Here is a 122,957-nt window from a genome sequence, read left to right on the forward strand (position 1 = left end):
TGCAGCATTTCACGTCGCGGTATTTGGCAGGGAAATCCCGTTGGAAATCTCGTGGGATTTCAGACGGGTGTTATTCCGTTTTAGTGATGCACCACCGCCAGGTGGCGTCTTTGAGTAGATTTAGCAGGCTGGGCTCAGTGTTTTTCTCCTATAGTCTACGAATGAAGCATCATTAAATTTCAAATTCTTTAATTTAAATGCTCTGTTGTAAAGCACTTTGAGCTGAAGGTATCTGTATGAAAGGGGCTATACAAATAACGTTTAATTGTTATTATTACCTTGTTCTCAAACATGTTTTATCCATCTCGATGTAATTTAATTATTACGAACACCTATAATATATCTAGGCCTACAGTAGCCTATCTATCTCGGCAACTGACGTCGGGTCAAGACGTGGTTTCTGTTAAGTCAAATGCGCTGAATAACAGTATTGTAAATATATTTGTTAGTAAAGATGTGGTGAACGTGAGGGTTTTGCGTTTTGTTTCTGGAACGCATTCAACTGGTAGGCTACTCGTAAACCCCGGAAGTAAATTTGAAGACAGGGCACCAGCTAATGTAGCCAAGTCTGAGCGCAGTAGGCTATATGGCTTCAGCACGATACAAAGACAAAATAAGCTTGATCGGAGGTGTGGATCCATACAAAATTGAAATAGTCGCCATGAGTAAAGATCACTCATTGCCAATCATATCCGGACATTAACTATCTTGTGCATATAGCGGCAGGTTTGACAGTGAGACATCAACCGATAATTGTAATAATGCAAAAAAATACTTGCATGGTGAAGACACGCTGCAGCAAGAACAGAACTGTCTATCTACTGTCTACTTAGGCTATAAAAGAAATTCAATAGGGCCTATTGAACGCCTTACTTTGTACAGTAGGCTACAATTACAAGACGCATAGGCCTAGCCTACCGTACAAAATGATGCGTTCTCATATGCCTATATTAACTTAGATACTTAGAGATGTATTTCTCTTTCTGTTAGGATCAAAAGTATCATGAAAGCGGTTGTCATTTGATTCTGGAGCAATAACAATGGAATGATGATTAATTTACTAAAATCCATTTTCGGTTTAAATAAATATCCAGTACGGTACCTAGGCTACTATAATCTAACATTAGCTGAAACCAATCAACAGCGAAATTAGGTGAGGTGGAAAACCGTTTGGAAATGGAAAATGTGAACGCACTCAGTCTTGCACGCACGCAGTAGCCTTGTACTAGAATGGATTCCCTGTCTCACGTTCTGCCTTTATTCAGGCTATGCACCTTGCAATCAATGTATTTTTATATCTACAGTAGACTGTAGACTCTGTCTTTTATTTCGCTACTGGTATAGCCTACTTTCAGTGTGCGTCGTTATACTGTAGGCTAATAGGCTTTTCGCGACCAAGGACCGAATGATATCCATTGAACAGTCAAATCATCGCTAACAATGAAACAATGACTAGAACTTCTCCTGGGGACAGGGTGTGTTCAGATGGTATGGTAATACCATATGGCCATTATAGCGTGAACAATACAAATGGTAAGTGCAGGAAGATATTTTGAAATAAGATACCGTTGGTCAATGTTTTTTTTCTTCCGTTTTTTTTATTTGCAAAAAAATTTCACACATGCATGTCATTGATATAGAAACACAAAATAAAATGCCTTAATCCTATTACCAAATGCATACTGTATATCCTGTAATACAGTACTGTATTTTACAGTCCTCTCTTGCCCCATACAGCCAGCTCAACTGCGAAAAAGAGCCCTTGAAATAGAACTCCGACGAGTGCGCAACATCTCGTTGATTCGGTTCTTCAGCTGTTTCATGTTGGTGAAGGTGGGGCATCTTAGGAGAACTGCATCTGTGATGCATTTCCGGACGTTCTGTGGCAAGGCCTGCTTGCCTCGTGAACCATCCCAGTTGGTGTTCCGCACCCAGGCCTGATAAGTCCCACGGGTTAGGATGGCACGAAACAGAAGGGCACCCTAACGATCTGGACGACCGTTGGTCCGTTGCCAGAGGTTCCGGCAGTGATCTGTGTCCAGGTCAGGAATGTGGATGTCAGGGAGAACTGAAGGGACAGGCAGCAGCGGGTGTCTGGGGGTGAGGTTTGCCGGGGTGAGGTGTGCCATAGTCCCAGGGGTGTGACTCGCTGAGCTGCCAGGGGTGTGCCTCGCCAGGGTGTTGCTCCCAGGGGTGGAAGGGGTTCTCAGGGGGCTGGGGGTGCCAGATGCTAACGCTGCACGCAGCTCATCCATCTCTCTGTCTTTCCGCTGCATGGCCCCCCGTAGCTCCTCCATCTCTCGCATGGCCTTCTGTAGCAGCTCCTTCATGTCTCTGTCTTTCTGCTGCATGTCTCTGTCTTTCTCCTGCATGGCCCTCCGTAGCTCCACCTTCATTGCAGCCTGTCCAGCCTGTAGCTCGGCCCTGACGCTGTCCACCTCACTGGCTCTCCGCTGCAGCTGCTCTGCCACAATGTCACCATACACTGCTGGGCTCGAGAGTGGCATTGGTCTCGGATATTCCACTGTCACTGCCTGTAACCAGAATAATGAAAATGTAATAAGAAACATTGTATCCTCAGACAATCAGTATGCTATTTTATGTTTTATTTATAACGACACATGTAAAAACTACCTGGCAATAACACTGATTAGAAATGTAGAGAAAACAGAGAAACGTACCGCTTTCTTTGCCACCATCCGTTTTTTAGGGCGCTGTGGGGTGTCTTTGCATGCTTCTTCTGGAGCTGTAGGCCCACACGGAGTCCGCTTTTTAGGGCGGGGGGTAGGACCATCACCAAGTGCTGGGAGTCCTGCATTTGGAGCCGGCGTCCTTCTCTGTAAAAGAAACAGACACAGAATATTGCAGTTAATAAGCAGAACAGCCATTAAAAGCTCAGTTGAGTACTTGGAATAGAGAAGATTACGGTTGTTTTTTGTGTATAATAGCTGAGCCAAACGTACCTTTCTCAAAATCCTCTTGGATTGGCTAGGACCGGCTTGGACAGGAGGGCCAAGTGCTGGGCGCCCTGCATTTGGAGCCAGCCTCTTTCTCTGTAAAAGAAACAAACAGAATATTGCAGTTAATAAGCAGAACAGCCATTAAAAGCTCAGTTGAGTACTTGGAATAGAGAACATTACGGTTGTTTTTTGTGTATAATAGCTGAGCCAAACGTACCTTTCTCAAAATCCTCTTGGATTGGCTAGGACCGGCTTGGACAGGAGGGCCAAGTGCTGGGCGCCCTGCATTTGGAGCCGGCCTTTTCGGTAGGTTGTCAGAAGAGGGGGATGCATTGCAGCCTGGCTTCTTCTTGTTGTAGAAACGATTGGTGTTCATTGTCAGTGGGTCTGTAGTAGACACTGTTGTAGGCAGAGTATTTATTGATGGCTGGGCAAGGGCGTGGCCGGAAAGGTGTGACTCTGGGTGTGTCCCAGAGTATGCAAATTCATGTAAGGGTGGACAATCGGACTGGGCCATCATCTTGTGAATGAATGCCATAGAGTGCCTAATGGAAGCAGGAAGAGCTGTCCCATGAGACCATATTTCGGAAAAAATATGTAGGCTAGTCAACAGCGCTAAACATAATTTCCCGATCCCGTTTGAATAGAGAGAACACTCTGCTAGCTAGTTAGCCTACTGTATTAAACCTCTAGGGCCTACTTGTCCCGATACCTTGTTCCGTATGAGTTAACAGATATAGCTAGACCCGACGACAGTTACCACTTTATTATGTAATTCAGTCCAAATGTTTCAATAAAGAGTCCTTATAATCAGTTCGTTAAACCCCTCATCCGTTCCCTGACTTATAGCTCCCATGTTATGACGAGACTTAAATATGACGAGAGGTAGGCTACTCAATGGGTTTGTGTCAGCAATCCTGATCTGTAATCATTGAATAATGATTGAGTGAGCAAATGATTAAAAATAAGAATTGGATATGGAGTTTGGACTACTGGGGAAAAAAATAATTTAAGAAGATGGGAGGCCCGTCAACGACCCGAGGATGCGGTGAACCAAGTAGCCTAGGCGAGGCTACAAGTTGGGTGAATGGGTGGACTTAATTTTGCCCTCTTGGTAAAAGTTGTGGGGCTTAAAACTAACTGATGAATTGATGAACTGATGAAGGACTATTGGAACATTGGAACATGAAATAGGCCTAGACAAAAGACTTAGGCATATAGGCTACTAGTTTCTACAGATTGTCCGGCCATTTGCTAATGTGAATGAATGCCAAATGAATGCCTAATCGGCATTCCTTCAATCAAATTGGTTGTTCAAATTGCTTGGCCTCCATTCATTGTGAAAATTGTATAGGCCCAATCGATTAGCCTGTATTGTCCTGTAAATGCAACATCGACGTATTTGCTAATGTAGCCTAATGTAGCCTAATCGACCATAATGTGCTAATCAAATGCAACTAGGTCATGGTGACGTCAATGAATGCCAGTGTTAGGGTGTGGGTTAACGTTGGCTAGCCTGATCATAAGTTTTACTTATGTATTTGTCTTTGCTATATTAAGATAACATAACTACCAATCGCCACTGGTGATTTGGGGTGTTACAGCAGCAGAGTGACATAAGGCTACAGTAGGCCTTTTCTTTCCATAGCATAGGCTACATCATCTACTGGTCTCAGAAGGCTATGTTAAATAGGGCTAAGGGCTTGCGTCGATTTAGGCTACGGATAAATTGAGGGTGTCCCTCAGTGAGTTTTAAACGAACGTTTGTAATGAATTAATATGCTTATATTGCCCATATCTGCGGCGAGGTTTAAAATAGTAGGCCTATTCATCTGTTGAAGGTTGAGTGACAACATGCGAGACATGGGCAGACGTCGGCGTAGTCTCAAAAAAACATTTGCACACCCTAATCTTTATTGTTAAGTACAAACTTCTGCGTCATTACTGACATAAACCTGTTCAATAGCCTGTCTCGTTATATTCAAGTCTCGTCATAATATGGGCGCTATAAAGCCTAATTTATACTTCATAAAACGGCTCATGGCTCTTGCATTGTCTTTAGCTTCCATTCCATGGAAAACAAATTGCTTGGCCTCCATTCATTGTGAAAATTGTATAGGCCCAATCGATTAGCCTGTATTGTCCTGTAAATGCCACATCGAAGTATTTGCTAATGTAGCCTAATCGACCATAATGTGCTAATCAAATGCAACTTGGTCATTTGAACGGAGCACATCGCTAAGGGACAGCTTACGATGGGTTCAGCCCGCCCTTAAAGTATCCCTTGTACCTTGAAGAAGAAGAAGGCTCTGGGAAACAGCGCATTGGCTCCCTCCGCCCCGCCCCCTTATTGTGAAGATAAATGTTGTGATCATGCAGCTGACCTCACCAGCAGACCCAACATCGCTTGATCAAGATGAAGATCTCAACTGAGCAAAGTGAGCAGATCAAGACACTCCATCTGAACGGCTACTCCACCACACAGATAAGAGCGGTCTTGAATGCAATGGGGGTTGATGTGACCGCTAATTCAGTCCGGCGCCACTACAGCAAGTCACCTGTAGTGGCCAAACCCCGCAGGCCAAGGAAACTGACAAGGTACAGTAGACCTAGACTATAGACCTGTATTAGCCCTAGACTATAAATGCACACTAGCTGTCCGACATCTATCTATATTATATAAGGCACTGTTCTAATATAATTCATTGTATTTGTATATAGTCAGATCATGCAAACCATCAACGGACTTCTTGAAGCCGAGGACGAGCGGTCAGCCAGAGACATACAGAAAATCTTGCTGTCTGACCACAACACACACGTCTCTACCAAGACCATCGGGAAGGCTGCTAGAAGAATGGGGTGGAAATACGGAATGACTCGGTAAGGGAGTGCTTAATTGTGACTTATTTATTTAATGACATTGTTTTGTCTCGGCTCGTGGGCTATGTGAATAATTTATGTATAAAACGTATAGACAAAAATGAACAGTTGGCTACAATATAACATGACGTCTGTTCTGTAGTTGGGTTCCCATGATCCGGGAGAAGAACAAAGAGCTTCGTTTGCTGCAGGCACAAGAGTGGATCGCGACGAGCGAGCGCTTCGAGGACGTCATCTTCACTGACGAAACGACAGTGTCCCTTGAGCGTTTCGCCCGGACCTGCTACTTGAAGAAAGGGAGAGCTTCCTTCAAGCCCAAACCGAAGCATCCCCTGAAGCTCCATGTCTGGGGTGGAATTTCTCGGCAGGGACGAGGACCGATGATGATTTTCGAAGGTAGCCTAGCTATTATTTAATTGTTGTAGCGTTTAGCGGGCTATTATCCATTATGCTACATCTGTTGGTGTAGGGTTTGCTGTAGGTAGCCAATAATCTAATAATTTAGATTAAAACGCATCGTTTTTTTCAAGGTAGGCCATTGTAACGATGGGCTACACGCAAAGCACTCATTGAGTGAAAATCTGTTGTTAAGCCTAAATTGGTGTGCCTAATATTTTTTCTCCCTTTATTTATGCAGACAACGACCCCAAGCACACTGCAGCTAGAGCCTACATCGCTGCCGAGGGGATCAATTGGATCAAAACACCAGCAGAGTAAGTTGTTTATGTAATATTGCATATGTTGTTTACAAACTACCGGATAGTGAGGCGATGACTTCGGGACAGTGACGGTGGAGTGGCCTACTTTTTAATATATTTAGCCTAATTTATTATCTTTTCTCAAGATCTCCAGATCTGAACCCCATCGAGATGGTGTGGAACCAGTTGAAGACGTACATTCGGCGCACGGCAAAACCCAGCAACAGACAGGAGCTGATTCATGCCATTGGAACTTTCTGGTATGAAGTACTGGATGTGAAGAAATGCAACAACTACATCGACCATCTCAAGAACGTGTTGCCGAAGATCGTCGAGGTTGCTGGTGGCCCGACAGGAATGTGACATCCCCCGGGACTCTGTAGCAGGCTACTGGTAGCCTACTAGTACACAGCTGTTTTTTTGTTTTGTGTATCTATTTCGATGTGTGTACATAGCCTTTTTTGCAAATAAATAAAAACAAAAACACAACATTGACCAACGGCATCTTATTTCATTCAAAATGTTGTGCGTGTATCGTGGTGCCCACAGGTGCCCCTGTGTCTGAAATGAAGGAATATGTCATGAGAACACTGCTAGCTAGCTAGTTAGCCTACTGTATTAAACCTCTACTTGTCCCGATACCTTGTTCCATATGAGTTAACAGATATAGACCCGACGACAGTTACAGAGATGGATACTATAGATAGGCTTTGTTCGTAATAATTAAATTACAACCAGAGAACAAGGAGTTTGAGTTCATAGATGTTAGCTAACTGGTACAGTAGTTAGCTAGCTAGCTGATCCCTGTGTCATGTGTTGTTTGTTTACGTTGCAGTCTAGCTTACAATAGCTTCTCACACCGTTCACTACCATTCCACATTTCTGATTTAAGGTCCCATGACGGGGTTCTCTTCCTGCTTCTGCCTAAGCCCTCCACAATACCACAATACAACGGTGTCATGTTTTACCGAAGGAGAAGAAGACGGTAGCTAGCAGTAGCTAAAGCAGTTAATAATTATTAATTATGCTCAGGTCATAATGTCCGTTGAAAATAATTCCCTCTAAGCAGAATTTGAATTGTATTAAAATAGGCTAAAATTAAATTTCCACATATTCTGATTCCTTCTAGGTCTATATAAAAAAAAACATTTTTCTAATGTGTAGCCTATAGGCAATGAACAAAACAGCCACAATGTAGCCTGCTTAGCGAGCGAGAGGGCAGTCTACCATAAAGTGTATAACCATAATGTAATATATCTAGACTACATGCATTGTGGTATTTCTTTATATAGCCAATTGTTTCTCAATAAACAGTTATGTCATCCTCTGAGTCCGAATGTAGGCTAATAGACCGGCAGCTCTAAATGGCTTCCCAATCAATGAGACATGGTTGTAAAAATGATGTTTTATTGATGAAAATGATAAAACTGATAAACATGGAGAGTCATTGCATTGATCGATGCAGTCCGCTACCAGCAAACACTGAAAATACAGGTCCTCCAGCGAACCTGGACTAGACTATTGTAACCCCCCCCCCCCAAATTCTTTTATATTCAAATAAACTGGATGAACCGGTTTCCTAGCCCTGGATCGTGGGAGGGGGGTAGCCTGCGTTAGCGGGTGCTTTGCCATGACTGGCCATTGAATTCGCTAGTTTGATTGATAGATGGATGGATTAACGTCCAAAGTAGATTGTGCAAGTATTGTATAGGCCCATGTGTAAGAGATGAATGGCTAAGCATGAACTCAGCCAGAGGTAGGCAGATTATCAGCATTATCACCAGTCTCAATTTATGTCTCAATTTATGTGTTGCCATTCATTTAAACCACCATCTCATCTAGACTACTTCTGTTGCTGCATTTTTACATTTATGCTTTCATGATTTTAGAGCGCAATAAACATTTTACAGGATTCCAAAAAGTCCATCCATTCATCCAACTTTGTTCTGAGCGCAGCGCAGGCTGGTAGCCTACTGTCAAGGCTCACGACTGATGCACTCCCTTAACACGTCTCAACTCCCGAGACCATCAAGATAATTTCAATATGAAAGACCTTGGGATTCCAGGAGTCAAGGCCGTTTCAGACGGGGAGCGACATTCCGCCTGCGTTCTCGCTCGGATCAGCGGGAGACGCACGCGTCCTGCGCGCAGCGGGGAAAGCTGACTACAATTCAGCTCTTGTCGCGGGCGGGCGCGCAGCCTAGTTCCATATGAGAACACTCCTCGGTCCAATTCCGTATAGTAGATCAGCCTGTGTACTTTCAACGAATGTATTATTAGACATAATATCATAATAATATATATAGCCTTCAACGACCTCCTGAGCTGCCTGCCTGATGGCCTCAGGGCTAAAGAGACCGCGCGTCGTTCCTCACCCTAACTATTGGCATGCTATCAATGAAAGAAAATACATTGTAAATAAACATGGTTTTAGGCTATTGTTTTTATGTAGGCCTATAGATTAAGCTATTTGTGTTCATAAGGTAACGTCATTGTAAACGAAAGTAGCCTATAGCCTATAATCCAATTGACTGGAACCAGGGGGTTTGACAAAAGTTATGAGGCAAAATAATTTGTCTTGACTGCATTCAAGATGTATCTTTCACATTAAAACTACATACAAAGCTGGGAATGCTAAGAAAATTGCATATGTTTGCAAACTAAAACAAGTGAACACAATTTTACAATCGAAAATGCTTATGAGACCATTATTTTACTTATATGGGGCAAAAGTGGTTTCTCTTCCTGCTTCTGCCTAAGCCCTCCACAATACCACAACACAACGGTGTCATGTTTTACCGAAGGAGAAGAAGACGGTAGCTAGCAGTAGCTAAAGCAGTTAGCTAATGTTAAGATCATTCCTCTAGCTGCTTTGCTGCTAATGCGAGTTCGTCTCCGTTCCTGCCCGAGAAACAGAAGTTGAACTAATAGCATCAAAATAGCTACAGCTGTACTATCGTGCAGCTTCACAGGCTGCTATTAGCAGACAGCACTAAAGTTGACAAAATCACACTTGCACATCATTAGAATTCCAACCATTAATATGGGATTTATCATTCAACTAAACATGGAACCTGAATACTACCTGATATTTCAACCTGCTGCCATCTGTGATCGGCGCGTCTGCTTGTTTGAGTCATGGATATCTTACGCAGTTATATTCCATGTGTCCCAAAACTGTTAAATCATTCCCCATGTAGTTCACTATGAGTCGCACTCAATACATCCATGGTAATAGGGAGGGAGTGAGTGAACCATTTCAAACACATCTCTGGTCAGCTCCGTTAGCCATCTTCCTCGTCCTGATGCCATGTTCCATATGAGAACACTCAGTCAGCCTAATGTATTAAACTTCTACTTGTCCCGACAGTTAACAGATATAGACCCGGCGACATTTACAGAGATAGAAACTATAAATAGATAGGCTTTGTTCGTAATAATTAAATTACAACCAGACAGAGAACAAGGAGTTTGAGAACGGTAGGCGAGATGAGCTACAGCGCTGGGTCAATGAGTGGTATTACTGCGCCCCTATGGGCAGGCGAGCGGTGGTGCGGAATGACGTAAAGCGCCTGTTAGAATACCGCGGGTCAAGTTACATTCTTATGTTCCCACATCTGTAGTACGCATGAAAAGTTGTTATTATACATCTGTGTTCCAGTAGCAGATAAGTTGACTGCCAAGGTCACACAACCTGCAACGAAAGAGCCTTCGAAAGCTCCAGACCCCTTGAAAACCTCAAAAAAGCCTGTCAAAGTTGCAGTAAATGTAACTAACAGGGAACACCCTAATCACATCGGCTGAATGGAAAACGAAACTAGTGAGCTCATAGGACTAGCACTAGATAAAAGTTTCAACCAATCAGGTACTAACACATTTAGTCACGCGCCAATGTATTGTGTGGAATAGCACAGCATAGCATAGCATAGCATATATATAGAGCGTCCCGACATCAGTCGGCGCGCTTGCTCAGACACACTTGTGTTTCTGTGTAACCGTCCCTTTTGCTGCAAACTGTAAGGTATTAAAGTAAGTTCTTTTTATTCTATTCTGTTGTATTTCTCGTCCTCATTTGACAAGGTTGTGTGATTGTGTTGATTCTTACGAGGAGAACCCTGTGGTGTTGGTGAATTCAATCTGAAGTGTTATAATAGTACTTTGTGAGTGTCCGAAAGGTCATAGGTCAACCGAGTCCAGCCACCACATTTCACTGGTGTCAGAAGTGGGATTCCAGCTGATCTGCCCGCCTGAGTGAACCTCCGTTGGACTGATCACCCTTCACGCATCAACTTCATAGCCAAGCCGTCGACGGACGAGGTTGAAGGCGGACGCAGGGTCGCTCAGGTCGGCAGGGAGGCCCGGAATCCCTCGATAGAAGGACAACCAACACACAACTGGAGGATTTGCTTTTCTGACATTATAGTTAGTTCCAAACGTACACCAATTGTTCACAGAGTTACAAATTCCTTTTTAATGAGAGTATATACGCTACGCTACGTAGGCTACGCTTGAGACGTACGGCATAGGATATAGAGAGATTATTAAGGTCCACACACATACATTGGTTGCCACGGTGAGGTTTAATGCTTGCTACATTATAACTACATAGTCCGTCCATAGACCAAGAATTCCCGCACCCAAAACACCTGGTTATAGGCTCACAGAGAAGTGCTGCGCCCGTGTTTAACATTTTAGTTGTTGAAGAATTATTCTTTTGGTTGGGTTTTCAAATTCATTGACTGTGTGAAGTGTTGTATCCGAGCGGTGCGAAATAGAACCATAACGACTCCGATATTCAACATTGTTGCTGTTGCTGTTCCACATAAAGTACGTTCCACACTCTTTGACCGGTTCTATCTGTTTAAACTTCGATTATAAGTACCATTCTATCTGCCATTATTAAAGAAGTGTGATTGAAGTGACTGTTGTGTTGTGTGCATTAGAGACCTAAAGTGTTTGAAACATGGGTGCCAATGCAGGTAAAACTCTCGATGAATACTGTACCGAGAGCAAATGCTATGCCTACATGCGAGACACACAAGGGGTCCGTAGTGTGGTCGGCCTCCGCAACCTCGATAAGGTAGGCTGGCCCGCTAATGGTACATTTGCAATGTGTGTAATAAAAGGAGTGAAGGATAAAGTAGAAGAGATGACAGAGAAGGAAAGGAAAAAGCGTAAGTTAGAGAGCGATGTTTGTGCGGTTCTCTGTCTCTGGGAAACAGAGGCTAAGAACCGTCAAAAGGGAGGTGAATTAACACTTTTCCAGCCAGGGGGGAGACACGGTCCCGTCGTTTCTAACTGATCAGGCTCGCAGAAACGATGAATACAGCCCGTTCCCCGCACCAGCCCCGCTGCAGCCACCTCCACAACAGCCGCCTCACCCTCCACCAGCGAGCGCTCCACAACTGCCCCAACGGGCACCAGTGCCCCCTCTCTATCCCAATCTCTCTCTCTCCGTCCAGGCACCTGTTCCCGCTGCACCACCACCAGCCTACCAGCAAGGGGCGTACCAGGCCGGGGCACCACTCCAATTGGGGCCGCCATCAATGTCCACCGAAGAGGCAGCCATCAAACTCATCACCGACTACATGAAAAAAAGTAAACTTTCTGAGGACAATTTTAACAAATTAATGAAATCTCGTAACCTCTCTCCAGCGCCACAGACACCCGCCCCAAGGGCCCCACGGGCCGCGTCCACACCCTACTCAGGGGGTGCCTGCGGCGGCCCTGAAGACTCCGACACCGGGTTCGGAGCATCCGTGTCAGCCATGGAGGAGGAGGACGGCCAGTTCCCGATGATCGAGCTACCCAAGCCAATGGAACCATGAGCCTCGTCCACCGCTCCATGACTCCCAGTGATATTCATGACATGATACTTCAACTACCCCCACTACTAAAGACCGACTCTGAAGGGTATGCCAGACAACTAACCAGACTTTCTAGTGATTGCCTCCTCACTGTCCAGGACCTTGTGCGCATCATCTACAAGACCGCTGGACCAGGGGAGCTGTGGGACCGGCTGAACCGCCGGGTGTTCCAGATCGTACAGCCAGGCACCAACTGGGTCGAAGCCCCAGGAACCAGCGCGGCCAACTACCACATGCACCAGTTCCTGAGGGACCTCCGCCAGAACCTGGTTCTCCTCTGGCCCGTCAGCAGAGACCCCACCAAGGTAACCAATTGTGTACAGGAAGCCGAGGAGCCAGTGACGACCTACATCGAGAGGCTGAAGAAGAGCATCGCTGATCACTTCCGTATGAACGACCACATGGAGGGGTATGGATCCACGCTCGTGGGGATGGCCCTGAAGGGGATGAAGCCCGCCCTCTCACAGCGGGTGACCCAGACCTGGATTGGCTACGACGACAACCCCACCGCCAACGACCTCATCATCCACACCAGACACGCCGAGAAGCAGCAGAACGCGAAGGATGCCGAGGCTGTCGAGCAAGAGAAGAAGAAGGACGCCAAAACCAAGGCAAGTCTGAACACTGCACTAACTCTGGTTATGTCTGATGCTCATGCCAGGCTCCACGGGATCGATCGACCCGACCCGCCCAGGGAGCCACGCCGGCAGCCAACGGTGCAGTGGAAGGAGCCACGATACCAGGGGAGCCAGCGGACCAGGAGCGGGCCACCAAGAGACCAGCACGGGCCAATGAGGTGCTTCAACTGCAAGGAGGAAGGCCACATGGTTCGGGACTGCCCATATCCAGAGACGGAGAAGCAGAAGGAGTGGAGGAGGAGGCACCAGAACCGCGAAGGAGACCCAGGTAGAGCAGGGAGAGGCCCTTTCCAGGTTCATGGCGATGTGTTACAGTACAACCAGGACCGTCCAAGGCAGAACCAAGGCACCGGAGGATCAGGAGGCACCTGGAGACCAGCCAACCGCAATGACCGTGCATGATGGGGCGAGGAGGCCAGGGAGGGAGTCTTTGACGATTGGCATGACTCGACCGTTCCTCCCTTTCCCGACAGGGGTTCACCCACCCAGGCTGAAGGTACATCTAGCACTGATACACACACTGAGGGAGCATACATTATGATGGAGGGAGCACACAGACGATTGCCCACTGTTCTTTTGACAATCGAAGGTCAGGACATAATGTTTCTTGTTGACTCCGGTGCTACCACTTCTGTGTTACGTGCTAACCAATGTAATTTCAGACCCACACTGTCGGGAGACACCAGAACCACTAGAAACGCGTCTGGGGCCTCCACAACTGAACCACTCACTGTACCAATAAAATGCACGTTTCACACTGATTCAGCATCGATTGATTTTGAGCATTCATTTATGTTTAGCAGAGGGTGTCCCATGAATTTGCTAGCCAGGGACATCATGTGTAAACTCAACCTAAATTTAGTAGTTACAGATGCCGGAGTCAAAGCGCACATACCACACCCAGACACAGACACAGAGTTCAGGCTCATGCTAGATGAACAGAACCGGTTTACCCTTGTCCTGGAGTTAGCGGAGGAGGACGGGGACTTGATTTTAGGAAAGACATGATATCAGAAGCACCTATCTGCACAGTACACACACCTCATGTTACTATGCGAGTTACAGAAAGCGAAGAGGAAGTTGAAGAATGGGTAAGGGATGTAGATGGAGCAGGTCCCCAGCTAGGCGCAGGCAGGATTAACAGCATCTATTTCAGCAACTCAATCACCACAGCGGGAGTCACCCTAGGAGACGCCGAGGCACACGACTATGTCCCCGCCTTCAAGGAGGGGGTGCCCCATGTTTCTCTCACCAAAGGGCGGAAGGATGCATGGGTTGGCCTAGGAGGCTTCACAGGGGCCTGTGAGTGGCTGTGGAGCACGGGTAAACATGAGAAGGAGGGTTACACTCAGTTCGGTGAGGTAACCTCCCTATTGATGTATGGTGAACTTGTATTGATTGAAACTGTTTGAACCCATGATGTTGACCATGACCCGAGATGTTATGACAATTTTTGATCCACAGTACCTGATGACCGAGGAGGAACCAGCCGATGTAGGGGACATGTTAGCCAGGCTACCCCACTGCATCTGGGCATCAGGGAAGTATGATGTAGGGAAGGTTAGGTCAGCCACCCCAGTGGTGGTATCCAACAGAGACGGAGGGGCCCAGGCGCCCGGAGTTCAGGTAAAGCAGTACCCCATCTCAAAAGAGGCAGAAGAAGGGGTAAGGTCGGTGCTGGAAGAGCTGTTAAAAGCACGGGTGATCATAGACATGCCACAAGGAAGCCCTGTTAACACACCCATCTTCCCAGTAAAAAAGCACCAGGAAGCAGGTCAGCCACCAGAGTGGAGGTTTGTGCAGGATCTCAGGGCCGTGAATGAGGTATGTCTGAAACTCGCTCCATTGGTACCAGACCCTAACACCATCTTTGAACCTCTAACACCTGACTGCAAATGGTATACTGTTGTCGATCTTGCCAATGCTTTCTTTTCTGTACCAGTCGACCCCAAATCACAGCACTGGTTCGCATTCACTTTCAACGGTCGATGCTACCCCTGGACACGCTGTCCCCTGTCCTATCCAACGACCTTGGTTAGTATGTCCCACCGGCTGGTGGGGTGCTCATTCAGTATGTTGATGACATACTTCTTGCTTGTCCCACCAGAGAAGGCTGTCTGGAAGGGACCGAGAGGCTCCTACGCCTGCTGGCGGCAGGAGGCCACAAGGCATCCAGGAAGAAAGCCCAGCTTGTGACACAACAGGTCACGTTCTTGGGCCACACACTCACGGCCGAAGGCAAGCGTATCACACCAAGCCGGGTCACAGCGATCCTGGCCATGAAAAGACCAGGGACCAAGAAGGAGGTCCTCTCTTTCCTTGGGATGGTAGGCTACTGTCGCACCTTCATTCCCGAGTGCAGCAGGTTAGACAAAACACTGCGCACCCTGTTTCTCTCCCTTAAACCAGGAGAAAAGGTGATTTGGAGCCCCGAGATGGAGTCGGCTTGGGAGGAGCTGAGGTCTGCGCTCACCACCGCACCGTGCCTTGGGTACCAGGACCCCACCAAGCAGTACGACCTGTTCGTCGATGGTAGTGGTAAGCATGTGAGGTGTGTGCTGACCCAGAGGTATGGGGGAAGACACCGACCAATCGCTTACTTCTCACAGGCGTTCTCTGCTGTCGAGCTGGGGCTCCCTGGGTGCACGAGGGCCGTGGTGGCGTGCGACATCGCTCTGGTAAAGTGTGCTCCGATTGTAGGATACTGTAAGGTTGTCATTCAGGCCCCACATGCAGTGGCGGCGATCCTTAACTCTTCGGAGTAAGGCTGTCTTAGTACTGCCCGTGTTCAGCGGTACGAAAGCTCTCTCTTGAGTCAGTCCAACGTGTCAGTTGTCTGCTGTACCACACTTAACCCTGCAACCCTTCTCCCAGATGTCGACCTGGCGGAGGTGGAACACGACTGCGTGGTACGGGTGGACGAAGAGTGCAAACCAAGGGCAGATTTGAAGGACGTGCCCTTGGAGGGCGCGCGTGCACTTTACTGTGATGGTTCTGCTTCCATCGATCCCAATACAGGTCATAAACATGTGGGTTTTGCAGTTGTTTCCGACACCGAGGTAGTGACCAGTGGCAGACTACAGGACGGGTGGTCGGCACAACAGGCAGAGTTGTGGGCCCTCACCCAGGCGTGTGAGGCATCAAGTGGTAACAAGGTCACCATTTACACCGATAGCAACTACGCATGGGGAGTGGGACACAGTTTCGGCGCCCTATGGGCCAAAAGGGGTTACAAAACATCAGCAGGCACCAACATCAAGAATAGGGAACTGATTGACGGCCTACTCGCAGCTATGCTGCTACCCTCGAAGCTGGCGGTAGTCAAGGTCATGGCACACACCAATGCAACAGACACAGCATCAAGGGGCAACCAGCGGGCCGATGAGGAGGCCAAGCGAGCGGCTGGTTACCACCTGGCAGCCAACCCTAACTCTCTCTCCAATTGTGAAACTTGCTTTCTCTCGCAGGAACCAGAGGAGCTGACGGAGGAGGATCCAGTTGAGGGACAGGACTGTTTGGTGGCTGCAGGATCGAGTGTGCTTAGGAGAATGTACAAGACTGAACTGGGCCCTGTGGAAGCCTCCCTATGGGAGGAAGAGGGCTGCACGAAAACAGACGGTATCTGGAGGGCAGCAGACGGTAGACCGTGCATGCCGAGAAAACATTACACATATGTGACAGCGGCTGGTGATTTGGTCCGCAACTCGGCAAACCCCGAAATGCGCTAGAGGGCAAAATAAATTAAAAAACTTTTTTTTTCGTTTTTTGTTTTATTTTGTATTACCAAAGTTGAAGTTGTGAAGAACCCACTTACTATAACAGACAACAGTTTTAGGTTCACGAAATACGTATAATTAGTCTGCAAACTAAGCTCGTTTTTAGCTGATTTCGAGTCGGGTTTGGGGGCGGGCAGATCGATTAGCATGATTTGGTTTCATTGGCTATTGCTTCCGGGTTCTCCGCCCCCAACCCTTCCCAAACAACACGCCGGCTTTGTTTACATTCAGTCCCAAGTTAACCATGGATGCTACAGCTTTTGCTAAAGAGAAGACGGGGATGGCATCCAGGGCATGGAAAGAGTTTTAAGAGCAGCTAAAACTCCAGCAGAGCAGGACTCGTTCGTACACAGAGTTTTGTTCTTGATGACCTGTGATACAGAGATGACTGTAACAAAGCAAGTTGCTACCAAGCGCAGAGTTGCGTCGAACGAGGTACCAGATTCACACCACCGCCAAGCATTCTGCTTTGCTTTGGGGTAAGCTGATCTTTATACTATCTGTGCTGTTTACATTACATTAACGTTAGTCGTTTAGCAGAAGCTCCTTTCTAAACAAGTGACTCAGTCTAGCTAGCATAACAAAGACACTAGCACTAACTAGCAAAGGCTAGCTAGCTAATGTTAGCTAACATGCTAGTTAGCTGAGTTAAGTGTACAAAAAAAGGCAACAGTCTAAGTGTTTAAGTGTACAGTCAGTTGTCTGTTTTATAGACAAGGTGCATAGTGTTCATTGTGATCAAGTGTACAACAAAGTAATAACAGTCCCCAGCTCAATACTCAAGGTAATAACAACAGTACTCAGCTCAGTATTCAATATTCTAACAATGCAGTCTGTGCAAGTGTGGGCAAGTCTGTGCAAGAGAACAAGCAACGCTTCAGTATACAAACAGAAAAAGGCTGTGGCCTTTCTCCTGCAGTGCTGTCCGTCCTGATGATCTGCAGTGAATCTACAAGCGGACAGTCTTGTTCTGAGCTGCTGTGGAGTTTGGCGGGGGACATGTGACGTCTCGTCCCTCATCAGAACAGAACTCTCTGATCTTGTCAAAGAGATACGTCTGTCTGGCCATGTCCAGTCCGGGTGGGGCTTGCACAAGAAGACCTTCTCTGGGGGGCTGGACATCAGGCTTGCGCAGCAGCTGAAACTCGACTGCCGGTGCATCACGGTGTTCTCTGGCCACAACCATGCCAGGTCTCTCAGCATCAAAACTGCAATAGAATAGAAGGAAGAAAGTACATTAAACTATTGCCCACAGTACTGGCACTCCATATAGATAAAATAGTACCAGAATGTGTTGATTAAATAGACTAGCTGGCTAGTTTAGGAACAAAGGGTTAACTACTTATGCTTGTACTTTATATCATGTATGTGACAATAAAGAACGTTAAATTTGAACTTCATCTTATATTGTTCTTAACTGCATTCACAACACAAGATTAATACTGACTCAAAGAGTGTGGGGTCATCAGTGAGAGAGCACCCCACTTGGCTGCCACTCTCAGTTAATACCCCAAGTTGACAGCCACTCTGACAGATAATGACAGATCGTCCAGTGGGGTAGTGGCTGGGGGTGGGGTTACCAGGCTATTGTTCACGCCCATTACCTGGCAGTCAGAGGTGTGAAAATGTTGGAGAACTTTGGAGGGAGATTTCTCAGCTAAGTTGATTTGGCAGTACTAGCATTCAAATAAGCATATCTTCTTCAATTATGTTCAGATTTCAATGTATGAGACCTCATTTGAAAGCTTACAATGTGCACTTTCATAATCTGTAATAAACTGAAAAATGAAAATGCCTAGTTGAGGACCAAATTACCAGCGGCGGTCACATATTACTGTCATGTTGCTCACGGACGTGGTCACGTGAGCAAAGGGGGGATTAGTCAGATCCTTACCCGATCCTGGTACTGCCCAGGCATCACACAGACAGCAGAAAAAAATAGTCAATGTTGCATCACATGTGCCCGATACAATGTATCCAGGGGCCTCAAAAACACACCAGGACACCATGGGGGTCTAGCCCAGGGAGTAGGAGCTCATCTAATGCTTGATTTTGTGCACCTTACTCCTGCAGCTGGCAAGAACGTGGCGTTGGTGGTCGTGGACATGTACAGTAAGTGGGTGGAGGCTTACCCAATGAAACGGGAGACAGCACGAGGAGTGGCTGAGGCACTGTGCAGAGGTTGGTTCCCCACATTTGGCTTACCCAAGAAAATCTCCTCAGACAACGGCAGCCCGTTCGTCAGTGAGATACTGGCACACGCCACACAACTGTTGGGAATAGAGCTCAAAACACACTGTAGCTATCACCCACAGTCGGCAGGACAGGTAGAAAGATCCAATGGAACCCTCAAGAGCAGGCTCGCCAAACTCGTGTCTGAAACCGGTCAGAATTGGGTCAAGTGCCTGCCCCTCGCTCTGCTGTCCATGATCCACGCCAAGGTCAGGGACACCTCTAACACCTTTTGAATGCATGTTTGGCCGTCCCCCATACACAGGAGCAGACCCACCAGCGGACCTGGTACCACCACCCAATGCATGTGAATTCGCTGTATGTCTGTCTAAACAATTCTCTGTCATCAGATCCACTCTCACAGCCCAGGCATACGACCCAGCACCAGAACCAAACAACCCCATCAGCCCAGGATCCTTTGTGCTCATCCGAGCGTTCGGCCGCACCAAGTGGACCGATCCCAGGTGGAGAGGCCCATACGAAGTCATCCTCGCCACTCCGACAGCCATCCGAGTGAACGAGAGACCAACCTGGGTACACACAGCACATGTGAAGCGTTGGAGAGGGGAAGACATCCCAGAGGAAACCACCAGAGACTTCCCATCGTGTGAGCCAGAGTCACCAACAAAGGGGGGACCCGACACCCCACAAACTGACATTCCTTCTGTTCCCAGTCTTTCCCCTGTCAAGGAAGAACCACCAGTCCCAGAGCCCGCGGACCCAGAGGTCCCAGAAGAGGAGGAGGAACCACCCCAACCGACCCCACCACTTAGGAGACCCCAGAGAGAGCGAAGGCCACCCGCCCACCTAGCCCAATATGAATGGAATAGGTACAGACCACCATGGACCCACCCAGGAGGCCAGGAACGCCCTTCGCCGCTGCGGAGGAAACATGGCCTGCGCCCGAGCTGTCCTCATCAGTCAAGTCCACAACGGACCCTGTTGGGTGTGCCATGAGGGAGTCAGGACGGACTCCTTCGAGGGCATCAGCAGCAAAGATGTGAACTTCAACAACACTGGTAATTGCACCACACCATTTGACATTCTAAGTGTTCTCTCAATTGACCAAATGATCAGGAACAACGCAACCAGCCCACCTCCAGTAACCTGTCAGCACCAGAACGAGCCAACATCCGACGTCCGGAGACGCCGCCGAGTGATCCGAAAAAACGCACCAGTGTGTCTCTGCCAACACGACCCCAAAGCACCACTGTTGGGATGGTCTCAGTGCGCCACCAACATCCATGTCGACACCAACAACCCTAACTGCACGGTAACCTATCGAAATGTCACCCATAATGTAACTTGTCCTTGGGGAGCTATCACCACTCCTAGGAACATGCTGGCGTATGGGTGGGTCTGTGGAGAAAGACACAGATACACCCTAGGACCAGCAGGAACCTGGAGGGGATGCTGCTACCCAGGACTCCTGACACCCAAGAGTAACATCCATCCAGCCAATCCAACTGGCCCAGAACTCTCCACCACTGCCATCGGACACCGAGACAAATGTGAGGTAGGCCCACAATCCCAACACCCCAATCTTAATTTTCGCAATCCCTGGACCTCTCAAGCCGAAGAGGCGGGTCTAGGGGTCGCTGCGTCCTTCGGCTTCACTGCATCTATCCCGGCCGTTTGGAGCCTCGAGAAAATCAACCGCCTCGCCTGGGATGACGAGTGTCTAGCCAATGCCACCCGAGACATCAATTCAGCCATGTCCCAACTGACAGCCGAAGTATCCGCCATGAGGGAAGCTGTCCTGGAGAACCGTGAAGCCCTCGACCTAATCACCGCCAGGGAAGGTGGAGTATGCAAAATGTTAGGCATAAGTTGTTGTTTCTTTATCCCAGACGCCAAAGACAATGTCACTTACTATCTCAAACATAGCGCCACCATGATTGAACAAGTTTTGAGCCAGGTTGCCCCCACCGGAGGAGATCTGCATTGGCTGACCGAGTTCTTCTCTGGCTAGGCGGGGAAAGCAGTCTCCATGATCGTGAGTGTCCTGGTTCTAATTGGAATACTAGTGTTCTGTGGCATCCCTATCTGCAAGTGTCTCATCACCAAAGCAACCCGAGCCACCCTGGGAGCAGACGCCACCGAGATGGTCCTGCTGCAGGATGAAGAAGCCTCCCTGTCCCCAGCCCAGCAGAAGGCTTGGGACCTCCAGAAATACCATGAGGCTAACCCTGGAGTGATCCACCAGTAGACAGGCAAGATCTGAGCACATACACACATTTCCAGACACTGATAACCAACATACACCCCACACTGGGACCTCCTAACTCGGGTAGACACGAGAGCCGTGGCCCCTGCTAGTCGAGCTACAAACACCTCCCTACAGTGACAGACCAGCTGGCAGTCACCTAAAGGTTGAGCACCGGAGAGGACTCTTGGAGTCCTGAAGAACAAACCACCAAGAAGCTGAGTAACTGACAAATAGGGTCAACCCAAAAGCAATAATACTGTTGTAAATTTCACTATTAAAGACTCATGCCATTCCTGACATTTTAAACTGTTGTTTTATGATTGTACTAGTTACAGTACAGTAACTATGTTCTATTATGTTTTATACTCTGTTTTAAAGTCACTGGGCTATTTAGATGTGTTTTCAAGTACTCTGTTATTCCCCATTCTGATAGCTTAGCTTAGCATCATTCACCAGTAATGTTAACAGTAGAGTGATCCATATTATGGATCAAAGGGGGGAAATGTGAAAGGTATTTTTGATAAAGTGCTATTATAGTTGTTTAATACAAGGCCTGTCTATTTAGGCCTAGTTATGCTTCAATACTGCTGTACACTTTGTACTTTTCCATAGCGTGATTAGAACTGAATGTCAGCAGTTTGTACTTTTCCAGAACACATAGTACGCATGAAAAGTTGTTATTATACATCTGTGTTCCAGTAGCAGATAAGTTGACTGCCAAGGTCACACAACCTGCAACGAAAGAGCCTTTGAAAGCTCCAGACCCCTTGAAAACCTCAAGAAAGCCTGTCAAAGTTGCAGTAAATGTAACTAACAGGGAACACCCTAATCACATCGGCTGAATGGAAAACGAAACTAGTGAGCTCATAGGACTAGCACTAGATAAAAGTTTCAACCAATCAGGTACTAACACATGTAGTCACGCGCCAATGTATTGTGTGGAATAGCATAGCATAGCATAGCATAGCATATATATAGAGCGTCCCGACATCAGTCGGCGCGCTTGCTCAGACACACTTGTGTTTCTGTGTAACCGTCCCTTTTGCGGCAAACTGTAAGGTATTAAAGTAAGTTATTTTTATTCTATTCTGTTGTATTTCTCGTCCTCATTTGACAAGGTTGTGTGATTGTGTTGATTCTTACGAGGAGAACCCTGTGGTGTTGGTGAATTCAATCTGAAGTGTTATAATAGTACTTTGTGAGTGTCCGAAAGGTCATAGGTCAACCGAGTCCAGCCACCACAATATAGATAATCATTACAAAAGGGTAGCTTGCACATAACGTTGGTGTTTTATCTGGGACGATACCAAAATACATAGCTAGCTATGTATACATTGAAATTGAGATACTTACAGGATCTGTGTTGTCGCGGGGACAAAGACAGCGTGTTGGTCTTTCTCCATCGTTTCTGTTTCAAACGGAGCGGAAGTTTAACCCGTCGTCTTCTTCTTCACTGGGTTTAGTGGCGGATCGCAAACAACTTTAATGTGCATACAGCCACCTACTGTACCAGAGTGTGTAACTTGTTTGTCTAGTTCTTCAATTGTGTCACCTAAGAAAGTAGCCCAATGCCTTGCATTCTACGTTCACTGCTCAGCGTTCATTGCTCACATTTAGGTTGCAAAATTAGGACTTTATTCATAGGCATATTTTTTATCATTATTTTTATTAGGCCTAGACTGCAAATATTTAGTGTTAATATTAACTGTAAATGAGAAATTACACACAAAACAGACATGCAGGATTTCTCCTCACAATTCTGTAACTGTATGACTTCAAAATTTATTTTAAAACCTAAGTAATTTACAAATGTTCTGACCCACTGTGACACATTTCCAATAAAGTCAGATTGGGACTGTGATGTAACCACATTGTCACGTTATTTAATTACATCGTAGTTACGGATTTAAGCAGCAGTGGCGGCTACGTTCCCTTACAGTGTACTTGAGGACGGCTATTTTGGTTATTTTGCGACTGAAAAGGCAAGTGTCAGCTAGGTGTCAGCTAGGTCCGCTGCTGGTGACGTCGCAAAGTTACCACAATTACACCAATGTGTCCCGTCAGTTTTACGTACTGTGTTAGTAGGGGTAGTATAATTGTCATTTTTACTGTATTAACTTGATTATCAACTAGACTATGATGTTCTATTCCTCATTTTCTTATAGGGACACTGGCGCAGGTAGACAATCACTTCAGTACAGGAAACAAACACACAGAAGCAACCAAGACGGTATACGACTAAAGACAAGAGAAAAAAAAGTAAGTGCAACTGATATAGCCTACTGTACAATAACATTTTATATGTTTTCACAGTCAATTTTGATTCTGTTAAATGTATACCTTCTCACAGGTTTGTTGGTATGTAAATGGTCAACGTGGGTTGGGGATGGGGGACACTTCCAAGTGCCACTGTACAGTATCTTGTTCTGAAGGTGTAACATACAGTAGACCTACAGGTCAATATTTCTTGTTTTCTAATAATCCATCATTAAATCATGCAGTAATCAATCAATGATCATGCTACCAAGGTTGTCACAAACATATTTACGAAATAGTCCTCTAAAATGTCTTTGACACTTGTTTTGAGCCTTTATTCAAAAGATGGTCAACTTAATTTCCTGATTCTTGCAGCTCAAAGAGCTGTCTTTGAACAAACAGGAAATGGCTTATTCCCTACACTCTGACTCCCTCTTGTGTCTGAAAAAGAGAGGTGTACATTTGTTGACAAGAAGATGCTCAGCCCTCTGCTTTAACAGAAACGAGATGGTGCTTGAGAGAGCACAGACCTCCGCCAATTAATGCATTTTGTGGCTCTGTGCATGTGCACGTGCGAGTAGTAATGTTTGGTATTGCTGCATTCATTAGGTCGATAGCTTTATATCCAAACTCCTTGTCTCTGTGACATTCCTACGTCGAGATATGTCCATTTCACCCCCCTAGCATTGACAATGGATGGGGAGAATTTTTCACTCCTGAGCCACATCTGGCAAACTGCTGTGTGTGACAACCTACCAATATTAGAATCTCAATTCAATAAAGAAACATAACTTCATACCTAACTGCAGTTTGAATTCATAAAGAAACATAACTTCATACCCAACTGCAGTCGTAATTCATAAAGAAACTTCACTTCATACCTAACTGCAGTCTTAATTCATAAAGAAACTTCACATCATACCTACTGTAAAAGCAGTCTTAATTCCTAAAGAATAAAAACCTTAATCCAGCAGCACAATTGTATGAGAAAGAGCAATTTTAGCTTTTCCCAGAGATATTGGTGATAAATGAATAGGATTGAATAATTTGTGACCAGCCATATAATTCTATATACAATATAGATGTAGTCTGATGGTCTGTTGTTCAAGAGCTCCCCCTAGAGGCAGATCCTACACACAGCATTTTTTATGTGGATTACTGTAATATACTATCATAAATACATATACTGTAGATATGGAAACAGTCATAAACTGCATGTGTCAATGTTGTTGACACAGTGATTACTGTTTTTTTGCTTCCCTCTGGAATATGTAGAGAGTGGGTCGTATGCCCACCTCCCTTGTTCTCTGTAAAGCGCATTGTGTTGCCTCTGGGTATGAAATGCGCTATATAAATAAAGCTTTGATTGATTGATTGATTGTTCTAAAGTGTCATGTGTAATGTTATTCCAGCCAGGTGTTAGCCCTCACTAGTGATGTTCGACAAGTCTACCCAGAGGTTTGTCCGTGTAATCCAGGGATCCAACTCAAAGGGAGGTCTTATCCCCAACACCCGACTCAACGACTCCAGCAAACTGCTGGATTCCACCAGGCTGGTTATACAAACCAAACCCAGATGGCCGATATTTTCCAAACGCTTGTTTGTACGTTTGTTACACTGTAATCCAAGTATTTCCGTCCTGTTACAAATGGCTGTATTCTAATGTTGTTCTACTGAGTATCTTGGCCAGTTGTTGAAAAAATAAACATTCTTAAGTGCTTCTTTTCTTTAACGCCGGCTCCTGTCTCTGTGATTGAATGAGTGCTTGAAAAACATCACAGACCAATGTTGTGGATATACTTAATTTTTAATATTTATTTTTTATTGTGCTCATGTATAGAAAAAAAGGCAAGGCAGATGGAGTATTATATGTACATTGATTACCCGAGTAACAAAAAGACGATCTGTACACCATGCAGTCCCAGGATGAGAAGGTCAGAGGTCAGGTGTGTGATGTAGCAGTGATGCAGTCCCAGGATGAGAAGGTCAGAGGTCAGGTGTGTGATGTAGCAGCGATGCAGTCCCAGGATGAGAAGGTCAGAGGTCAGGTGTGTGATGTAGCAGCGATGCAGTCCCAGGATGAGAAGGTCAGAGGTCAGGTGTGTGATGTAGCAGCGATGCAGTCCCAGGATGAGAAGGTCAGGTGTGTGATGTAGCAGTGATGCAGTCCCAGGATGAGGTCAGGTGTGTGATGTAGCAGTGATAAAGTCCCAGGATGAGAAGGTCAGGTGTGTGATGTAGCAGTGATGCAGTCCCAGGATGAGAAGGTCAGAGGTCAGGTGTGTGATGTAGCAGTGATGCAGTCCCAGGATGAGAAGGTCAGGTGTGTGATGTAGCAGTGATGCAGTCCCAGGATGAGAAGGTCAGGTGTGTGATGTAGCATTGATGCAGTCCCAGGATGAGAAGGTCAGAGGTCAGGTGTGTGATGTAGCAGCGATGCAGTCCCTCTCGGCGGGAGAGCACAGGAAGTACACCTGGAGAACACAACACACTGTCCAGAGACCACCTGATGAGATGCATCACTATACCATACAATAGTTGTTTATAGATTAGGACTGAGATGTATTATCTGAGAGGGTGTTGGTTGGAACCCCGGCTCTTCAATGAGCTTTGAGTTGAAGACGAGAGCACCACAGAGGGCAGTTTGGCCTGGCAGGATGGAAGGGTGTAGCCAAACCAAGCCCTCCTCTCCAGCCTACACCACCTGGCAGTCCTCCTTCAGTCTATACCACCTGGCAGTCCTCCTTCAGTCTATACCACCTGGCACCTCTGTGACAAGCTGACTACTTTGAAAACAGTTTTTAATTGTGGCCTGTTCCCCACCATCTGATCAACTATAGAAGTTTGTGCCTAAAGCCTAGTTTTCTCAATCCATGCTCAAAACATGCACGGCTGGTATACTTCCATCCACTCCTGTCTCTTCCTGGGCGCAGCACAACAGGAATGAGAAAGAGGGGGGAATGGGTGAATTCATTGGAGTGTGACGCCCTCTAGTGGTGAGAATTGTGAGTCACATACTGAGAACCTAGGTCAAGTACACAGACTGTACATTTGACTTGAGGTGCGTTAGATTTATCTCTGAGTTTGAGGCCCAAGTATGAGAGAGCTAACTGTCTTTTATCCATATCTGGGCAACATAACGCATGAAAGAAACATGAGACAACTTTAAAGGTTATGTACATTTATACAGTTTCACAAATACAGTACGTCATTAACAGTAATGTCACATGACACACAGACATTCAGATATGGAGCAACATAGAACCATTTGGGGGAGTCGATCGCCTTGTTGAGAGGGGTCAAGGAAGGAATTTTTACAGCTCACTTATCTGGCCACCGGGTGATTACTGTTTTTTTGCTTCCCTATGGAATATGTAGAGGTGGGTCGTATGCCCACCTCCCTTGTTCTCTGTAAAGCGCATTGTGTTGCCTCTGGGTATGAAATGCGCTATACAAATAAAGCTTTGATGGAGCAAGCTCCTGGAGTATGTTTGTCTACCAGCTAAGAACATTTATAAAGCAATAAATTAAATTTTCAGAGTAAGAGAAGCTAAAAACAACATAGGAGAGACATGGCAAATACTGGTGTGTGTTTGCTATGGCCCAGGCCTAAAGCCGGAAGTGGGCTGGTGTATGTCTGTGTGTACGTGTGTGTGACAGGAAGTCCAGGCAGCTCACTGAGCACAGTCGTGGGATGGGCACTGATTAGCGCGCATCAGGATACAGTGGAGATAGAACCCAAACACAGGCAGAGAATGTTCAGAGACTTTATTCATGAATGAAATCAGTACAAGCACAAGACATAACAAGTAACCCCAAACTGAACAAACCAGGATGTGAGGACAGATGTCATCTCAAGAGCCCGAGTTGCCCCAGTGGCCTCGACATGTGGTTGGTAGGTGGGTGGTTGGGTAGATTGGTGTTGGTCGGTCTGTCATCATGGGGTTAATTGTTATGTATTGTGTCTTGAACGTCTTGTTTCCGGCCAGGCTGTTAGCAGGATGTGACCTTGGATTTTTCCTGGTTCAGAGCCGGTAGCCCATGTTCAAAGATTGCAAGCTTTCTTTTGAACGCTTGAATAAAGGGGCAACTCGCTCTGAAAAGCGGGTCTTGGACACAATCAGGTGACATGTACTGACGGGACTCTTCACTGCGAGCCACCTCCTTCAGCCTGTCCGGCAGCAGCATCCCAATGATGCGGATCATCAGGATGGCTCGTCTCCACAGCCCACGGATGCGCCTCCGACGGAGAGTCAGATCCGGACATGGCCTCCAGTGGGGCTTGGGTGATCGTGAAACGTCCGCGTCAGATTGTCCCTTTACCAGCACACCACTAGACGCGAATGGTGGTCTAACAGATGGAGCTGTGATAGAAGGGACCGGGTCCGATGGACCTGTTACAGACGGGGCTGAGGCAGGTGTCCTCTTCATCAGAGAGTCCGAGCCCACTCCTTACAAATGAGCCTCCGACGCCGAGAGAGCTCCAGATTGCATCTCCAGTGGGGCTCGGGTGATCGTGGAACGTTTGGCTCAGATTGTCCCTTTAGCGCCACCCCACTAGACGCCATGGGGGTGGATAAGGCGCTAGTGGGGCTGTCGTCTCTACTGGTCCTGGTCATGGAAAGTGGTGGACTGACAGATGGAGCTGTGTCGGATGGAGCTGTGTCAGGAGCCCTCTTAACCATAGAGTCCGAGGTGGAAATGGCCGCCCCTTGATAGACTCCCTCCCACTTCTTGCGAAAGAGTCTCTGACGCAGAGAGAGCTCCAGATCTCGCTTCCAGTGGTACGTCCAGCTCAGATTGTCCCTTTACCACCACACCACTAAAAACCTTGTTCGTGGATAGGTGGCTAGCGGGGCTGTGTCCTCTACTGGTCCTAGTCATGGAGAGTGGTGGACTGACAGATGGACCTGTTACAGACAGGGCTGTATCAGGTACCCTCTTCATAAGAGAGTCCGAGGTAGAAGTGGTCGCTCCTTCACAGACTTCTTCCCACTCCTTACAAATGAGCCTCTGACGCCGAGAGAGCTCCAGATCTCGTCTCCAGTGGGGCTCGGGTGATCGTGGAGTGTCCGGCTCAGATTGGTCCTTTACCAGCACACCACTAGATGCCATGGGGGTGGATAAGGCGCTAGCGGGGCTGTGTCCTCTACTAGTCCTGGTCATGGAGAGTGGTGGACTGACAGATGGACCTGTGACAGACAGGGCTGTGTCAGGTGTCCTCTTCATCAGAGAGTCCGAAGTGCAAGTGTCCGTCCCTTGACAGACGTCTTCCCACTTCTTACGAATGAGCCTCTGACACCGAGAGAGCTCCAGATTGCATCTCCACTGGGGCTCGGGTGATCGTGGAACGTTTAGCTCAGATTGGTCCTTTACCAGCACACCACTAGACGCCATGGGGGTGGATAAGGCGCTAGCGGGGCTGTCTCCTCTACTGGTCCTGGTCATGGAGAGTGTTGGACTGACAGATGGAGCTGTGACAGAAGGGACTGGGTCAGATGGGGCTTTGTCAGGTGCCCTCTTCATCAGAGAGTCGGAGGTGGAAATGGCCGCCCCTTGATAGACTCCCTCCCACTTCTTGCGAAAGAGCCTCCGACGCAGAGAGAACTTGGAGGAGGACGGGGCTGTGTCAAATGAACCGGTGACAGACGGGGCTGTGTCAAATGAACCGGTGACAGACGGGGCCGTGTCAAATGAACCGGTGACAGATGGGGCTGTTTCAAATGAGCCGGTGACAGACGAGGCCGTGTCAAATGAACTGGTGACAGACGGGGCTGTGACAAATGAACCGGTGACAGACGAGGCCGTGTCAAATGAACCAGTGACAGACGGGGCTGTGACAAATGAACCAGTGACAGACGGGGCTGTGTGAAATGAACCGGTGACAGACGAGGCTGTGTCAAATGAACCGGTGACAGACGGGGCCGTGTGAAATGAACTCATCTCAGACACCGGGTCTTGTCCACAGCCCCCCGGATCATAGGAGTCAGAACCTCGATCATCTTGTCCTGGACAGTCCCAATGGCTCGCATGCATCTTCGCATGCAGTCCCAATGGCTCGCATGCATGCATGCACCGGGCTGTCACACTGTCCAGCTGGGCCCTTTTGGGATACAATAAAATAAAATGACTTTTGATGATTGCTAATACCCAAAGCGCGATCAGGGTCACATAGAGCACAATCAAAACTCCCGTGCAGAGGTGTGTCACCTCAAGTTCCAGGAACGGGGTCTGAAAGGGCGTAGCCTCAGGACCTTGGTTTACAGGTCTACTTGAAATTGGCACCCTCTCTCGGGTTCTAAAAAGATCAATTATTCCACTAGCAAACATATTGGCAAAGATAGATCTTTAGCAACATGTTCCTCTCATTGCAAACACCACACTGAGGCTTGTCCACTTGTTACAGCAGGATATGTACCTTGCCGCTGTGACGTGTACACGTTACGCCGTAGTGCCCGTGATGTCACAGACCGGATATAATTCTATCCGGTCTGTGACATCACGGGCACTACGGCGTAACGTGTACACGTCACAGCGGCAACACTGACTTGACGGCTAGTCCAGGCGGCCAGCTAATTGAAATAAATGTATACTAGATTTAAATAGATTTAAGCTATTTTCTTTTTGCTTGAGACCCAACGATACCCCTTATTTAATACACCCCCACATTCAGAATTAAATAGGTGCGCTTAAAAGGCTGGTCGGAATCAGTCCGTTAAATCCAGTCGTTAATTGTCCACGTTTTCGATAGAGATGGATAGGCATTATTGGCGAAATTAAATAAAGAGTAATCGCTCTCTATGAATCATTCATATTCAAGGGCGTTTTGTTATTTTGAAGACTACTCGTAGGCTAGCAGTAGGATTTGAAAGGAGCCCAAGACAGAGGCGCGCTGTGCTCCTGACCCCCGAGTGCACAGCCCATGATCCGATGAGAGAGACCCTACTAACACACGCAGGTTGCGCAAACGTTCTACATACGGCCGCTATAGGTGACGATTCATCTGCGCCGCGTGCGGAAATTACGCGGCCATTTACGGAAACGCGAGATCTGCCGTTTAGTAGACGCTACGTTAGAACGACACGTCATTCCGAAGTTGCGGCCGCGTGCAAAGAACGCACGTGATCACGTGGGCAGGAACCTCCGTTATAAACTCACTTGGCTGACACTAGATTAACAGGTATTTATATGACTTGGTCTGCACGTCTTTTTCGCACAGTGCAAATATGGTGCGGCCGCGTGCAAAAAACGTGGGCAGGAACTTCCGTAATAAACTCACTTGGCTGACACTAGATTTACAGGTATTTATATGACTTGGTCTGCACGTCTTTTTCGCACGGTGCAAATATGGTCACTTACTGACCACTGGCTATATTTAGCATTTGCAGTACCACTGGCTATATTTAGCATTTACCAGTACAAAAACGAATTAATGCTATATGGGGATATAGCAGCAAGCATTATGATACAAACCAATATAAGACTGAACACCATTAACAGTTTAGAACATTTTATTACACAAAGTACATTACAAATTAAAAGTATACATATTTACAAGGATGAGGTTTACGGTCTGTCACATTACGCATAGCCAGAAAAGCAAAAAAAAGCATGTACAAGCTCTGGCTAGCAACCCATTATCTGACAATTGCAAAAGTTCTAAAAACAAAAATGAAACAGTGCGCATTCTGTGGCAGGCAGACCGGGAACAGACCGTTGTATCCCACAAAAAAAAGGTAAAAATTTACAAAAACTATTTACAAAAAAGCCATCCATCCTGGCAGGCTGGAAAGGCAGGTTTAGGGAGACGGGCTGGGGGTCACCCACATCTGAATCGAGGGTCTGGGCAGAAGAGGTCATCCTCATCAGAATACTCCACTGTGGTCAGGGCTGGAGCTGTGGTCTGGGGCTGGGCTGGGGAGGTCAGCTGGGCTGGAGCAGATGCCTAAGGACATAATGAAATGGCTGTAAAAGCAAGTCGCATACGTTCATTGGAAGCGTGCCATGTCACTGGATACGAGAAAATTAACTGCCTGACATCACATACCTTCTTGAATCGAGCAGGGGCATGTTTCAGCATCTCCTGCAGCTGGGCAGACACCTCCGTCACAGTGGTGCTTGGCTTACAGGCCATAACTGCACCTTTTAACCAAAAAGGGAATGGTTTCAATGCACATGGCATGAAGCAAAGACAATGTATTATTTTGCGAAAATATGAACAATCCCTTACGTAATGACATTGTAGAGGGTCATATTCTTCAGAGGCTTCTTCCCCCTCTTCCCATGGACGCTGTAGACACACCACACTCTGTGTATGGCAATGGCTGACAGCACCCGCCGGACCACATCTGGCAGATCTTTGCCGCCAATGGAACTCAGATATCGTGTCTGCAAAACATAAAGACAATCATTTACTTTTACATTTCCTTAACACTTCCCTGCAAAAATAAGGAACAAAGTTCTGCCCTGAAGTTACTCACCATCTTCCTTTGATGATCCTTGTCCTTCAGCTGCTCCTCCAAGACCAGCAGCTCCTCCTCCGTTTTAGCAGGGTGCAGGTCATCCAGTACTGCTCCCCGATAGCTGTCTGCAGACTCGCCGGACAGTCTCTGCTCCAGCCTCATCATTGTCTGTGCCATCTCCCTCAGACTCTGCATGACGCTGGAGAACTGCTGACACATCATCCTCTGGAAGTCTGGATATTAAACACAGATGTGGCTATAAGTAATTGTACGGTCCCATAATGGATATTCAGCTCAAAGTATATCCCTACATGCAGCATGAAGTAGTTCACAAAATTCAGCATACCAGCATCTGCAGAGCTTGATGGCAACACTGCTGGAGCTGTTGGTCTCACAGGCGATGGCATCAGAGAACTACCTGAAAACCAGAGGATAAAGGGATGAGCAGGAAACTATGGTGCTGGCGGCATAGTGATTCTGGCATAAGGGGAAGAATCAACTCGACATGAGACATGTCAGACCCTGACCTGGTCTGGCCGGGGTGCTAATCGCTGATGCATGCTGCTCGTGCCTGGACGTCTGAAGGGCTGAAGGGCCTGGGCTCACAGCGCCTTGGCTCAAAGGACCCGGGCGATGAACATCTACTGCCGAGTAGTGAGATGTGAGATGAGCGAATTAGTGAACTGAGTACATGAGTCTTCCGAAAGTCCTGAGTTAACTGTAAGTGTGCAAATATGCAGACATTTCACCAACACAAACATGCATGGATACCTGCATTGATAACTGGCAGAGCAGGCCTTCCGGCTTTGGCACCTGGCATAGCTGGTCTGGTCTGAGTTCTGCCGACCGGCTGCCTGGGCACTGGAACATATAGTAGAGGTAAATTAGCTCAGATTAGTCAACTCAAGTAGTACTCTTTTGGGACTGTTGAATGCACTTTATTATATTACCTTCGTCACTGGAGTCATAGCGTGTGTTGCGCTCTCTCTTCCTTGTGTCTTGGGAGTTAATCCATTGATGACTGCTGCTCAAACACCTTCGCCAAGGCACTGGCTACTTCATAATGCTCTGTGTGTTCCTCAGCAGAGACAGAGGTTGTCATGGCTCCTCTTGATGTGCTTGTGGAGGTAGATCTGGGAGGTATAAGAGAATGGGCACTCAGAGCAGGAGAACACCCAAGTCTTGCACAACTCTAACATCACAGCTAGGAGAGCGAATGAGAGAGACCATTAAAAAGGATTATCTCACCTGTAGTACAAGTTCAAATATAGAGTGATTATACGTCATTGTAAATGAGAGCTTACTCTCAATTGATTCACGAGGTTAAATAAAGATTGAATGAATATGTAGCTAGTGGGGGGTTACAACCACACAACTGTGGAGAGAGAATGAGACACTTGGTTCCCTCCTCTAATGGTGTTCATGGCCATGGCCACACACCTGGAATACTCCAACCCTGATTTAAAGGCATAAAAGTGGGGAACACATTCTTGAGACGGTTCCTAAAACTGGAGGGGAAAAAAACGGGAAAATGATCTTCCCTCTCCTCATCACTCACTTCTGCATGGGGCTGAGCTCTACCCTGTCAGCAGTGGCAATACATGGGATAGCGGCTCAGCACACAGGAGAACTGCACAGAGAGGAAGGAGGAGAGAGAAAACCAACAACAAAAAAGGCAAGAAGGGTTAATAACTGAGCGAATCTTGCAAGTTTGCACTACAGGGAAGCAATTGCTCAATTTCACTGATATTGTGGCGTCACTGGCGTCAGTGATGCGTCTTATGAATCTCACATGTCTACCGCTAACATTAACTCAATATCAATATCCCCATTTGTTTATCCCGTCTATGGAAACGTATGTGCATTTGTACTTACGTGTGCCTGCCTTTATTGATGATCAGGTGTTTCTCCACCTAAGGGCTGGGCAGACAGAACCATCAGAGACCATTGGGCTGAGCTGAGGAGAGAGCGACATGTTAGAGTGTATGTGTGCATATGTATATGGTGCTCTTCTGTTAATACTCATGAGGGCATTCAACTGAACAAGACTCACAGAGCCTGTGGTGCTGTCCCAGGACTGCCCCTGGCCACGCCTGTCCCCGTCTTAGCGCCTCTTCCTGTCCCGCTCACCTGCTTCTTGCTCAGTTCAAACAAGAACTGGGAGGTTGGCAACTGAGAGCATGGGAGGGGAGAGAGGGAGAGGGAGAGAGTGGGTGGGTGACCCTCTCGTTGGCTGACATGCACACTCCACAGGACCATGTGATTTCTGACACGTTTAGAGGAACAGGGCAACATGTCTACCACCCTTCACACTCAGTAATTAAATAGATTTTGCAAGACACTATATTAGTAGTCCACATCATGAGTACCTATTATGCAAAATTTGGATTTGTATGTGAGTGAAAACGTAGTACACAATTCTTTACCCGTTTGACAGAATGAGCAACCATTTCAACAGTTAAGAGTAACATGAAATCCACCAAGATGGCTGCTGTAACCAAATGAGCCAAGATGGCTGCTATAACAAATCCTGCTAGCTAGCCTAGCTCCGTTGTTGGGGCTTCTAGTATTCTGTTAACGTTAACTTCGGAAAAATGAATGCCTAAAAACAAACACATACTAACGGTGTTGTGGGTTAATGCGAAATCAATGAGTAAGCTAATTATCGCATTTTATTCCAAGCGATGAAACAGTACGAACGTGCAGGAGCTCGCGCGAGCCTGCTAGACTTGAGAAGACTCCACCATTGCCCGAAAAAGGCTAATCACGTTAGCTGGCTAGCTAGTTAGCTAACATTGGAAAGAGAGCATCTGCATATAGATAATCATTACAAAAGGGTAGCTTGCACATAGCGTTGGTGTTTTATCTGGGACGATACCAAAATACATAGTATGTATGTATACATACTAATGTATACATTGAAATTGAGATACTTACAGGATCTGTGTTGTCACGGGGACAAAGACAGCGTGTTGGTCTTTCTCAATCGCTTCTGTTTCAAACGTGGCGGAAGTTTAACCTGTCCTCGTTCTTCTTCTCCTTCGCTGGGTTTAGTGGCGGATCGCAAACAACTTTAATGTGCATACAGCCACCTACTGGCACAGAGTGTGTAACTTGTTTGTCTAGTTCTTCAATTGTGTCACCTAAGAAAGTAGCCCAATGCCTTGCATTCTACGTTCACTGCTCAGCGTTCATTGCTCACATTTAGGTTGCAAAATTAGGACTTTATTCATAGGCATATTTTTTTTATTTTTTTATTAGGCCTAGACTGCAAATCTTTAGTGTTAATATTAACTGTAAATGAGAAATTACACACAAAACAGACATGCAGGATTTCTCCTCATTATTACAATTCTGTAACTGTATGACTTCAAAATTTATTTTAAAACCTAAGTAATTTACAAATGTTCTGACCCACTGTGACACATTTCCAATAAAGTCAGATTGGGACTGTGATGTAACCACATTGTCACGTTATTTAATTACATCGTAGTTACGGATTTAAGCAGCAGTGGCGGCTACGTTCCCTTACAGTGTCCTTGAGGACGGCTATTTTGGTTATTTTGCGACTGAAAAGGCAAGTGTCAGCTAGGTGTCAGCTAGGTCCGCTGCTGGTGACGTCGCAAAGTTACCACAATTACACCAATGTGTCCCGTCAGTTTTATGTACTGTGTTAGTAGGGGAGCGGTGTCGTGTGGCCGATTAAAGCCCCCCGGGTCCTGTTATTCTATTCATAAAGTAGCCTACTTTGAGACACAACCTCAAAGTGCTGACAATATGGTATGGCTTCTCGTTCCGTTAATATTAGGCCTACCTCAGTCCCTGAATAGCCGCGAACCCAACCAAAACATAGTTTTGATGAAGACCGTTTGGAGACCAGTGCTATGGATGTAGGAGCACCCTACTGTATACTATTGAAAATTACCCATTTCTCATTCATGTTGTAAATAACCCTTAGTGAGGACTATTTATTAAGTAGTTACTTCCTGCAAGCCTTTATTTTTCTTAGTGCTGTTTTTTGGTTTGTTCATATTATGAGACCTTTATTTTGGTAAACTAACCTTCTGTATTTGCTCCCTGTAACATTTTTGTTACCTGTAACCCATTAAGCACCTAGCTGGAACGGGAACAAGGTATTGTTTGTTGTGTGATTTGTTTCGATCTAACTGTTAAGAAGTATTTAATTCAATTGATGCATTTCTACCGCAATGGCATGCTGATGTTAGCTCCTGATGTTAGATGTAGTTGAAATGAATGGCTGTAACGCGACGGTAATGCTAGCTTTCTTATACACCAATTGATATGGTCTACCGTTTAAGTTTGTATGTTGTAAGAGCTCATTTTATTTCCATCATCTCTCCTGTAGCTCACGGTGTTTCTTGAGGAAACTGCAAGGAAGGCATTGTGTTCAATATAAGGACGGCTGAACAATAAAAGGCTTCTGGAAACATCAGTACGCTTCACCGCATTATCTAGCTAGGGTTCGCTACATAAGAATGATTTCTGAAGTGTATTTCACTCAGAAAAGTATGGAACGTATGACTTGGAGAATACACAATCCTGAGACATGCGGGCCTCATTACAGAAACCTCCTGTCTTATCTCAGTTTAGGACCACATTTAGGATTTTTGCTATTACAGAAACCTGTTTACAATAACAATGTGCCCAATAGCAATGTTTATCGTTGCAAGCAACCTCATACCAGCTGATAGTTATGGTGCGTTCGTTTATAACTGGGAGGTGGCAAATTGCGACTTACTAGGAATTATTAAATAAAACACCGCATGAACTCGCACTTCCTCGTCGCAAATTCGGATATGTTTCTCAGCCCCCAGTTGCTCGAATGCACTAGATATAACTAGGTAACTGTGATATAATGGTATATAGCTCGAATGCACACAGGTCGGAGGTAGGTATTTTGCCACTTCAATCAATCAATCAATCAAAGCTTTATTTATATAGCGCATTTCATACCCAGAGGCAACACAATGCGCTTTACAGAGAACAAGGGAGGTGGGCAGACATCCCACCCCTACATATTCCAGAGGGAAGCAAAAAAACAGTAATCACCCGGGGGCCAGATGAGCTGTAAAAATTCTTCCCTGACCCCTCAACGAGGCGATCGAGCAAGCTCCTGGAGTATGTTTGTCTACCGGCTAAGAACATTTATAGAGCAATAAATAACATTAAATTACATTTTCAGAGTAAGAGAGGCTAATAACATCATAGGAGAGACATGGCAAACATTGGTGTATGTCTGTATGTGCATAAATGTGCCTGGGCCCAGATAGAGGCAGGGTCAGGGTAGGATCGGGGTAGGAAAAGGATACGGACCCGGGTTAGGGTGAGGGGAAGGGGATCTGAGCACAGGACTGGTGTCTGTCAGTGTGTGTGTGAGTGTGCCTGGGTCCAGGTAGAGGCAGGGGTCAGGGGTAGGGTGGGGGTAGGAAGAGGATACGGACCCGGGTTAGGGTGAGGGGAAGGGGGTACTGGGCCCAGGCCTAAGACCGGAAATGGACTGTTGTATGTCTGTGTGTGCGTGTGTGTGTTAACTAATTTGCTACGACATCTGCAGCAGACACAGGGGTATCTATCAGACTCAGGGTGGTCTACTGGTGACAGTGGGGCATCCACTGGACCTGGTTAGAAGATAGGAGGGAGAGAGACTTGCCAGCTCCGACAACAAACGAACATACCATTAAGCACAGGTGCAACAGAAAGCTAGCAGCTAACTTCATTAACTAACACTACTACATAGGATATATAACGTTACATTCATAGGCGATTTTACCCTCTGAGAGTAGGGGGGGCAACATTTTGACGTGAGAAAAAAAACAAAACAGTTCTGTCTCGTCCCATCTATTTACAAAGAATACCATTTGTGAACAGTATGCTAATAAGAAATCCGTATGACAATTCAATATGTACAACGCATCAAACTTCATCTAGACACCACGAGCATGTCAATATGACTTTATGACCGAGCACTAGGCCATACCCAACATCACAACATCAAACTGCAACTGCCTGCTGGTGCTAGCTTCCTCGCCCAAGGTGATGTTGCTAGTGCTAGTGCTAGCTTCGATAGCCTCTGGAGCACTTCCGCATTCGATTGCACCTGCTGCGCTGTCATTTTGAGTGGTAGCTTCTTCATTAGCATTGCCAGATTTTATTTGATTTTATGAAGAAGTGGTAAATTGTTTTTATAGCTCTTTTTGCCATTATGAGCAGGTTGGCTAGTTGTAGCTTGTTGAGCACTGAGCAGTACAGTCAGATCTCATTTTTTTCGACGGACGAGTTGTGCCATTAGTGGATTATGAATATATATATATTTTTAAAGGTAGCCTAGTTTAAGTAATAAATACACTTTTAAAATTAATGCTGATCTAACACAAACTGGTACAAACCACAATTATGTATTTAAAAGTTTTTTTATTTTTTTATTTTTAAGAATCTGAGCAGAGTTGGGCTGTCCAATCAGGGGGGGCACTTGCCCCCCTATAAAATCGCCAATGGTTACATTGTTCTGTTCTTGTGTTTCTTTGACAGAAGAAACAACAACTGACGAGTTGTAATCAGACCAATCGAAAGTCCACTGTGAGCAGTGATGCTTTTACAGATGTCGTATAATAAATGATCATCTGAAAACAAAAAAACGGACTACCAGGCCGTCTGTACACCCCACTAATGTTTGGCGCATTGCATCCAATCCTTCCGCTACCCTAATACCACAGCAAAGTTGATGCAAATTTGAGTGAGCATTATGAAATTATGGGCTTTTTGTCACCTCACTCCTATCCAGACAGGCCTAATTTGGCTCTTTTTCAGATATTAGGGTAGGTCTAAAGAATAGCCCAAAAAACGTATTTCCCACAAAACTAAAGTTCCATCTCATTAATGGGACACATAGGGGATATGAAAAAACATGGTTGTGTTTTGTTCTAACTCGGGTAGGGGTACCTCAAAATCTGAGGGCCCCTCCTGCTGGACTATAATACCAGCTTTCAGACTATGATGTTCTATTCCTCATTTTCTTATAGGGACACTGGCGCAGGTAGACAATCACTTCAGTACAGGAAACAAACACACAGAAGCAACCAAGACGGTATACGACTAAAGACAAGAGAAAAAAAAAGTAAGTGCAACTGATATAGCCTACTGTACAATAACATTTTAAATGTTTTCACAGTCAGTTTTGATTCTGTAAAATGTATACCTTCTCACAGGTTTGTTGGTATGTAAAAGGTCAACGTGGGTTGGGGATGGGGGACACTTCCAAGTGCCACTGTACAGAATCTAGTTCTGAAGGTGTAACATACAGTAGACCTACAGGTCAATATTTCTTGTTTTCTAATAATCCATCATTAAATCATGCAGTAATCAATCAATGATCATGCTACCAAGGTTGTCATAAACATATTTACGAAATAGTCCTCTATAATGTCGTTGACACTTGTTTTGAGCCTTTATTCAAAAGATGGTCAACTTAATTTCCTGATTCCTGCAGCTCAAAGAGCTGTCTTTGAACAAACAGGAAATGGCTTATTCCCTATACCCTGACTCCCTCTTGTGTCTGAAAAAGGGAGGTGTACATTTGTTGACAAGAAGATGCTCAGCCCTGTGCTTTAACAGAAACGAGATGCTGCTTGAGAGAGCACAGACCTCCGCCAATTAATGCATTTTGTGGCTCTGTGCATGCGCACGTGCGAGTAGTAATGTTTGGTATTGCTGCATTCATTAGGTCGATAGCTTTATATCCAAATTCCTTTTCTCTGTGACATTCCTACGTCGAGATATGTCCATTTCACCCCCCTAGCATTGACAATGGATGGGGAGAATTTTTCACTCCTGAGCCACATCTGGCAAACTGCTGTGTGTGACAACCTACCAATATTAGAAACATAACGTCATACCTTACTGCAGTCTTAAAGAAACTTAACTTCAATTCAACATCAATTCAATAAAGAAACATAACATCATACCTTACTGCAGTCTTAAAGAAACTTAACTTCAATTCAACATCAATTCAATAAAGAAACATAACTTCATACCTAACTGCAGTTTGAATTCATAAAGAAACATAACTTCATACCTAACTGCAGTCGTAATTCATAAAGAAACTTCACTTCATACCTAACTGCAGTCTTAATTCATAAAGAAACTTCACATCATACCTACTGTAAAAGCAGTCTTAATTCCTAAAGAATAAAAACCTTAATCCAGCAGCACAATTGTATGAGAAAGAGCAATTTTAGCTTTTCCCAGAGATATTGGTGATAAATGAATAGGATTGAATAATTTGTGACCAGCCATAATTCTATATACAATATAGATGTAGTCTGATGGTCTGGTGTTCAAGAGCTCCCCCTAGAGGCAGATCCTACACACAGCATTTTTTATGTGGATTACTGTAATATACTATCATAAATACATATACTGTAGATATGGAAACAGTCATAAACTGCATGTGTCAATGTTGTTGACACAGTGATTACTGTTTTTTTGCTTCCCTCTGGAATATGTAGAGAGTGGGTCGTATGCCCACCTCCCTTGTTCTCTGTAAAGCGCATTGTGTTGCCTCTGGGTATGAAATGCGCTATACAAATAAAGCTTTGATTGATTGATTGATTGTTCTAAAGTGTCATGTGTAATGTTATTCCAGCCAGGCTTTAGCCCTCACTAGTGATGTTCGACAAGTCTACCCAGAGGTTTGTCCGTGTAATCCAGGGATCCAACTCAAAGGGAGGTCTTATCCCCAACACCCGACTCAACGACTCCAGCAAACTGCTGGATTCCACCAGGCTGGTTATACAAACCAAACCCAGATGGCCGATATTTCAGAAGAACAGTTACCGGGTGTCTGACTGAAATTGGAAGACCTCAATGGGCTCGATACAGGTATTGGTGGCTTCAAAAACAAAAAAACCCAATTGAATTAAAAGTTTATATTGATTAGATTGGTCTCTGAGGCTGAATGATACCCAGAAAAATTTAGTTTTCCTTTTCTAGCCCTATCTATCATAATCCACAAACCATGGGAAATAAGGTCTTGGGCCGCATGCCGTCACGTGACTTGCAATACCGAGCTTGGCCTGAAAGCCCATGGTGGCTTCAATGCGCCAAGCTGATCCTGGGGGCTTGCTTGTCTTGCGTTGCGAGTTCTTCCATGTGTGTTATTGGTGATGTGTGACGTTATGGCCGGCACAGCGCCCTCTAGCTGATAGGCGGTGAATCGCACCACGGTCTGTCATTGTAGTCTCCCCGTCCATCTCTGTCATTTTAGTATATAAGATATCAGACACAGGGAGATAGGAATCTGATGGGGAGGTGTAGTGGATTACAGGCAGACCTGGGTAGAAATACTATGAAAGAGCATATTAAGTATCTTATCACTTATGAGAGAGTTAAATGGTAAAGAAATGTTACTCCTCATGCTTGCTTAATTGAAGATGACATATTGCTCTTACCCAGCCCAGTCCAAAATATATGTCAGAAAATATATTCTTGTATGTATTAATTTTAAATAAATTAACTTTAAATGTATATTTAATGGACAATAACGTTTTTCTTCTTATTTTAGACTGGGGTGCCTTGGGATTTTAAGTACTTATGAAGGGTGCAGTGACTGAAAAAAAGGTTGAGAAACGCTATATGGTGTGGCTCTGGGTGGTACCACAGTAATTTTTGTGGCTCTTAGTCTCTGACTGGTTGGCCACCCCTGAACTAAACAGTTCAAGGGAAAAAGTCTGAAATCAGTCAATGTGCTCATTCAATACTATTTGTTGTTGTGTATATACTGTATGTCAGTCTGCTCACTGCTCACAAGCAAGACGTTTAAGTGAGGAAGGCACTTGCGTGAAGGGGCCAGTGTGTGGACCTTAAACCTCACTCAACAAATCAAACTCAGCTTATTCTATGCAACGGTAGAGTCTGTTCTCTTCTATGGCAGTGAATGCTGGACCCTGAGGCCCACCCTGCGGAAGTCTCTAGATGGGTGCTACACCAGAACGCTGCAGTACTTAACATCAACAAGAGCGAGCATGTTACCAACAAGCATCAGAGCATGTATGTGGGGTCACAAGGGGTGAGTGAGGACATAGCAGTCACTAGGATGAGGCTGGCAGGTCACTCACTGCCAGGGACACCAGGAGCTGCCAGCCAGCAAACTGCTGCTATGAGAGCCAACACACAGGCATCGGTCACAAGGGTGTCCCACGCTAACATACATGGACATAGTCAACACACGGGCATCGGTAACGAGGGCGTCCCACACTAACATACATGGACATATTCAACACACGGGCATCGGTCACGAGGGCGTCCCACGCTAACATACATGGACATAGTCAACACACGGGCATCGGTCACGAGGGCGTCCCACACTAACATACATGGACATAGTCAACACACGGGCATCGGTCACGAGGGCGTCCCACGCTAACATACATGGACATAGTCAACACACGGGCATCGGTCACGAGGGCGTCCCACGCTAACATACTGTACATGGACATAGTCAACACACGGGCATCGGTCACGAGGGCGTCCCACGCTAACATACATGGACATAGTCAACACACGGGCATCGGTCACGAGGGCGTCCCACGCTAACATACATGGACATAGTCAACACACGGGCATCGGTCACGAGGGCGCATTTTTACGTACTAAACACACCTAGGAACTAACAATAACATTTCACTGCACACCATACTTGTGTGAATGGAGCATGTGACAAATAAACAGACTTTGACTTTGATAATTCAACTGTGTAAGTGTGATCAACATTTAGCAGTGATGCAGTCCCAGGATGAGAAGGTCAGGTGTGTTATGTAGCAGTGATGCAGTCCCAGGATGAGAAGGTCAGGTGTGTGATGTAGCAGTGATGCAGTCCCAGGATGAGAAGGTCAGGTGTGTGATGTAGCAGCGATGCAGTCCCAGGATGAGAAGGTCAGGTGTGTGATGTAGCAGTGATGCAGTCCCAGGATGAGGTCAGGTGTGTGATGTAGCAGTGATGCAGTCCCAGGATGAGAAGGTCAGAGGTCAGGTGTGTGATGTAGCAGCGATGCAGTCCCTCTCGGCGGGAGAGCACAGGAAGTAAACCTGAAGAACACAACACACTGTCCAGAGACCTCCTGATGAGATGCATCACTATACCATACAATAGTTGTTTATAGATTAGGACTGAGATGTATTATCTGAGAGGGTGTTGGTTGGAACCCCGGCTCTTCAATGAGCTTTGAGTTGAAGACGAGAGCACCACAGAGGGCAGTTTGGCCTGGCAGGATGGAAGGGTGTAGCCAAACCAAGCCCTCCTCTCCAGCCTACACCACCTGGCAGCCCCCCTCACCAGTCTACACCACCTGGCAGTCCTCCTCACCAGCCTGGCAGCCCTCCTCTCCAGCTTATACCACCTGGCAGCCCCCCTCACCAGCCTACACCACCTGGCAGCCCCCCTCACCAGTCTACACCACCTGGCAGCCCCCCTCACCAGCCTACACCACCTGGCAGCCCCCCTCACCAGCCTACACCACCTGGCAGCTCCCCTCACCAGTCTACACCACCTGGCAGCCCTCCTCACCAGTCTATACCACCTGGCAGTCCTCCTTCAGTCTATACCACCTGGCACCTCTGTGACAAGCTGACTGCTTTGAAAACAGTCTTTAATTGTGGCCTGTTCCCCACCATCTGATCAACTATAGAAGTTTGTGCCTAAAGCCTAGTTTTCTCAATCCATGCTCAAAACATGCACGGCTGGTATACTTCCATCCACTCCCGTCTCTTCCTGGGCGCAGCACAACAGGAATGAGAAAGAGGAAGGAATGGGTGAATTAATTGGAGTGTGACGCCCTCTAGTGGTGAGAATTGTGAGTCACATACTGAGAACCTAGGTCAAGTACACACTGTACATTTGACTTGAGGTGCGATTTATCTCTGAGTTTGAGGCCCAAGTATGAGAGAGCTAAGCGTCTTTTATCCATATCTGGGCAACATAACGCATGAAAGAAACATGAGACAACTTTAAAGGTTATGTACATTTATACAGTTTCACAAATACAGTACGTCATTAACAGTAATGTCACATGACACACAGACATTCAGATATGGAGCAACATAGAACCATTTGGGGGAGTCGATCGCCTTGTTGAGAGGGGTCAGGGAAGAATTTTTACAGCTCACTTATCTGGCCCCCGGGTGATACTGTTTTTTTGCTTCCCTCTGGAATATGTAGGGGTGGGTCGTATGCCCTCCTCCCTTGTTCTCTGTAAAGCGCATTGTGTTGCCTCTGGGTATGAAATGTGCTATACAAATAAAGCTTTGATGGAGCAAGCTCCTGGAGTATGTTTGTCTACCAGCTAAGAACATTTATAAAGCAATACATTACATTTTCAGAGTAAGAGAAGCTAAAAACGACATAGGAGAGACATGGCAAATACTGGTGTGTGTTTGCTATGGCCCAGGCCTAAAGCCGGAAGTGGGCTGGTGTATGTCTGTGTGTATGTGTGTGTGACAGGAAGTCCAGGCAGCTCACTGAGCACAGTCGTGGGATGGGCACTGATTAGCGCGCATCAGGATACAGTGGAGATAGGACCCAAACACAGGCAGAGAATGTTCAGAGACTTTATTCATGAATGAAATCAGTACAAGCACAAGACATAACAAGTAACCCCAAACTGAACAAACCAAATGTTGAGGCCAATGGGGTAGATGGTGATGGTCTAGATGACACGTCTTCACACACCCTGGTCCAGCATACCAGAGTTTAGTTCATCAGCACTGTAGCCAGGGTCCTTCCTCAGCATGTCCACGTATGTTGTCTTTCGAGCACCACGTGTGTCTTGACCATGCTTGTGTTCCCAGAGGACAAGGTTTGAAGTGATGAGGTCAGGAGGGCGTTTCCTATGGCTGGCTATCCTCAGTCTCCGCTGACGTATCTTTGTGGTCAGGAGAGGTAGATCAATGTAGAAGTCAACTTTGTTCATGTGTTGCATCCACCAGACGTCCTTGACCTGAAGAGGTAGGCATAGACCCTACCTACTTACCCACCCCCCTACCTACCCACCTACCTACCCATCTACATACCCACCTACCTACAGTATCTACCTACCTACCTACCTACCTACGTACCTACACACCCATCTACCAACCTACCTACCCACCTACCTACTTACTGATCTACCTACCTACCTACCTACCCATCTACCTACCTACCCATCTACCTACCTACCCATCTACCTACCTACCTACCTACCTACCTACCTACCTACCTATCTATCTACCTACCTACCTACCTACCTACCTACCTACCTACCTACCTACCTATCTACCTACCTACCTACCTACCTACCTATCTACCTACCTACCCATCTACCTACCTACCCATCTACCTACCTACCCATCTAACTAACTATCTACCTACCTACCCACCCACCTACCACCCTCCCCAGGAGGTAGGTAGGTGGGTAGTCTACACCTACCTCAGGACATCTTGTGGATGGAACAGACATTGTTGACCTCTACGTTGGTCTACCGCTGATGAACACAAAGATACATCGGTGGAGAATACGGATAGATGACCATATCGAACGCCCTCCTGACCTCATCACTTCAAGCCTTGTCCTCTGGGAACCCAAGCATGGTAGAGCCACACGTGGTGCTCTGAAGACAACATATGTGGATATGATGAAGAAGAATCCTGTCTAAAGTGCTGATGAACTAAACTCTGGTAGTTTGGACCAGGATGTGAGGACAGATGTCATCTCAAGAGCCCGAGTTGCCCCAGTGGCCTCGACATGTGGTTGGTAGGTGGGTGGTTGGGTAGATTGGTGTTGGTCGGTCTGTCATCGTGGGGTTATTTGTTATGTATTGTATCTTGAACGTCTTGTTTCCGGCCAGGCTGTTAGCAGGATGTGACCTTGGATTTTTCCTGGTTCAGAGCCGGTAGCCCATGTTCAAAGATTGCAAGCTTTCTTTTGAACGCTTGAATAAAGGGGCAACTTGCTCTGACAAGCGGGTCTTGGACACAATCAGGTGACATGTGCTGACGGGACTCTTCACTGCGAGCCACCTCCTTCAGCCTGTCCGGCAGCAGCATCCCAATGATGCGGACTATCAGGATGGCTCGTCTCCACAGCCCACGGATGTGCCTCCGACGGAGAGTCAGATCCGGACATCGCCTCCAGTGGGGCTTGGGTGATCGTGGAACGTCTGCGTCAGATTGTCCCTTTACCAGCACACCACTAGACGCCATGGGGGTGGTGATCGCGAATGGTGGTCTAACAGATGGAGCTGTGATAGAAGGGACTGGGTCCGATGGACCTGTTACAGACGGGGCTGTTTCAGGTGTCCTCTTCATCAGAGAGTCTGTTAATATATTTTCTTAATACTTGGATTAAGAATAAGAGCACGCGAGTGGTCGATTCAAGCTGGTTTAAAAACAATTGACAATACTTTATTCTTCAATACGTTTGCAAGCGGTCTCTCACAACAGGAAGTGAATTCGAGTCAGAGAGCCCCGTCAATAAGACGGGCGAGCCCTTTTAAAGGGGTAGTGTCGTGACAGGGGGTTGTGATCTATTTTGCCAGACCAACTGGCACAACAGATGTCAGTGAAAATGTAGTTAACGTCTGCTTTCCACAAACATTGTAAAACAATAAACTCAGAGAAAACAGGAACATAAATAGAGTAAGATAACAGAAAAACTATCTTGGAGTGAACACATGGGTGATCAGTTGAAATTCTTTAACAAGTCCGAAGTGAAAGTGTCCGTCCCTTGACAGACGTCTTCCCACTTCTTACGAAAGAGTCTCTGGCGCAGAGAGCTCCGGATCTTGCCTCCAGTGGGCCGTGGGCGATCGTGGAACGTCCAGCCCAGATTGTCCCTTTAGCAACACACCACTACACACCTTGTTCGTGGATAGGTGGCTAGCGGGGCTGTCTCCTCTACTGGTCCTAGTCATGGAGAGTGGTGGACTGACAGATGGAGCTGTGATAGAAGGGACTGGGTCCGATGGACCTGTTACAGAGAGGGCTGTATCAGGTACCCTCTTCATAAGAGAGTCCGAGGTAGAAGTGGTCGCTCCTTCACAGACTTCTTCCCACTCCTTACAAATGAGCCTCCGACGCCGAGAGAGCTCCAGATCTCGTCTCCAGTGGGGCTCGGGTGATCGTGGAACGTCCGGCTCAGATTGTCCCTTTACCAGCACACCACTAGATGCCATGGGGGTGGATAAGGCGCTAGCGGGGCTGTGTCCTCTACTGGTCCTGGTCATGGAGAGTGTTGGACTGACAGATGGAGCTGTGTCAGATGGAGCTGTGTCAGGAGCCTTCTTAACCATAGAGTCTGAGGTGGAAATGGCCGCCCCTTGAAAGACTCCCTCCCACTTCTTGCGAAAGAGTCTCTGACGCAGAGAGAGCTCCAGATCTCGCTTCCAGTGTGCCGTGGGCGATCGTGGTACGTCCAGCTCAGATTGTCCCTTTACCACCACACCACTAAAAACCTTGTTCGTGGATAGGTGGCTAGTGGGGCTGTGTCCTCTACTGGTCCTAGTCATAGAGAGTGGTGGACTGACAGATGGACCTGTGACAGACAGGGCTGTGTCAGATGGACCTGTTACAGACAGGGCTGTATCAGGTACCCTCTTCATAAGAGAGTCCGAGGTAGAAGTGGTCGCTCCTTCACAGACGTCTTCCCACTTCTTACAAATGAGCCTCTGACACCGAGAGAGCTCCAGATTGCATCTCCAGGGGGCCTTGGGCGATCTAGGAACGTCCGGCTCAGATTGTCCCTTTAGCGCCACCCCACTAGACGCCATGGGGGTGGATAAGGCGCTAGCGGGGCTGTCTCCTCTACTGGTCCTGGTCATGGAAAGTGGTGGACTGACAGATGGAGCTGTGTCAGATGGAGCTGTGTCAGGAGCACTCTTTACCATAGAGTCCGAGGTGGAAATGGCCACCCCTTGATAGACTCCCTCCCACTTCTTGCGAAAGAGCCTCCGACGCAGAGAGAACTTGGAGGAGGACGGGGCTGTGTCAAATGAACCGGTGACAGACGGGGCTGTGACAAATGAACCGGTGACAGACGGGGCTGTGTCAAATGAACCAGTGACAGACGAGGCCGTGTCAAATGAACCGGTGACAGACGGGGCTGTGACAAATGAACTGGTGACAGACGGGGCTGTGACAAATGAACTGGTGACAGACGGGGCTGTGTGAAATGAACTCATCTCAGACACCGGGTCTTGTCCACAGCCCCCCGGATCATAGGAGTCAGAACCTGGATCGTCTTGTCCTGGACAGTCCCAATAGCTCGCATGCATCTTCGCATGCAGTCCCAATGGCTCGCATGCACGCATGCACCGGGCTGTCACAATGTCCAGCTGGCGATTTCTCCATTTATCTAATAGCCAAAGCGCGATCAGGATCACATAGAGCGCAATAAAAACTACCGTGCAGAGGAGTTTCACATCAAGATCCAGGAACGGGGTCTGAAAGGGCGTCGCCTCAGGACCTTGGTTTGCAGGTCTACATGAAATTGCCACCCTCTCTCGGGTTCTAAAAAGATCAATTATTCCACTAGCGAACATATTGGCAAAGATACATCTTTAGCAACATGTTCCTCTCATCGCAAACACCGCACTGAGGCTTGTCCACTTGTTACAGCAGGATATGTACCTTGCCGCTGTGACGTGTACACGTTACGCCGTAGTGCCCGTGATGTCACAGACCGGATATAATTCTATCCGGTCTGTGACATCACAGGCACTACGGCGTAACGTGTACACGTCACAGCGGCAACACTGACTTGACGGCTAGTCCAGGCGGCCAGCTAATTGAAATATATGTATACTAGATTTAAAAAGATTTAAGCTATTTTATTTTTGCTTGAGACCCAACGATACCCCTTATTTAATACACCCCCACATTCAGAATTAAATAGGTGCGCTTAAAAGGCTGGTCGGAATCAGTCCGTTAAATCCAGTCGTTAATTGTCCACGTTTTCGATAGAGTTGGATAGGCATTATTGGCGAAATTAAATAAAGAGTAATCGCTCTCTATGAATCATTCATATTCAAGGGCGTTTTGTTATTTTGAAGACTACTCGTAGGCTAGCAGTAGGATTTGAAAGGAGCCCAAGACAGAGACGCGCTGCGCTCCTGACCCCCGAGTGCACAGCCCATGATCCGATGAGAGAGAGCGGTGTCGTGTGGCTGATTTAAGCCCCCCGGGTCCTGTTATTCTATTCATAAAGTAGCCTACTTTGAGACACAACCTCAAAGTGCTGACGAAACGGTTTGGCTACTCGTTCCGTTAAAGGGCAATGCTCGTTTTTGACAACCTGGACCTTATTTACGACATATTATAAGACGTTTGACTCACCGAGATCACTTTTGTGTAGTTCGGAGGCCTGTAGAAGAAATTTAAAATCCAGCGCGAGCCAGTATATCCATGTAATGACGGTGATCGGGGCACAGAGAATGCAGTTTCTCAAAATCTATTTTCGGCCGCTAAACGGTTGTTTTCATCAATCAGATTGGATGAATCGACAGTTGAGATTCCTCAACGCGAGCCATTGTTGTGGTTTTCAAATACGGGGTCTTTAGCCTCTGTAATATGATCTTTACACGCCTTTCCCCACTTGCTCCAGCACGCATGCGCACAGGCCAGCGCGCAGACTGGCTATTCTCCGGCTCACATTCTCTGCGCTACGATCGGATTGTTGGTGCCGAGAATATTGTCGTCGTCATTCGTCAGCAACAATCCGATCGTAGCGCAGAGAATGTGAATCCCAGTCCCTGAATAGCCGCGAACCCAACCAAAACATAGTTTTGATGAAGACCGTTTGGAGACCAGTGCTATGGATGTAGGAGCACCCTACTGTATACTATTGAAAATTACCCATTTCTCATTCATGTTGTAAATAACCCTTAGTGAGGACTATTTATTAAGTAGTTACTTCCTGCAAGCCTTTATTTTTCTTAGTGCTGTTTTTTGGTTTGTTCATATTATGAGACCTTTTGGTAAACTAACCTTCTGTATTTGCTCCCTGTAACATTTTTGTTACCTGTAACCCATTAAGCACCTAGCTGGAACGGGAACAAGGTATTGTTTGTTGTGTGATTTGTTTCGATCTAACTGTTAAGAAGTATTTAATTCAATTGATGCATTTCTACCGCAATGGCATGCTGATGTTAGCTCCTGATGTTAGATGTAGTTGAAATGAATGGCTGTAACGCTACGGTAATGCTAGCTTTCTTATAGACCAATTGATATGGTCTACCGTTTAAGTTTGTATGTTGTAAGAGCTCATTTTATTTCCATCATCTCTCCTGTAGCTCACGGTGTTTCTTGAGGAAACTGCAAGGAAGGCATTGTGTTCAATATAAGGACGGCTGAACAATAAAAGGCTTCTGGAAACATCAGTACGCTTCACCGCATTATCTAGCTAGGGTTCGCTACACTAAGAATGATTTCTGAAGTGTATTTCACTCAGAAAAGTATGGAACGTATGACTTGGAGAACACAATCCTGAGACATGCGGGCCTCATTACAGAAACCTGCTGTCTTATCTCAGTTTAGGACCACATTTAGGATGTTTGCTATTACAGAAACCTGTTTACAATAACAATGTGCCCAATGGCAATGTTTATCGTTGCTAAGCAACCTCATACCAGCTGATAGTTAAGCACAGGTGCAACAGAAAGCTAGCAGCTAACTTTATTAACTAACACTACTACATACGATATATAACGTTACATTGTTCTGTTCTTGTGTTTCTTTGACAGAAGAAACAACAACTGACGAGTTGTAATCAGACCAATCGAAAGTCCACTGTGAGCAGTGATGCTTTTACAGATGTCGTATAATAAATGATCATCTGAAAACAAAAAAACGGACTACCAGGCCGTCTGTACACCCCACTAATATTTGGCGCATTGCATCCAATCCTTCCGCTACCCTAATATATATAATAATATATATATATAATACCAGCTTTCATGTCTCAGAAGGAGAGGAGAGGCAATGCCTTAACTTCACCCAACAGTAGCTGTAGCCTACTCGTGACCTGGTAATCACAAGTACGTTAGCTCAACTCAGCTGTATTTATACCACACATATAGCAATGCAATTAGGGTCACGGTTGGTAGTATAATTGTCATTTTTACTGTATTAACTTGATTATCAACTAGACTATGATGTTCTATTCCTCATTTTCTTATAGGGACACTGGCGCAGGTAGACAATCACTTCAGTACAGGAAACAAACACACAGAAGCAACCAAGACGGTATACGACTAAAGACAAGAGGAAAAACAAGTAAGTGCAACTGATATAGCCTACTGTACAATAACATTTTAAATGTTTTCACAGTCAATTTTGATTCTGTTAAATGTATACCTTCTCACAGGTTTGTTGGTATGTAAAAGGTCAACGTGGGTTGGGGATGGGGGACACTTCCAAGTGCCACTGTACAGTATCTAGTTCTGAAGGTGTAACATACAGTAGACCTACAGGTCAATATTTCTTGTTTTCTAATAATCCATCATTAAATCATGCAGTAATCAATCAATGATCATGCTACCAAGGTTGTCACAAACATATTTACGAAATAGTCCTCTAAAATGTCTTTGACACTTGTTTTGAGCCTTTATTCAAAAGATGGTCAACTTAATTTCCTGATTCCTGCAGCTCAAAGAGCTGTCTTTGAACAAACAGGAAATGGCTTATTCCCTACACTCTGACTCCCTCTTGTGTCTGAAAAAGAGAGGTGTACATTTGTTGACAAGAAGATGCTCAGCACTCTGCTTTAACAGAAACGAGATGGTGCTTGAGAGAGCACAGACCTCCGCCAATTAATGCATTTTGTGGCTCTGTGCATGCGCACGTGCGAGTAGTAATGTTTGGTATTGCTGCATTCATTAGGTCGATAGCTTTATATCCAAACTCCTTGTCTCTGTGACATTCCTACATCGAGATATGTCCATTTCACCCCCCCAGCATTGACAATGGATGGGGAGAATTTTTCACTCCTGAGCCACATCTGGCAAACTGCTGTGTGTGACAACCTACCAATATTAGAAACATAACGTCATACCTTACTGCAGTCTTAAAGAAACTTAACTTCAATTCAACATCAATTCAATAAAGAAACATAACTTCATACCCAACTGCAGTTGTAATTCATAAAGAAACTTCACTTCATACCTAACTGCAGTCTTAATTCATAAATAAACTTCACTTCATACCTAACTGCAGTCTTAATTCCTAAAGAATAAAAACCTTAATCCAGCAGCACAATTGTATGAGAAAGAGCAATTTTAGCTTTTCCCAGAGATATTGGTGATAAATGAATAGGATTGAATAATTTGTGACCAGCCATATAATTCTATATACAATATAGATGTAGTCTGATGGTCTGGTGTTCAAGAGCTCCCCCTAGAGGCAGATCCTACACACAGCATTTTTTATGTGGATTACTGTAATATACTATCATAAATACATATACTGTAGATATGGAAACAGTCATAAACTGCATGTGTCAATGTTGTTGACACAGTTATTACTGTTTTTTTGCTTCCCTCTGGAATATGTAGAGAGTGGGTCGTATGCCCACCTCCCTTGTTCTCTGTAAAGCGCATTGTGTTGCCTCTGGGTATGAAATGCGCTATACAAATAAAGCTTTGATTGATTGATTGATTGATTGTTCTAAAGTGTCATGTGTAATGTTATTCCAGCCAGGCTTTAGCCCTCACTAGTGATGTTCGACAAGTCTACCCAGAGGTTTGTCCGTGTAATCCAGGGATCCAACTCAAAGGGAGGTCTTATCCCCAACACCCGACTCAACGACTCCAGCAAACTGCTGGATTCCACCAGGCTGGTTATACAAACCAAACCCAGATGGCCGATATTTCAGAAGAACAGTTACCGGGTGTCTGACTGAAATTGGAAGACCTCAATGGGCTCGATACAGGTATTGGTGGCTTCAAAAACAAAAAAAACCAATTGAATTCAAAGTTTATATTGATTAGATTGGTCTCTGAGGCTGAATGATACCCAGAAAAATTTAGTTTTCCTTTTCTAGCCCTATCTATCATAATCCACAAACCATGGGAAATAATGGCGCGTTCCAGGCAACCCGTAACTTGTGTTTTTCCGACCTCCTACTCGTGAAAATGCTCTGGAATGGCAGTCAAACCCGTAACTTCCCACCCGTGAACTCGTACAGATCGATACTCCCAGTTGCGCTCTCTGACGTCACACAGCCCTCTAAGCAAGATGGCAGCCCCCATGGGTATGGGGACAAAGATAACTTTAGGGCAACGTTAAGTAAATTTCTACGTTGTAATCAAAATAATACAAACGATTATGCACTACAATCTGCTACTGTATGTGTATGTAATGATGCCCAAATATGTTGACAAGAGATAGCTAGTGCTAGCTAGCTAACATTAGGGTAAACCTGAACGTGACCATGCAAACGGCGAAAAGTCGATGATGTCAATAAATAAAATGTAACGTACAATTTCTTACCATAGCGAAATTAGGCATACAATGTTTAGCTTGCCAGCTCTGACAATGTGCCAAATCTCAAGCTTTTACCATATCGGCTTGTTTACATTTATCCAGAATGCCACGCATTCAAACAGTTTGCCTGGAACGCTATGAAGTCGTGAGTCGTGACTTGAAGTCGTAACTTACGAGCTCAAAATCGTATCTGGAAAGCGTCATAAGGGTCTTGGGCCGCATGCCGTCACGTTACTTGCAATACCGAGCTTGGCCTGAAAGCCCATGGTGGCTTCAATGCGCCAAGCTGATCCTGGGGGCTTGCTTGTCTTGCGTTGCGAGTTCTTCCATGTGTGTTATTGGTGATGTGTGACGTTATGGCCGGCACAGCGCCCTCTAGCTGATAGGCGGTGAATTGCACCACGGTCTGTCATCGTAGTCTCCCCGTCCATTTCTGTCATTTTAGTATATAAGATATCAGACACAGGGAGATAGGAATCTGATGGGGAGGTGTAGTGGATTACAGGCAGATCTGGGTAGAAATACTATGAAAGAGCATATTGAGTATCTTATCACTTATGAGAGAGTGAAATGGTAAAGAAATGTTACTCCTCATGCTTGCTTAATTGAAGATGACATATTGCTCTTGCTTGCTTTTAAATAAAGTCTATTATTTTTGCATATTAATTGTATTGCAGGAAGGAGTTGTATCCGTGCCCCAGCTAGTGTCTCTCCTGGCCCCGACAAGGGTACTGTGGCCTGTATGAAGGACTCCTTGTGTTCTGTGTTTTGTGTTCTGAAGGACCCTGCTCGTCTCCTGACTTGTTGATCCTTTTTGTAGCAATCATGAATCCGCACTTCTGTTTTATTGAATCGTATGTCTTCGACTGGGACTGCCTTGGTCAGAGAGAAACTTTGCTATCAGTGTACTCTCTAGGCATTAAGGCATATTGTATACTGTACGTTTCTTCTACAAGAGAAAGGCACAGAGAGAGAGACAGACACAGAGAGAGAATTCAGCTGCACTAGGCGTCAGACATCACAAGAACACCAGGATACCGTTTGCTCAGCCAAACAGGTTATAGAAACACACGTCAACGTGTTCCCGATTGTGAACAGTTGAGCTATTTGAAAAAAACAGCATTGAAAAGCAAAGCAAAGCAAACTACAAAATCTCCCAGTTATTTGCCGAACAACATTTTGTGAGACATAATGACCTTATAAAGGATGTGCTGTTGACCATGTGATGGTGATGATACGGCTTGGAGCAACGATACAAACCCTACTTGTTTGCAGTTGACTTCCAGGGTGTGTGCTCTATCTGAACTCTGTGTCTTTTTTTTTTTTACACACACACACACACGTCTGTAGAGTTTAGCTGTCCTCTATATGATCTACTGTATAGCATGTGTGCATGTGTGTGTGTGTGTGTGTGTGTGTGTGCCCATGCGTGTGTGTGCACATTGCATAATAAATAGCAGGAAAAGAGCTGCAGTGTGTGTTTTGTTTGTAGTGCAGTAGTCAGGTACAATAGTCAGGTAGTCAGGTACAATAGTCATTAAGCTGCAAAAGAGGACTTGCACACAAAAAGATAACCAGACTCAAAGTCTTATCAAAAGGTTAGTAGATTTAGTAGGGATCAATAACAAATGCAAACATTTCAGTCCACGCAGGGACTATCGTCAGTGCAATAGTGCCCCGTGCTGGCTGCTGTAGGTAGTGCAATCACTATCACTAATTGGCCATTTATTCAGGCCTAATTGCCTAATTAAAAACTCCAGCCGTCTGCATAGGAGCCCTGTATATGTGAACGCTGTCAGACCGACGGTGTCCGAGGAACATGGAAACAGACGGACAGACAAACAGACAGACAGTGGTTTGCTCATGTGTTAGATGTGTTAGACAGATGTTAGATGTATCAATATCCATAAGTGAAGAGACTGCTTCTAAACACAAGGACTGTTTATGAAACGTTGTAGAGGGTTTTCAGTTTCAGTTTAAAGGCTGCGTGTGTTGCAACATGAATGAGGATGTGCTTGAAGAGGCCATGATCACACACACACACAATCACACACACACACATACATCACACACACACATACATCACACACACGCACGCACACACACACACACACACACACACACACACACACACACACACACATCACACACACACACATCACACACACACACATACATCACACACACACACACATACATCACACGCACACGCACGCACACACACACACACACACACACACACACACACACACACACACACACACACACACACACACACACACACACACAGGAGAGTGATCACAGCAGTCTGGCCAAGTTCCCTGTCTGTCTGTCAGTCTACCCCCTATGACAGACGGCCGAAAAATGTGACCACAGAACAGAGAGAGCTTCTACGTTTGACAGCCTGAAGTGATGAGAAAAATGCAGGAACTTCATCTCTGGGTTCCACATTCTCACACATGCAATCAGGCCAACTTGAATATTAATCAATGTTCATCAATATTCATCAGTGTTCATCAATATTCATCAATGTTCACCAATGTTATACTACCTCTGAGGTCAGTTAGCCTACCCTGGGTGAGCCAGAGAGGTTCTGGTACATAGGTTTTTCCACAGACCAACACAAAGAGAAAGACACATTGACCTAAACTGAACTTGAACTTGAACTAAACCAGGGGTGGCCTACCCACGGCTCGCGAGCCGCATGCGGCTCTTTGCCCGTCAATGTGCGGCTCCTCCATTCATTGATTAAAAAAAAGTTGGCTTGTGGCTCTTCCATCCCTACTAACACACGCAGGTTGCGCAAACGTTCTACATACGGCCGCTATAGGTGACGATTAATCTGCGCCACGTGCGGAAATTACGCGGCCATTTACGGAAACGCGAGATCTGCCGATTAGTAGACGCTACGTTAGACCGAGGCTGCGTTCCGAATCGCCTACTACCCTACTATATAGTATGCCAAAACAGAATGTAGTATGTCCCAATACATAGTATGCCACATGCAGTATGGCAAAAGTACCAGGATGACCTACTACATCCGGTCGTATTTTGCAGTATGCACGCCAGCAGGCTTTTCTGGCTATTCTGACCCACAATCCTTTGCGCAGCGGTAATGTGCGTCACATGCGTGAGTTGACAGCTGTAGACGAATGTCGCGTTATGGACAGCGACGGATGTGGGCTAATTTCAAGGCGCAATGTTATGACAAGGTAGTATGTCCCAATTGGATGCCTACTGCTTGCAAAGTACGTACTTTCTAAGGGCAGCTGTAGTAGGTACTGGTAGTAAGAAGTAGAAGTATGCGATTCGGAACGCAGCCCGACACATCATTCAGAAGTTGCGGCCGCGTGCAAAGAACGCACGTGATCACGTGGGCAGGAACTTCCGTTATAAACTCACTTGGCTGACACTAGATTTACAGGTATTTATATGACTTGGTCTGCACGTCTTTTTCGCATGGTGCAAATATGGTCACTTACTGACCACTGGCTATATTTAGCATTTGCAGTACCACTGGCTATATTTAGCATTTACCAGTACAAAAACGAATTAATGCTATATGGGGATATAGCAGCAAGCATTATGATACAAACCAATATAAGACTGAACACCATTAACAGTTTAGAACATTTTATTACACAAAGTACATTACAAATTAAAAGTATACATATTTACAAGGATGAGGTTTACGGTCTGTCACATTACGCATAGCCAGAAAAGCAAAAAAAAGTATGTACAAGCTCTGGCTAGCAACCCATTATCTGACAATTGCAAAAGTTCTAAAAACAAAAATGAAACAAAGTGCGCATTCTGTGGCAGGCAGACGTGGAACAGACCGTTGTATCCCACAAAAAAAAGGTTAACATTTACAAAAACTATTTACAAAAAAGGTATCCATCCTGGCAAGCTGGAAAGGCAGGTTTAGGGAGACGGGCTGGGGGTCACCCACATCTGAATCGAGGGTCTGGGCAGAAGAGGTCATCCTCATCTGAATACTCCACTGTGGTCAGGGCTGGAGCTGCGGTCAGGGGCTGGGCTGGGGAGGTCAGCTGGGCCGAAGCAGATGCCTAAGGACATAATGAAATGGCTGTAAAAGCAAGTCGCAAACGTTCATTGGAAGCGTGCCATGTCACTGGATACGAGAAAATTAACTGCCTGACATCACATACCTTTTTGCATCGAGCAGGGGCATGTTTCAGCATCTCCTGCAGCTGGGCAGACACCTCCGTCACAGTGGTGCTTGGCTTACAGGCCATAACTGCACCTTTTAACCAAAAAGGGAATGGTTTCAATGCACATGGCATGAAGCAAAGACAATGTATTATTTTGCGAAAATATGAACAATCCCTTACGTAATATGACATTGTAGAGGGTCATATTCTTCAGAGGCTTCTTCCCCCTCTTCCCATGGATGCTGTAGACACACCACACTCTGTGTATGGCAATGGCTGACAGCACCCGCCGGACCACATCTGGCAGATCTTTGCCGCCAATGGAACTCAGATATCGTGTCTGCAAAACATAAAGACAATCATTTACTTTTACATTTCCTTAACACTTCCCTGCAAAAATAAGGAACAAAGTTCTGCCCTGAAGTTACTCACCATCTTCCTTTGATGATCCTTGTCCTTCAGCTGCTCCTCCTCCGTTTTAGCAGGGTGCAGGTCATCCAGTACTGCTCCCCGATAGCTGTCTGCAGACTCGCCGGACAGTCTCTGCTCCAGCCTCTGCTCCAGCCTCATCATTGTCTGTGCCATCTCCCTCAGACTCTGCATGACGCTGGAGAACTGCTGACACATCATCCTCTGGAAGTCTGGATATTAAACACAGATGTGGCTATAAGTAATTGTACGGTCTCATAATGGATTCAGCTCAAAGTATATCCCTACATGCAGCATGAAGTAGTTCACAAAATTCAGCATACCAGCATCTGCAGAGCTTGATGGCAACACTGCTGGAGCTGTTGGTCTCACAGGCGATGGCATCAGAGAACTACCTGAAAACCAGAGGATAAAGGGATGAGCAGGAAACTATGGTGCTGGCGGCGTAGTGATTCTGGCATAAGGGGAAGAATCAACTCGACATGAGACATGTCAGACCCTGACCTGGTCTGGCCGGGGTGCTAATCGCTGATGCATGCTGCTCGTGCCTGGACGTCTGAAGGGCTGAAGGGCCTGGGCTCACAGCGCCTTGGCTCAAAGGACCCGGGCGATGAACATCTACTGCCGAGTAGTGAGATGTGAGATGAGCGAATTAGTGAACTGAGTACATGAGTCTTCAGAAAGTCCTGAGTTAACTGTAAGTGTGCAAATATGCATAGACATTTCACCAACACAAACATGCATGGATACCTGCATTGATAACTGGCAGAGCAGGCCTTCCGGCTCTGGCACCTGGCATAGCTGGTCTGGTCTGAGTTCTGCCGACCGGCTGCCTGGGCACTGGAACATATAGTAGAGGTAAATAAGCTCAGATTAGTCAACTCAAGTAGTACTCTTTTGGGACTGTTGAATGCACTTTATTATATTACCTTCGTCACTGGAGTCATAGCGCGTGTTGCGCTGTCTCTTCCTTGTGTCTTGGGAGTTAATCCATTGATGACTGCTGCTCAAACACCTTCGCCAAGGCACTGGCTACTTCATAATGCTCTGTGTGTTCCTCAGCAGAGACAGAGGTTGTCATGGCTCCTCTTGATGTGCTTGTGGAGGTAGATCTGGGAGGTATAGGAGAATGGGCACTCACAGCAGGAGAACACCCAAGTCTTGCACAACTCTAACATCACAGCTAGGAGAGCGAATGAGGGAGACCATTAAAAAGGATTATCTCACCTGTAGTACAAGTTCAAATATAGAGTGATTATACGTCATTGTAAATGAGAGCTTACTCTCAATTGATTCAGGAGGTTAAATAAAGATTGAATGAATATGTAGCTAGTGGGGGGTTACAACCACACAACTGTGGAGAGAGAATGAGACACTTGGTTCCCTCCTCTACTGGTGTTCATGGCCATGGCCACACACCTGGAATACTCCAACCCTGATTTAAAGGCATAAAAGTGGGGAACACATTCTTGAGACGGTTCCTAAAACTGGAGGGAAAAAAAACGGGAAAATGATCTTCCCTCTCCTCATCACTCACTTCTGCATGGGGCTGAGCTCTACCCTGTCAGCAGTGGCAATACATGGGATAGCGGCTCAGCACACAGGAGAACTGCACAGAGAGGAAGGAGGAGAGAGAAAACCAACAACAAAAAAGGCAAGAAGGGTTAATAACTGAGCGAATCTTGCAAGTTTGCACTACAGGGAAGCAATTGCTCAATTTCCCTGATATTGTGGCGTCACTGGCGTCAGTGATGCGTCTTATGAATCTCACATGTCTACCGCTAACATTAACTCAATATCAATATTCCCATTTGTTTATCCCGTATATGGAAACGTATGTGCATTTGTACTTACGTGTGCCTGCCTATATTGATGATCAGGTGTTTCTCCACCTAAGGGCTGGCCAGACAGAACCATCAGAGACCATTGGGCTGAGCTGAGGAGAGAGCGACATGTTAGAGTGTATGTGTGCATATGTATATGGTGCTCTTCTGTTAATACTCATGAGGGCATTCAACTGAACAAGACTCACAGAGCCTGTGGTGCTGTCCCAGGACTGCCCCTGGCCACGCCTGTCCCCGTCTTAGCGCCTCTTCCTGTCCCGCTCACCTGCTTCTTGCTCAGTTCAAACAAGAACTGGGAGGTTGGCAACTGAGAGCATGGGAGGGGAGAGAGGGAGAGAGAGAGAGAGTGGGTGGGTGGGTGACCCTCTCGTTGGCTGACATGCACACTCCACAGGACCACGTGATTTCTGACACGTTTAGAGGAACATGGCAACATGTCTACCACCCTTCACACTCAGTAATTAAATAGATTTTGCAAGACACTATATTAGTAGTCCACATCATGAGTACCTATTATGCAAAATTTGGATTTGTATGTGAGTGAAAACGTAGTACACAATTCTTTACCCGTTTGACAGAATGAGCAACCATTTCAACAGTTAAGAGTAACATGAAATCCACCCAGATGGCTGCTGTAACCAAAAAAGCCAAGATGGCTGCTATAACAAATCCTGCTAGCTAGCCTAGCTCCGTTGTTGGGGCTTCTAGTATTCTGTTAACGTTAACTTCGGAAAAATGAATGCCTAAAAACAAACACATACTAACGGTGTCGTGGGTTAATGCGAAATCAATGAGTAAGCTAATTATCGCATTTTATTCCAAGCGATGAAACAGTACGAACGTGCAGGAGCTCGCGCGAGCCTGCTAGACTTGAGAAGACTCCACCATTGCCCGTAATTAGGAAACAATGGCCCACGACAACACTTCATAAAAGTTATAGTGTACACCTGAAATATTCTCAAGTTGCCAAGCCAACATTATAATTTAAGCTACAATTACACAAAAGCGAAAGTAATAACAATAATTGCGACAGAGTAATTTTACGTAGGCTACTTAGCTAGCCATGATGTACAGAAAAAGGCTAATCACGTTAGCTGGCTAGCTAGTTAGCTAACATTGGAAAGAGAGCATCTCCATATAGATAATCATTACAAAAGGGTAGCTTGCACATAACATTGGTGTTTTATCTGGGACGATACCAAAATACATAGCTAGCTATGTATACATTGAAATTGAGATACTTACAGGATCTGTGTTGTCGCGGGGACAAAGACAGCGTGTTGGTCTTTCTCAATCGTTTCTGTTTCAAACGGAGCGGAAGTTTAACCCGTCGTCGTCTTCTTCTACTTCGCTGAGTTTAGTGGCGGATCGCAAACAACTTTAATGTGCATACAGCCACCTACTGTCCCAGAGTGTGTAACTTGTTTGTCTAGTTCTTCAATTGTGTCACCTAAGAAAGTAGCCCAATGCCTTGCATTCTACGTTCACTGCTCAGCGTTCATTGCTCACATTTAGGTTGCAAAATTAGGACTTTATTTATAGGCATATTTTTTATCATTATTTTTATTAGGCCTAGACTGCAAATCTTTAGTGTTAATATTAACTGTAAATGAGAAATTACACACAAAACAGACATGCAGGATTTCTCCTCATTATTACAATTCTGTAACTGTATGATTTCAAAATTTATTTTAAAACCTAAGTAATTTACAAATGTTCTGACCCACTGTGAAACATTTCCAATAAAGTCAGATTGGGACTGTGATGTAACCACATTGTCACGTTATTTAATTACATCGTAGTAACGGATTTAAGCAGCAGTGGCGGCTACGTTCCCTTACAGTGTCCTTGAGGACGGCTATTTTGGTTATTTTGCGACTGAAAAGGCAAGTGTCAGCTAGGTGTCAGCTAGGTCCGCTGCTGGTACCGTCGCAAAGTTACCACAATTACACCAATGTGTCCCGTCAGTTTTACGTACTGTGTTAGTAGGGTAGTTCTAACCACGCGTTTGATTGTCATGGCAACTGTCAACCACGAGCCTACTCTAACTAGCAAGAATTAGCAATGAAACGGGGTCAACAAAGCATTTCGTCATATTTTGCTGCGAGGATTGTATGCCCAAAACACCGGAGGTCCATCACCAAAGCAGACTCTTCTGCTAGTGCTAAACATGATTACATGAACAAGTGACAGGATTCATATTTTATTATAATACAATTATTGTTGTGGGTGATAAGCGACCAATCGTCAGCATGTATTGCTTTTGTTTTGCTATTCTCATCCTCGATATTAGGCGATAGCCAAGTCAGCGCAGCACATTGTTCACGAGACCAATTTTATATTGTGTTCCAGACTTTCTTTTCAGCCTTGCGGCCTGGCCTACCGGTGAAAGTGCGCGTGATTGTGGACCAAGATGGATCCATGCTGCCTACAGATTTGTCGGGATAGATGGCTGGTGTTCAAATTTGCTTTCAAGGCACAGGCCGTAACAGTGATTTGATGTAGCCTATAATGCACCTAGTGCTAGTTATACTAGCCTACGCATATCACTTTTTTTAACGAGGTCTAAGGTCTATGATGAGGACGGGATAGCTCTACATTCAAAGCAGTGTGATCAATAACCTAACATCGTATGGTTTGTCCTTTCTTTTAGCACTTTGTTGACTGTATATATAAGAATACAATAAGAGCATACAGTCGTTTACTTTGTTCTGATGTTTACATTTGTTAAATTTCTGGACATTACATTTTATTTGAAAATGTCCCCCCGCTCTGTTTTTTTTTTTACAAATCGCACCCTGTTAGCGCTAGTCAGTTGGCATCCAATTCACAGGACCAGGGCGAGTGAGAACGCTTTTTAGGGCCCGAGCACTGGCGGTGCGAGGCTCTATTGAAATTGTAAGGATTATTAGGGCCCGAGCACTGGCGGTGCGAGGCCCTATTCTTCTTCTTCTCCCCAAACAAATGCCTTTTTGGCAACCTAAACATCGATGAAAACGGATGAAACTTTGCTGATACGTGACTCGCGGTGAACATTTTTATATTTCATGGGTGACGGAAATGGGTGTGGCAAAACGGCTCAAGAGTGCCCCCTGGAAAATTTTAAATGGCGAGCCCCACCTTTCAGTTTGATGTAGGCGAACGAAATTCGGTGGGCATATGTAGTTCATCAAGACACTAAAATGTCTCTTGGAACTATACCCAACATCCAACAGGAAGTCCTCGTACTTTAACTCCTCCTCCTACAGATTTCATCCGATCAACTTCATATTCGGCCAGCTTCATCTTAAGACCTTTGTGATCAAAAGTTATTAAAAAAAAATTTTTTTCACCAAACACCCTTGCCGTGGTGCCCTGCCAAATTTGGACATTTCGCCATAAAACAGGAAGTCCTCATAACTCCTACATACATTATCCGATTTGTCCGATATTTCTCACGCTTCATGAAGGTTATGTCCTGAACACATCTGTGTCAGTATTGCGTCATACTTATAGCGCCACCTATTGGTGAAACAGGAAGTCCTCAAAACTCCTACATACATTATCCGATTTGCACCAAATTGCTGACGCTTCATGAAGGTCGCATTCTGAACACATCTATGCGTCGGTATTGAGTCACACTGACAGCACCATCAACTGGTGAGACAGGAAGTACTCATAACTCCTACATACATTATCCAATTTACCCCAAATTGCTCACGCTTGATGAAGGTCGTGTCCTGAACACATCTGTAGGTCAGTATTGAGTCATACTTATAGCGCCGCCTACAGGTCAAGCAGGAAGTCATCATAACTCCTACATACATTGTCCGATTTACACAACATTTCTCACGCTTCATCAAGATACCGTCCTGAACACATCTATGCATTGGTATTGAGTCACGCTTAGAGCGCCACCTTCTGGTGACAGGAAGTTTCTCCGAGTACTGGCAACCAAAATAGCACACCCTTTAACGGTGCCGCACCCCGACACGCGTGGGGTGCGAGGGCCCGCTCACTGCTGCTCGCAGCCCTAGTCATCTTGATCTTCCTCGGCCGTGTTGTGTTTCTCACTACTTGAGTCCCTTTTCATTCTTGTTGGTAGAAATGGTTTGTACATTGCAAAGCTTCCCTTACCTTTTATTGGATCCAGTAGATTAAAAAGAGGGAATATTATTGGCTAAGACGTTGCCTAGTTAATAAATACTTGGTCATTCTTTATGGTGCTGCTGGTGGAAAATAGGAAGAGACTAAGGAATATTATTTTTATTGCATGCGTGTGGTTTACTGCACCTAGTTTCTGACTGTAGGCCTACAATGTGTTCACAAATATTCAATTGTTGTCAATGATAATCTTTGTGTATTCAGCTTTTATCAAGGGAGTGTGAATCAAAAGATTTGCTCAGTTTACTTCTAAACTAAATGATGCCCCATTTCCACTGCACCAAAAAGTACCTACTGAACTCCACTTGCTTTCTGGGGCTTTCCACTGCTAAAAAAGGCGAGCAGAGGCATGACTTTATTAGGACCTGCGCCGTCAAGGCTCCAAGTGAGCTGTAGTGAGGCCATATCAACACTGCAGACCGCTGATTGGTCAGAGAAAATTGTTAGAACCAGACCCAGTCCAGACCCAGACAAGACTCAGAACCCGACCAGAACCAGACTAGACCAGAACCAGACCAGAACCAGATCCAGACCAGAACCAGACCCAGACCCAGACCAGAACCAGAACCAGACCAGACCAGACCAGAACCAGACCACATTCAGAAACCCGTCTCTGTGATGTCATAACGACCAGTTACATTTAGGGGGGTACTATTTGTGGTGGAAAGCGCAGTGAAAACAAGTCAAACCAGTAGAGCTGAATCAAGTTGAATCAAGTTGAGCCAGCACCATGTGGTGGAAATGGGGCTGAACATATGCTTGTAAGACATTTCTTCCATCCACATGTTTTCTATCCTGTTTGTTTCATAAAGCTGACTATAATCTTCATTTTCTTCCATTGTATTACCAAGCTATTTGGTTATGGATATTTTCTTGGCATGTACAGGTAGGTCCCGTTTCATGTGCATGCATCTCTGTGGTCAGTTGAACAGGTGTAAGTAGAAAGTGCTGCAGGCTGGTGACCTGTCCTTGGGTCATCCTGACGGCTTAGCCGAGGAGAGGATTAATTAACATGGTTCACCTTAAAATACCTCTGACAGGTTGCGTGCAAGCAGAAGGAAAGACTGAATAGACCTGAGGTCATACTGAATGTTTACAGAATTACCTGGAGGCCTAGATCCACTTCAATGTGACTGGACACTAAGTGATAAATTAATCTTCATATTTTTTGCTACTTGGCACTTTTTATCCAGACACAGCATCAAAAGCAAACAAACTGTTCAAAAGGTCATTTCATAAGCATGGACACATAATCCAGTGGGTATTGAGATGAAAAGGAATTGATATTGACAATATGGAGGATACAAATGCATCAAGTGCACCAGCTCATAGAGCAAAACAAAAAGGCCCTCTGACAATTACTGTCAGATAAAAAAAAAAAAAACACACTCATATAACAATTTACATAACGTCATCTACATTCAAACAAAATCATTTGAAACTCATTCCATGAGTATAAATCACAACTTTTTTGCTCCTTTGTTATTTTCTTTGTGTGTAATTTTTATTTTTCATGTTTTATTTCATGTCTCTTGTATGTCTTTAAAAAGAGACCTAGGCCTCAAAAGCTCCCCTGTATGAATAAAGCATAAATAAAGTATTGGGCATCACTGTTTGAATTTCCTCCCTTGTTGTCGTGGTGAACTTAGGGTTCCGTTCCACTGAGCTCATAAAACACTATCCTAACTAGTTATGCCACAGTGTTGGTACAACCGGCCCTGGAAACGCTAGAGACTTGAATGTCGCAAGTGGAAAGTATCTCAGCTGGAGAGTTCAAGTTCAACTGGTAAAGACTGGCCGGCTCGCTATCCGGCTCACTCGGTATGTGTTGAGTCCCGGGGAGTCGAATCCGGGGGACAGCCCCTTCTTATTGAAGACGTAGAAGTTGAAGAGCTGTCTGTCCTGAGCCTCGAGGGACACGGAGGCGCTGTTGACCTTCAGCTTGCAGGGATACTCCCTCTCGAACACCACCTTGAACACCCTCTCCTCCAGGTAGTCCAGCCGTATAGTCCTGTACTTGGTCGGCACGGCAATGTCCACCTGCGGCCCGAACTGCTGCATGACCAGCACCCCGTCCTCGTCCGCCTTGATCTCATAGAAGGTCATGTTCTTGTAGGTGAAGATGCCCACGTAGGGCGCTGGGTCAGGCGGACGGGCGAGGCTGCGCCGGGCGTCCCTGAAGGCTCTCTCCATGGCGGGGATGAGGATGCTGTAGGCCTGGCTGAGCAGGTCCCGGTCCCCTGGTCGCACCCCGGCCATCAGAAGCACGAGTCCCAGCTTCAGCTGAGGCACCAGGGAGAAGGTGGCAGCGTATCCGTCCAGGTCGCCGTCCTTCTTCACCACCTCGTAGCCCAGCAGCTCGTTGACCTCCCAGGGCGTGCCGGTGGAGTTGGCGAAGTAGCTGTCATGGCAGCGGAACAGGGGGGTCAGCATGGTCTTCAGGGTGTCCTGCCGGAGTAGGGGGTGTCTGTAGGCCCCCAGCAGCACCATGGCCAGCCTGGCCATATCAGCCGGCGTGGAGTACATCTGACCGGCCGGCCGGTACCAGCCCAGGTCGTAGAGCGGAGCTGCTTGGCCGCTGCTGTACACGCCCACGGCCATGCGCTTCTGCACGGCCGGGCCCATGTTGAAACCAGTGTCCTCCATCTCCACTTGGGCTAGGATGTTGTCAGACACCCAGCGCTCGTAGTCGGAGTCTGTTACACTCTTGGCTAAGACGTGGGCCAATAAGGAGAAGGCCACGTTACTATAGTGACACCTAGGGAAGGGAGAGGAGATGGCAATGTCACACACTCAACAATTTACTCCAAACATCAATGGGTGCATATAATTGGACAGAAGAGTATGGAGTGCATTCCTGATTGATTGAGATCAGATAATGACAAATGGTCAGGAACAACTTCTGGTCCTACTGATTGTTGACACTGTACAAAGCACAAAGATAAGCAATGAGGCTAAGAGGGAGAATGGAGTGTCCTACTTGGTTCCTGGGTCAGCCACTAGGACATCGTCTCGTAACAAACCGATGGCGGCCTTCATGTCTCCTTCCCAAAGGAGACTGGTTGCCCTCAGCCTTCTGGGTAAACCTATAACCAGATGAGATGGACATGTGTATACATTATAGAAATCCAAAAGCCATGTTCTATTTATATGACATTGTTATTAAGATGTTATTGAGAGCAGGCCAGTGTCCCTCCGGTTGGTCCCAGGCCGGTCTGCTCTGAGAGCTCATTACTGCTAACCTGCAGTATCTTTAGAGACAAGCCTGGGGCTAAGTATAGATTATGTTAGGGTTTGAGGCTGGTGGAGGTAGGACCCAAAAGCAGACGGCAGGCAAGCAGCTCAGGTTCAAAATATACGTTTTTAATATCCAAAAATAATACCGGGAGGAAACGCAGGGGAAACACGCACTAACATTGACAATGAACCGACCGAGAACAAAGGAAACAGGAGGGCATATATACACTGGGAGAACAATCAAGGAACAATGTACAGGTGTGCAACAAGACATAACGAGACACAGGTGCAGACAATCACCCAGACAAGGACATGGAGGGATTCCAACAAGACACCAACACAAGGACACAGGAACAAGGACACAATGGAAGGGAACGGGGAACGAGGCTGGGACAGGGAAAGGGACCGGGCAGAAGCAGAGGGGGGAACTAAAGGGCCAGGAGAGGAGGGACTTGAGTGACGTGAGACTAGTGAGGGGACAGGTGTCTAGAGCTCGGGCTGGGAGGACACAAACCAACATAGAAGACAAGACAACGAACACAAGACCAAACACACAAGGAGGTAGAACAAAACCAAGTGACAAAGTGTACAATAGTCTCTGGGGGTAGTGCAGGGGCAGTCACTGGGAGAGGAGGTGCTCAGGGTCCAGGAAGGTCCAGGGGGCACAGGAGCTCAGGGGGTGAGCAGGGCGAACCAGTGGTCCGGGGCAGGGGCGAGGGTCTAGACCGGGAGCAGGGGGTGAGCAGAACAAACCAGGGGGCAGGGGCGAGGGTCTGGACCAGGAGCAAGCAGAGTGGACCAGGGGTCCGGGGCGAACCAGGGGTCCGGGGCGAATCGGGGGTCCGGGGCAGAAACGGGGGTCCAGACTGGGAGCAGGGGGTGAGCCGGGGAGGACCCGGCCCGAACCATAACAGTACCCCCCCCCTCAAAGGCCGAATCCCAGACGGCCCAAAAACCCCAACCAGGGAGGGCGGAGGGGGCCCGGAGGAGGGAAACGGACAGCACCGGGAGCCTCGGGCGGACGGCCTGGGAACTGGCCAGGGACAGTGCAGAACTCCTCCGGCGGACGGCCAGAGGGCTGACCAGGGACAGAGCAGAACGTCCCAGGCAGGCGACCAGAGAACAAAATGGCAGGGCAGGTCTGGAGGATGACCAGGAGACCCGGCCGAACGGCGGAAGCATTTGGGAAGCAGAGCTGGCCTCCAGAGGCGATGGCAGGACCACCGAAGCACCCTGTAGCGCAGGCAGGGTCGCTCAGGGGACCGACGGCGCAGGCAGGAACGCTCAGGGGGCCGACGGCGCAGGAGAGACCGCTCAGGGGGCCGACGGCGCAGGAGAGACCGCTCAGGGGGCCGACGGCGCAGGAGAGCCCGCTCAGGGGGCCGACGGCGCAGGAGAGCCCGCTCAGGGGGCCGACGGCGCAGGAGAGCCCGCTCAGGGGGCCGACGGCGCAGGAGAACCCGCTCAGGGGGCCGACGGCGCAGGAGAACCCGCTCAGGGGGCCGACGGCGCAGGCAGGAACGCTCAGGGGGCCGACGGCGCAGGAGAGACCGCTCAGGGGGCCGACGGCGCAGGAGAGACCGCTCAGGGGGCCGACGGCGCAGGAGAGACCGCTCAGGGGGCCGACGGCGCAGGACAGACCGCTCAGGGGGCCGACGGCGCAGGAGAGACCGTTCAGGGGGCCGACGGCGCAGGAGAGACCGCTCAGGGGGCCGACGGCGCAGGAGAGCCCGCTCAGGGGGCCGACGTAGACGCAAGCCCCGAGGCCGGCGAAACTGCTCAGGTGGTCGGCCATGAAGCAGGAGGGCAAGAAGAGCGGTGTCTGGGGGAACAGAGCGGGAAGATCGCCAGAGGACCAGCCCAGGGGCTGGGGTGGCCACAGGGCCTGGCATGGCAGCTGAGCCAGGGGTATCTAGGAGATCAGAGTCCGGATCCCCTAACTGAACAGGGTTAGATAGCCTGGGCCTAACAGGGCTAACGGGACCGAGACTAGCTGGGCAGACAGGGTCAGGACCTGCAACTGCTACCGTTACCCCTACAACTATAGCTACGACTATGACTATGGGGTCAGGGGCCGAGTCATCTACAGAGAATGGGATGACTACAGGGACAACGGGACTGGGGCTAGTAGGGCTCACAGGATTGGGGCTAACAGGGCCTGAGCTACTAACAGGGCTGGAGCTAACAGGGCTGGAGCTAACAGGGCTGGAGCTAACAGGGCTGGAGCTAACAGGGCTGGAGCTAACAGGGCTGGAGCTAACAGGGTTGCCGGGGTCAGGGACAGCCACCACTAAGGGGACAGGAACTGGGTCAGGTAAGGAGTTGGAGTCTGGAACCGGAATTGCTACCGCAATAGCCACAGCTATGGCTACAGCAATGGCGACGGCTATAGGGTCAGTGTCAGCTGCCGGTCCAGGGACAGCTACAGGGCCTGGAACAGGGCCCTGTGGGGGCGCAGCCATGGAGGACTGCTGAGGCTCACAAGGAACAGGAGTCTCTTGTAGCTCAGGGAACAGCACAGCCAAGGGGGCCTGCTGGAGCATAGCCATGGAAGGCTGCCGGGGCTCATGAGGAACAGGAGTCTCTTGTAGCTCAGGGAACAGCATAGCCAATGGGGCCTGCTGGAGCACAGTCATGGAGGGCTGCTGGGATGCAACCACAGGTGGCCACTGGAGCACATGAGGAACTGGAGATGCTTGCAGCTCGGTGTCCAGGAAACACTGCAGGTCACTGATGGGTGACAGCTGCGGCTGGGACTCCGTGGATTGCTGAGGCATGGAACACAGGGGGCGTCTGTGGCACGGAGACCTGGAGGTGCCCACGGTGCAGAGACTAGGAGGCGCCAGAGCGCTGAAAAAAAGATGCTCCGGGGTGCTGGGTTGCCGTAGCTCGAGGACACTGGACAGCGGAGTCACTGGGCCGCTGGTCAGCAGGGGAACGTCTGATACGCTGGGGAGCGCAGACGCCGGGGCACTGGGGAGCGCAGACGCCGGGGCACTGGGGAGCGCAGACGCCGGGGCACTGGGGAGCGCAGACGCCGGGGCACTGGGGAGCGCAGACGCCGGGGCACTGGGGAGCGAAGACGCCGGGGCACTGGGGAGCGAAGACGCCGGGGCACTGGGGAGCGCAGACGCCGGGGCGCAGGAGCGGAGGCAACGGCTGCCACGGGAACGCCACCGCCTCTTGGATGCCCTCTTAGGACACCGGGGGGCATCAGGAAGAACCTGGGGTCCGAGAGACGCTGCCATCTCCTTGCCCTCAGACCAGTCCAACACCGGATCATTGTACTCAGTGGGGTCAAAGTAGTAGTCGATCTTAGTGAGGTAATCAGGCTCGTAATCAGGCTGCAGTCTGGCAGATGCCAAGGCGATGGCGGAGGTCAACCGCTTTGTAGTCCCGGCTAAAGAGTCTGCTAAGAAAGGCCTGCTAGAGATCTCCTGGAGAGCCAACTCATAAAACATCTTTTCATCAGTCAGGCGAAAGGCATTAACCGCCGCCTCCACAAAGCGCCAAACATTCGATGGTACCTGTCTTAAATCGTCCGCTGGGTCCATAATTGTTCGGTTCATTCTGTTAGGGTTTGAGGCTGGTGGAGGTAGGACCCAAAAGCAGACAGCAGGCAAGCAGCTCAGGTTCAAAATATAAGTTTTAATATCCAAAAATAATACCGGGAGGAAACGCAGGGGAAACACGCACTAACATTGACAATGAACCGACCGAGAACAAAGGAAACAGGAGGGCATATATACACTGGGAGAACAATCAAGGAACAATGTACAGGTGTGCAACAAGACATAACGAGACACAGGTGCAGACAATCACCCAGACAAGGACATGGAGGGATTCCAACAAGACACCAACACAAGGACACAGGAACAAGGACACAATGGAAGGGAACGGGGAACGAGGCTGGGACAGGGAAAGGGACCGGGCAGAAGCAGAGGGGGGAACTAAAGGGCCAGGGGCCTCATTTATAAACATTGCGTATAATCCACGTAACTAAGTTAGCTTAGCTAAGTGATTACTAAAATATAGGCACAAAAAATCTCCGATTTATAAAACGCTGCGTATCACAACCCATGTTCACTCAGGCATGCCTACGCCAGCTGCCCTTTATAAATCACAATCAACACTTAACTTGGCGCACGTGAACGCGCGTTCTGATCACACCCCAATTAACGCCCACAATTGCCTATAAATGGTCAGTGATACGCCTATACATATGCAACGACAATGGAGCCGAGTGCAAAAGGCAGAAAGAGAAAGATACATTTTACCGATGCGAGGTGGAGGTATTGGTCAACGAGGTAGAGACGCCGCAAAAGTATCTTTTCGGGAACGATGATTTCACATGTGCACGACTGATAAGAGCACCTGTTAGGCCTGAGTGGTCTGTTAGATAATGAATTATCTATCATGCAGGTTATATTGGCATTCGTTTAGTGCGGTAGGCCTTATTAGGTGGCTGCTTATATCCAAACTGATAATCATTATAAGCCTATAGTGTTGTTGCATGGGTAATGGGGTTTGAATCTATATTGCACGTAATCTAATGCTTCACAGGGTGGCCCATGAATAAAATGCCTAACTTATCAACGTATAAATGGGTCAATTTACAATGACATCCATAACAATGCAAACATGTAGGCCTATAGTGACTACTTAAGGCAAGTATCCCCAATTTAACTATACGACAGATCTGAGGGTTCTTTGCAGCATCCACTTTGTGTATTTTCCGGGATATCATGCATTTCACATACTTTCTCAAAACATTCTGTAGGCATATAGAAGCTGCGTGTTCTAATGGATGTTGCGGGATAGCCAAGCACATATTAGAACATCTGTGCCAAGTCCCGGCATATCCAAGGCCCCGTGCGTCATGGCCTACTATAATCCAGCTATATCAGTGCCTGTATCGAGGTCTTGTAAATATATGGGGTCCATGGATGAGTTTCATGTGATTCTATAAAGGGTAATTATTGCTACACATGACGATTCGGCAAATTAATTATCTAACTTGCTCCCTTGTGTTCTTACAACTTGGAGACGCATCACCTCCATGCGCTGTTTTGCGCACAGCTAATTCTACCAAAGCGGCATGTGAGCATTGGGATGACATGCGTTTTTAGGCCCACATTCCTCGTATGCCTGCTACATGACAATCATAAGACAATATGAGGATATATGATGATGTACAATATAGCCTAATGTAGCCTACAGTTGCCTCAAGTAGGACATTTCACCGCTCAACATCATTGTAATTGCGGCTTGCCTCAGTGGTCATTCGGGTTTACATAAAAGCCTAATCAAATATAGGCTATAAATACAACATAAATACATTAACGAATGAATAGGTGGATAATTAAACATACGAATAATTAACTAAATAAATGATTAACTGAATAAATATACTTCAACGCCGAATGCAACATTTGTTTGGTGCGGTATAGGCCTTATAGTTGTAGACCATCGACATACGGAATCATTACTATGAGAAGCCTATAGGCTCGTGTCGTGTTGTGTTATCAACGTAATGTGGCTTTTATTCATAGGCTACTGCCCGTGATGCTTCACGGAATAGCCTATAAATGAATAGGCCTACAACATAACATTATATTATGACACAAATGGGTCAATTCACAGACACATCCAAAGCAATGCCGACATTATTTCGTGATTAGGCTACGGTGGCGATTGATTCCGTTTAAACTGTGTGACACATTGGAGGGTTTCTTGCAGCGACCGATGTATTTATTATTCAATATGTCATGTGTTTCGCAGACTTTCCCGAGTTTCATCTCTCTGCCATCGGAGTCGCGTTTTCCCCTTTCTCCAGAAACGTGCTTATCGTAGTTAAAGGAGGGTCGAAGTGTGCGTAGAGTTACGCACACCTTCCGCCAACTTATCGCTCAGCTCGTTTTTTATAAATACCGAAAGTTGCGTAGAAAGTTGCTCAGCATGGGTTACGCACGCTTTTGTACTTACGCAACGTTTATAAATGAGGCCCCAGGAGAGGAGGGACTTGAGTGACGTGAGACTAGTGAGGGGACAGGGGCCTCATTTATAAACATTGCGTAGAATCCACGTAACTAAGTTAGCTTAGCTAAGTGATTACTAAAATATACGCACAAAAAATCTCCGATTTATAAAACGCTGCGTATCACAACCCATGTTCACTCAGGCATGCCTACGCCAGCTGCCCTTTATAAATCACAATCAACACTTAACTTGGCGCACGTGAACGCGCGTTCTGATCACACCCCAATTAACGCCCACAATTGCCTATAAATGGTCAGTGATACGCCTATACATATGCAACGACAATGGAGCCGAGTGCAAAAGGCAGAAAGAGAAAGATACATTTTACCGATGCGAGGTGGAGGTATTGGTCAACGAGGTTGAGACGCCGCAAAAGGATTTTTTCGGAACGATGATTTCACATGTGCACGACTGATAAGAGCACCTGTTAGGCCTGAGTGGTCTGTTAGATAATGAATTATCTATCATGCAGGCTATATTGGCATTCGTTTAGTGCGGTAGGCCTTATTAGGTGGCTGCTTATATCCAAACTGATAATCATTATAAGCCTATAGTGTTGTTGCATGGGTAATGGGGTTTGGATCTATATTGCACGTAATCTAATGCTTCACAGGATGGCCCATGAATAAAATGCCTAACTTATCAACGTATAAACGGGTCAATTTACAATGACATCCATAACAATGCAAACATGTAGGCCTATAGTGACTACTTAAGGCAAGTATCCCCAATTTAACTGTACGACAGATCTGAGGGTTCTTTGCAGCATCCAATTTGTGTATTTTCCGGGATATCATGCATTTCACATACTTTCTCAAAACATTCTGTAGGCCTATAGAAGCTGCGTGTTCTAATGGATGTTGCGGGATAGCCAAGCACATATTAGAACATCTGTGCCAAGTCCCGGCATATCCAAGGCCCCGTGCGTCATGGCCTACTATAATCCAGCTATATCAGTGCCTGTATCGAGGTCTTGTAAATATATGGGGTCCATGGATGAGTTTCATGTGATTCTATAAAGTAATTATAGCTACACACATGACGATTCGGCAAATTAATAATCTAACTTGCTCCCTTGTGTTCTTACAACTTGGAGACGCATCACCTCCATGCGCTGTTTTGCGCACAGCTAATTCTACCAAAGCGGCATGTGAGCATTGGGATGACATGCGTTTTTAGGCCCACATTCCTCGTATGCCTGCTACATGACAATCATAAGACAATATGAGGATATATGATGATGTACAATATAGCCTAATGTAGCCTACAGTTGCCTCAAGTAGGACATTTCCATTCACCGCTCAACATCATTGTAATTGCGGCTTGCCTCAGTGGTCATTCGGGTTTACATAAAAGCCTAATCAAATATAGGCTATAAATACATAAATACATTAACGAATGAATAGGTGGATAATTAAACATACGAATAATTAACTAAATAAATGATTAACTGAATAAATATACTTCAACGCCGAATGCAACATTTGTTTGGTGCAGTATTGGCCTTATAGTTGTAGGCTATCGACATACGGAATCATTACTATGATAAGCCTATAGGCTCGTGTCGTGTTGTGTTATCAACGTAATGTGGCTTTTATTCATATGCTACTGCCCGTGATGCTTCTCGGGATAGCCTATACATGAATAGGCCTACAACATAACATTATATTATGACACAAATGGGTCAATTCACAGACACATCCAAAGCAATGCCGACATTATTTCGTGATTAGGCTACGGTGGCGATTGATTCCGTTTAAACTGTGTGACACATTGGAGGGTTTCTTGCAGCGACCGATGTATTTATTATTCAATATGTCATGTGTTTCGCAGACTTTCCCGAGTTTCATCCCTCTGCCATCGGAGTCGCGTTTTCCCCTTTCTCCAGAAACGTGCTTATCGTAGTTAAAGGAGGGTCGAAGTGTGCGTAGAGTTACGCACACCTTCCGCCAACTTATCGCTCAGCTTGTTTTTTATAAATACCGAAAGTTGCGTAGAAAGTTGCTCAGCATGGGTTACGCACGCTTTTGTACTTACGCAACGTTTATAAATGAGGCCCCAGGTGTCTAGAGCTGGGGCTGGGAGGACACAAACCAACATAGAAGACAAGACAACGAACACAAGACCAAACACACAAGGAGGTAGAACAAAACCAAGTGACAAAGTGTACAATAGTCTCTGGGGGTAGTGCAGGGGCAGTCACTGGGAGAGGAGGTGCTCAGGGTCCAGGAAGGTCCAGGGGGCACAGGAGCTCAGGGGGTGAGCAGGGCGAACCAGGGGTCCGGGGCAGGGGCGAGGGTCTAGACCGGGAGCAGGGGGTGAGCAGAACAAACCAGGGGGCAGGGGCGAGGGTCTGGACCAGGAGCAAGCAGAGTGGACCAGGGGTCCGGGGCGAACCAGGGGTCCGGGGCGAATCGGGGGTCCGGGGCAGAAACGGGGGTCCAGACTGGGAGCCGGGGGTGAGCCGGGGAGGACCCGGCCCGAACCATAACAGATTACCCTCTACCCACCCAAGCAGAGGTTAGGTAAGTTACGGCAGAGCTTGTCCTTAAGAAGCAGAAGCTAATATTAACATTAGAGGAACCCAGACTAGGTCTTTCAGAGTGTTTTTTTCAGAGCCATCAGTGCTCTGTCTGTGTCTCATCTACTGCATGAGGCTCTTTGGTGGCCCCTCTGATCGTGATAAAAACTCACTAGCAGTACACTGAAATTCGAAAATAAAATGCTAAATTCACAGGGTCACATGCAGTCTCATATTTATTTTTGGGGTCTTGCTAAGGCCAGTTCATAAACTATTAGCAGAAAACACTGAATATTTAACTATAAAAAAAGTTATCGAATGTAGCTTTAAACTGTTATGATCTGAATTATATGAGGTGCCGGGGGCCATGTGTCTTTTTAGTAGAACAATGGCAGCAATTCAACTCAGTCATGTTAAGATAACTGAATGAGATAGAGTATTTACCAGAGAGCTGGCTGGCCATACGGCGCAGGGTCAGCGATGGAGACCCAGGCCCCAGGGGGTTCTTGATGGTGAAGTTCTCAGCGTATTTCTGTAGGGGGTCGTCCAAGGAGTCCACCTTGCCCTCCTCCCATAGCTTATACAGCATCAGTGTCGGGAAAATCTTGGAAAGACTGGCAATCCTGTGTGAAACAAAGTCTGTAAGCAATAGAAAAAAACAAAAGCAATGCACGTACAGTATAGCAATAGAAAGGTATTGGATAATATTGGTTTTTATGTTATTCTTAAAGGTACTGGATGCAATATTTAAACAATTTAGAAATATAAATAATGTGCACTACTGGTATGCACAAATTGCATAAATTGAATATAAATCAAAATGATAGTGAATAGGCTTTACTTTAAAGCTACATGAGATAACTCGGCACTTTGGCGGCCCCTATGGTCGTGATAAAATTGGCACTGCGTTTTAAGAACCACACTTCCCACAATTCCCCACTCACTCGCTGTAATGATGGGGAGAATATGATAACAAACGCATGAGGAGCAGACTGGATTGGAAGATTGTAGCTACTTCAATGGACTTTCTGGAAGGATGTCTTCAATGCAGGTAAATACCAGCCTTTTCTTTCTTTTATTGAAATGAATTGAATTGAAAGCTTTATTGTCATTATACAAGTATAACGAAATGTCGTAAGAGCTTCCTCTAAAACAATACTCACAGCCACACAGCCACACACACACAGGTTACACACATAGACCAACATAAGAGCATATATAAGAGCACACAGAAAATTGCACAGTCCCATATTTCCTCCATCAAAATTCCATTCAGTCCGAGTTATAAGTCCCATAGGGTGATAGAGGGCGTGGGAGGGGAGTGTTTGTTCAGCTCCATGACAGCTCTAGGAAAGAAGCTGTTTCTTTATGTGCATGTAGATAAATTTGCGGGGCTCAGTGCATCCTCTTTGACGTCACCTCTCAAAATTCATTCACAGAAAATATAATCTCTTCTAACAAGCTTTAGACAAGTGGGTTTACAGGCAGGCTGTGAACCTGATCTGATGAAGCCCTTTCTGGGACAAACATTATGTTTGAGGGGTGAATAAAGTACAGGACAGCAGTGTCCTGTGTGCAGACATTTCTTTTCTTTATTTTACAGACAGGCTCACCTGTATACCGTGTATTCATTGGGTGAAGGTGAGGACGGGTCACTGCCATTTAGTTTGCCGAAGTGTCCGTTCCACAGCACTGAGTCATTGAAGACCACTATGACCGATAGAGCTGGTAGCCTGGTGTCTTGAATACTTGACCTTAAAAGTGTGTCTATCTGTAAGAGGCGGAATTAATTAAATTAACTTAAAAAAAATGCTCGGCCTGATCTTGGAGTTTAATATAATTGAATCATTCTCAAAATGTAAAAAATAAAGTTATAAAAATAAAGAAATCACATACACAACAATAAACAATAAATTGTAATTCTCTGCATATTTTGACCCAGGGCAGATGGTAATTCCCTTAGTCTCCTTTCATATGATTTAACTATAAGCTCACGCCATGTTTTGAGGTCTACAAAAACTTATTGCACTCTGGAGCACATATAGAACTTTTCAGGAGTTGTATTAACGTTTCGGTCCACTGACCTTCATCAGTGGACTGAAACGTTAATAAAACTCTTGAAAAGTTCTATGTGCTCCAGAGTGCAGACTTTTTCTTTTTCTACGTATAGCTTTGTTGGTCTTGCACCTGGTTTGCATAGTGGATGTGCAGACGTTTTCCTCTTTTCAACAGTACAAAAACATATTGTCCTGTAGATCAGAGAATGAAGATCATCATCTGGAGCTAAACCAGCCCAGCTCACCTTTTCGAAGGCGTCCTTGAGCCCTGCGATGGGGTGCTGCAGGGGAGTGGGCTCTGGGAAGCGAGGGCACAGCTTCTCTGTCACCCCCTCTTTCTCTTCAACTTCTTTTGACAGAGAGGAAAGCGGGAAGTGACTGTAGATGCGTTACAGTATTCTTCACAGTGTCAGCCGTGACAAGCTAAGCTAAAGTAGCTACCTACCATCCATCATCATGGCGCAGGTGAGTCCAGAGTCGCTTCGTCTTATTGTGTATAGTTTATACTGGTAAATCGTATTATCTACTTCCTCTCCTCCTTTTATCTCTTTTTATTCCTCGTCTACTATCTTTATTGTATTATTGTCTAGTCTACTGTCTTAATTGTATTATTGTATTCATCCCCCTTGATATCTTATTGTATTTATCCCCCACTCCTTTCATTTCACTGTGTTTTACCTGCATGCTGTGCATGTGACAAATAAACCTGCCATGACCTCATCCATGACAGGTATCCTCTGAACACAGTTCTCCCGACCAGCCAAATGAGCTCTTCTGTAAACATGTATTCTGTGGCAGCCCCACTGGGAGATCAGGTTGATTCTGTTGCCGGGCGGGTGATGCCAGTGTCTGGTACAGTACAGGAACGCCCCCCTCTTCCTACCGTAGGTATCTCCCTGCCCCTTCTTCCTCCTCTGGGTTTAAAGCCTGCTTTAAAGGACCCAGTAATCCCACAGTCACTACGCCCAGCTTTGTGTAATCCCCCACCGCCTCTGCAAACGAGCAATTAAGACAAGGAGTCTAAGGAAGGATAACTTACAAAAGGGTAGGGTACACCTAAACCATCTCTCAAAAGAATATGATTAATCAAAGACATAGCAGTTGCATGTCGGGAGCTTGGGGATTCCTATTTTTTTGGGGAAAGGAGTCCTCAGTCCTACCTGGTTGTAGTTTGGACATCCTGTACTGCCATACAAAGCAGCCGGTCATGACGCAGGAGTGCAGGAAAAAGACCAGCAGCCCCAGCTTGGTCCATTGCACCTTCATCCTGCTGGCTTTGAGGACTTCCACTGAGTTATGGGAACGCTGTGAAATTTGACAAAGTTTGTTGTTAGTTATGAACTAGATATATTTAGTCTTCATACAGTCTGGATATTTGTTTTCTCCTATAGACACTTGATGAATTGGTTTTGTTTGTGAAACCAGTCTGGTCTCAGCAACGTTCAATATTCAAAAGTAAGCATCACAACTTATTAAAATCCTTTTCTACTTATTCCGAATGAAATAATAAGTGACAGCACGAGCAATCAAAACGATGTCATACTACACGTTAGCCTGTCAAAGATGTGAAATGATTTATGAAGATCACAATGACCTGACCCTGTAGTTGTAGTACAATTGACTTACCACCAATGTTAGCTCACTTGAAAGGCAAAGAGAAGCTTCACTGGACCAAAACCTCTCCCATCATTGCTGTCTCATCTTCAAAGTGACTTGACCAAAATCAACCAGCCATTCAGAAAACTAATTTTAGTCCCTGAAGCTCTAACAGGCCATCTCGCCCGGCCCTTTCAGCTCAGACATGTCGCTCCTGAGCATTCACTTGCCACCCACTACCTACACCACGTACTTCCCTAATCCTGCCCATGATCCCTGAACGGGGTGACGCTCTTCGCATTCTGCCCACTGTACTGTGGGGCTTTGACATCATAATCTGTGGAGATTCCTCTTCTGTACAGAGCGGCCGACGGCAGGAAGGCTGAGAAGGAAACCCTTAAGCTATTATCCTCAGTCTGCAATCATTTCACGCTGAAGAGAAGAGAGGGTTATTCGGTGCACGCTTCACTCATCCATCCAATATTCAATTATCTTGATTGTAATGTCAATATGGTAGGCCTATCAACAAAGTTAGGACTGGATTGATGTTTAGAGATGTAGACAATGTAATGGTTCATGATACATCCCTGCCAAAAGCAATTAGAGAAGTGGTTTGATCAGAAATCAATCATGGCTATTAGAAATTGGCTATACTATAGTCCTAATGGCCTAAAGCATCTATGACACTTGCTTATCCTGAAATATCCAAGTCAAGCTCTGTTATTTGAAGTGAAACACTGACAGAGCAGCGGATATGATTTTTACAAGGGCCGGCTCACACCTCACTAGCCTACTGTACATGGTAGTATAGGCTAGGCTGATGAAAAACAGCTAAGGATTATCAGGCATATGTCATAGCCTCCTGGTACAGTCACATGCTACGTAGCGTAGTGTGAGTAGCCTACTCTACTGGCTGCTGTCCCTGTTATTCCATTTCAACCAGCCATCACCACTGGAAGCAGACCAAGCATCCACCCTAAACATCAAAAGACAGGTTTAGAATATCAAATTACATTTAGTGACATTTATAGGTAATTGATTATGATTATATTTACACACACATACGCAGTTAACGCGCTGCAGTTTATGACATGCTGTTGGAGGTTTATTTTACTGCAGAGTTGATACAATGCAATGAGTGGCAGGCACAGTTCTATAGTGACAACTGGTGGCAGGTGGGCATGTCCTCCTGAGAGCGAGGCCTGCATGATATATCCTCTCTGGCATATCAACCAGGCTACTACCTCAGCGAACCGGATCCACACCACGTTCTCATACACATTAGTGGCATGAAAGGTAAGCACACATCTGCACACATTCTAATTACATCGGATTGATTTGATGAATGGCTTCTTGGGTCTCAATTTTAGGTGTACTTGCCAGTCTTGCCAGAAGAGGGTGGTGTATAATGTCATTAAGCCACAATCCAATACACACATTCAAGACCACCAAAGACGTGTGTGTTGTGTGTGCTGTGTCACCACTCACTCACGTTTGTTTGTGTGTTTGTCAATAAAGACAGCTCCAGGTCCAGCCATTTTGAATTTAAATATGGAGAACTGCGGTCTCAGGTAACTGGCTGACATTCCTCGTGATAGTTTGGATGTTGCTGGAATTATCACCAAAACTGAACCTTGATCCAATAGTTATTCAAAGATAATGTTGGCCTGCCTGGCGGAGAAGCCCGCCAAACTGTTTTCCTAAATAGAGTTGTCTAGGATGTAGGCTAGCTATCTCTGATCTCAGGCTGCTCGACCTCAATCTACTCATCAATCCAGCCTCACACGTTTGATCCGAGCGTCACCTCGGGCCAAAAAAAGTCCTTCTTGGCTTGAAATGTGCTCAGTAGTGTAAAAGAACTCCGACTTCCTGGCTTGACTTCTGAGTCACCGGCATCCGACCGTGCAGCAGAAACCCCGAACATGGAGACATCCTCAGCATGAACCACGAGCGCAGAGGGGGAAATCCTCAGGTATACTGTTGGGCCTCATACAATAAAATGTTATTAACCTATTTTCATGGATTTTTATGTGTATTTTATTTAACTTTTATTTAATCAAGGAAAGGGGTCTCAGTGAGATTAAAAGTCTCTACAGGAAAGTCTTGGCCAAGACTTGGGCAGCAGCAGAGTTAGAGGTTTTGAAACATAAAAATAGCATATAACAATTAAAACAATAGAAAACAAAGGACAATTTACAGTTACTAAACAAAGTCTATTTCACAAGTGTTGCTTTATTACCGTCATAAACCTGCTGGAGTGGAGAAGAGGAAGCAGCCACTTGTATCTGACCCCTCCCTCTCTGGTTTGATCTCACCACCACACTCTGGCACCAACACAATGGAAGGTGAACCTACAGTCTGGAGATATCAGCTCCAATCTGAACAGTGAACCTACAGTCTGGAGATATCAGCTCCAATCTGAACAGTGAACCTACAGTCTGGAGATATCAGCTCCAATCTGAACAGTGAACCTACAGTCTGGAGATATCTATCTAATATGCAATATGTTGTATATTATAGTTTAGTTTTAATTGCATCTTATCACACAAACAGAAAGCACTTCCAGGGAAATCACCAGCCTGTTCTTATACTTTACTGAAAAAAGATGTTCCTTTGAGAAATGTGAGAAATGTGTGCTCCAGAAATGTAATTACCCATCAAATATGTGCTTATCCCTTTAGGCTGCATTGTGGCAGCATATACAGTCCAGCTCCAGAAATGTCGGCAAGACCAGGTTTGTGTGAAATTGTGTCACCTCCACTGACAAGGTCAATTTATTCAATTTGGTGCCTAGGCCTTAAAGGGCAGCCCTGCTTCAGTACTCATCACGATCAAGTGCACTTTCTACTGCAGCAAGGGACCAGGGGCTGTTTAATATTTACTTGTCACATACATTCATGAAAAGTACCATTGATTTAAAGTTGCGCAATTCCATTTATGGTTGTACATTCTATTAAATCTGAAGATACCTGAGGAGTCAATCGTAATTGGATTGATAGGATATATTTGGATAAGGAATTCTTCTGGCAAACTGATTACATTTTTTTTTTTTATCTCTTCTAGTTAAAAATTATAAACAGATAGACAGTGATACAGAAGGAGAGTGGTCAAAAAGCAGTTGATGTGTATTCCCGAAGCACTGGTCTCAGTCTAGATGAGACACTGTAATCCCTCAGAGGTTGTGTTGTGTCACTGTAGACATGGAGGGGTCAGGGGTGCTGGTGGATCTGGTGTCTCCAGCGTTGCCTCGGGGCAGAACGGGCCAGCGAGTGGGTGTGCTTCTCTTCCTGCTGTATGACGTAAGTCTATAGAACACAGCAAGCTATTAAAAGGCCTTTCTCTACATGTTTGCTTAGCTCTTTATGAACTCTAAGAGATTCAACAATGGGTGTGTGTGTGTGTATGTGTGTGTACGTGCGTGTGTGTGGGTGTGCGTGCACCTGCATGTGTACATGCATGCATGTGATTGTGTGTGTACATGAGTTTGTGTGTGTGTGAAAGAAAGAGATTTTCATCTTTGCAGATACAACATTTCCCTCATGCCTTGAAACATGTATATCTAAAAGTATGTTAATAAAGACAAACCAGAGAGGGACCAGCTTCACAGTACAATTCATGACCCTGGAGTCAGGACAGATTAGTCCTGATTGGATCGTTGGTGCCATGCGTGACCTACAATCTGTGCTCTGCTTGCATTGGCAGACAAGAGGGTCAGCAATCTCCCTGGGCAAAGGTTTCCATGGGAACGACCCCTTGGTTCCTCTAATCTACTGTTTTGCAACCCTGACTCGTCTTGAGGCTGAGTTCTGCTGGATTCTTTTATGTCAGTCCCATATTCCTTCTGCTCTATTTCCTCACTCTCTAGACGCTCTCCCTCCCCCCATCCCCACTCTGCTCTGCTTAGACACCATTTAAACCTCATGTAGGTTAACTGAACAGTGCTTGTGATGAATCAGTTCGCTTTCCTACTGAAATCCCAGTAGCATTCTCCACTCTGCCTTCTTCCTCTGGTGGTATCTGATTAGAAAATGCTCTGTTAAAATAAAACACAAATGTTACAAATTAACATTTGTATTTTTTTTTTATAGAACATTTCCTAATCGGATACTATTAGTAGTTTAGTGTTACATTTTAGTGACAGATTTTTCAGAATTCACATCATATGATTCATGAAGATAATTAGACTACATTTGAATATCAAATAGATTAAGTTGTTGGTTCTGCTGAAGGCTTGTGAGCTGCTCAGAGCAGCAGAGAAGTGAGTTCAGCTCATCTGCATTCACTCAGTTTGCCCTGACACACACACATGCGCTTCTTATCAAAACAAATATTCATCAAAAGCCACATGACACATGTCTAGGTGTCTGTGTTCATGATGTCCAGCTAGCCACCAAATCATCTTTACAAAAACAGAGAAACCCTTCAGGCTACTCTTGTTTTTCCAAGTGTGGTATTATGATTTTACATGTTCCAGTGATTCTACTGATCAAGTGTGGTATAATGATTTTACATGTTTCAGTGATTCTACTTATCACTTTGATTCAAGATCTGTTTATTAGCCATGTACATAGTTCCCACATACTAGGAATGTGACCAGGGTTGTGGCATACGCTGTTGCAGACGACATACTGTAGGACAGGAGGCAGGACAGGACAGGACAGTGCAAAGACATGACAGTGGAAAACTGTACAAAAAATAGTGCAAATACAAAAAACAGTGCAAACGAAATACAGTGCAATGTACAAATTACGTTATACTGTTAAAAAAAGTGGAGGCACAAATGCAATGTATGTACTATATACAGAATGGAGTGTGGTGGGTGTATGTACAGTGTGTGTGCAGATTGTAGTGTGGTGGATGAGCAGTGCTATAGTGTGTGTAATGTGTGTGCCATTGAGGTTTGTGGAACAATCAGAGGTCGTGTGCAAGTGCTGCAAGGAGGATAGTCAGTATGGGGGGGAGGGCGTCGTAGGGGGACACGAGCCTTGTTAATGAGTAATGGTAAGCTCGGTAAGTAATGCTAAGCTTGTAAATACGCTGCTGATATACGAAGTCCCAATAACCATCGTGGAAGGCTCCGAGAGAAACATCAGCCAGTTCCTGCGCAGGTGGCTGGGCCGGCCAAAGAGCCATTGCCCTTTATGGGCTCACCAACAAGCTGCAGCTTCCCTTCACCGGCTGGACAAGGCAAGTTTTATTCTATAACAGAGGAGTTTAAGGTCACGAGCCAGGGAGGTGCTACTCTACAGAGACTCATCTGACACCAGAGGCTCCTCCGCAGGCATGACAGTTAGAACAGCAAGAAAGTGGCGCCGCAGGAGGCAGTGGAACAGGCAGAAGGAGGCTGAGACAGGGAGGCTGAGACATGGAGGCTGAGACATGGCATCTTGAACAGGCCAAAGGAGGCTGAGACATGGAGGCTGAGACATGGCATCTTGAACAGGCCGAAGGAGGCTGAGACAGGGAGGCTGAGACATGGAGGCTGAGACATGGCATCTTGAACAGGCCGAAGGAGGCTGAGACAGGGAGGCTGAGACATGGAGGCTGAGACATGGCATCTTGAACAGGCCGAAGGAGGCTGAGACAGGAAGGCTGAGACATGGAGGCTGAGACATGGCATCTTGGTGGGCTCTGTGGCAGTCGGACGAGCTGGACTTGGTAGCCGTACAAGACCTTGCTACGACAAAGCCCAGGGGAGAGAGAGACGTCAGCTGATCCAGGGAGAGATCCGTGCAAGGATCGTGGAGGAGGAGCGCTGCAGTAGGACAGTGGCCACGCGTCAGCGAGGAGCCTGGACCAACTGGGTCCTCGCATCTACGTGGAAGATCACCTGGAACATCACCTGGAAGATCACCTGGAACATCACCTGGAAGATCACCTGGAACATCACCTGGAACATCACCTGGAAGATCACCTTTGTTAGCGCAGGGGAGAAACCTCGGGCTGAGCGCGGGGTCCCAACTGGGCTGCCGGCCTCGGCTCGTTACTGGCAGCTGAAAGTGGACCTTGGGAGGCAGCTTTTCCAGAGCACATTACTAGGATGTCACTCAGGCCAGACTTGGTCTTAACATCTGACAGTTCAAAGCAAGTGGTTCTGTTGGAACTCACAGTCCCCTGGGAAGACGGGATAGAGGAGGCCCATGAGCGAAAGAGGGACAAATACCTGGAGCTGGTAGAGGTGCAGAGGGAACAGGTGGAGGGTCCACTGTGAGCCTGTCCAGGTGGGCTGCAGGGGAAGTCCAGGGCAGTCTCTACACCGGCCACTCAGGCTCCTTGGCATTAGAGGGTTCCAAGAGAGAAAAGCCACCAGAAACATCAAAAAAGCTGCAGAAAAAGCTTTGAGGTGGCTGTGGATCGAGAGGGGGAATCCATGGTGTAACTGATCACCCCCGGCTGGGTCGCCCAGGTGTGGGTGTCTGATAGACCCTCATCTCAAGGCAGACAGCTTTCCATATAGTCTGAGTAAGTTTCAGATTGGCACTTGAATTTTTTGGTGAATTGCTAAACTTTAGTAAAATTCCATTCATTTACCCATAGAAAAAAGTCTTGAATGTATACTGTATGGAAGTCATGAATCAAATTATCTGTTCCCACGCTCTGAGCCCTAACCTCTTCAGTCACACTATCCACCATAAACACTCTGACACATATGTACTGCAGTTCCATTTCTCTTCTCAGGGTGGCGCTATTGGTCTTAAATGACTTGAAGTAAAAGTGTCAGAGGGATGTTGGGTCTTTTGAAAAGGCATGCTACCTGAAGCTCGTCGCTTTGCCTAAGAAGGCGTGTACAGTTTAGAATGCATTCGGTTATACAAACTCACCTTTGGAGAGATATGACAGTGCCGTCCAAGAAGGGAGCTAGTGGCTTCATTTAGGCTATCAAATCCTTTAGGTTGTGGATGTCTGTGGTGCTCTGAGGACTGTCTTGTTAATTCGTGCATGGATAAATTACCGAATACAAAATGTAGGCTAATTCTACTAAATCATTTTAAATATCAAATGGAAACTGGCATTTAACTCACTTTGCTGCATGACCCTTTCCTGGATTTACCAGATTTCATGATTTATATCATGGGTTTAACTGTAAGCAATAACCCAAAATTTTGGTTGACTAAAATGTGTCCATTATGCTAAGATATATAGCCAAATTTGATGTTTGAAGGGATGTAAAGATGTGACTCAAGCACAGTAAAAGTAGCAAACAATACAAAGAATTGTATTTCTGTAAATGTATAGCTTGTATTTGTGTAGGCTATGCTGTGTGTAGGATAGGCTATTGGTACAGTAGCTAAACGTTGTTTACTGTAAACTGTACAGTAAATAAGACCTAGGCTACGGTTAAAGCCTACAAGTTAAAGTTCGGTTGTTTTGAATACAATTTTCCACATTCCAGAATCATATTTTTCCACATCTAAAGGACATAAAATGCTACTAACTATGCACACGCGTTTCTCCCCTTTGAATAATTCCCTTTTGGTTTCGCCCAAACTTGGCTTAGATCCGTGTTCTCTCAGAAAAAGCGATTCATTCTATTGGTCGAGAACATTTGCGCGTCCGTAGATGAGTTCCCTGTCAATGGTCCACTGGTGGACGCGTTTTCTATGAATGCATTGGCTTTTTACAGTCAAATGCCAAGTATTTCAGTTGTAATGGATTTCTTATATTTTATATGGATAATGCCAGTGGTATGGGCTGTCGAAGGTAAGATATTATGCATTTGTTCTATAGCCTTTGCATAATTAAAACGTGCGTGAACGACTGCCAGTGTGAATAAGCGCTGAACAAACTCCCATCAATTATATAGTAGCCCACTATTTACTGTAAGCAATAACCCAAATAGCCTGTGAGCAACCTGCTGCAGTGTGTATTTAGAGGGATGGTGTGGGACGCAGTTCTGTTTTGTGGCAGAATGACAAGGTGCTCATATTGACACATAGTCCACAGTATAGACGCCGGCTGTCTATTAAGACGTATCGATTCCGCTTGTTAATGTAGCTTCACAAAATGTTACTGTTTCATCATCAAAGAAGGTGAAAACGGCATTCATGACCTGAAAATCGTAACCGTTTTCAGTGTGAACTGTCTGTTTGTGGTCTATGTCGTCTCATGTTTTTACATGAACTGTGTCCATAGAATAGCCTGCTGAGATTGATGTAAATCCCTGGAGATATAGCATATATCACTCCTGGAATGGTAAGATTTCGTCCTAATTAAACTAGGACCCTTATTATGCAGGCTATCTAGTTGGATTTTATGGACCAGTTTAAAGCAATATCTCTTTCAAGTGTGTAGCATAGTACAGTATGTATCCACATAAGGATTAGTAGCCCAAATGTAGCTACAATTCTGCAATGAATAGCCGAAAAGTGCAACAAAACAGATCAATATTGTACAGGACATTCATAGTCCTTTCGCTTCACCCATAATCTATCTGATATCATTCTCTCTCTCTCTCTCTCTCTCTCTCTCTCTCTCTCTCTCTCTCTCTCTCTCTCTCTCTCTCTCTCTCTCTCTCTTGACACACATACACACACACTTGTTGAGGTATAGCCTATTGTGTGTGTGTGTGTGTGTGTGTGTGTGTGTGTGTGTGTGTGTGTGTGTAATGATGACCAATTTACGACTAACATTTTCCTCCTAAACATGTTATTGATAAAAAATAAATAAATAAAGTTTCAAATCAAATCAAATCAAATAGTAGGCCCCAGTAGCAAACAGCTGTGGTTGTCATTCCACTCAGGAAATGGACTAAAACAAATAAATGATCAAAATGGAAAACCCACAAGACATACATTTCACACTTTCTCTCTGACTTCTGTATTTAATGACAGTATTGACAGATGGACCAATTGTGGACAAACAGACCTATGACCAATGGTCACATTTAATGGAAATACTGCAGATCCATTCAAAGCTTAGAAAGACCCTTTGCATTGAAAAGATGATCTGCTCCTGCAATTTGTTTGGCCTGTCCTTCAGATTCTCAGGAGGTTTGTTTATTTGTTGTGGAAAGCTTCAGTGAAACAATTACATGACAACCCCCCATATATTGTGTGACTATTTTGACTATTTTGTCTGCTATAGGAGCCATCTCACCTCTTTCATGATATTAGGATAGTTGTTCAGCCTTAGAAAATATGATTTACGGATCACAAGTCACTTAACGTATTATAGTATCTTTGCTCATGTACTTAACATTTAATAGGCCAGTAAATGTATATTGGACTGAGGGTAACTGGACTGGGTCATTTGATTGGGCTGTGTGGGAAGTGTCCTGTAGCTCCACCGTCCAGTCAAATGGCCCCATATGGAGTATCATGGTAAAGGTGTGATTGTGAATGAGTTTTCGAAATGTATGTCCAAGTTTCTAGGACTGTTGCTACATTTCTTGCAGCACAATATTTCTCATAATAACTACATATTCATTGTTAGTTGGGTCACAGTTGTATGTATGTTAGCATTATGTAAACTAGATTTCAATGATGGAATCACTGACCGATTTAGTTGGGATAAGAAGTCATTGAACGCATTGATCTGATTCAAAGTGGCTAAATTAGTTTGGCATGGTTGGTGCTTGAAAAAAAATGGTGCTGTGTCCTAACTGTAATCAATGACACTGTTCCAGCATGTGTCTCCATACCCTAGATATAGGGACATTAGGTTTGATCATGTGATACTGTCTGTCCAGCTCCACACTTTGTCACAAATTTCTGCAGCTGACTGCACCAATGAAATTAATGTAACTACTAGGAGAGAAGTGTTTTAGTATGAACATTGTCCATGGGGAACAGAACCACCAATACACCAGGTCTATGGTGTGCAATATCAATGTTTACTGAAATTAATGAGCAGGGGGTAGTGGTGATTAGCCTGGTACGACCATCCCGGTCATACCAGGCTAAGTGGTGACTAAAGAAGTGGGTGTATTCTGATGCTTAATTGCAGAGATGTTACATTTTTACATTAGTGAGAAGTGGATATACTGTGTCCATGGATAAAGAAGTGTGTATAGTCTGTATACCCCTCCATTGCACCGCCGAATAGAGCTCAGTACACAATTTCTCATCACAATTTGGAAACATGCATAGATCTCTCTCTCTCTCACACACACATGTATATATATATATATATACACACACACACACACACACAATAGATTACATACTCACTGAGGCTATGCAAAGTGGGCCCACATTCCCTTGGCGTGGCATCAGTCCGCCCATACACACACCTGGTGTAGTTGTAGCGTTGGCGGTCACGTGACATCTGTCTGTGGGCTCTGGGCTTGGTCATGTGACGTCTGCCTGGTCTGGTGTGGTCTCTCCACCCGCCGTCCCCTCCCCTCTGTCCCTCTGGATCAGGGCTGAGACCTTCAGGGCTAAGACCTCCCCCTGGCCCCCCCCGCCAGGCTCCTGGTTCCCCAGCCCTTTATGTAATCCGGCAGACCCGGACGATTTCAGCCACGTCAGAAGCCATCAATTCAGCATTGGCCATCAGTCTGGGAAATCACATATAGGACCATCTCTTTCTCCCTTTCTTTCGCACCCTCTCTCTCTCTCTCTCTCTCTCTCTCTCTCTCTCTTTCCCCCTCTCCTTTTTCAAACATGGCTTCAGTTTTTCACCTGAAAGGGTGGCTTCTAGGTAGTGGTTGGTTTACATATATTAGCAGTTGGATGCAGATGGTACTTCCAAGTACTTCAGCGTGTGAATACATCTTTCTCAAGTGGAGTGTAGTGCAGCTATAACTGTCTGACATGTAATCACAGTGTCTTGTACCTGTCTCATGTGGTTCCTCTCTTTTACGCTGCTCTGTTGCTTTCTTTCATGCTACACAGGTCCTCTTTCTTTAGCCATGCCCACTGGTTGGGAAACGGGCCCTAGGATGGCGTGATGTCTGCTCATTTACAGCACCCCTGCTCTGAGAGGAGTGTTTATGCGTTTGATCTCAGGGATCTGCAGTAGCCGACTGCCTGGTCTAACAGACTGATCATGGGCGTAGCTAAGAAACAACAACAACAGATGTTGGTCGACAGAATGTGAAACAAAACTGCTGCAGACTGTGGTCTTCATCCTCAGGGGGGCGTGGCCTCCCAGCCAGTCAATATTCAGTGTTACACTATTTCTCCTCTGGGAGAAGTGACAGAAAATATTGAGCACCAAAAAAGCAAATTACCTGCTTCTGTGTTGTCCTATGGTGGGGGTTACAAAACTGTGAGAGCTTGGGCATGAATCGACTAGAGCTTGGACACTGAAGCATGTCAGTCTATTAGATAGATAAAGATAATATCTATTTCCTATCTTTTTCCTATTATAAAGATAATATCTATTTCCTATCATGGGTCACTGGGATATAGTGAACATCGAGCGTTTACCGCCACAGAAAAAAAAGCGCTTATTTAAACATTCGTAGCTTAACCATGTCATGTGATATGCTACTTCAGTACAAATATCACTGGAACCACTACACACAATTGAAGATTAACTTAATATCCAGGAATTCACATTATTGACAACACTGAACACCCCCTTAACAAATTATCCATAATTTCACACACCCATACCCAGTCCAGCCGTACTTTGACCTAGTCTTGTTGAACTGTCTGGGCATCCATGAGCTGGAGGTAGTTGATGGACCCATCCTGGAAATGAAAGCACGGGGCATTCTGCCTCTCAGCTACTGTAGATTTACTCACAACTGTGGCATTTGTGACAGTCGTACTCTGGTCTGCGTTGGTTTTCCTTCATTTGAACCATGCCAAGGGATTGTCTAGCAAACTGCCACGTTGCGCTCGCAAGTCGGATGAGCTAACAACTATGCCAACAGAGATGTCCCTATCGTCAGGGTCCTTAGGGCACACAGAGATGGGCAAAAATACATAAAAATGTATTTTGATACAAAATACAAAATACCCCTCAAATAAATGTTTCAAAATAAAATACAAAATACTGGTGCCAGAAAATACATGTATTTTGTATTTAAAATATAGGAAATGTATTATTTTTTTTATTTTTTTTATATTTGGTATAGCAGCAGAGTATTCAGGTTTGGGCTATATGATATACACAAAGCTCTGGTGAACCCCCAAAAAAGGGAGAACAGTCACAGAATGTCAGTGTAACTAAGCAAAGCTATCAAAAGACAACAGTTTGATTGATTATGTATACATATTTTTATTAATGGGGGGAGCTGATGTTTTTCCATCATTTCAGGTAGTTTGTCTCTTAAAGTGGCCAGTTGATTCAAACTGTCATACATAGAATTCCAATGTGTTGGCCATGGTGTTTTCAACTGTTCTTTTGTCACTTATGACAGGAGCTCTGTCGTCCTAGACAGCATGCTAGCGTTATTAGCATGTTAGCATCGATCGCTAGCTTTTTTTATTTTATTTTATTTTTATTTTTTATTTTTATTATTAAACCTTTATTTTACTAAGGAAGTCCTATTGAGACAGATGTCTCTTTTACAAAGGAGCCCTGGCCATGACAGCCCAAACAGACAATTCAACAAACATTAAAAGCACATAAAAACACAGCAAAGCATTAGCACACACCATCAAAACACCAACAGGGCACATGTACACATCCAAAAGACATAATAGCACACAATACCACATAGCATGATCAGTAGCAGCAAAAACAGACAATCACACGCCCACATGGAGCAGCACACATCAAAACACCAACAGGGCACATGTACACGTCCACAAGACACAATAGCAGTAGCACACTCAACAAGCAGCATAGACAAATCACATGCCCGCATGGAGCAGCACACAGAAAGGCATTCAAGTAGCACACAGACACATTCACAGAAAAAAACATAGCAGAATAAGTTTCCAGCAGAGCACCTAGCCAAGGGAGCAATTGCAGGCTCCACCCAGACCTACCTCCAGATCCTTCAGTGCACCTTTAAAGGCCCTAATGGAGATCAGTTGAGCAAGCTGCAATTTAGATTGCAGACATTTCCAGGCTACAGGGGCAGAGAACATGAATGTGCGTTTTCCGAGCTCGGTGCGAACCTTAGGGGTGCAGAGCTGAATGGTGTTGTTTGAGCGCAGGGCGTATGAACTGGTTCTGAGTGTGATGTAGTTGCAGAGGTAAGGGGGGAGTAACCCAAGGATGGCCTTGTAAATACAAATAAGCCAGTGGGTCAGCCGGCGCGAGTCTAGAGATGGCCACTGAACTCTAGCATAAAGGACACAATGATGGGTAAGGGCTCCGTAGCCTGTGATGAACCTCAGGGCACTGTGATACACAGTGATGAACCTCAGGGCACTGTGATACACTGTGATGAACCTCAGAGCACTGTGATACACTGTGATGAACCTCAGGGCACTGTGATACACTGTGATGAACCTCAGGGCACTGTGATACACAGTGTCCACCCGATGGAGACATTGGGTTGAGGCATGCATGTACACTAGATCGCCGTAGTCTAACAGAGGAAGAAATGTGGCCTCAACTATTTTTTTTCTGGCAGAATAACTGAAGCAAAATCTGTTCCTAAAGTAAAAGCCTAGCTTGAGCCTTAATTTCTTTACTAGGCTTTCAATATGAGATTTAAAAGTTAGATGATCGTCTATTAAAATACCTAGATATTTGTACTCATAAACCAGTTCAATGGGACTGCCAAGCCTGGTCACGATAGCCGGGGGAGAGACGGCATTCCTAGTATTAGAGAACAACATCAACTTAGTGTTAGAGGCATTCAACACAAGTTCAGATCAGACAGCCGAGACTGAACAGTGTCAAAGGCAGATTGAAGATACTCGACAGACTTAACTGAGCAAGGGTGGCACCACAACAATAAATGATAGTATCATCAGCAAATTAAACTGTGCATCAGCGACATTTTTACCCAAGTCATTTACATAAATGGTAAATAAAAGAGGTCCCAAAACAGAGCCTTGTGGGACACCTGAGGTAACACCTAGTATGCTAGAGGAGGTGCCTTCAAACTTCACAGACTGAGTCCTATCCGAGAGGTAATTTTCAAACCATCCAGCAGCCTGCTCAGATAAGCCAATGTTGATTAAAGGAGTAGTAAAGGTAAAATGCATGTTTAGCCCTGTTTTAAGGTTACTTATGATCATATACAATGGTTCAGATCAAAACTAGGACTTTTGAGAAAGTCTGATAATTGCTCTACCACCGTTTTGGTCATACAATGGATGTGGGTGGGCACCTTGAAAAATCTTTCAAAAATATGTTAAACTCTCGATTTCCAAGAGAAGACTGTAGACAGTGAACAAGTTAACTAGCTAGCTATCTTGCTGCTGTTTAACTACCTAGACCGTTGGTGGACAGTGAACCGCGCAGCTCTCAGACTTGACAGGCATGCTCACATGGATGCAAATTGACCCACACTACCAGTGCCACGCTGCTCACAACTTTAGATCTACAAATTCAACGGATTGTCTGTCAAAGTAAATTATAATCTCAAACTAGTGATCGATGCTAACATGCTGATGACGTTAGCATGCTGTCTAGGCTAGTGTTTACAGAGATTACAAATCCATTGAGGGATTCCTCTCGGTACTGTAGCTACATCTACAGATTGAAAAGGCGATAAATGAAATGGTTGGGGGGGCCCTTTACGTGTCTGGGCCCAGGGCCCATCATTTCATCATCCTCTATGCTTGGTTCCTGAGGTGAAGTCACGCTCCTGTGAGCAGAGATTGGATGATCCATCTCCACGGCTCTTGTGTTCTTTGAAGAAACATGAAAAATTAGTGCCTGATGTCGCATTAGTATGTATAATATATGCTTGTGTATAGTACAAGTGTGAACGGTAGCGTGAATATGTCCCTTCGAGTGAATAGGCTGGATATGGGTATAAGTATTAGTACACGTATTAGCAGAGGGGTTGAATGTTAGGAGGTGTTCAGCTCTCTGAGTTTAGAAAGTATTTTTTGCACTGCAGTAGAATGAGAGGAAGGTATCTTCCACAACACATGAATGAGCTGAGCTCAGTGCAGTTGACACTGTGACATTTCCGCGCTGCGAGCGCCATCAGTTAGGTTTTCACACATAGAACATGTGAGTGACAGAACTGGGGCACTAGGAAATCAATGGGTCCCAATTCCCCTATTTGACAAATTATGTGTCTGAATGTGAACGTGTGTGTGTGCGTGCGTGTGTGTGTGGATCCTGCACCTCACTATCCTAGTCAGTGTCACATAAAATAATACATTTTGGACACCAGAGGAGGCCTGAGGATGTTGCTGCAGTTGCAGCTTGTTGACAGTGTGGGCATCTGAGGTCACTAGTACTGAAATGGTGAGTAGCCAAAGTGCCCTAGGTTTACACCCCCAGAAAGCTTCTTAGCTTCCCAGCTTCTCTGGCCCATTTCGGCTCAAGAGAGTTCATGATGATTAACAAATATAGTGAAAGAAGAGGAGTTTTATCATAACTTTATTATAATGTTATGGTAAGTGTATCCATGTCGCAACAAAATCATCCCAGGAAATGTTTATCATCCCTTTATTTCACCAGGGAGTCACACTGAGACACGTCTCTTTTACCAGTAATCCCTGCAATAATATGAATATTGATATTAAATATTGATCAAATATATTCATTATATGTATATATATATACATATATACACATACATATACATACATACCATACTGTATGTATACATGTACACACAGTATGGAACTATGTGATTACATTAGGCTACTTTGTATTTACAGTAGCTGACACTTTTATCCAAAGCGACTTGCAATAATTGCAATAATTGCATTTAATTTAAAGTGCAAGAATAGCAAACAAAAAATACAATAGGTGCTTAAGAGGGAGGATTGTGGATCTAACTAAAAAAATGTTTTGGAGATGGTTCCAAGTTTAACTCCATCATTCATTCAGAGAAACTTATCTTTCTCCCTGCCTCATTAAGAATTCAGCTACAAAATAAAAAATGGCAAAAAAAATCTCCTATGATAGATATTCCTCTGATAAGAAACAATGCAGCTCACTCTTCACACTAGACACAATATACTTCAAGCGTACCTGCTCTGTCTGTGTGATATGGACGTCTAGTGAGTGGACTATCTTCCTTTCCCTAGAGATATCATCACAACTGGCTTGATAAGAACCCCACCTGTATGCATAATTGAGGGCAAACACTTCCCAATTCCTTCCCTGCATCGGTCTGCAAGTTCAAACTTCACAGAGTACAGTTAACACTCTCAACTCAGACACTGCTGTGCTGTGAATGTTTCTTCTTGTCCAACATTAGTATTGTGTGCTTACTGTAATAAGACAACTGCAAGTACAGTGGGGGGAGAGATGCTCAGGTGTGGTCTGTTTGATAGTGCAGCAACTGTGGATTTATCAGACTATGGGCAGGCAGGGAGGTGTGTGGACTGATAATGTAGAAACAGGATTTATCAGACTATGGGCAGGCAGGGAGGTGTGTGGTCTGATAATATAGAAACAGGATTTATCAGACTATGGGCAGGCAGGGAGGTGTGTGATCTGATAATATAGAAACTGGATTTATCAGACTATGGGCAGGCAGGGAGGTGTGTGGTCTGATAATGTAGAAACAGGATTTATCAGACTATGGGCAGGCAGGGAGGTCTGGAAGGCTTCAGTTGGAGGGTGTCACAGTGAATCAAAACTGTGCTGTGAACTGATTAACTTCATGAATAATTCAACATGGCTCTAATACTACTATCTGTCACAGTTCTCATAGTTAATTTAAAGAAAACAGACAATGTGTTGAAATAATGTCAGATTACATGGAAGGGATTCATTTTGCTCCAGACTCCCTTTAGTTGCAGAAGGACTAGCCAGATTCTTGTAATGGAGCAGTATTGTATAGAATGCAGGATGGGGCGACCAGTCGGTCCTTTACTTATTAGATATTAGGTGTTATATATGCAGTACTGCACCCCCCAAGATTACTGCAATTTCAGTAGGCAGAAAATGTTTCATTTGAAAAACAGAATAGTACAGCTCATGTCCAGTATGTTGTGTATTGCCTACAGTGAAGTGCCTCAGATATACTTTACCATTTAAACACAGCATGTGTCCTGAATGCATGCCTGCGTGTCTGTGTGCATGTGTGGATGATGTTCTAGTGGAAACACGGGACAGCCCGACACATGAACCTCTCCCACAAAAGAACTGAAAACACAAGGCCGTACAAACGGAAAGACACCACAGAGATATGAGAGTTGTGGTGCTGCACCAGTTCTAGAGTTAACTCCTTAAAAAAAAAGGTACCTTACAGAGCCATTACAATTTCGAATAATTTACCACCAATTTGGAATAATTTAAAATCATTCAAAAAGAGACTTAAGATGCTCTTATTGTTTTGCAGATGACACAATGTTTACTTGGTTGGAGAGACGTTTGCTTTCTTATGATGCTTTTAAATTATTTAATTATTTTTGTTGAAATTTTATTGGAATATTTAGAGAAATAAACAGTGACATAAAAGCAAGTGAAGCCAGATTCCCCTGCATTTAGTCCAGCGTGGAGGACAGAGCGTGGCACGGCCTGCCAGGATTATGCGTGCTGGACTTAGTTGCCCCACTCTCTCCTCCGCGTTGGCCTACTTTTCATTGAAATATGGAAAGAAAGAAAGAGAGAGAGAGAGAGAGAGAGAGAGGGCTTTCTATATATTGGAGGAATGCAGGACAGATGGAGTAAGCAGAGGGGGGAGGTAGGAGAGGAGGGAGGGAGAGAGAGAGGGAGAAAGAGAGAGAGGGAGAGAGGGGGGGGATTACTATATTTCCATCTCCTTTACATGCATGGGCAATTCTGGTTAAAGAATATTTCTCAGATGGTATGGGCATTTGGTGTGTACTGGATTTGTTTGTGGATGTGGGGTGTTTGTTACGTATCAGAAGAGGATCAGCTTTGATATGTGTTACTGTTGTCGTCTCTTGCAGGCAGCAAATCGCAGCCATTATGATAATTCACTCCCGTCAGTGGTGAAATACCGTAATTAGGCAAAATCCAGGCAGCCTTTTTGAAGCAGAGTAATAGGCTGCTCTGCTGTTAAAGCCGTGTCATGTGCGTGAGAGAATTCCAGCAACATGTTGTGTACACTTGGGTGTACACAAACAGCATGACAAATGTCTAGTCATGAAAGAAGGGCAACATACTCCCCCCCCCAAAGCCCACCCTGTCCCCATTTCCTTGTTACCACTACATTAGATTGTGTTTCCTGCACATACAGATATAGGCTTGATCCCTTTATGAAGACGTTTATATCATGAGGGCCTATCAAGGCCTTATGTAATCTCCACACAAGTAGGTTTTAAAAAAACAACACCTGGATACATTTCTAAGATTGTGTATGAGTTATACCACCTTTCTCATCAACGACTGCTGTTTCTTAAATGGTTCATAGATTCTAGGTGGTTTGGGAATGTAAGGGTCAGATATACCTGTGCTGTTATCAAGTGGGACTGAAAGCTCCGCCCACCAGTACTTGCGTTGGAGACCCACGCTTCCCCTCCCCCTGCGGCCGCCGCCCACTCCCTCTCTCCCACCACTCCCGACCCTCTTGGCTCGGTCCGTGGGAATCGTTCGCGGGTCAGCGCCCACGGCCTCTTTATTCTGGTTTAGCGGCGGCTCCGACACCTGGCTCGCCGCTCCCTCCCAGCTCCTCATTAATCGCTACTGATACTAACAGGAACTGAGCACCCGGAAAAATTGCCCTTTTGGAAGCAACAGCGGCTATTCCGTGTTCGGGGACTGATTTGGGATGCTAATTGGGTTTCTTTTTTTTGTTAAACTTGACTAGAGAATGCCTCGTGTTATGAATCTTGGAGCAGTCCACCTTAGGTTATGTTTTGGACTTTTACAGTACTATATACCCTGTGCAAACTCAGTTTCTAGGCGAGAGCATTATGTAGCACGCAACATATGTCTTTACTCATAACCAAACCGTAACCTTCAACAAGTGATACAGGACAGGACAGCATGTTCGTTTGTCTCTCACAGCTCAGCTGCTGATGGACATCGATGGGCCTCCACACTACAGGTCCATACCTGCCTGGCATAGTAGAGACTCCATCTCTGTTTGTGTTCGAGGTGATCTGCAATTGGCCAGCATTTCCACTGAGTAGAACGCAGCCCCTAGCCATAACTTATCGTCCGCCGAGAAAAAATAACAAAATAACAACTGCTGCTGTGCATCTGTATCCAACATCGCCTCCCCTACGGGCTACAGCTAAACCAGTATTCACGAAAACCCATTTCTCACACAAGCATTTACCCTAATGTCTCTTGTGACCTGAGATTGCATTAACATGCTGCTTACCCACATCCGCAGTCCACATTAGATTTGTACTGATGTGTTTAGTAAACATAATACAGTTTGCTTTCTTTCTGCCTGTGCTGGATATGGTGTCCAGATGTACTGGAGTCATCCCATTTAGGCTTGTCTGTAGTCAAAGCCACCCCTGTCAGCACTGCTCCTGGCTGAGCTCGTCCCACTCCCATGTGTCCTCTGAGCCTCCAGGACGGACGACGTCCTCAGCGTCTCCCACTCAGCAGCAGACCCCGATAGGAGCCTGTGAATAATTGAAACTGTGTCAGTAAACACTCGTGGCGCAGGGCCACTCACGTCGTGCTATGGTCCGCTACAGTGGGCCTGGGGCAGAGAGATTATAGGTTTGTGTGTGTGTGTGCGTGCGCGCGTGCGAGTGTGTGCGGGTGAATACTAACAGTGATTATGGATCAGTGACAAAGTGTGTGGGCTATTAGTGTATGTGTGGGTTTGATAGACAGCGGGATGGAGGGAGAGATGGAGAGAGAGAGAGAGAGAGCAGATGTCACTAGTCAGAGTCATCCATCATCATCCGGAGTGACAGGTTGAGTGAGTGTTTGACCAGCAGCACTGTGTGGTCCTCTGAGCTATAATGGCTGCACACTACTACAACCTAATAACACAACACAATACAATAAAAATACACAATACAATACTGCAATGGTCTAATGTGTCCTCGCCAAGGTGGACAGACATGGTATGGCTCAGAGGGACGGCCAGGAGAGTCTGGGTCCAGACGTTTGACTCCGCCCACTCCACCGAAGATGAAGATCTCAATGGAGTGGAACGAGTTGACAATTCTGCCTGATATCAAGCTACAGGAGAGCCATAATTGTCAATAATCACCTTAGGGCGACAGAGGACATACTGTAAAGTTGAAGCTTCTAGGAACAGTTTATCTGCACACTGTTTTCCTCAGTCCACTACTAAAGCCGTATCGTACATCAGATACTCTGATCGGATATTTTCCAGGATATCAAAACATCTGTGGTTATGAATAATAAGAGTTGTAGATGAATACGGAATCTCAGTGTTATGGTCCTGAATGTGTTTCTTGAATCATCTCCTCAGTCCATGGTGAACTCTGTTTTACAGGCACCATATGAGTATCTTATATGGAATTAGTATATACATGTCTTCCTTTGTTTCTCTGCAGAAATCCTCATGGATTCGACCACAGCAACAGCAGAGCTGGGCTGGACTATTTACCCATTGCAGGGGGTAAGTGACTGTTGAACATGTGTCTTTATGACCAACTTCTTTCATCACTTGGTTGGATACAGGCAGCAGGACCAGGAGTAAAAATAATAATATCCTTAATCTCTGTGATCACTGTAGCATAATGGCATTAGCGAAAGTTAGGCTGTTCACTGAAGTCTTATACAGTTCCAGTCTGACCAATATTCTGTCCTGAACATCCAATTGCTGCCAGGCTACAATAAGTCTAACTCTAACTCTGCATGTCCCCATTTCCATTTTGTGCTACAAAAGTGACAATGTTCTCTTTCAAAGTACATAGTGAAATGGGAGTTAGAGAAGGTTGAATTATGGCATGAATGCACAGCGTAAAAGTGAAAATCTGGAATCTGCTCATGCTCAGTGATCGATTGGATAGGTGGAAGGAACCGTCAAGTCATGGTTAGATGAATAATTCATCAAGAGTGTGGTGGTGTCAAAAAGAAGGACATAGGAAAAGCAGGGCGAGCTATGAGCAGAGGGATATTCTATGAGCAGAGGGATATTCTATGAGCAGAGGGATATTCTATGAGCAGAGGGATATTCCACAGGGAGATTGAATGCCAGCTCTTTGTTCAGTCCTCAAGACCAGGAGGAAGATAGCGGTTGCTGTACATATAGTAGAAATGTCTTAAGCCTCAGATTCCCTGAAAGCTGTTGCAAATTAATTATTTAATTCAACCTTTATTTATCCAGGAAGTCTCAATGGGATTAAAATCTCTTTTGCAAGAGAGATCTGGCCAGGGTGGTCCAATAGGCCCCTCCCTCTGGAATTCGGCCATACTCGGAACTGGCCAGAGAGGCGCAGCTGCATGCATTAGATGTACACATGAAAAAAACACATAAAATGCAATCCTAGATCTTCTCGATCTTGGTTAAAACAAACCAATTTTTCAACCCTGCACTGTGCATTTCTCCATCACGCACATTAAATTCCTACTGTAGCATCCTGCTCACTCCAGCAGAGCTGTACAGTAGTTCTACTCACAGATAGATTAAGTCAAGCATGTCAAAATGATGTATCAGAAATGTTTGCCTCATGTCTGCTTATGGCAAAACAAATTGTTTACATTTTTGTCTGTATATGACAAGGTAAATACAGTTGGTATAAATAACCCCAACATTTCCAGTTTATTCCCGTTAATTCCTGTTAATTCCCATTAATTTCCATTTTATTCCCATAAATTCCCATGGAAAGTTTCCAACCTTGAATATTCAGGGAATTTTGCAACCCTATAATAGATACACACGGCAGTTCCGGAAGTGGGGGACAACATATTTTAATGACTGGAGTTTCTGTACTTTTGGCCACCTCCAACATAAACTGTTTTTTTTGTGATTGAATAAACTTTTGTTTTGTTGTGTCCCTTTTGATATATTTAACAGTTATCACCATCAACCAACTGCATAATATTCAAAAGTCACTCGCCTTGTAAAGAAAATATTTTTAGGTGGCTAGCTAAAGCTAACAATAACAGTGTCGCATAGCAGTGCGTGACTGCTATCGGTAACATAAGTAACCCTATTGGTAAAATTTGTGTGTGAATTGCGAAAGTATATGGGTCAAAGATATGGTATGTAAATTTGGTGTCCTGAGGCCATCAATTTAACATAATGTATAAATATATTAACAAATCACTCAACTCTTACCCTTCTTTTGACCCAGAAATATTTGTGTTGCAAAGTATTAAGTTAAGGAAGCTGTTGAGCTCTAAAGTGTCAAAATATCATTCAGTATAACTGTCCCAGTAAAAAAAAAAGCAACAAAAGTGATATTGAAATGTAGAAATTAATCCTAAAAATATAAATGAATACCACTGGCATAATTGCGTTAGTGTTTGCAGTATACTGTATACTGTAGACATATGGCCGATATACTGTATCTAAATAATTTAAAAACTTGAATAGCTTTTGTCCCGACTTTTGCACTTCATCAATGTCATTCAGTAGGCCTATATCAAAGGTAAAAAGCTATTTTAAATAATATCACATGATGGTAATCATGTGAAAGTGTTTGGTGTCTCAAAGAAGAACCCTTGAAGACCCTCCATCAATGTCATGGAGTGAGAAAATCTCTGAAATATTTGATGATTTCACCTTTTCACCTTCTAGTAACCTTTGAATGCATGTCCTTCAGTATCACACGTCCTTCAGTATCACATATAAGTCCTTCAGTGCAACAAGAGTTTCATGTTGTAGGGCTACCAATGCTATCCGTTATGCTGAATGACAGTAGCTTTGTTATGCCACATTTTCACTGGTTTCCAACATTTAATCATACAATTCATATTTACTTGTTGTATGAATACTATTATATTGTCGTTTTAAACCATTTTATGGCATTTTAAGTTATTTCAACTCAAGGCACATTATCTTTATAGGCCTACTGTAACTACATAGCCACCATTGTCTGATAAGGAGAGGGCTGCACAGCACATGCAGATCCAGTTTCTAGGGAGGGAAGACTAGTTAGCATGAAGAAAAGAGAGGAATTGTTTTCACTTGATTGCCAACATATTCATTTAGAACTGTCCACAAACATAGCTACCAACATGTCTTCTGATGTTAGCTAATGTATGTATTCAAGGTGACAAATAAAGCTACCTTGAAACCCATGTATGAATACTGAATATTATGCATGGATATGTGGATATATAAACTTGTGATAATGAAAAGAAAACAAAAAAACACTGACAGTATACTGAAGCAATATCCTAACTCATGAGAGGGTGTGGTGTATGGCCAATTTACCACGGGTTTTGCTGCGGTCATAGGCACGAGGCGCAGAACAACCTGTGGTATATGTTGGCCATACCACAACCCTCGAGTGAGTTAGGCCATTGCTTTTATACAACGGCTACATCATTGGGACACATTTATGGGATAAATACCTACTATTTCAGTGTCTTAATATAGATTTTAGTGAACTCTGCCAAGAAAGGTAGTTCCTAAAACTATCATATTGCTATGGAGTTTCAAAACGACGAGCAATGAGCCCTAGCAACCAAAACATAGCCTACTCCTGACCAGCCTAACTAGCCATGAACAAAGTGTAGCCTTTGCTGTGCAACTGCGAGTTGCAAAGTGGTGATGATAAACCAGAGTGTGGTAGCCTACAGGACGGATAGAACAGTGTAATGTAGCCAACAGACGGTTCTTAACCAATCAGATTGCGAGGTCGGAAATACCCATTGTACAATGATATTGCATATACATTTTACGAGGCCATTTTAGGAGGCCAAAAGTAGCCAACATAAACATAAAATGCGTTGTCACCCCACTTGTACACTTGTGGTTAATTTCAGTTCTTCCTGTAGTTTATTCCATGCCCATGGTGCATAGTAGGAAAAAGCAGATTTTCCCAGCTCTGTCCAATTCTGTACTTGAACTTCTCTCTCCCCACAGTGGGAGGAGGTGAGCGGCTACGACGAGAACATGAACACGATCCGCACCTACCAGGTGTGCAATGTCTTCGCCAGCAACCAGAACAACTGGGTCCGCACCAAGTACATCCGCCGGCGGGGGGCCCAGCGCATCCACGTGCAGATGAAGTTCTCCGTGCGCGACTGCAGCTCCATCCCCAGCGTCCCCGGCTCCTGCAAGGAGACCTTTAACCTCTACTACTACGAGTCGGACTCGGACACAGCCAACAAGGTGTCCCCAGCCTGGATGGAGAACCCCTGGACCAAGGTGGACACCATTGCTGCCGACGAGTCCTTTTCCCAGGTGGACCTGGGCGGCCGCATGATGAAGATCAACACGGAGGTGCGCAGCTTCGGGCCTGTGTCGCGCGGCGGCTTCTACCTGGCCTTCCAGGACTACGGCGCCTGCATGTCGCTCATCGCCGTGCGCGTCTTCTACAGGAAGTGCCCGTGTGTGGTCCAGAACGGCGCCGTCTTTCCCGAGACGCTGTCTGGGGCGGAGAGCACCTCCCTGGTGGCGGCGAGAGGCGTGTGTCTGCCCAACGGGGAGGAGGTGGACGTCCCCATCAAGCTGTACTGTAACGGGGACGGGGACTGGCTGGTGCCCATCGGCAGGTGCATGTGTAAAGCCGGGTACGAGGCGGCGGAGAACGGCACCGTCTGCAGAGGTATAGTGAGGGTGGTCGCTGACCTGCTGTTTAGAGTGCCGCTGCCTGTCATCCCGTTCTCCAGGGTGTGCTCCATGTTGCTCCAGCCCAGTGCCAAAGCCCGCAGTATACTGCTGTTTAACAACGCGTATGCGTAGACAAGGCTTCTAAAGCCCGCGGTGTACCTGCTGTTTAATAACGCGTATGCGTAGACAAGCGCATATTTTGCGTTCATTTCTGAGGACCTGCACGGCCAACCACGGCCAATGCTCCAAAGGAATGCAGGAGACGCGGGTAGCCACACAGGAAACGCGGGGTAGCCACACAGGAAACGCAGGGTAGCCACACAGGAAACGCAGGGTAGCCACACAGGAAATGCGGGGTAGGTGCATAACACCTAGTTAAAAGCAAGTAGATATAGCGCAGGTTTAACTCAAGTGTTTTAATAAGGTCTGGGATAGCATGTTAGCGCTGAAGCTCAAGTAAAAAGACCAATTTTTACTATTGTATACGTCTGTGATCTTGGGGTCGTCAAGCTCAAATGTCACAAACAAACAGATTGTGGAATGGCTTGTGTGGTTTCTTGTTTGTAGAAATTGCTGGCAAATGTGTGGAACAGTATGTGCCTTTGGTTTATTATAAGCAAAGTTGCTGTGTGGTTGTGAAACGTATGTGCGGAGAGTAGAATCAGCTTTGGACGGAGGGTGTACTGAAGGAAAGGCCAGACAAAAGGAACACTCTTTCTCAGTGACATACCTCGGTGTTAGAGGCAGTATTGAGAGAAGAGACTTCTTCCACATACACACACATACACACACACACACACACACACACACACACACACACACACACACACACATTGTCAGCCACGTTGTCAAGAATTAGAGAGACAGGGTGACAAGGTGTTTTCTTTTCAGTACCGGTGGATATGGTTACACTGATGGAATGGGCAGATGAGAGGAAGAGAGGATTTTGGCAGCGTTTTCTCCCGTGCTACTGACAGAATCTAAATGACTAGCATCCCCCCATCTGGGAGCATTGATGGATGGAGAAATCCTTGTGTGTGTGTTTGTGTGTGTGTGTGTGTGTGTGTGTGTGTGTGTGTGTGTGCGTGCGTGCGTGCGTGTGTGGAATGTCTTGTTCATTTCCCCTGATGGTAATCCTCCATACGGCCCTGCTTTAATGGCAGCAATAATTGTCTAATTACAATGGTGTACTGGCTCATTCCATGTGGACGGGGGTGTGCTGGGCTCTCTCTCTCTCTCTCTCTCTCTCTCTCTCTCTCTCTCTCTCTCTCTCTCTCTCTCTCTCTCGATCTTGTCTGAAATGTCATGCTCAGCTAATGAAGCCTTCTGCAACCTGTCCTGCCATTATTCACGCCCCGCCGGCTCCTCTCCGTAGGGACCGGCGCTAAAATAGCCTCGCCGTCCAGAGGTAATGATATCACAAGGCCTGAGTGCCCTCGGGGGAAGGCCGGTGACACCCCTGTGTCATCACATTCAGTTCAATTCTGTCCGAAGACATTATTTCAGAGGCCGTTTTGATGGTGATCCGACGGGACATGCTTCTTATGACAACAGCAGGAGGACGGTGACTTCATAGCACTCCACACTCACCCAGACCACTATATATGATATAGTCTATAAGGGACTCATATATTAATAAAGCGTTCTCTGTGTTCATGGCCTGGGGAGAGCAGGAACATCATTATGTTCCGAGCAGAGGCCTGATGAGGCCCCGTAGCATCTGCTGTTCGGTTCCACGTCCCTGAGGCCAGCGGTGTGATTTACCAGAACCTCAACCCAAGATGCTCTAATGAAGCCACGTCCTTCGGCCTCTCTGAAGACAGGAGCAGCCCTCCAGCTCGTACCAGGAGGGACAGGGAGGCAAAAGTTAATACGCTGTCAGCTTAGAGACATTTGGTGAAAATCAGGTAGATATCCTGTCAGGCTTGTACTAGTATTGGCCTTCCTTTAATGACTTCAGTGGTTCTTGATTTGTCTCGCCTAATATGTTGGGTTATCAGGTTTATGGCTTTGCGGTGGCTCTACTCTGTTGGGATTGAATCGCTTGTGATAGGTCAGTAACTTCAGAGACTGTGTTTTTTTCACACCAACCACATCTCACTAGAAGGCCATGTTACTGTTGGTCTCGTCACTGTGAAGGCTGTGCTCAGAGAGAGAGGGAGGGGGAGCGAAAGAGGGAGAGAGGGAGAGAGAGAGGGGGGGAGAGAGAGGGGGAGAGAGAGAGAGAGAGAGAGAGAGAGAGGGGGGGGAGAGGGAGAGAGAGAAAGAGAGAGAGAGAGAGAGAGAGAGAGAGAGCAGATGTCACCAGGCAGAGTGATCCATCATCGTTGGCTGTCCAGCAGCCTTTGTGTGGTCTTCTGAGGTAATGGCTGCATATCATTGACAATCTAACAATACACAATATATCACAAGACACAAAACAATACTGCTATGATCTAATATGAGTGAGAGGCGATGGTGAGATAATATTTCAGTTGCTGTTCCAGTTAATAAATGCTTATTTAAGTCACTCTCCATTAAGCCTTATTTTTTAGGTCCTGACAAAGTGTATGAATCAATCGTTCCATTTTTTCATGCATGTCGCAATTGAGATTTTGATGCTGGCTATTGTTTTGAGATATCAGACTGAAACATAGGCGTTCGCAAAGATAATCTGAGAAATTACAGAAAGCTTCATGCTGTGATATACTACTGTACTAAAGAGAGCAAATCAACATATTTTGAAAGACAGGTCACAACGAGATTAGATGGGCATTACTGCCATGTGCATAGCAACGCCCTTTAACCCCTTGTTACCTCAAACTGACAGATGGTCCTATAGACTGAGGGGTTTGGGGATATGTGCAGGATAACTGTACTATACATTAATAGTGGAATGAATTGCCCACTGACGTCAGGACAGCAGAGTCGCTGGCCACCTTTCGCCGCAGGCTCAATAATCATCTCTTCAAGAAGTTCTACCAGGATCTTCCCTCTTAAGCACCTATTGTAATTTTAGTCTGCTATTCTTCACTTTGCCTTCAGCACTAAATTATGCTCTAAGTCACTTGTGTAGAAAGGAGATGTACTTGTGAGTTCTGGTCAGTAGTAGTACACTGACTTTTCCTACGGTAAATGCAATTATTGTCGCTTTGGATAGAAGCATCAGCTAAATGACTGTAATGTAATGTAGTGTAACCTATGGGATTTCCATAGTCATGAACAACATACTGAGGACCGTACAGTAGAGTTAACTGACCTGGATAAACAGCACTGGCCCCTCAATAAACTCTCAATATTACAAAGCATATTCAGTAACTACCAACCATGCCAAGGGGTGTGTTTCTCACATTGGATTTATTGAATTACACCATGAGGTCTACACAGGTTTTTAGAATTATTATTCATTCTCATTCTTATTTCCATGGCATGCTACCCAGAACGGAATCCATTTGTGTTACATGAATTTCTACACACATTCACTCAAAGATCTAATGGTGGTATTTGGCCTTAGTGCAAAACAAACATAAAAACAAACAAACATAAAAACAAACAACATTAGAATGAAGCTGTAACAAAGGAAGGCATCTGAGAGTGAAGTGGGCAGCTATGTTAGGAGGACGAATCAGAACCATTTACTAACAGGCCAGGGAGTCTGTCAACAAAGGGGATGGTTGGTTGGGGAATTCTCTCAATTTACTAACAACCTACACATACTGTACACACACACACACACACACACACACACACTGTTATAATTGTAATATAAATGTTTCATGTAATCTGCCCAGACCACTGTGTTATGAAAGATTGATAGGACTAGGGAGAGACCAGACTTAATGTTGTGGGCAGCTTCAGTACGGGAGATGCTCTGACCCAGAAGTCAGCCTCTAGCTGTGATTAAGTGTCTCCTCTTTAACCCATATGGCATCATTCTCCCATGGTCTCCATGTGAGCCCGTGTGTCCTATCAGCTTCCACTTCATTCTTGAAATGAACCCATGCTTATAGGTTTTCCCTGTAAAGTATCTGTCAATCTTTCTGGATCCATCCATCCATCCATCCATCCATCCATCCCTCTATCGATTGACTAGCTTCACAATCTGTGCCTTCAAAGGGATACTATATAATCAATTTGACCATATGTCCTGAGGTTTTACCATGAGTGTTCTGACAAAATAATCAGTACTGTATGTAATCAAGACAATTTCATATTAGTATGGAACATCATTAATTTGTTCATGGAACTTGTTCGTTATTTCATTTTTCTGAGAAACACCTCAAATAACACTTAAAATGATAAAGTACCTCATCAAAATGTAAAAAATAAATTTGTATATCCTTACCTTGAAAGGATCCAATTTTGGGAAAACTTGTTTATATCAAATCAAATGTTATTTGTATAGCGCACTCCATACACAGAGACACACAAGGTGCTTTTCAGAGAGCAAAGGGAGGATGGACACAGATCCTCCCACTCATTTTTCTGAGGGAAACAAAAAATCAGTTCACCCAGTGTGCAAAGATAGGTGAGCTGGAAAAATTCTATCAAAATTCTACAATTCTAAATACCATTTTATTATTCACTTGTTTTGCTACTGTATACAGAACTTCATATGAACATACAGTATACATCAAAAAGCATACATCTTAACACCCTTTTCCCCATTCACAAACATACTCACATACAGTAAGTTAGTACATTATCAAGAGACTCAAACTTTTGAGACGTTTTGGTATTTTTGAAATGCATGTTCAGCTAAACAGTTAGACTGTATTCGTCTCCCATGGCTTCTCCAGCCTAGATTCCTTTTAGAGCGGCCTTACCCTCCTGATAGGCTGGAGAGAGAACCTTAATCCATGCTGATTGGTTTGCTGTCCACACGATTGTTGCCAGGGGCTGCCCTTTTTTTTTTTTTGACAGGGTGCAGGTGTCCCGTTGTCATCGCCAACGGCCTCTTGATCAAAGGGCCCTGCAGGGAGTTGAGTCTCCGTTCCTGGGGCTCCAGGAGTCTGACAAAGGGACGTGTCAGTGGATCTGCTTCCAACAGACGCTACCTGTCAGACTATACATTCTAGCTTTCTCTCTTTCGTTCTGTCTCGCTGTCACTCCGTCTCTCTCTCCCACATCCTCCCAGCTCTCTCTGTTTCCCTCGTGCCGTGATGAATGACGATGGGCACCAGGAGCAAATTAAAAAGAGGAAGTGGGGAGGGGCTGTGTCCTCCCTCCTTCAGGCCTAAACTTCCTCAACCTCCATAATAAAAGCATACGCAGTAGTTGACCTATTCATTTTGAAGTGATGTATGTGCACAGTGTTTACTCACTCTCACCTCCAAAGATAAATCAATACAGAGGTGATACTTGTGTGCAGGAATATACTTTTTTCTTTGGAATTGGATCTTCAGAGGATTTGATTTCCTGCACCACAAAACAAGAGACAAAGAAAGCGCCGGTGTGCATGATGCCTTCTACTCCACTCACTCACTCACTCACTCACTCACTCACTCACTCACTCACTCACTCACTCACTCACTCACTCACTCACTCACTCACTCACTCACTCTGCCAGATGTCAAAGTCAACAGTGTTGTTGCTGTTGATGCTGTGTGCTGGTTAAATGAACTAGCAAGGAAGAGGCACTCACAGAGGCTTCTCCCTTTGCTATAGTTAATGGCTGTGTGGTCACTACTGACACAGTGCTCAATGATCTCTCTCTCCTCTCCCTCTCAATCTCTCTTCCTCTCTCTCTCTCTCTCTCTCTCCCTCTCTCTCTCTCTCTCTCTCTCATTCTCTTTCTCAATCCCCCACTCTCTCTTGCTCTGTCTCACATACTCACTCTCTCTCTCTCTCTCTCTCTCTCTCTCTCTCTCTCTCTCTCTCTCTCTCTCTCTCTCTCTCTCTCTCACACACACACACACACTCTCTCTCTCTCTCTCTCTCTCTCTCTCACACACACACACACACTCTCTCTCTCTCTCTCTCTCTCTCTCTCTCTCACACACACATATTGACTCACACCTGCTCTGATAAGTGCCCAGATCCCTGGGCGCAGAGGGACCTCCCATACTAGACGCCATAGACCCTTGACCTGACGCAGGCCTGGACCCCTATGATGGTGGAGGCAGTACTAAAGGCAATGATGATGAATGGCTTATTTGGTAGAGGAACTGGAGCAACAGTGGCATTTGTAAAGATTTTTAAACGGTTAGGGTTAATATCAGTGTGTTAAATCAAATTATATCAAATTATATTTTCCTTAGTCTTTTCAAGCTTTGCTGTGGGAGTTAAGAGGAAAAGACTGTACATGTACTGTAAATGTTTGATGGTGGTATGACAACTGTGCCGGCTCCATTCGGTTCATCACATACTGAACAGTCTCAGTGAACTCTCTCTTCACTGGCTCTTCATGGCTGGATGGATAGCATGCTGCCGCCCTAATTGTATTACAAATACATCTCCATCTGCTCATTCACTGAACTGTGCTGCACTCTACATGCTGTAGCTACGACATTTGAGTGGTCTAGTTAACCACATGCTAATATGTCAGACGTACTTTAAAGCACAAACCCCTCAGTTATCAGTATAGTATACCGTTCTGTTTTGGACAACGCTCTATTGCGCTGCCATTTTCAAAGTAAGCCTTCCCAGTGGATTACAAGTAGACTGTAACTGTAGACTGTAATATGCACCTAGCTTCACCAGTACATGGGTACAAGATTAGAAGGTCTCTTGGAGTTGACACCCTTCTTGTTTTCACGGTTTTGATTTTTGTGTACTACTGTACCTCACACACCTCCCTTCGCTAGGAGCTCTACAGACTGACCTGTAGCTGGCTTATGCCTAGACATTTGTTTATGGATGGCTCCCCTGCTTTGTTCACTTGTTCATTCAATTCAGTGTGCTTCTGGTTGCAAAAACTATTGACCTTTGAGTCACTTCAAAAGGTCACAACTTAGAGTAACCTGTTGACTTGTAAGGATGACTTCTGTGAGTCCATTTTTAGAAATGAGAGGAACCGATTCTTAGTTGACAAAGGAAACAGCTCGCTGAAAAACAGCTTGTTGAGAGTTGTGTCTCAGGCACGGGAGGGTACTTCAATATTAAAGGAGAATGATTTGAGATTGTGACCAGATGAACAGATTCATGAATAATGGAATTCTCTGAGAGAAGAGTTGACACCTCGAGTGGTGTTTCTTATGCCAGGCCATGAAGATACTGAACGATGAATGTACATTTTGTGATCTGTTAAAGATGTCTTCATCCATAAAGAAGTGGGCAGTTGAGGGGGAAAAAAAGAAGTGATTTTATAAATTTAGACACATAAATACAGCAACAACAAAAAAAGACATCCAGCCTCCAGCTGTAGCCTATGTATGCTTCTACCTCTATACCCACATACCCACTCACTCACATACCACACACATTCACACTAGGGCAGCTTCTGCAAAGCTGCGTAGGCCACCATTGTGTTTGTACCTTTTTTTTTCCTTATTCTTCTGCCATGGGAGTCTATGGCAGCCCATAGAACCATATGGAAAAAGTTGTGAAAATTGGCACACTCATTCGGACAGTGCCATGACCCTCCTCACCAATTCTCATGTCAACAAATCAAACACTCTAGCGCCACCAATGTATCAAAGTTGGAAGTGCGTTTGTGCATGCACATTTTTGACCCGTCAGCCCGATTTTCAAAAACAAGGTACTGTTTGAGTAGTTCAATGCATCCTATGATGTCATTTTCCGCCATATTGGATTTTCCGCTATTTTGGATTTTATGAAAAACACTTAAAATGTATCTCCTAGGGCAGTGGTTCTTAACCTTGTTGGAGGTACTGAACCCCACCAGTTTCATATGCGCATTCACCGAACCCTAAATTGGAAAAATAAAATATGATTTTTTCAAATTCAAAACATAGGTATATATTTTGCTGGTGCACAAAATGAACCGTGCATCAACATCACTGTGTTCAAAGAACAAAACCATCCAAACATGATTTTCACACAAAAACCAAAACATAATAATGAATATTTACTGCAAATCAGTGTGACTTCTGCTGTTGCCTTTCAGAGACCAGTTCAGAAAGTCGACTACTGAGCGCACCAAATTCCCTGCAGCACAGATAGGCCAAGCGATGTAGCGTGATCACCTGCAGCCAATGATGGCCAAGCGGGGCGTGTCATCACGAATCATATGAGTCGGGTGTGTGTCTTGACCTCCGCCGAACCCCTAGGACAGACTCACCGAACCCCTGGGGTTCGATCGAACCCAGGTTAAGAACCACTGTCCTAGGGATTCTCACCAATCTGCACGAAACTCGGAGGGCATCATCTCTAGACCAATTTTTGATTTGGTTTGATTTGGATTTGATTGATTGATTTTCGAAAGCGTTCGCTCACTACAGCTAATCAAATTCGGTGGTGAAGCTGCCAAACAGGAAGTGGTATTGTATCTTAGCAACGTTTTGAGGTATCAAAACCTCATTTGGAAGACTCATTTGACACAGTCCCGTGACCCCTGTCACCAAGTGTCATGTTGACACCTTGAACGCTCTAGCGCCACCAACGTGTCAAAGTTGGAGGTGCGTTCATGCTGAACCGTGTGCCCGATTTTCAAAATTCAGGTACCGTTGGTTCAATGCACCCTATGACGTCATCTTCCGCCATATTGGATTTTCCGCCATGTTGGATTTTGTGAAAAACACTTAAAATGTATCTCCAAGGACCTTTCACCAATCTGCACAAAACTTGGTATGCACAATCTATAGACCAATGTCTACAAAAGTCTTACAGGGATTATTGATCTTATAAAGCGTTTGCGCATTACATACAATCGAACAGGAAAAACAGGAAGTTGGGTCATATGTCAGCAACGTTTTGATGTATCAAAATCACATTTGGCTCCTTCATCTGGGACAGTCCCATGACCCCTGTCACCAAGTCTGTCGACACCTCGAACTCTAGTGCCTCCAACGTGATGAAGTTGGAATTGCATTTATGCCAAACTGTATGCCCAATTTTCAAAACTGCGTTGGCTATGGCGTGTTTCACTTGTTGCCGTTGATGTGCTTGTTACAATGTCTGCTTGGCCCCCATATCGCTGCTTGCAGCTATATTTCTGGAATAATCTAAGAATCCAAGTTCTTTCACATCTCCCCTGCCACAAACAGTAGCATTGATACGATGTGGAAGATTATATTATTATAATATTATCTGATGGTTAGACCTATATTAGACTTGGATGGCTATTGACTAAACATATGCTGTGAGGTGAGGAGTGGTTTTACATATACAACACATAACACCAGTTACTCATCACAACACATCACACCAGTTACTCATCACAACACATCACACCAGTTACTCATCACAACACATCACACCAGTTACTCATCACAACACATCACACCAGTTACTCATCACAACACATCACACCAGTGGCGGCTGGTGACTCAAAAAACTCAGGAGGACAGGAGTATGGATGGGTATCGTTAGGATTTTATCGATACTGCTTATCGGTACTGATACTTAACGATACTCTTATCGATACTACACTACACTGCCTGGGTCGATGTTTCTGTCTCTGTTGGCCTTCATTTACATAGTGGACTGTTACTGTAATATAGTGATCCTGTGTGATACTTGTCCAGCCATTGCTGGTTATGGCTACTTTAACACATTGGCAAGCTCACCTATGATGTTTCTCTTTTCAACTGCATGCCAAGCTGGTATGAGGGTGTCTAGGATAATGTGCCTCTTGAAGGGGGGTGGTAACTAGGGTTAAGGGCTGTGGTCATCTCCCTACACACTAGTTACTCATCACAACACATCACACCAGTTACTCATCGCTGGCACAGATCCTTCAGTGTGTCATCAACTACTGTATTCAGACAGTAGACGGGGGACTGGTTCCCAGGCGCCCTGAGCTTCCTGACGGGAACAGGACACACTCCTTGGTCCTGCTGGAGTGTTTTTTATCTTCCTGTATGTGTCTTTGAAAACTCTGGAGCTTAACTCCAGTCTGTGGCGTCTGGAGGGTGGAGCTTAACTCCAGTCTGTGGACTCTGAAGGGTGACGATGGGCATCGCTGTGGTGGGATCCGGGGCCGCGGCTTTCAAAACATGCCCAGCTGTACCCAGCTCTGTCTCTGACCTCCATTATATTACTGTCAATCAGACCCCCCCCCCCCCCCCCCCCGCCTCCCTCTCTCTCTATCCAGCCCCAGCAGTGGGTGTCCCTCCCCCCCCCCTCTCCTCCTCCTCTTCCTCCTCCTCCTCCTCTTCCAGAGGGGCACACAAACCTTGTTGATGAGGCTGGTGGCCGTGGGGAAGTAGCTGTCTCTATGGCGTGAGGTCCTGATCCTGATGGAGCGCAGCGTCCTGCTGGAAGGGAGTGGAAGGAAAAGCTTGTGGCCAGAGTGGGAGGGTTCAGCCACGCTTTCTGGCCCGCTTCAGGGCCCTGGAGTCGCGCAGGACCTGGAGGGAAGACAGATATGTGTTTAATATCTTTTATTTGGATCGGTCGAGCTCATATCTCCGCCAGTTGTCAGGCAGTTCAGGAAGTGCAGGGAATCTAATGGCTTTCACACCATCTTGATTGGATTAGCTCCCTCCACTCAGACCTGATTTAGACAGCCCCTCCAGACAGAAGGGGTCAGTAACGGGTTAATAGGGATGCTGATAGAACTCTGGGTTTGGCTCCCAGAAGCGTCAAGACTATGGTGCCCTTCTGTGTGCTGTGCCAATCACTGGGCCCCACTAAAACCCATCAGGACAGGGCAGTCACGCACCTCTGCCCCTATGCCTACATACTGTATGGAATGTACTGTACGTCAGCCTTGATACTGTAAATGCACTGGACCTGCTGAAATGAGCGAACGGTGATGGAAATTAGAGCACGTAGGCTACATGTAGATATTCAGAAGGGAGTGAGTGAAGACAGATAATTATAGAGAATTGGGACTGTGAAGCTGCTGTATTCTGTACAACTATTCCTACTTGACTTATTCCCAGAGGTTCAAGCATACTGAAACTGAGACCTGAACACTGTATAGAGACAAGCCAGGATTAATAGGCTTGCGTATTTCGATACCGATTTTATGGGAAATGTCTGGGAATTTTTGTCTTAAAGGGAAATCTAGTCTCTGCCCTTTTATTCTCGGCCTGAGCCGCCTTACTGTAAAACGTCGGGTGTATTGAATTTGCAGTATGTCACTCTTCAGCATAATGAGGTTTAGTCATAAACGTTCTCTCTCTTCACCTGCCTCCCCCCCCCCCCCCCCCACTTCCTCCCCTATTTTCTCTGCCGCTGCTCTCTCGGTTTCTTCCCCTTCTCTCTCTCCCTTTATCTCTCTCTCTCTCTCTCTCTCTCTCTCTCTCTCTCTCTCTCTCTCTCTCTTTCCTCTGCTCCCCCTCCTCCATACTGCAGCTTGTGCATCGGGGTTCTTCAAGCCGGCCCAGGGGGACCACCAGTGTGTCCAGTGCCCCATCAACAGCCGCACCGCCAACGAGGGCGCCACCAGCTGTGTGTGCCGCAACGGCTACTACCGCACGGACTCGGACCCGCCGCAGATGCCCTGCACCAGTACGTACCGTAAAACTCCCCCTTTTCCACGAGGCGCACCCACCTGGCGTTCTGGAGAGACACGTTCTCTCTCTACTGATGTTTCCCCCCCCCCCCCCCCCCACCCCCCCCCCCCCCGTCCAATCAAGTCGTACCGTGGGTGAAATCATCTTGCGCATAACGCAACGAGAGTGAACATGGTGCTCCAATAGATGCGTAGCAGTACCTACGATTCGATCAATTCACAAACACTAATTTCAAACATTGATTTTCGCATTAAAAAATCTACTCGCGCGACGAGTACCTCTACATGCCTGGCGGCTTGAGGGCGCGCCAAGAGGTTCTGTTTCATCCTGGCGTGAGATGGCCGTCTCTTCTCAGCCCCAACGAGGGCTGGTGGAATGCATCTTCCGCTGGTCTGAAAAGGGACCGCGGAGAAAAATAGCTGGAGAGATTTGCATAAGTCTGTCCCATGTGAGGCTGTGCAGCTGTTTAGAATGTGAGAAACAGGACCACAATGGGGCGGCGCTCCTCACCAGGGCCTCTCCCATGAAAAAGCAGAAATGAGCACGCTTGGACGGCCTTTGTGTCCATCTCTCACATTTATGACCGGACTGTAGATGCACACTGCTCTTTTCTCCTCTCCTCCCATTATAGAAGTGCTGATCTGAAGCCCGACGGCACTGAACGGAACTAATTCATATGACACTTATGAATTTGCTCTGCTATCATCGGATGCCACTTGATGTGAATGTGCAAAAGTGATTACTTTCAGTTCAAGGGCCTTGCTGGAGGGTTCCGCGGCTTTGGCGCAATATCCATCTATGTCCCCCCCCCGTTCCACACAGCGATCCCCTCCGCGCCCCAGAACGTCATCTCCATGGTGAACGAGACGTCCCTGTGGCTGGAGTGGGCCGCGCCACGCGAGGGCGGCGGCCGTGAGGACGTGGTCTACAACATCATCTGCAAGAGCTGCGGCGGGCGCGGTGGCGGCTGCACGCGCTGCGGCGACAACGTGCGCTTCGTCCCTCGCCAGCTGGGCCTGACAGAGCCGCGCGTCCACGTCAGCGACCTGCTGGCACACGCGCGGTACACCTTCGAGATCCAGGCAGTCAACGGCGTGTCGGATCAGAGCCCCTACTCGCCGCAGTACTCTTCGGTCAATATCACCACCAACCAAGCAGGTGTGAATGCCGCTCAGAAATCTCTCTTCTCAAAAAGCCCTTGCGTACGTAAAAGCTACCATGGATTGATACTTGCTTATAGATCCATTCGTACAATCCCCAATGTTTCAAACTTAGTTTTAAATCACTTTCCTATCTATTCCAGATATAATAGTGGTGTTTTCAATAAGTTTGCTCATTGCACTGCACCAAATGTGTCTGTCAGATGACATGCTGTGCTCCTGTTCTCTACCTGTCTGTCTTAGTTACCGTCTGAGGTGAAACCATCGGTTCCCATGTGTCTGTGCGCTCTGCGGGCTCGAGGATCTACTAATATGTCACACCAGGCAGCAATTAAGTGCATGATGATAGGAAGCAGCACCAGTGTTGCATAAACATGCACTCATTAGGACCTCATTAGAACCTCGTTATGAAGGCACGCCTCTCATCTCTCTTCTCTCTGTCTGTCTTTCTCTCCCTCTTGTTTTCTCTTTCTCTCACATCCCTCCTCTACCTCACACTCACTCTACCCCCCCAGCCCCGTCTGCGGTGTCCATCATGCACCAGGTCAGCCGGACCCCAGACACCATCACCCTGTCCTGGTCCCAGCCGGACCAACCCAACGGGCTCATCCTAGACTACGAGCTGCAGTACTACGAAAAGGTACCAGACAGCTCAGAACTGAACCACAGTTCTAAAGATACAGTAGTGCTGTTTGGCTCAATGTCACATCATGCCTACAGAGCTGTGTTACACATCATCATGTCGTGGTTGTTGGCAGAGTCAGGCAGAGTGGAACTCATCTGTAGTGCGGAGCCAGACCAGCACGGCGGTGGTCAGAGGCTTGAAGGCTGGCGCCATCTACGTGTTCCAGGTGCGCGCTCGCACCGTGGCCGGGTTCGGACGCTTCAGCGGGAAGATGTACTTTCAGACCATGACCGACGGTACACCCACCATTACTTTTTCATTGCAAGGTTTTTCCTAACAGCCTGGCCAGTTATGGGATGGGCTGAGTCATTAAACTTAGTACTTGAGTTATGAGTATTTCCTGATCAGGTCACGTTGCTGTTGGGGAAAGTAGTAGAGGGCTGTGTCCCGTATATCTATTTTAGAGGAGAATACATGGGAGGGATTATGTTGTTTGTCTTTTGCAGAGGAGTACAAATCCCGCATACAGGAGAAACTCCCGCTCATCATTGGCTCAGCTGCTGCGGGCATGGTCTTCATCATCGCCATCGTCGTAGTTGTCATCGTTTGCAGTCGGTGAGCCAATTATGTGTCTTGATGAAAAAAAACACATTAAGACTAAAACTATTCTTTTTGAACTCACTTACTTCCAAATTCTTGCCTGGCATAGCGAATGTGAGCGGCCTGCTAACATGCAGGATTTGTAGTCATCAAGGTTCCATGATGCCCGATACACAGCTTGAATCCATTGTAATACAATAGTACGCTGTTGATAAGCATTACTTTGTGTGCACTATGATGTTTATGACTCTTGATTCTTGAGGTTCTTAACACTTTTCCTGTTTCCCCTCAACAGAAGGACCAGTGACACGCCAGATTCAGAGTACACTGATAAACTCCAGCAGTATACCAGTGGACATAGTGAGTAACCTACAGTATTTTGAAAATTTTCAATGGAGATATTCTGTTCAACAAAGATTTTATGATGCAAGATCCCCGAGATCACTACTTAAGACTATATAAACGGTTGTCTGTCTCTCTTGAGAAGTGTCTCCAGGGATGAAGATCTACATCGACCCGTTCACCTACGAGGACCCCAACGAGGCGGTCAGGGAGTTTGCCAAGGAGATTGATAGCTCCTGTGTGAAGATTGAGCAAGTCATCGGTGCAGGTAAAAACCTATGATGTTGCACCCTGATTAAATGACAAACAAATGAAACTTGAAGGTTAGACATGCACTGGAGTATGTACTGTATTACCTGGAGTATGTATGATTGTATTGATAACATGAGAGCTCAATGTTTATCCTGAAAACACCCCATCCAGGAGAGTTTGGGGAGGTTTGCAGTGGGAATCTGCGGATCCCAGGGAAGAGAGAGATGCTGGTGGCAATCAAGACCCTCAAGGCTGGCTACACTGAGCGGCAGAGGCGGGACTTCCTGTCAGAGGCGTCGATCATGGGCCAGTTTGACCACCCCAACATCATCCACCTGGAGGGCGTGGTCACCAAGAGCAGCCCTGTCATGATCATCACCGAGTTCATGGAGAACGGCTCTCTGGATTCCTTCCTCAGGGTAATCACCGGCCAACACATCCCAAATGTGACCCCTGACCTCATGCTCACCACGCATGTGGAGGGGAGAGTTGGAGAATTAGATACAGTAGGAAATTGGAGAATTGGAGAATTAGGTACTGCAGAAATCCCCAAGCCACGCTGTTGTAGTTTCTCCACAGTGTCTAAACCTCTGTGACATTCTTACGTTTGATTGGATGGGGTCGATCCCTCCAGGATTAGGGCGCAGGTGTGAGATGTGAGTACCACGGCGGAATGAGCTAGATGGGTGAGCTCACAGATCCAAATGATGGCAGTTTTCTGTTGCTACATTAACAATGTTAGGGGAGCTAATATGAGGACGAGGATTCATTTTTCAGACAGACGAGGTCACCAGAGCTAGACAACCTCAATAAATATGGTGTTCCCCTCTACCTCTTCTCTGCATTGCAGCAAAATGATGGGCAGTTCACCGTGATCCAGCTGGTGGGCATGCTGCGTGGCATCGCGGCGGGCATGAAGTACCTGTGTGACATGAACTACGTCCACCGTGACCTGGCCGCCCGCAACATCCTGGTCAACAGCAACCTGGTGTGCAAGGTGTCTGACTTCGGCCTGTCTCGCTTTCTAGAGGATGACACTTCAGACCCCACGTATACCAGTGCCCTGGTGAGTGTGTCCGTCCGCTCAGTAGTGCAAACTCAGAAAACGTTGAGAGATGTGGCATGGCTGGTTTTTGGGGCCGGATGATAGAATCCTTGGTTTTATCTTCAAGGGAGGTAAGATCCCAATCCGATGGACGGCGCCAGAAGCCATCCAATACAGGAAGTTCACCTCCTCCAGTGATGGCTGGAGCTTCGGCATCGTCATGTGGGAAGTGATGTCGTACGGAGAGAGGCCGTACTGGGACATGAGTAATCAAGACGTGAGTATGTAGTAGTGTTCAGATGATGCAGAATGGGTCGGTAGTCTTCAGACGATGCAGAATGTGTCAGTAGTGTTCAGACGATGCAAAATGTATCAGTAGTGTTCAGACAGTGCAGAATGTGTCAGTAGTGTTCAGACAGTGCAGAGTGCAAATTGTACCTAAGGCACTTCTGCCCCGTTCTTAGGTGTTTCTAGGCCCTTATGCTGCACTTCTTCTCATAAATAGAACATGAGACAGGTGCCCTCTAGTGGTGAAAACCACCTCAAAGACAGAATCAGAGAGGAGAAAGAGAAATAGGTAGAGAGGCTCATTGATAGTGACCTCCTTTCTGTGTATCGTTCCTTGCCTAGGTGATCAACGCCATAGAACAGGACTATCGATTACCGCCCCCTATGGACTGCCCTAGTGCTTTGCATCAGCTCATGTTGGACTGTTGGCAGAAGGAACGCAACAACCGGCCCAAGTTCAGCCAGATCGTCAGCACCCTGGACAAGATGATCCGTAACCCCAACAGCCTCAAGGCCATGACACCTCTCTCGTCGAGGTGAGGCGGACAGGCACTCCATCCCGGTGCTCTCAACTGAATTAATAAATTAACGAATACCGTGATGGTCCTATGGGCGAACTTGATGTCGGTACCATGTCAGTACTGTGTGGTTTCTCACTGGCACCCTCTGATGTTTCCCCAGTGTTCACCTACCTCTGCTGGACCGCAGCGCGCCAGACTTCTCCTCCTTCAGCACCGTGGACGAGTGGTTGGACGCCATCAAGATGGGCCCGTACAAGGACAACTTCGCCAACGCGGACTTCACCAGCTTTGATGTGGTCTCCCAGATGACCATGGAGTAAGTGATCCTTCCTGTCCGGCCTTGATTATCGCAGACATCCTCATTGAAACGGATTGTTAAATGTCTGTTATTGCTGGGAGCGTCAACACTGTGTTCAATCACTGCCCTGACTACTTCTGTTCTTTCTACAGGGACATTCTCAGAATCGGAGTGACGCTTGCCGGCCACCAGAAGAAAATCCTCAATAGTGTTCAGACCATGAGGGCCCAGATGAACCAGATAACCTCAGTGGAGGTCTGACCTTAAAGACGGGGAGGACATTGGACCCCTGGACCCTCGGCCCCAGCCCCGGCCCCTCTGTCAGACTGTGAATCCGCCCGTCCCCCCTTCCTGGTAGACCAGACCTCAGACCTGAGTCCTGGTCTACAGACTGCAGCACCTGTGCTCAGTGTGTTCAGTTAACAGCCGTGCTCTGTTCAACCACGATGACCCCCCTGTTCTTCCACATTCAGTCTGGTCAATTTGATGTTCAGTCTACGACTGCTGCCTCCTGTGTTCAGTCAGCGACTGTACCGAGTCCACAAATGCATCAAGTCTCCGATTGCAGTCTCTCTTCAGTCTGAAGTGTGTTCAGTTAACAGCCGTGCTCTGTTCAACCACGATGACCCCCCCCGTTCTTCCACATTCAGTCTGGTCAATTTGATGTTCAGTCTACAACTGCTGCCTCCTGTGTTCAGTCAGTGACTGTATACCGAGTCCACAAATGCATCAAGTCTCCGATTGCAGTCTCTCTTCAGTCTGAACCGGAAGTCTCCTTGTTAATGATGTATGACATTGTTACTTGTTGTAGATTATTTATGTTTGCTCCTAGGCAGAATAAGGCAAATGACTTGCCCTTTAAAAGGGCTTTTAATACGAGTTCTGGCATCAAGCCTCATGGGACATCATTGTCATTCTCCACAGTCAGGCTATGAAGTTGTCACCTACTTCAAAAACACGACCAGCATTCTGAAGGGAGTGACTGATGTACTACTGGCTTGTTGGTGAGCACACTGGACAGGTGGAAGAATCCTGCGTAGTTCCATAGACTTAAAGGCTAAAGGAATCTTGAATCTTGTATGGCAGATACAATATGAGTAGAGAAAACGGATGCCCCATGAAATGAATCATCTTTGGATCATCCGGCCTGCCCCAGGAGAATTAACTGACCCGGTCAATAACATTCCCTTTTGATGGTTAATACTTCTATTTGCTTCCTACGCTACCAGTCTCTTTAGCGAAAACAGAATAATACTTTTTTAACCTTTAAGCACTCTTCAGACACCCTGGAACAATAATGTAAATGTAACATACCATGCATGTCATTGTCTTGTACATATCAGACACATTTGACTTTTCACATACAGTAGGAGTCACAAGCTAAGCTACCATTGCCACTTTAACAAACACGCCGGTACACCGTTACACGTTACACTGTTTTGTAGTTGCAATCCATTGATGTGCAATCTTTGCTTTAGTGACACAGTTGCTTTTTTCCCACTATTCTTTTGGCCAATGCTTTATTCTATGGTCTAATATATTTTTTAAACAGCAAATATTTTCTAATCAGTTTTTAGTGTAAGAAATGAATTATTTAGGCAAATATTTACAGAAGGATATTAAGTACATAGTTGCTGTTAATGTTAATTGTAAAATAAAGCTCTCTTTTTTTGTACCTGTATGTGCGGCTTCAGCAAAGAAGTCGGATGTGTACAACTAAGAAATCTTCCTCTACAAAAGTGTTGTTCCTTAAATGGTAGATTTATATTTCCCTCTCTCTCTGCTGTGGTATGCTCTGGTCTCTCTCTCTGCTGTGGTATGCTCTGGTCTCTCTCTGCTGTGGTATGCTCTGGTCTCTCTCTCTCTGCTCAGTATGTTTTGGTCTGTCTGCTACTGTACAGTATGTTTTGGTTTCTCTCTCTGCCTTGGTCTCTCTGCTATGGTATGTTTTTAGGACCTTGTATGTATATGTATTTTTGTCCTATTTTTGTTGTTATGAAAAAAAGCATCCCTCCCTTTAAAGGTAAAAAATGGTGTATTGTAATTGCACAAAATGGCACCTTCTGAAGCTCGAAACAAAAAGTGGGAAAGG

At 45.7% G+C, this 122,957-nt stretch overlaps 2 protein-coding genes across 2 annotated transcripts; one reads left to right on the forward strand and one right to left on the reverse strand.

The window, feature by feature from the left end:
• Positions 1 to 65,874: 65,874 nt before the first annotated feature.
• LOC311307266 (putative beta-lactamase-like 1) lies at positions 65,875 to 79,215 on the reverse strand (the record flags this gene model as incomplete). The annotated part of the gene is made up of 7 exons (XM_084436063.1): positions 65,875 to 66,853; positions 67,076 to 67,181; positions 76,337 to 76,515; positions 77,506 to 77,663; positions 78,195 to 78,327; positions 78,833 to 78,941; positions 79,110 to 79,215. The coding sequence occupies 7 exons, from the start codon at positions 79,213 to 79,215 to the stop codon at positions 65,875 to 65,877; spliced, it is 1,770 nt and encodes a 589-aa protein (XP_084292189.1).
• A 7,935-nt stretch (positions 79,216 to 87,150) lies between these two features.
• LOC311307070 (ephrin type-B receptor 2-like) lies at positions 87,151 to 121,126 on the forward strand (the record flags this gene model as incomplete). Its single annotated transcript, XM_084435821.1, is given in 17 exon segments — positions 87,151 to 87,166; positions 87,169 to 87,246; positions 99,996 to 100,060; positions 103,481 to 104,165; positions 115,574 to 115,729; positions 116,557 to 116,892; positions 117,410 to 117,534; positions 117,653 to 117,815; positions 118,026 to 118,134; positions 118,415 to 118,479; positions 118,607 to 118,729; positions 118,885 to 119,132; positions 119,564 to 119,779; positions 119,886 to 120,035; positions 120,389 to 120,582; positions 120,728 to 120,883; positions 121,018 to 121,126. Coding segments are annotated over 17 exon segments (2,994 nt in total).
• Positions 121,127 to 122,957: the final 1,831 nt, after the last annotated feature.

Source organism: Borostomias antarcticus, assembly GCF_949987555.1.
Source record: "Borostomias antarcticus genome assembly, chromosome: 3".
NCBI lineage: Eukaryota > Metazoa > Chordata > Actinopteri > Stomiiformes > Stomiidae > Borostomias > Borostomias antarcticus.